Raw genomic sequence first — 116,289 nt, 5'->3', positions numbered from 1 at the left:
CTACCCCCCCCCCCCCCTCACGGATTAGGATTTTGAAGATTTTGGAAAAGTTTAAATTTCCCCCTTTTTTTTTTTTTGCTTAATTGTCAAGATTTTTTGGATGAGTCTGCCCCCTCCCCCCACTTTCAAAAACGATGCTACGTGCCTGCATTATGAATGTATTTTCATCAACCAAGTATTTTCTCCTCTGTTAATTAGAAGAAACTATCAGTTTAAGTCCATTAAAAATCAAACAAAATTGGATATACATTTAAAGTGTTTTTAACTTGTCTAATTACTTGTGATTTGTCCGAGTATGAATAGTAGACGGAATCACAAAAGTGTAAATAAATCTCCGCGAATATGAGAATCCCACATTTGTCAAACCCGTTTTCAACATATTGATATAAACATTTGATACCTGGATTTAATTATTATATAGTGACCCTTCAATTTATGTCGACAAACTTAACAGGTCGTGATAAAAAAAATGTTTAATATTTTGTCAGTGAAAAGACCCACTGTACACATGCAGTAACAATAAAAAATGCCTCTTCCTCTTTATAGATCTATATAAATCTATTTTGGTGTAAATTCACGCAACAAATCGAAATTTCCGTGTATAATGTGTGCATGATATGAATGTTGCATTGTTTTGTTGTTAACCGCTGAAAATGTGTCACAAGAAGTGACAAGAAAATTTGATCTGAAGTTTTCATTTTATGATCAAGATCTATACAGTGTCCATTATTTACTAGAGATTGACCAAAAAGTAAAAAGTTTAGATCAAATAAAATATTTCATTGAAAATATCAGTTTTAAACACAATCTTTGATCACGTTTGTTTATGTACGTAACGTTCATGATTAAACCCTATTTAAGCAATCTATCGTTATCATGCACTTTTAATTTCAATAAAATGCATAACATTCAAGTCAAAATTAGAATTAGTAGAAAGTATATTAGATGTACAAATATTCACAAACAGTGTACAGTGACTTCTCTCATGAATATCCTTTATTTAATAACACGTGACCTGTGTGACTCGGGTGATTATTAAAAATGTTAAAAAGAAAAAAGGCTTGTTGGCCGAGGCCATTTTTATACTACATTGTATAATTCTCTTAAACAGATGAGTTCTAAATAAGGGTATGGGAAAGCATTTAAATTTGAAAGTGAAAATAAAAATTGTTTAATTTTCATCTCAGTCTCTGTCACATCGTCCTATCACTGGCCGGAAATCGTTGAAGCGTCCATGCTATTGCATACACATCAAAAGCCCTTGACTTTGAAGTGCATCGTAAAGACAATATTTGAAGTGCAAAGTGGAGACAATATTTCCCTACAACAACCGTACAAGTAACAAACAACTAAAAAGAGTGTTAGAGGAAGATGATACTTAGTTTTAGACCAAAACAGATAATACATATATTCATCAATCAATCAAATAAAACATTTTTCACGAATAAAGCAGATGGGAATTTTTAAAAACTCATTCAATTAGACAGATTTATTTTTTTAATAATATTTTATTCAATATAAATTATATTGAATGGGAGAAAGCAGCAGGCACAGCCTTCTCCCTAAATCAAAGAGGTCAAAATGAAAATAATTAATTAAAGAAATGATATAAATGAAGAAAAAAAATTCAACAAATTCATGACTCATTTTTTATGAGTTATGTACTGGGCATCGCCGGAAACGAGTGGTCATGCAGTCTTATATACACCCACTGATGCCATGATCGTCGGTCAGCTCGGTTCCTTATATATCGTTCTCCTGAATAATTAATGCCTTATTAATTCTGATTGGCTCCTTCAAACTTAGGTGAATGAAATCTCACAAATGGTGGAAATCAATGATTGTACTGATTGTACAGCATCCAAAATCCAAGAATTTTGCTTTGCTTTTAGTGGACTAAGAATAATTAGTATTCGTGGAAAAGAGCAAAGATCTTTCCATGAGTGTGTCCAGTCAGTTAGCGTTCAAGAGATTGACTAAAGTGGGTTTCTAGCGAACTTAGTCAATTCTCCTTATATGGCAACCTACATGTAGCTCCTATCTATTCCATAAGTTTTGAACAACAGCAGCGTGCCTTCTTCATGATCATATACTTTTACATGATTATGATTTAATGTACAATTCTTGATTTAGTTAATTCGATGCCAAAAAATTCTAACGGCTGGGAAATTCTATAAAAACAATTTTGTAAATATTGAACGCCTACAATAAATAGATATGACCAGAAATTAGTAACTTTTACCCCATTTCATTTGTAACCAGTAACAACCTGGCACTGTTTCCTGGTGACAAAATTAACATAACCTATGACAAAGCTGTTTATTTTCTTTCCGCTGGATGGTTTAATTTCGCCTTTTTCTGTTTCTGCTGGGGTTCTTATTTTATTTGGTTACAATGGTTACAGCTATATTATCTTTGTGACATAGGGTAATAGTGGTGACAGTCATTTTCATGATTTACATTGGTCTTTTTTTATTTGGTTACATTGGTTACAATGGTTAGCCTAACCCTAAACTAACCCTAAACCCTAACCCTAAACTAACCCTATAACCCCTAACCCTAATTCTAAACTAACCCTAACCTCTAACCCTGAAGTATGACCCTAACCCAAACCTAACCCTATTTCGTAATCAATGTTATCAGTAGCCACGGTAACATGTCACAAGTATATCAAAGTTTGAAAATCAATCATAATCAAACATTGTTACCGATGTAACCAATGTTACTGGTTACAAATAGAAAGTGGTAAAAGTCAGGACTAATTTCTGGCCATATTAAACAATAAAGAATTGCCAATTTCAATATTCACTTTGCTCTTTTTGGATAAGAAATATCTAACTAGGTCCACGGGTATAAACTCGAGAAAATATATATTAAATGAAACATATATGCACATATGTATGTATGTTTGAATATATCATATTGTTGTTATTGAACAACTGATACCTCTATATACACAAAGGCACGTAGCATCGTTAGCCCCCCCCCCCCAAAAAAAAAGCAACCTCTCAAAATCATAAAAATCATAATCTGTTGGGTGGTGGTGGTGGGGGGGGGGGAGGGTAGGGCATAGTGTAACCATAAAATCATATAACATCGATTTCACTGTTAATTTCCTTCCTTTCAATTGCTCCAAAAGAGGGGGCAACTCCATCTTTATTTATTTTTAATATGTAAATTCTAAGAAAAATTGTTTGGTGCGAGAAAAAGTGCGGGGGGGGGGGGGGCTACGCCCCTGTACAAAAAAACCTTTTTTTTTTTCTTTTTTTTTAAATATAGAATGTAGATCGAGGTCGATATTTGGTTTAAAAAAACGTCGGGCACGTTATACTAAAATGAAAAACTGAAAACACCGCGAGCTCCGCGGATGATGGGAAAGAAAGACAAGAGAGATAGGGCCAGGGGTAACTTTATATGTTAAACTCTCTGAGTACTGTTAAGTAATTAGTTTGAATATTATCAGAAAGCATGGTGAATTTAATGTGAAACATCATTAGATCCTTATGGTCATTCACTTGTATTTGAATTAGAACAAGTTTAAGGGAACTGGATAATTATAGTAACCCATTTCATTGGTCTTTTATCGTGGTTTGTTTTAGAAGAAAGAAGGGCAGCAAAGAGAGTCAAAATTGAGGAAGAGGAAGACGAAGAAACAACAGAGACAGAACCAACCACAGGTAAAACCTCTCGTCCACAGGTAATATATTACCATGTACAGCTGATCATACAGGTATTGTCTTGCAAGACACAGGTAATATCTCATTATCCACATATTTAACATCAACTGTCAACAAGTAATATAACACAAGAAATATAAAGGCTAATTATAAAGAATTGGAATTCTCATAAAGTAATAAATATAAACTGATTAGATATTACAAGTATTCCTTCTCCATCACTTTAAACTTCCCAGATATTAATAAAATATCAACTTTCAAATTGAATCAGGAAGATATTAACAATTTTTTAACTATCAGTTTTTCTGTTTTGTAGAGGAAATCCCGGATGCTGCGACTCGCTCTGTGGATGACACAGGGAAGGAGGATGAATTTGGTGCCAAAGATTACAGAACAGAACTAGCTCTGAAACCAGACCACAACTCCAGACCACTGTTTGTGGTAAGTCTAAAAAATATCCTTCATGTCGGTACAACTTGTAAGCTGTGTCAGACCTAATGTTTGATATGGTTAATATTCTTTATAAGTGTAATTGTTGTCATTATCATTATCATGAATTTGCACATTTAATTTGAATTGTAAATATGTGAAAAAAACAACAATGCATATTTAAGATATCATTTTTCATGATATTTAAGTTAGTAAGTGATGCCGACTGAGTATGTTTCATATACTGTAAACCGACTTTTATTCAGGTGTGAGAAATTTCTGCAAGGTTTGCGAGAGCCTCGTTATCGCAAATATTTCACATCAAAAACCAGTCCTTGTCATATAAATGTTATAACAACATGGTTCTAGATAAGGCTTGGGCCAAACATTAGTCATCACAAACCAGTTTATCAGAATTAAATCGTGAAATAAAGTCGTTGCGAATTAAAGTTGGTTTACAGTGTAAGGGATTTCAGTGCTGAATATTTATTTATTAAGATTTATTATTGTCAACAGGCTCCTAATGGTCACATATTTCTGGAGTCCTTTTCACCTGTCTACAAACATGCACATGATTTCTTAATTGCCATTTCAGAGGTAAGAGAATGTAACACAACCAATGTTAACTGTTGTTTTGTAAAGCATGTGAAGCAACAATTGAGCAGCGTAGCCTAAGTAGCTCTTCTTTCTCTATTATGATATATTATAATACATAACTGATAAACGATCAGAGATGTGCTTTAGTAAATTAACAACTAATTCTCTTGTGTCTTCTCTACTACTCAATGGAAGCAAATGAAAAAAGTTGTCCTATCATTAATGACACATTACAGCCGGTGTGTCGCCCTGAATTTATCCACGAGTACAAGCTGACGGCGTACTCGCTGTATGCCGCCGTTTCTGTCGGCCTGGAGACCAATGACATCATTGAGTACCTGAGACGTCTATGTAAAACATCACTACCCAAGGGTATTGAGGAGTTCATCAAGGTACATGTACTGTAATCTCTGGTACACCAGCAGTTAATCTGAATGTAATACTGGTAACAAATTTCTGTATTTTACTCTACTGCAAAAAAGATTAGATTTTTTGGCTTCTTTCAGATAATGTTTTCAATCATCTAGTAGGTTTATTATTCACAATTCAAACAAATTCTCTGAAATTATGTAACTTAGAAATGAGATTGGGCATTCCATTTAAAACTTCCTGAGTAAAGTAAAGTATTCTCAGATAAACCATTATTTAATAAACCAATCAATAGATTGACCCCCTCTTTTGACAGCTGTGTACACTGAGTTATGGGAAGGTGAAACTGGTTCTGAAGCACAACAAATACTACGTGGAGAGTCAGCACGCGGTAAGTATAAAGGTGGTAGTGGTCAGTCAGGGTGATAGTGGTCAGTCAGGATAGTAGTGGTAAAGTCAGGGTGGTAGTGGTAAAGTCAGGGTGAAAGTGGTCAGTCAGGGTGGTAGTGGTTGGTCAGGGTAGTAGTGGTCAGTCCAGGTGGTACAGGTGAATGTGGCTAAGTCAGGGTGGTAATCAGGCTGAAAGTGGTAAAGTCAGGGTGGTAATCAGAATGGTAGTGGTCGGTCAGGGCAGTAATTGTCAGTCAGGGTGGTAGAGGTCAGTCAGGGTAGGAGTTGGCAGTCAGGATGGTAGGGGTAAAGTCGGAATGAAAGTGGTCAGTCATGGTGGTAGTGGTAAAGTTAGGGTGAAAGTGGTAAAGTTTAGGTGGTAATCAGGGTGAACGTGGTCAGTCAGAATGGTAATCAGGGTGGTAGTGGTATAGTCAGGATGGTAATCAGGATGAAAGTAGTCTGTCAGGGTGGTAATCAGGGTGGTAGGTGGCAGTCCAGGTGGAAGTGGTTAGTCAGGGTGGTAATCAGGGTGATGGTGGGCAGGCAGGGGGGTAGTGGGCAGGTAGGGTTGTAATAGTAGGTCAGAGTGGTAGCGTAAAGTCAGGGTGGTAGTGATAAGTTAAGGCAATATTTGTTTTATATAAGTCAGTTTTTGTTTTATTATCTTATATGTTGTACAGATGAAGATGTGTGGGTGATGTCAGACTTTAGATTTATGTTTTGTAGGATGTGATCCAGGTTCTGCTCAAGGACCCAGTCATACAGGAATGTAGATTCCGTCCCGAGGAAACAGAGCTCCTCACTGGACAGGTGTCCTCAAAGTCTGCATTACACGTAAGTTATTATTTAGGTGTCCTCAAAGTCTGCATTACAGGTAAGTTATTATTTAGGTGTCCTCAAAGTCTGCATTACAGGTAAGTTATTACTCAGGTGTTCTCTTCTATCCTACGGGTAAGCTAGTAAAATAGTGTCCTTGTAATCTTCCAGTGATTTGCAAATGGTTGTTATAGAAGACTGCTTTTGAGATTACTGTAAATGTAAGAGTTTACGATTTCACTTCCTTTGACAGTTGTCCAAACCTGGCCCTAGTACCACCACAGAGGGTGAGCCCAAACAGGAGGGGGAGGCGACTGGAGAGGAAGTGCCGGACGATATCTATGCATACTACGACAAGATGGACAAAGAGGAAGACGAGGAGGAGGACACCAAAACCGTGTCATTCGAGGTCAAACAGGAGAAAATTGAGGTCATACAGAAAAGGTCAGGGGTCAAAGTTTTCCTTTTTTCTTTAGAATGGAAAATAGATTAAAAAGTAAAATGCTTGTAATTGCAACAGGGTATGTAAGTCTTTCAAAAGCATTTACCATTGAACTTGATAGATGGTGCAGTAGATTTAATACATTATTGATATGAATGTTTAATATTGTGGTTTTCTGGATTTTATTTTTGGATTTTGTTATTATGTTATTGTATACTTCTAGATGTATAGAGTTGGAGTATCCATTGTTGGCCGAATATGACTTCAAAAATGACACAGTCAACCCAGACATCAAGTAAGGATCTGTTATCTTTTATCATTCTTTTAGTAAGTCTCCTAATGTGTTTATATCTGATGAAAATTAAGACAAATCTAGGGAATCATTTTTATTCGTGGGTGCCAATGTTTGTGGGTAGCAAAAATTTTCCTGGTTCGTGGGGACGTTATTTCGGTGGTAATTAGTTCAGGATGATCTTAATCAATACATGTATTAAACAAATGCTAGACTTAGTATACATATACGTTCATGGGGATGTAAATTGATGGAAAAAGGCCACCCACAAAAGCCCCATGAACGATGATGATTTCACAGTATTGTGGATGTGTTAATAAAATTGTGTTTATTGGATGCGAAGATATGAATTATGAGAAGAAATATACATTTATGTGGTCAGTCAGAAGGATATGTTGATTGAGTGTTGACCTTTCAGCATTGACCTGAAGCCGTCCACCGTACTGAGACCGTACCAGGAGAAGAGTCTGAGGAAGATGTTTGGGAACGGCAGGGCTCGCTCCGGGGTCATTGTCCTTCCCTGCGGTGAGATTTTGTTACACCATTGATTCATGAATTTGTGAAGAATTCTTGTTTTCTGTTGAAAAATATAAAATTATTTAAATTTATTAATTTAAATTTCATCATCTTGATGTGCTATTAAAAAAAAATTTAAAATAATGTGAATAGAATTGATCTAAATTAAATATGGTACAGTAAAACACGCATATAACGAAGTCTTAAGGACCAGCGATTTTAGAGAATGAAAATCACTTTGCAATTCATTATAAGTGTGTTCGCTATAACCATGTCTTACTATATAGTGGTCCTTTTAGGAGGCATCTCATTGATTCCCATTGTTTGATACAGGTGCGGGTAAGACTCTGGTGGGGGTAACTGCAGCCTGTACAGTCAGGAAACGGGCCATCTGTCTGGCCACCTCAGGTGTGGCCGTGGAGCAGTGGAAGCAACAGGTAAACTGATCAGGTGTCAATATCCTTTACTGCTCAGGTGCTATAGTGCCAAAGTATTAGAACTGTTTTAACAAGACCTTACTAGACTTTTGGTAGGACGTAACCATCTATTTTTTTTAATAAAAGCAGGTTAAAAGTGAAGCTTGTTTTGAGTGAATGTGCATAAATTGTGTATTGTCTTAGCCCAAAAAGCCAGACAAATCTTGTTGATTTCAAAGAGCCAAGGCTGATGGCCAGCAATGTTTAATATATAACATTGCTGTTTGACTGAGGTGGTATTCAAGAATTTCAGAGTGTTAGCTAGGTGGGAAGAATGTTACAATGTTTTATCGTTGTACAGAAAAATAAGCTCATGATAGTGAAAATAAAGCTAGTTGTTTTTAAAAAGTTAGTTTTCTGAATTTTTTAAATTTTTGTTTGTTTATAGTTTAAGATGTGGTCCACTGCAGATGACAGCATTATCTGCAGATTTACATCTGATGCTAAGGACAAACCTATAGGCAAGTACATGTACCACTTTGTATCCATCTTCATATCAAATTATGATAAGATAAAATAATTTGCAGTTGTGTTAAAATGAATTACATCTGCAACCTTCGAACGGGGGTGTGCGGACATCTTGTACATTTGAGAATAAAAATGGTATATATTTCTTTAACTAGCTTGTTTCTGCCAAAAAACTAACTACCGGTATAAATGACATGTTGTCAAAAGATTATAAAAAAAAGCAATCAATATTATGTTCTACATGTTGTTTTCTATGCAAATTACGCATACAATAGCAGAACATTCCCTTTTCTTATCACTCAGAACTGCGCAAGTACAGACTTACATGTAAATTCAAGATTTAAAAATCTGACAAAGTATGAAAGGAGGTCATTGATGTGCACTCTACAACCACTTGTTGAGAAAAAGAGTCAAATCTTGCTTATTTAAGTTGTATCTTTGTCCAAAAAAGGGTACCCTATTCTTAAAATGTGTCTGTTCTGTTATCAGGGTCATCCATTCTGATCAGCACATACTCTATGTTGGCTCATTCAACCAAACGTTCGTGGGAGGCAGAGAAAGTCATGGAGTGGATGCAGAGTCAGGAATGGGGGATCATGATTCTTGATGGTAAGAGTCTGTACACCAAGTGTTCTATCTTTTAATATTACCGGGGTAATCTTATTTTCTCATTTTTTTGCTTAGATACATTGTAGATTAATTTATCTTTGTTTTCTTATAAACTTGTTATTATGCTTGTGGGAGATATATGTAATTGTAGAAATGCTTGTGTGGAGGAATTTTTTTTTAATTTTATCAATGTACCCCGGTATGCCATAAACTTGTTGTTTTTTTTAAAAAGAGCATGATACAATATGATTGCAATCTGTATTTCTGAATTAATCCCTAGGCTTCGAAAGCATTAAAAAGATACTGCAAAAATTTTACCCTGCAAAAAACACCCACATTTACAGTAATTTGATAATTTTAAACTTCACCATGTTCTGTATAACACAGAGGTACAGACCATACCAGCCAAGATGTTTCGGCGGGTCCTGACCATTGTAAATGCCCACTGTAAGCTGGGACTGACCGCCACACTGGTGCGAGAGGACGACAAGATCGCTGACCTTAATTTCCTGATTGGTCCAAAGCTGTACGAGGCGAATTGGATGGAGCTACAGAACAACGGTTACATTGCCAGGGTGCAGTGTGCAGAGGTAGGAGGAATTGTTTTTGTTCTTAATAAAACATGCAAAATGAGATTTCATAGGCAAGAAAGCTATGATCATAACCTCTATTCCCATAAAGAAAAATCATCAGATTATTTATTAGCCCCCTCCTTTTTTTCAGTACCAGTAGATAAAAGATGTGCAGTCATCTCAAACCAATTTTTAGATCAAATCTCAAGATAAAAACCTTTCTGCAGGAAATTCTTGTTAGAGATTGTCATCATCTAAACTGATGTTCATTTATAAGGTTCTCTTCAAATAAACCATAGAGAATTAGTATTTAAGTATTATTTGTGATTGACAGGTATGGTGCCCCATGGCTCCAGAGTTTTACAGGGAGTACCTCAATACAAAGTCTCAGAAAAAACTGGTAAGAAATTCAAATTTTTGAATCAGTGTTGTATTTTAATCAGTTTCATTTCAATGTTTCAATTTTGAGTAAAGGACATTATCTATGTATTTAAAGATTTTTGTATTTTTTTTTTTTTAAGTTTGTACAACTTACAGTAACTCTTTTCTGTACTCTTTTCCAGTTGTTGGCCGTTGTGAATCCCAACAAGTTCCGAGCTTGTCAGTTTCTGATACGATATCACGAAAGGCGCAACGATAAAATCATTGTGTTTTCTGACAATGTGTTTGCCTTGAAAAGCTATGCGATCAAACTAAACAAGTAAGTTATGTAGCAATGTCCTTGCTGTTATCTGTGAAATCTTCTACAGGACAAATCAGAATGAGATTTATCTTTTCATGCAGGCCCTACTTGTATGGACCGACTTCTCAAGGGGAGAGAATGCAGATATTGCAGAACTTTGTCCACAATCCTAAAGTCAACACCATCTTTGTCTCCAAGGTATCTCAAGCATGTAAACACAGAAAAAAAACATTGTATTTTTTCACACTATCAGATTGTTAGAATACACATAAGCAAATAAATGCAATCAACTTAATTCTTTAAGCAAGCCTCTTTTTGTTTTTGCATTTAAACTGAGAATGATTTCATCTTTACATATTTTTTGAGTAAAATAGAGCTAAATAGATGTCTTAGAAAAAAATGTATGTGCACAATAACCAGTTCAAATAAGATATTTAGATCAAGGGGTCCAGTGTATGTTTGACTGCCCTGATTACAGGTGGCTGACACTTCCTTTGATCTCCCCGAGGCTAATGTCCTGATCCAGATATCCGCCCATGGAGGATCTCGCAGACAAGAGGCTCAAAGAATGGGTCGAATTCTCAGGGCCAAGAAAGGTACTGTATATGTGTGATAGGACAGACAGGGCAGCATACTAGCAACTGGTTGTGATGAAAATAGAAAATAGATTCTGGCCTAAAAATGTGTATTTTAAAGCCATTTATAATTGCAGCTGACTTTTTAAAGAAAGCTGCTGCGGTAAAGAGGAAAATGCTTAAACTTGATATCTTTTCATAGTTTATAGAATATTGCCTGCTTTTGACAAGAGTGAAAAAATTTAATCAGAGTTGAAGAAATGTATGATACACAAAACATAAATTATTGGAAGATATTTGTGTAGTGAATCAAACCAGTGCTTGCTTTTGACAGGAGCTGTAGCTGAGGAATACAATGCCTTCTTTTACTCGCTGGTCTCACAGGACACGATGGAGATGCACTTCTCCCTAAAGAGACAGAGGTTTCTGGTGAATCAGGGCTATGCCTACAAAGTCATCACAAAGCTGGCCGGGATGGAGGAGGTAGGACACAGTGTCTACTGTAGATTCCTAATTAAATGGGAGGAATAAAGAGTGCCCATCGCCGATTTTAAAATCTCGCTTTTATTTTTTGAAGGTAGAGTGTTATAAGAGATAAGGATAAAATTCCACCTTCGCGATTTTTTATTCTCGCTTTTTGATACAAAATAAGGAGATCGGGAAATTAAGTACTCTCATAAAATAAGGAATCTACAGTATTAAAAGTTATAATCTGTTTTGAATTATGTCTATATATGTATGTGTGATAGTTTGCTTGTGTTGTCAATAAGTCTAGATAAAAAACTATAGATAACTTAACAATTTTGAGATTAAATTAACTGAAACTTTGAGAATCAATGGATATTTTTTTTTTAATTTGAAGAAGACAGATGGCATTATACAGAGTGTTATATACATGATTTTATCTATAATTTAGAAACCGTTAGGTACTTTTTACAGGGAGTAATTTTTAGGACTATTTCGCTTTATGCATGTAGAGTTCTGTTCTTGTTGTGTAGGAGACCCTGGGATACAGCACCAAGGAGGAGCAGGCCAAGCTATTACAGGCAGTGTGTGCTGCCACTGAGCAGGACGCGGAGGAGGAGAGGGTCATAGGGGAGGGAGGATTCATGGTAACAGCCAATCTAGGGGGTTAAAAGTAACAGCCAAACCAGGGGGTAACTGTTAAAAGTAACAACCTAACCATGGGGTAATAGTAACAGTCAAAGCAGAGATTTGACAGAAACAGACAAGCCAGGGTGTTGTTAGTAACAGCTGATTCAGGCAGTTACAGTTTCTCTTTATGTGAAATTTACCTCAATACATGTATCTGTAAAAACTTCACTGTAATCTCCATATTTTGGCTTTCTTGATTCAGGTGAGCAGGAAGGTTGGCAGTATGAGTTCTATGTCTGGAGCAGACGACAACCTCTACATGGAATTCCGCGGGAAGAAAGGGATGGTGGCCAGTGGACATGCTCATCCACTGTTTAAACGATTCCGAAAAATCTGAAGAAACAGCCTCGAATTGAAAGGCTACATTCATAGACAATTCAGTGGATTTTAAAGACATTGGTGTGAACTTAATGGATACAACTTTTAAGTTGAATCAGGTGCTCAGAAAGATGAAACTTCTGTTGTCATTACGTTGTTCTATGAAAGAAACAGATTCAATATCAGTGCTGCTGTCTCTGGCATTGGAATGAGGAATCATTGTTTGAATGATAATCTTTTATCATACGTTGTGAATGTACATGTACATGAACTTTGTACTTGTTGAAAAAAAAATTCAATAAATTGGAGTCAAAATGTTCATGATTTGACTCAAGAGTCTGCAAAATTAATGTACATTTGTTTTTAAGACTCACTGTCTTTCGTTAGAGCTTATTGGTGTAATTGACATTTGTATCCAAAATGAAATCTACAAAATCACCTGTTAACTGATATGGTTGTGTTATGTTAGTCCTCTGTGGTCATTTGATTTGGTCTGATATTTTGGAGGTTCGTTTTGAGAAGTATGGATCTTTATATTAATTTTGATAATAATAATAATAATTGGTAACTTTTTTTCCTTGATCACAAAAAAGTAATTATTCTTTATATTAAAAAAACAACACATGGAATATTTTATTAAACTGTTTATTTTTAGATAACAGAAATTTGATAAACAATGCTTAAAAGTTTTTTGAAACATTCAGAAAATCACAGTTGTAGAAAAAGTACAAAACAGGAATGGATTATGTAAAGGAAAAATGTGTAAAAATATGGCACCTAAACATTTATGTGAATGCGTAACAATATAGCCTAAGCATATACTTAACAAAAATACAATCATCACTCAGACTAAAAAATTGTCTGACCAAGAACACCTCTAACTATGATTGCTTTATGATTGCTACAAACTGCAACGAGAATCTATCACAATGATGGTAAATCTACTCTGGATAAAACATGCTAAATACCATCATCATCATCATCATCATCACCATTATTATCATCAATATTGTTATCATCATCAGTATCAACCATTATCATCATCATTTTCATCATCATCTATAATCATCAATATCAACCAATATCATCATCAATCACCATCATCAATATCAATATCTTACTGTTTAAACAGCCTTCATCACCATCATCATCAATAAAATAGTCAACAACACAGGCCTCCTAACATCTACATCTAGATTACAACTCCACCACCATTATTTACCCTGATACTAGTGCCTAACACCTCACGTATCCTCTACTCATCAAACTCTGGCTTAAAGCCATTAACATTAATTTTTTGGTAGGTTTTTAAAATATTTTGTAAATTTTTTGGAGATTTTTGTGTATCTTGAAATTTATTTGGTCTTTTTTTTTTACATAACACATTCACTCTTTCATTATTACAAAGTTTAAGCCACATTCATACTCTTAATATTTTTTAGATTTTTTGGAGATTTTTGTTTATCTTAAAATTTTTTTGGTATTTTTTTTTTTAAACGACACATGAAAAATGAGGTACAACAGTTCTCAAGCCCTAATGACATGCTCTCAGCAGCCGCTGAATAATTCTACATTCTATAAAAAAAAAAAAATCCCCGTGTTTCACACCTGTGTTTGCAGCAGCCGCTCACAAAACACGTCAACCTTATCATTTATAATAACTCAACGAAACACGGGTGCATTTTCTCTGTACCTATATATGAAGCAGAGCAAAATAGTAATTAAAATAGTGTCGTTAGTTGAAAAAATAATAAACAAACTAAACACACATTTATGAAAATTAACTTTCACACAAAAACTTTTCTCTCAGCAGCCGCTGAATATTTCTCTGTTCTATGGAAAAAAAAAAAACCGGTGTTTCACGCCTGTGTTTGCAGCAGCCGCTCACAAAACACGTCAAACTTGTCTTTCATAAAAAAAACAAACGAAACACGGGTACATACCTCTGTACTAACTTAAAAAAAAAAATAAAACACAACAACAACAAAAACACACACTCGAAAAGTAAAATTAAAGTTTTCCTTTTTTTTTTTTTTTTGCATTTTGACAAAAATTGAAAATTTTTGTTTATCTTGTATATTTTTTTGGTATTTTTTAAAAAAACAATTCACATATCTTCTCACGTTTACGTACACATTAACATTTAGGCTACATTCATTCATTACCTTTGATATTTTATAATTTTTTGGAGATTTTTGTGTATCTTAATTTTTCTTTTTTTTTTTTAGATTTTTTTTAACGACACATATTATAAACTCTCAATACATTCCCTCAGCAGCCGCTGAATAAATTTTCACTCTTAAAAAATTCTCCATTTTTCACACCTGTGTTTGCAGCAGCCGCTCACAAAACACGACAAACTTGTCTTTCATTAAAAAACCCTCAAACATTTTCTTGAAAAATGGGGTACACCAAGTCTCAAACTTAAAAATAAGGCTTTCTCTCAGCAGCCGCTGAATAAATTTCCATTCTTAAAAAATCCCCGTGTTTCACACCTGTGTTTGCAGCAGCCGCTCACAAAACACGTCAAACTTTTCTTTCATAAAAAACCTAACGAAACACGGGTTCATACCTCTGTACCCTTACTCCATATCAAAAAAATAAATATTCAAACAACAAAAACACATGAACATGAACATAATTAAATGAGGGGAGGGTGGTCATTTCAGCAGCCGCTGAATAATTAAAACACGTATCCAATGAAACAATCTTTTACAACCGCCTTTGTCTGCAGCAGCCGCTGACAAGACATTAAAGCTGATTGGTTTCAATACATAAACAAATAGTAAACATACGCACACCCTCCCCTTCCGTATAAAAAACCTAACGAAACACGGGTACATACCTCTGTGGTAACTTAAAAAAAAAAAACAACAACAAACACACACACGAAAAGTAAAATAAAAATTGTCTCCTTCACATACAAAAAAAATTACAACTTTTTTTGGGCATTTTCACAAAAATTGGAAATTTTTGTTTATCTTGTATATTTTTTTTGGTATTTTTTTTTAAAAACAATTCACATATATTCTCACGTTAATCACACATTATCATTTAAGCCACATTCATTCATTACCTTTTATATTTTATAATTTTTTGGAGATTTTTGTGTATCTTAAAATTTTTTTTTTTTTTTTTAGATTTTTTTTAACGACACATAACAAATTTAGAATTTTTAAACTCTCAATACATTCCCTCAGCAGCCGCTGAATAAATTTCCATTCTTAAAAAAGTCCCCATGTTTCACACCTGTGTTTGCAGCAGCCGCTCACAAAACACGTCAAACTTGTCTTTCATAAAAACCCTAACGAAACACGGGACATCTATATCTAAAAAAAACCCACAACATTGAGAAAAAGTGTCGTACGGTATAAAAGTTAATAAACAAAAAGACATATGTAACATTTTCTTGAAAAATAGGGTACACCAAGTCTCAAACTTGAAAATAAGACTTTCTCTCAGCAGCCGCTGAATAAATTTCCATTCTTAAAAAATCCGCGTGTTTCACACCTGTGTTTGCAGCAGCCGCTCACAAAACACGTCAAAATTGTCTTTCATAAAAAACCCATCGAAACACGGGTTCATACCTCTGTACCCTTACTCCATATCAAAAAAAGAATCTTCAAACAACAAAAACACATGAACATAATAAGGGGGAGGGGTATTCATTTCAGCAGCCGCTGAATAATTTAAACACGTATCCAATGAAACAATCTTTTACAACCGCCTTTGTCTGCAGCAGCCGCTGACAAGACATCAAAGCTGATTGGTTTCAATACTTAAAACAAATAGTAAACATAAGCACACCCCTCCCCTTCTGTGACAATACAATCAGAACGGAAAATTTCTTATGTAAAAAATTTTGAATATCAAAAAGAGACGCTTTTACAATAAAGGTTAATATACAAATATATATCTGTATAAAATCTAAAATGTCCGAAAAATAATGGTTGCAAATGTACTCGTGAACAATAAAAATATAAACATTTTAAAAAAAATACAGAATTGCAAACATGCAACATCATATCACCATAAATATCAGGGTAGAAAAGGCATATCAAAAATTAAACGTTAAAAAAATCATAGCTCCAAAGTAAATACATATAGAGATAACTATCAAAAACACTATTTGTACGGATAAAAAGTTGTTGAGATGACATACAATTCTTGTTGAGTAGCTTGGCTGATGGACCGAATTTCGGAAAATGACTTCTTATTTTGAGACTGCTCTCTGGAATCTAAATTTAGTTGTGTTGGTGTTTGATGTTGATGATTCAATCCTGAAAATAAAGATTCGGTGAAAAAATTATGATAAACACATAACATAGTTGTTTCAAACAAACTTAAAATATATCAATGTTATCAACAGCGTTCTTTACATCCCAAATACTATAGTATACAATATACCGGGTATTTAATACTACCCTCAAGTACATCACAAATATAAACCTAATCGTTTTCGTAACAATTTTGTTCATTATTCCATATGTCCTTAATAAACGAAAAAGAAAGTTATATACATACGTAGTTAAGATAACTCTACCTGATCGTAATCCAATCGTAATCCAAGTCGTTATCCTAGTCGTAGCCCCTGTCCCGATCGCGGCGCTTCTTATCCCGGTCCCTGTCCAGGCGCTTCTGCTCGTACTCCATGGAGGGACGATTTACCTCATTGTCTCGGGAAGGACGCCTCGGTTCCTTGACCCTGGCGGGACGGGCCAGATATTCCACCCGCTTTATCCTCATGGCGATGGTGGCGGGTGAGTGCCTCTGACTCGGGACATCTGAGCGACCTGGTACACCGCCCCTCTCCGGGCGCCGCATGTCCCCGTCTTGGTGCCTCAGGTTCATTCCCCCGCTGAGGTGCCTCTGATCCATGCTGTCTGGGCGAGTTCCCCCTCTGTCCCTCTCTGGGCGCCAGCGACCGTCGCTCTCTCGGTTTCTTCGCTCCTCTTTTGCCTCCTGGTACTGAATGAACTTGTCCAGGGCATCCTGCTCGGGGAGTCTAAGCCTGGGCACGGTCAGCTGGGGGCGCAGGGTGTAGCTTCTCTGGGGAGGCTCAGCTGTGGCCTCGTTGCTATCACTGGTCCCGATGGATCGTACTCCGCGCGCAGCCTTGGGCCTCTTGCTGATGTTGTAGGGCTTCTCGCTTGGCTGACTCTGCTGGAGGTCAGTCTCCATCAGCTTGTCAACAGATTTGTTGAACTTCTTTACACGGGTTCGCAGTTGGCTGTAGGCCAGAGCGCCGGATGTGCTGGGATCGTCCTCGACGGCAGCGCGAGCCCCTCGGGCCGCGCTTGGGCGGACGTTCAAGTCGCGGGTGTCGATGACGTATGTAGGGCGGTACGCTGGCTTGTTTTCAGCCTCCAGGAGCACCTTCTCCATCTCTTTAGCGGTATCCTGTTTGGATCGGCCGTACATTTTTGGAGGAGGAGGAGGGCTAGGGGAGGAGATGCCACCAACAGCTCCAAGAGCTTCCTTCGGAGTGTCAGCATAGCTGGTGGAAGGGTTGCCACTGCCGCTTGCCATTCCGGAATCGCACACATTGCCCTCAGAGGCGATGCCTGTGTTGCGCTTCTTCGCAGTCTCCTGGGAGCTCAGTGTTGCGGAGAAGTTGCTTGCGCTCTTCTTAGCCAACTCGATTACCTTGCTTCTTATTTCGGCCACACGTGCCTCGGCCTTTGGCGGCTCCTCGGGAATGTCTTCCTGAACACTTCCTGGCAAGCTCATCTCGATGCTCATGCCGGCGTATGAGGGCTTCAGCCTGTGTGGGGTAGCAACACGGTGGTAAATATTCTGGAAATCCTCTCTGGATTCAGCATACTGGGGAACTGGCGTGGCAATGTGGGGCCTGCATATGGAGCCATCCTCGAAGCTGCTGTTGACCGACGGCACGTTTCCCCTCGCTGTCCAAGTTGCGGTAGAAAAGCCAGAGTTTACCGAGACTGACTGCAGAGTATGGTCCGACTCAACATCGCTGACGTCATCGCTGACACTGGTCAAGCTTGGCTGTTTCTGGGCTCTGGATCTGGACCGGTCCATCATGTCAATCATCTCTGTGACTGACACGTCTGAATAGCTGTCCATTGGGACCGGTGTCTCCTCGCAGCGGAGCGAATAGCTATACTCGTCATCGTCCCGGGTCCTCACCACAAATGTGAGCTCATCTACCTCCTCTCCCAGGGAATCAGTGTCACATTCGGGGGGAATGGCAGATGGTGGGGGTGGCGGTGGAATGGCAGATGCTGGTGGTGGCGGTGGTTCCACGAGTGCCCGTTCACTATTCTCCCTCACCCTGCGTCTTCTCTTGGATATGAACCCGGATATTCTCTCTCTAACTGATTTTCTTTTTCGACGAATCTCCACAATGGAGGCTGCCTCTCTAGATTGGATGCAGCCCATTGTGGACTGAATCAGTTTTTCCTCTAGATAATTGGTCTGATTCGGTTGAAACACAATGAAAAACTTCTAATCAGCAAGTTATCCCACTAGAAAATTGGGCTCAGTGGTTGAAACACAGTAAAACTTCGCTTTGTTTCAGCAATGATGCGACCGTTTCCCTTATCTTTTCTCTACTTGTGACGATTTACATTATGACGTCACTATGGAAATTACGCCATCCTGGTTACTTATGAATATTCATTATCAAGTAAAGCTATATTAAATATGTGTATTTTCGAATTCAAAAAATAAATCCTATATCAAGTCACCCTTTATTATTCACAGTCGTGTTTTGATTTCAGTTTCATGTAAGTTTGTTTGTTTTGGGTTTTTACGTCTTTTACATGTATTCTCTGGTGTAACATTAACTTTAAAGCTTTTCATTTTTCAATATTTTCGTATCTTCTAAAAAGAATTTATATTAAAGACTTTTCAGCAAACAGTAAACTAAAAATTCGTCTATAAATTTGATGTTTTTGTGTTTATTTAAAAGTCTTCATGATTTTCCGGCTCCACGACCACAAGTTCGGTTTTAAATTTTATGAAATTCATTTTCGCCTTCACGCAGAGAAGAGTTCCGCTGTATGATAAAGAGAAAAGACGGTTTAAAATTGTGATTTCTTCAATTTCATATTGTGTAGATTTCGCGATGTAGTTCCAACTAGGACTTCTGCTTTCACAAGGTAATTGAGAGTTGATGAATGGTGCACGTTGTTTGGTTCGATTGCTTTTCAGAGTGGTTTATTTTCTATGGAAGGTCAAGGACTCTGATAATGTAAAACCTAATGTTACGCATATTTTTGACAAATATTGAAATTAAAACCCGACATTTTAGACCAATGTGGGTTGTATACTTTATTGTTAATGAACTAGGAAAAATTAAAGATATTTAGAGTTAATGCGTAGTTAGTTTATGATTTTATTTTTGCTAAGAGTTTAAATGTAGTCCAGAGAAATCAGCAACAATTGTTGGATTCCAGTTTATGTTTTGCATTTGTAAACACTAAATGAAATAAGATATTTATGATGCTATTCTTTAAATATAATCTGCTCTTTCATAAGCTTTTCCATACAAGGCATAAACACCTTGTAAGTTGATAAAGGTTTCAATTAAAAATGTGTGTTATATCAGTTGTACAGACTTCATCATATGTTGGAGAAATCACCAGCACTTCTTGGATAACGGCCATTAAAGGTTATTAATGATACCAGACGAGCAGGCCATGGCTTTTCGTAATCCCCTGGAAAACTCAAACATGTCCTCCGGAATAGGACAGTAAGTAAACAGTTTTCATTGTTTTATTGTGGAATTTCTTATCCCTGGGCCTAACAAGAAGTCCCAGGGTCTTATTCTATTTAAGGTGCAATCTCTCTCATAAAAACAGAGATGACTCTCACTAATGAAAAATGACTTCAGAATTTTTTGTCATGTTGAACATAGTTATTTGGATTTTAAAGTTAAAAAATAATTTTTAGTTACCGTAGTTTCTTGGGCCAGAAATGTAATGTGGCAATTATTTACATAAGGGATATTGCACTGTTTTTCTAAATCTCTGTCTGTCTCTGTTCGGTAATAATTATATATTAGTACTCCACTCTTCTTTCTGTTTATGATTTTGCACAAGTCTGACACAATATCAATTTTAGATTATCGAATTTTACAACCTTCATTACTGTAACAATAAACACGATGAATTCATTATACATTTATTATAATATATTAACTACCAGTTACAGTAGCAAAAAAAAACCACTTTGTCAAACTTTTCTAGCAAGTTGCTGAAAGTCCATGCACTTACCAAGTATTTTAAATTTATGGACTTCTCAAATATAAAAAAACAACATGAAATTGCAGAAAGAAAGTATTTCACCTAAAACGAAACACACAAACTGGAAATAAACAAGCAAACCTATAAGCCAAATTCAAGCAATTCAAGTTTTATTTTTTTTCTGAATTTTATATATACAGAAATTGCATTTTCATTTAATATATTCTGACAAATGTTCCAGATAACAATCTGATTCTAAAGTAATGGTTTATGAATTATGATTTGTCATTTAGAAGATTTATGACTGACCAGTTATCATGGAATACCCAGTAAGTATAGAGACCAACCCGTACTGTTTGAAACTGTCACAGTCACCATAGCTACCATGGTTACCAGAGCGACCCAATTTTCAAGTCCGTTTTTTTTTTAATAAACTGGTAGATAATATTAAGATTGGACAAAAAAGTTCTCTTTGTCTAGTTTATATTTTTTCAAATGCATGTTGTTTTAGCTTATTTCGTTTCGTTTAAAATCTTTGTAGTACTTTAGATATATTCTTTATGAATTCAGCAATGTCTTGTACAATTTAAAAGTACTTGAAATCTAAACAACAAAAGAGTAAATTTAGATAAAGCTAGATGATCAATTCCTAGTGAGAGAAAGAGAGAGAGAGAGAGAGAGAGATTCTTGTTTAGGAATGAGTCATAATATATCTACTCTTGCACGGTATTACATTTATGATAAAGATGCTTGAATAAAAATCTGTGACAACTTCAAACTCGGAATTAGGCAAGAAATTTCCAGCTTTTCCCGGTGGATTTTTGCAAACCAAGGCAGCATGTCTCTCCATCCTGTTCATTGCATGCACATTGGTTTATGTTTCATTTTCATTGTATTATTATGCAAGGGGGCATTACCCAGGAAGTTAGAAATCATTTTGCACAGTACTCTCCCTTGTCTTTCCTATGTCATGACTTTTCATGTTGAGTTTCGTCTCTTGATTCCATATTTTAGCTGTTGTTATGCTCTAGATTTCTAATATTCAGGTATTAATTTGATTCTGTAGTATATTGTATGCAAATATATATATGTATGTATCATTGATTTTATTAATCTTTTTGAAATTCATAATTTATTTAATCTATTTAATGAATGATGAGTGTATGTGTAGTGCATGTTCAGGCTAGGGTTTGGTCATGTAATTCAAAGTATGTCTTGTTCCCTGTTTTCATTTCGTTATTGTCTTTGTTTGTTTATTCATGGGGGGGGGGGGGGGGTGTTGGTCTGTTGGAGGGTCTCGATCACACTGCATGATTTTCAAAGTACAAGCATCATTAGCTTTTTTTGACGGAAAGCCATTTCCGCTAAATCAAGTACATTGCTTATTGCTGTTCATATTTGTATAAGATTGGAATAGGCACATTACGACAAATGCTTATCAAATCCATGCAAACTTGAAAAATTATTTTCCACCAATTATCGTACATGCTAAATATAATACAGTGTTTACAGTATTTTGACGAGGCAGATCTTCTTTGATCTATTTCCAATTATTTACTCTTAATTTGCCTCATGTTAAGAACCTAATTGAAGACCTGGTTTTGACTAGATAATATTAAGCTGTTACAATCTGTTGTCCCAGAAAAAGTGCCCTGGCCATTGCAGAGTAAAATTGAGTTCCATGATTTATTTACCGGTAACTAATGGTAAAACAGCTGTTTCAATCTTGCTTGAAACAACAAACTAAAAACTGAATGCAATCTTGAATTTACTTCAGATGTCTGACTTAAATCATTGAATATAAAATAAAATGCCTCCTGTAGATACTGTACTTTGTCTAGTTAGTTTGCATGTGGTAGATTTTGTTAAGGTGGTATGGGACACCTCCAAAATAAACAATGAAATAAAGTATAATTTTATAGATTTTCTCTTTCCCAAAATGGTACCCAACAGCATAGGGCAATAGGTTAGAGGATTAACAACAAATTTATAAATCAAGAGCTGAATCCTGCTGGAACTCTTGTAATTTTTACCTTTCCAAAAAATTTTAATTAAAACAATTTTTTTTTTTTGGGGGGGGGGGGGGGGGGGGGGAGGGTGTCAAATTTTGTAAAATTTTAAAATTCTAAAAGTATGTTGATTTTCATGTGTTTTTATTCATGAAATTACATCCCAACGAGAAAAAAAAACTGCAATCCACAAAAATTGGCTCCCCTGAATTTAAAGGATTCCATGGTATATGAAAGAAAATAAGTGTACCATCAACTGAATATTTGTTTCAGGATTTTATAGTACATGTAATTGAATATATGTGTATGTGATGGGGTAAGTTTACAATGTAAATGTTTGGGCTGGTACAGGTATATACAGGTGAAAGAAAATATTAAGTTTTTAATCAGCTTATTATAGATGTTTATTTCAGGAAGTTTTAGCAATTGAATTTACATGTACTTATAGATAGGGGTAACTGTTAAATTACTGTTAAACATATGTTTGTTTTCAGGTACGGCTTAGGCCGCAAGGGGACGGGAGAGCTTTCCCCAGGGTCCAGGAAAATCCTCGGACAACAAATGCCCCCGGGACAAGCCAAACAGAACGTGAGTACATGTGTACTGGGATTAAGAGATTTTGATTTATCCTTGATATTTTTATAAGCATGTAGAGATACCAGTACTGAAGTATTAACATCTTGAAATATTGTCATCAGGAACTACTCTTCTTTTCTGACTTAAATTGTTGATATTTTTTGTTTCGTAATATTGATTATCTTGAATCCATGAATGAGTACCAGTAAGCATAACTCTTTAGATTTTGATTATCAGATGAAACCATATATTATTAATAATGTTATCAAACATGCCACTGCCATTAGCATGCATTATCGTGCTTGCCAAGGTGAGATTTCCTCCACAGAAGTATCAGTTCAGTTAGCATATGTAAGAATGACTAGGGGTTACGAGGATGTGAAATATCTGCTTCTGTATGCATTGGAAGTTTTAAGTGTTTCTATTGTATGTTGATTGTATTTTATTATTTTATGATGTTGCGGATGGCATTTTAAAGTAACTAAAAATAAATTCAGTGTTATGATCTAGATATTGTGCATAATAATATATTCTTGAATTTTCACAGATTCTGAATCTGAACTTGGATGACGACGGTGAACTAGATCTTGGACAGGGTGCCTTGTCCAACTCTGGCAAAGTTTTCCGCCCAGATAGAGATGTAATTACAGCAATAAGTACATGTACATAGGGTTTAAAAGTCTATGTTTAATCCATCAATTTAAAGGACCTTTTACAGCAATAGGTTTTTCAGTATCATGTCTGCTTCAGGTGTTTAATATTTATTGATTATTCTTTCCGTGCATGATATTTTAGATATTGGAGATACCAAGCAAGATGAAAAAAAAATTCTACTTCATAGTTTAAAAATTATGATTTTGTTTAATTAATCATGCACAAACGATTTATTACCTATCTGGCCAGTGGGTAATTTAATTTGACATATATTGATTTAGAATTGGCAGTTTACCATACTCCAGCTTACCGTTTATATAAAAAAACCAATATGATATCTGATCAGATGCATGTTGTGAAAACTCATGTCATTGAAAGTGAATTTGATGCATATATTCCCTTCTTTATATCAGATGATGTCACAGTCTCCATCCCAACTGTCAGGGTTTGGGGCATCTAACTTTTACACACAAGGTATTTTACCTACAAGTATTTATATTAATAATTTATTGCCATATCATAACAATTTCAATATATCAAATATGTGTATTTACATTACAAGGGAAATAACTCTTCTATGACTGCTTAGATAAATTTTTGTGTGAATATTTCTGTGTATTGATGCTCTTGTTCAATGTGTTTGTTTTTTTTGTAGGTTTTATGTCAGGAGGTAATACAGGATTAGGGACCAATGCCAGCTTGGCCGGAAACTTCGCTGCCCTACCCCAGAGAGGGGCTGTGTCAGGGCCCCAGTTCAGGGGCAATAACTCCACCCCCACCAGTATGAACCTCCCCTATAACCTACAGACACCTCAGCAGCAACCCTCACCCAGCAGGTAAGGGCGCTGAATCAAAACCATGTAATGAGGGGGTTATTTATTGTTCCTGAATTACCTAGCAGGTAATTTGCTTTAAGCCAAGTACAGTTAAATTTTGGTATCTGGAACGCCGCTATCTTGTATTTTCATTAATTATTGTGGTGTGATACAAGGGTAAGGTTAAAAAAAAAATAGAGAAGTATGACTTACATATGTAAAATGATGCCTTATTTGACTTTTCAGAAACATGATATCTGCGATAGGCGGGCAGAGAAATGTCATATCCCAGAATCAGACAAGTCAGTCCATGTCCAAGTTACCGAACAGGTACGCTTACTGATGATGCTACTGAAAAATCCAGCTAAAGTATCGATAGAATTGACATATCAGTACGCTTACTGCTGATGCTAATGACATACCGGCAGTCCAGCTAAAGTATCAATAGAATTGACATATCAGTATGCTTACTGCAGATGCTAATGACATTTCAGTAATCCAGCTATGGTATTGATAGAATTGACATATCAGTACACTTACTGACATTATCCATGGTACCCATGAACAAATTGTAAATATATATTTTTTGATTGAATGTTTTTGACTTGTATTGCAGTGGTCCTATGTCCAGTATTAACAACAACTTTGTGTTTGGACAGAGTAGGCCGGGCAAGTACTCCACGGTCTACAACAACAACCCCGATCAAAAGTTCTATAATATGTGTAAGTAACTCTCACACCTTATACTCTCATTTTATAACGGAACAAACATTTAATATGAACATATGTAAGTGGCTCTCACGTCTTTTTCAACTTATCATCAGCTCCCAAAAATTTCTGATAACTAATTATTCTGCATCTTTTGTTTGTGGACTGTTTCTACTTTCTGTTTGTAATGTAAGACTTGATACAAGTGTTATAAGGACAGTTTGTACTTTCTTTTTCTACTTTCTGTTTGGCAGTATTTGGTCAAGATGCTGACCAGCCCGGTCTAGACTTGTCCGAGTTCCCCTCCCTGGGGAACAGAAATCTGCCCTCTACCCCCATCTCCTCTGTGAGGAACTATGGTCAGTATAACTTAGGTAGGGAGATCAATCAAAAGGCACACGTCAATGTAACTCTGGAGTCATTTGTATTTTGAGGGAACCGTTTGAGTGGATTTTACTGAATTTTAAACAGATTAAAAATGTAATTTGTGTACAGGTGATTTTTGTTCAATATTCAAATTAAAAAATGATGGATAAACTTAATGGAACATAAATTTTGGGAAAGCTGTTGGGTTTCGATATATACCGGTTCCACTCAAAATGTTGTGACTCCACAAGTTTGCATTTCAATGAAATTTGAAAATTTACTTTCTTGTGATTGATATTTGTGAGGTATTTGGCTGTACATATTTCAGTTGGGATGGTGAGTAAACCTGTGGCAGAGACCGCCCCCGAGTTTCAGATTCAGCAGGAGGACTTCCCGGCTCTCCCTGGGGCTCAGAGTGAGTCACAGAGAGAGAGAGACTGAGACTGTATAATGGGAGAGAAAAGGGAGAGAAATATTGGAGAGAAAAAATTATCAAAGAAATACAGTCACACTAAGAGAGTGAATGAGTGTCTGATTTGAGATATGAAGGAAAAGTCAGATTAATAAAGTCAGAAAAGTGGTTTTATACATAAAGATAACCAGATTGACAGAGGAAGGGTGTTTTTGGATAGAGAGAAAAATAGAGTGTAAAACCGGTAGCTTGGATGAGAGACAGTTTGAAAAGTTTGAAATATTTGCCATCCATAAAAGATATACCAATAATGTAACTTAATAACATCAATGTGTGTGTTGACATTGAGTGAGTTGTTTATATTTATCTTCTATTTTGTAGATCCACCCTCAAGTATATCAAATGACGCAGCGAGAAAAACAGTAAGTTTGGGATGCAAAACACACTAAAAAATCTTATTATTTCTTTTGTACAAAAACTTTTATAAGCATCAATATTGCCACCTAATAATGGGTATTCAATTTTAATTTAAGCCAACAAGTGCTTCTTCATCAACAACAAATGAACAAATTTTGAAAGATGGAAAGTTTCCTGGAGAGAAAGGGAATCAGGCCAAGAGGGGGATACAGACGCACGCTGATGGTCAGTGGACGTTGTGTTACATGACTACCTCAACTCAGTCTCAATATTAAATTTTCAATTCAGTTCAGATTTTTAGGAACAGTTTAGTTATCTTTCTTGTTCTAAGCTATTGATTCATTGGAATGAACATGACATTGTTTAAAAAATTGAAAAAAATAGTGTCTAATAAAAAATTTTGAAGAGAAGGTGGCACATTAAATTTTTGGGATCTCAAATGTTTTTATCAATTTAGAATGTTAACTTTTTATAATGTTAAATCAGTTTGCTATATCCGTAAATTTGTTATTTCCAAGTTCATTATTATAATAAAATTATTATGGTACTAGGACTTGAAGAGAATTTTTCTGGAGACTCCACAAAACTTTGCATTATCCCTTAATTTGTCATATCCATTTCATACTTAACAAGTTTTACTGTAGCAATATCCATTTCATACTTTTACAGTAGCAGCTGTAATATTTCTTTCACCTATCATATACAGGCATGGTATCCAATATTCCGTCGGGAATGGTGACGGACCAGTTTGGAATAGCTGGCCTGTTGACCTTCATTAGAGCAGCCAATGAAAACGACCATAATCTCATCGCATTAGCCCCAGGGATAGATCTCACGACGCTAGGCTTAAATCTCAACTCTCCTGAGTAAGTACATATGAGAACTTCCTGTATATTTCTCCTAATAGATTAAAAGTTAATAAAGATATAAAATCCTTTTAAAAATTGCTTAATTAATTAAGTTCCTCAGTGGTTCCTCTTCTATTTAACGGACACTGACAGAGTGGTACCAGAGACTAGGTTTAAAATGTGTTAGTCTGAAGATATTGATACATGTTAAACATAGTTTCTTATTATATGGTCTAAATAGATGATTAATTTATCTTAGTTTATAATTTATAAACATGTAAAGGTTTTATATCTACATATACTGGTATATTCTTTTTGAAAGAAGAGAAAGTCTCATTATAGAACTATTTACACACTAATTTTCATTTTTCTTGATTTTGTAGAGTTTTAATTTAGAAAAATTGTAGATCTGTGCTTAATTAAAATGTTGCAATATTTCAGAAATCTGTACAGTACCTTTCAATCACCGTGGGTTGATTTACCATGTCGACCTCAAGATATAGGTAAATATTTTATGCTATTCTACCCACCGAGAATAATGGACCCTCTCATTTGTGCTATACATGTATATATGCTTGTACAAAGAATGGTCCATTATTTTAGGTGTGGGTGTATTATATCATTTACTTAATATGCAAAGAAGTCTCTCTCTGTTTTGCATTATAACCAAGCAACTACTAGTTTTTGAAATATAAATGGAAAAGTAGTTTGAAAATAAAATTTAATGCTTAATTATACAAATCATGTTAATTTATTCAGAACACAGAGAGGCTAAAACTTGTTTCTGTTCCTTGTATATAACATGGTTGTTGTGGATTTGTTATTCACCGTAATCTGTACAACATGTCTCAGTCTCCACTGGCAGATTAGCCCTGCTGGTCTCAAGACATAATTCTGCACTGACTCGCCTACCTCCTAGGTTTACTAAAACTCTATGATAAATTAAAAAACTATTTTTGGTAAGGATGAGATGGAAGGGGTGGGGCTCTTGGTTTAGGTCTGTTAGACTCGAGGTATACCTTACACACAGACTCTCTCCTCTGATGTCTCTTGTATGTATATTATTTTATTATACGTTCATGTTAAAGACTGAAATCTGATTGGTTTATACTCAGTTGATAATCCGTTCTATTACCCTCAGCGTTAGCAACACACTTGGCCACGGGTAACACAACGAATTGTTACATGTGCGTACGGTTCGCCAGAGAATTCACGTCATTTCTATATAACAGCAGTAATAATTTCTTTAAAATTAAGACATTCAGTATAATAAAATAAATGGTGCCTGTTTGGCATAGAATGATGTATTAACATGATTACCAGACGACAAATTGTACTAATTTTTGTTACAAAATATCTTGGTTTTTAAATCAGTTCTACTATTAAACTTAAATTTGATATTCAGCCAATGATGAGAAACTTTTGAACTTTAAAAGTTTTATATAATGTTTGCTGAGAGGTTATTGCAAAGTACTCAGGGATATGATGAGATTTGCTAAGACACTCTGTGCTATGCTCTTTCCCATGCTTTGTTAATTATTGAACACGGACATCATTATATAATGATGATTAATTCAATTTTTTAAGATGATTATAACATATGCAGATAAAGATTTTTAATAGACGTTTGAGAAATATAGACTTAGAACTGAATTACTTCCTCTTAGTTTAATAATGATATTGATTCACAAAAATGTAGACTCTAAAATAGCATTGTTCCCCCTTGGAACAGAGCATTAAACTGCAAATAGTTAAAATGTACACATGCTCTAGTTTTGAGTAAAAAGGATGGCGCTGTGGGAAATTTTTCCTATAAGGCCTATAAAATTTTTTTGTGTGTTTAGGGTAACACTGATGAAATCATATTTTTATTGCATGAATTCTAAGAATGTTTGTTTGTGTCATATTTAAAAACAGATTTTTTAATAGAAATAATATTAAATTCAAAATAAGATAAAAACAGACCTCTAAAAATGTTAGGATAGGGGCATTTTTGCAGGTTAGGTCGGGTTACCTTAAACACACAACTTTTTTTTTTAGGCCTAAGCGTTTTTGCTCCAGTTTTACAAGTTTCCTTCCTTGCTGTAGACTTCAATAAAAAAAAAAATAACAGCCTACATCAGATGTAGCCCATATTGAGATGTTTAATATAGATATGGTTTTGAGCATGTGTCACTACAAAAGATTCTGTTTTGATAACAGATTGGTCTTCTCAATGACACCGTCAAATAATTGCATTAGTGCACTGAAAGAAAATAATTATTGATTTCATCAAGGATGTTAAATTGGTTTAGATTACCAATGAGGAAGTTAGATTTTTTAATTATTGACTATGTGAATTTGGAAAATGTTTGATAAAATGAGTTAATTGATGAAAGATAGCTAATTATTTCCTTAATTACTTCATATACATGTATCGCATTTGTGATCAATGGATCATCTGTATATATCAGTCATGATGGGTTTTTTTAGTTCGATTTGTCTTTTATAGCTGTATATTCGTACACGAACTACCTGTAAATTAGAATAGTCACTTAATAATTTTTTTGGGGGGGGGGGTGGGGGGGGATTTCGGCAAAAGACCTAAAAGAGCATCTGATACCTTAAAGATATTGAAAAAAAGAAATCATAACCTGCAGTGTATTTAATTATATACAATCAAATTTACAATGCAAGTAAATATTTGAATTTTAATTATGTTAAAGTTTCAAAATAAGAGTACAATTTTTCAATGTAATTCTACCTTTATTATATTTGTGTTCTAAAAATCTTGGGAATAGTTTCATCATAACTAATAGTACACTGAATGAAAGAAAATAAATACAAGGAAATGTATCTGACAGCTTGTAAGTTTCAGAAATTGCTTGCCTTTATTTTACAGACAAAGTCAGAGCCCCATATTGTTTAAAATTTGTGTGGGTTACTTTACTTTAATTATCATAAATCTACATGTATTCTTTCTAAGGTCTTTTTTCCAATGGAAGACCTTATAGTGATTGTAATGTTTCTTCTTATTTTTGTTTTCCTTTTTTTCCCCGATTTCTCAGAGATAGCTGGATAGATTTGAAATTTTCAGAGATGATAGAGAATGATTATATCTCGAGGCTTTTTTCAAGTCGATTGTTTCCTGTCCCGTGACAAAAAGCTAGTGACATCAAGATCTCAAAAACGATATAGATTTGAGCATCCAGACTGTGGATGATAGACCCATAGTTGTAGATGTGTTTATAAACTATTTTTTGTTTTATTGTTTACGTCATAACCTCCAGTCATCACCGGAATAACTTCAAAAATTATTTTTTTTACGTATTTAATTTTTTTTTTACATCAAATGAATATACATGTATAAATCCTTACATATGTCATCTATGTGATGTTGATTACCATAAATAAAAACATTCTGCTATCAGTGAGATATCTCAATTATCTCAGGTAGCTTTTTTTAAAAGAAATTTTGTACCCACGAGATCTCAGAAACTGTAAGTGACCGAGACATGAAACTTACTTGGCTGATAGACATTGAAGAAGTATTTAACGGTTTCATTTTTGTCGACTGTCACTTCCAGTCCACACCGGAAGAGAACAAACAAATCGAGCTGTTTATAAGTTAAGATTTTTTCTTTGAGTATTTTATTTAGTCTAATGAGCAGTTATGTGTCTTAGGTAAATGTACTAAAATTACCTCTTGAAATGTCTTTCATCATATCTGTTTGTCCGTTTTGGTCCCGAGACCTTTTCACAAGGAGACCTCAAAACTGACGAAAACTGAACAAATAAACATTGAGGAAAGACAAAATAATATATGAAGATAAGTTTTCCATGTTCTGTTTGATCTGGTGTAATTTCCGGTCATCACATTAAGTAAAATTGTCTTTTTGTTTTGTTTTACATAAAAATAATTACTGGAAAATTCCTTCACAGTAAATATTATATCCAGGGAATGCAATTTTTTTTTATAAGATTTAATTTAATACATGAGAAACAGAAGACCTTTTTTGGTGCTTTCAAGAAGAGTCTAGTTTTTAGGTCACCTGAGTCACTCAGGTGACCTATTGCAATTGGTCTTCGTCCGTCGTCGTGCGTTGTGCGTCGTGCGTTAACAATTTTACATTTTTAACTTCTTCTTGGAAACTACCAGGCCAATCGTTACCATTTTTGGTGTGAAGCATCTCTATGGTAAGAAGAATCTAAATTGTGAAATTTGTGGCTCTACCACCCCTGGGGTGCCACGGGCGGGGCCAAATATGCAAAAAAAGCCAAATTTTCAAAAATCTTCTTCTCTACTTCCACACATGTGAGGAAAAAACTGAATGCATGGTTATGATGTCCATGAGGCCCTCTACCAAAATTGTGAAATTTATGGCCCCTGGGTCAGGGGTTCTGGCTCTAGGGTGGGGCCAATATGGCCATATAGTAAAAATGTATTAAAATCTTAGAAAATCTTCTTCTCTACTCCCATATATATTTGTTAAAAACTAAATGCATGGTTATGATGTCCATGAAGCCCTCTACCATAATTGTGAAATTCATGACCCCTGGGTCAGGGGTTCAGGCTCTAGGGTGGGGCCAATATGGCCAAATAGTAAAAATATATATATATATATATTTGTTAAAAACTAAATTCATGATTATGATGTCCATGAGGCTCTCTACTAAAATTGTGAAATTCATGACCCCTTTGTTAGGTGTTCATGCTCTAGGGTGGGGCCAATATGGCCATATAGTAAAAATGTATTAAATCTTAGAAAATCTTCTTCTCTACTCTCATATATATTTGTTAAATACTAAATGCATGATTATGATGTCCATGAAGCCCTCTACCTAAATTGTGAAATTCATGACCCCTAGGTCAGGGGTTCAGGCTCAAGGGTGGGGCCAATATGGCCATATACCGTAGTAAAAATATATTAAATCTTAGAAAATCTTCTTCTCTACTCCCATATATATTTGTTAAAAACTAAATGCATGTTTATGATGTCCATGAAGCCCTCTACCTTAATTGTGAAATTCACGACCCCTCGGTCAGGGGTTCAGGCTCTAGGGTGGGGCCGATATGGTCAAATAGTAAAAATGTATTAAATCTTAGAAAATCTTCATCTCTACTCCTATATATATTTGTTAAAAACTAAATTCATGATTATGATGTCCATGAGGCTCTCTACTAAAATTGTGAAATTCATGACCCCTTTGTTAGGTGTTCATGCTCTAGGGTGGGGCCAATATGGCCAAATAGTAAAAATGTATTAAATCTAAGAAAATCTTCTTCTCTACTCCCACACATGTGGGCAAAAAACTGAATACATGGTTATGATATCCACAATCTCCTTTACCTAAATTGTGAAATTCATGGCCCCTGGGTCAGGGGTTCAGGACATGGGGGGGGGGGGGGGGGCAATATGGCAATAAAGTGTAAATGCATATAATGTTTAAAAATCTTATTCTCTATTCTCACACATCTGTATAAAAAAAACGACTAATAATTCTGTTTACCAGGAAGTCCTCTACTGAAATTTTAATTTTCATGTCCCCTGGGGTATGGGTTTTGACTCTAGGGCAGGGCCAAAATGGATGTATAGATGTTAATGCATATAACGTTAAAAAATTATCTTCTTTACTCCCACACACCTGAAAGGAAAACTAAATTCATTATTTTGTAGACCAGATCTTTTAGTTTTTCACCAAAATTATAGGTTTCACAGTTCTTTTTGAATTAAATGTGGTTGTCATTACTAATTTATAATTTTTCTACTCCAGTATGAAACCTAATTAATTAGATGCATATATGAGACTCCATGACAAGTTTGTGTATTGGATATATGCTACTCAGGTGACCGTTAAGGCCAATTGGCCTCTTGTTATTATTATTATTTTTTTTTGGTCCACACGAACCAATTATATGTTGACATTAAGAACAAAGATTTCCTTGTGGGAAATATATTGATAGAAGTCAATGTGACCAGAAATCAGTTGTCATCCAAATAAAAACCAGGTCATCTATTTGAGTGGCGGTTCATGCATCACACTTCCTACCTAATACACATTCTGGGAAGACCTTGCTTTCTTCCTTGTTAAAATTTCACTCTTTAAGTGCATGCATACTTAAATTTTTATTTATTGATATTAGCTTTTAGAATAAGCAGAAAAGAAAGAAAAAAGTTTTTAATAACAGTTGTAAAAGGATATGTATTGAAATGCTTTGTAAAAGTGAGCTATTAAATATCCTTTAATTTACCCAATGTAGTTAATGGCAATATTTCTATATAGTACATGTAATAAAAGTAATTTCGGTATAAAGGCATACATTCATTAAACTAAATAGGCTGCTGATGCTTTTAGATTCTGAACAGAAGTTGTTTCTTTATATTAAAAAAAAATATTTTGTTAACATTGTTTCTAAACTTGCAATAGGAAAATAGCTGAGTTTGAAACAAAGGTTATGGTATGCTTAATACACAGGTACTGTAGATTCCTTATTTTAAGCAAGTACTTAATTCCATGATTCAGCCATTTTCCATCAAATTGCAAGAACATAAAATCGCGTATGCCAAATTTTTATCAAAGTTTCATGTAATTTACCTAAGTCCGAAAAATAAAAGAGAGATTTTAAAATTTGCAAGAAATTCCACTCGCAATTTCATGCAGATATTAATTTCTCATGTTTTTAAAAATAGGAATCGACAGTACATCAAAAAATCTTAGCGTAAGATGGTTTTTAATCAAGGTCATTTTGAATCGGTAAAGGACAAATTTGAAATGTTTGAACCTACATGTAAAGTAATATGCTTCAGCACACAAATGTTTTACAAATACAAAAAGTAAACTTGAATTTGATGACATGTCTAAAGAATTTATATAATATTTAGCGAACTTAGCTCGCCCTTGGTATTTCGTTATACTGTGGAATCATTAAAATTCGTGGGAGCCAATTTTCGTTGATTGCTTCAATTTTACAGGTTCATGGGGACGTGATTTCGTGTATTCTCTGATAGTTACAAAAGGAAATATGACTTTACAGTCCTAATTTATTTATTTGTGGAGGATTTTAATTCGTGGGTGTGAGGTACCCATGAATTCCTCGAAAATTGAGCTACCATGAAGTCTGATGATTTCACAGTAATTGATGAAGTTTTAGGTTTACATTAAGTCGTCGTGAGAGACTGCCACACAAGTGTTGTACAGATGCTGTATGACATCCATCCTCTTACTGTCTGTGTTGACTTTTGTTTGAAATTCATTTCTATATGCAGTGCCTATAATTTTTTTTTTCTATAGCAATTTTTCAAATAAAATTCTTAAGATTAATCATCTGTTAACAATTATTATGTACATGTATACATGTAACTAAAAACTATAATTATTTGCTGAACTAAGTAAATGAGCCAAATTTTAATTTATATTTAATATACAGCTTGGTGAGTAGTTAAATAACATTGTGTATCATTAATTTACCAGGGGTATTCATAATCTAATGCTGAAATGAATATTTAATTAAAGTTATTGGAGATAAATTTACAGAATATTTTTCAGCATGCACAATATTAAGCACATAGTCATATATTTTTCTCTTTTTCACAGATTACCATGTCCCAACAGAGTACCTTACTAATATATTCCTCAGAGACAAGGTTTGCCATTTGAATTTCTTTTCAGTGATGCATTTCATTAAACAGATACTGTAGAAGCATATATTTTCGTTGGGTCAAAATTTTGTTGTTTTTAAACCAATTAAGATTTCTTTGGCATTCAATTTCATCATATCGTAATCTCTTTGTATTCATTAATACTTGGTTTAAAAATTCGTCATGGATTTAATTTTGATGATTTATATTGCCAATGAAAATAACGAATCAAATTAAATCTTCAACGAATATTTCTGCTTCTACAGTAATTTACATGCAAGATTGAATTTTCCAACGTTTATTAGCAGTTATGTTTTACTGTTTAGAGGTAAATCCAACACTTTCAGAAAATAATCATGTATTGTAATTGTGATAAGCCATTTGATTTTAATTCAGATAATAGTGATGTGTTCAAAACTGGTTCCAATGACAATGAAGTATTAAACTCTTGTGTTTATTTTCACAGCTGGCGCCAATCAAACTGAATCGCTATGGAGAGGATGTGCTCTTCTTTCTGTTTTACATGAATGGCAATGACTTCATTCAGCTAGCAGCCGCTGCGGAACTGTAAGTCCTATAAGTTAGTGTAAATCCTCAACGTCCATGATATCAATTGTTCACAGTGTGTTTACTGTTAACCGTCATGGTCGATACATGTATTTGCCCATCATCACAAATCACAAAGTTTTTTCAATATCAACCACCCCCCCCTTTTTTTTAATAGTGAATTTTTTCTCTGAATTCATTTTCTGGGGTGCTGTAACTGTGTTGATTTGCACTGAATCCTTTATCTTGCATTGTAAGGGGTGGGTAGTTGTGGCCTTTTCTAGACAAATACATCAATCTCCTTAAGGTGAAATACTCTGTACAAGGAGTCTAAATACTTATATATTTTTTTTAATTATCTTGATTATTTATTGTGAAAAACATGATATGTGAAGGCACATGTGATGGGTAATTTAATAACAATTCAGCGTCTTTAAAAAGACAATGAGGATTTATTTTGTTTTTGAATATAAGCTGTATCCCTTGTTTCCACACAGGTACACGAGAGACTGGCGGTACCATAAGGAAGAGCGGGTGTGGATCACGCGGGCCCCGGGGGTGGAGCCCACCCACAAATCAGCCATGTACGAGCGGGGCATGTATTACTTCTTTGATGTACAGAACTGGAGGAGGGTGCCAAAGGAATTCCATCTGGAGTACGATAAGTTAGAGGAGCGGCCAACCTTACCCAACACAATGCACCATAATGCCAGCCAGCAGTAGGTCATGTGACAGGAAGTCAACCTTATCATGTGACAGGAAGTGAACTTTGACCCATGTGGACAACAGAACAGTAGAGTGATATGGAAACCAGACTTTGTTTCATAGGGGAGGGAGATTTAAATTTTTTACAGATTGAAAATATTTGCAGCTTTATTGTTTAATTTTTTATTTTTGATTCAGACGAACAAATCAAATTCCTTTGAGCCCTTTTTTAAGGGCTTCACACAAGTTGAATTGTTTTCTTGTTATCATTTGGTGTCTAAGAACTGGTTTAACTGGAACATAATTATTCAATATACACATGTAATATGATTATAGGGTTACAAATGGGGTAGGGTTTGTTTTTGTGCTTTACAGTATGAGCTGACTGTTGTGTCCATGGCTCGGTATTCTGCCACTGGTTAAGTGCAATCTGCATCATTGTAAATAAAACATTGTCATTGTTAAGTAGCCACGTCTTCTGTCATCTTTCCATTAAACCATGAGTTTAAATAAGCAAAATCACTTGAATTTTTAAAATTTTATGATTTTTTGGGAGTTGACTTTAATCAACTCTTCTATGCAGTTACTCTGGCAAACCGAAAGTGAAACAGTGTTTGGACCTAAGCACAAATCATCACCGCTGACAGGACATGAAAATAATAGAAAAATTCGATGTAATGTATGCTGAAGCATTGTTTTTCAAGGAAACTTATCTATAAACACTTTGAAAAAAGTCAGATTTTATATAATACGATTAATTTAGATATTTTTTTAGTCTCATGTGTTCATACGCCAGAGTGTAATAAAGTCTCGTTCAACCAGACGCTCGGCTGTCTCCGTAAATCTGCGACAAGCAGAGAGGCTCTCTTGCTTGTCGGAGATTAATGCAGATAGCCGAGGGTCTGGTTGAACGAGACTAGAGTTCAACATCAATAGTGCTTGGATCCATACGATTTTTAGAATTGTTTCGATTGCTAATACATAGTTTGAAATCTATCTTTAAATATTACACAACATGATTCATATGGGGTTTCTCGAAATTCCTGTCGGAAAAGTCTAAAATTTCATATAATGAAAAAGTGCGTAATTCAAATACACACTAGAAACTAATTGCCATGCAAGATTAGTTGATTTTAAAATAAATGATAATCGATAAAATCAACTCCCCTCAGTACTTTGATTAATTTTTTAATTAGAAGAAGAATGAAGTGACACCATCCTGATTTTTACCCCCATAACATTTACCACGAAACGATTACTGCTGAATACCAGGTTAAAATGCTAATTCCTAGCAATTCTATTTTTACATAAACTAATTATGTATACATGTATATACATACAGTATATTATACATGTAGTCTGTAGAAAGTACCCATTTTCTGCTTAACATTTCTATATTTATAAACTCTTGTTTCCATACAACATGCATTTATAAGAATGGAAAGTCAGAAATACATGTAATACACATGTACTAATTCTGTTCACATTAAAAACCACTCTTATAGAGTCTGGTTAAAAGACAAAACTAAAAATAAAAAATATATACGGGCTATTGCATGGCAAACGACATGAAAGTACCAGGATGATAATGTTAAAAAATTATGCGAGGTGTTCGGAGATAGATAAAAGATGTAAGATTTTTCACTATAAAACTCTCGAAATATGTTTCTTATCTTGTTAATTAAAAAATGTAAAAAGACACTTAGGTCATGTCAAAGAGGATTTTTTTTCCTTATAACGATTTCTAGTGTTTATCAGTGATGGATCCATATATTTACAAATGAAAATTGACAAAAGGTAACGGAAACTTGGAACAAACTATGACAAGATCAAAGGAATTTTAAATTGTTAGATACTTGATAGATGGAGAAACACGTATTGCACCGTGTAAACCGTACCACATCTCGAGTGCAATTTGATTTCCTATATGAGTGGATCTTATATTTTCTAAAAGTCAGTTGGAGAAATTTTCTACTTTACAGTTGGCATTAGTTATGGGCGGCGGAAAGGGTTAAAAAGACGTTTATGCAAAACGAACTAACATACTACATGTAAAATACACCGATGCAAAATAAAATCTAGCGTTTATTAAGTGCATTACTGTTGGTTTTCCATCGGTGATCGTTTGTTTTGCATCACTCTCTGTTGATTTTGCAATAGAGGCTGTTGGTTTTGTTTTTAGCTGGTCTGTTTTTTATTTTATTATGTTTTTAAAAATTAGTTGTTCGTTTTGCATAAACGTTTTTTTTTTACCCTTTCCGCCGCCCATACAGTAAGTACTTTCGTTAAAATAGAATTGGACGGTCCCCTGCCCTAAGATCCGATTTTATCAGATAATTATTTGGTTACTTGTAAACATGAATGAATGAATGAATGAATGAATGAATGAAGGAAATCAATGAAATATTGATTCCCTCCTGAATGATTGTTTGGATCTGATATATACATGTACGGATATAATCTTCAAGTTAAAGTGCATGTAGATATACATATATATAATTCAAAATAAACAGCTGGGCACAAGTGTATATCACTAGACAAAAGTCGGATTTTCTGGTACAACCTATACTTAGTACATAGGTGTTGGCCGTATGGTACTTAGACGGTCAAATTGGATCTATACACACTAGTGCATATACTTATTAATTGTACTTCAACGAATGTTTTGAGATACCGGGATAGGAAGTTGACTTTATGTACTCCGAGCCACCAATTAACAACTATTGATTCATTCAAAAATTTATTTTTAACCTGATTTTCCATGGGAAAAATCTACTCATTGAAATGGTGAAAATGACAGGCAGGCGGGCGGCTGCCAAAATGGTACCCCTTTTGTACTGATAAATCCTCCTACAGTTTTCAGAATAGGAAGTTTTTTTTTGTTTTTTTTGCAGAGCAAATGTACATACATTAGAGATGTGCATATTAAATGCACTTGGATTTTGATTTTTGTTACTTTTTGCGAAAATAACCAGCTGTTGAATTTAGTCATTTTTCGCAGAATACATGCACAGAACCGATCAGACTCATCCTAACACAAGAGTAAACCCCAACTAAACCCTGGGTTTACTTTTGGGGATTACTTGGGGTTTACTCTGGGTTTACTTTTTGAAAATTTGGGCCCACTCGGGGTTAACTTTGGGTTTACTTGGAAATTGCTATTGAAGTCAAATTTATGCATTGAAGTGTGAAGCAGACCTGTTTTCTTCTATCTTACCACCCCACTGCCTGAAATTCCTGCCTCTTGTATATTCCTATTACACAGTTAGCGTCTGCTTTCAGGGGTATACTTCTGACCGGGTTTACTCTCTGTGTCCACTCTGGGTTTACTTTGGGTTTACCCTGGGTCCACTCTAGTAAACCCAAAGTAAACCCCGAGTCAACCCAGAAAGAAAACCCAGTGTTTAGTTGGGGTTTACTTTCTGTTAGCTTGGTTCTGATCGGTACTGCATGTGCATATAATGTACATCTATTGTACGGATAAATCCTTATACAGCTTTCAATATAGGACAATTTTGTTCTGCATTGCAATTGGTCGTTTATCTGAAATGTGCAAATTACTTTGATTTTGATTTCTGATTATTTGTGCCAAAAATACCAGATTTTGAACTTAACCCTAACCCTAACCCAAACCCAGCCCTAACCCTAATCTGTCCCAAGATAATTTTGCAGCACATTTGGACGATTTTAAATAAAATACACATACCCGTGAAAGAAGTGCAATTGAAATAGTTGAAAGGGATAATTTTCAAGATAATTTCATTGACACATTATCATCTTTCACTCGGAAAAATTCACAGGAACGAAAACAGATTCCTTACGGAGATTTATAATGGGGAATGTTTACATCTTTTCTCCATTGCGAATACACTCGGAATACATCGCACGATTTTTCAACGTGATCATCCGGGCTTGCTGAATACAAAATCCCCGTAGACATCACATATGTTAGCATTGTATCAAAGACATAAATAACATAAATGTTATTTATGTCTCTGATTGTATTGAAACCTGATAAGCTATCAGGGGCGTTTCGACTGAGAAATCTTGGAAATTTTTCATACTTTTGAATGAACATCGTTTGAACCCTGAGGTATTTATAAATATCAAACAATTAAGCAAAATGTGATTCGAGGATATCTTGAATCAGAGTATAAGTCATTTTCTCGCAGAATATTGCATATAGAGTACCCCATTTCTCTGGATAGGTTGTGTTTATTATTTTAGGATACAGTTCACACAAAAATTACGGGTTTCCTGTCACATTGACAGCTTTTTTGTTGTTGTTTTCTCATGTGTCGGCCGTCTGGAATCTCGATTAGATTCACTGCAAGTTAGTTTCTTTCATGTCATGACATTTGAACCCCCCCCCCCCCCCACACACACACACATACACATTTTTTAAGAGATGCTCCATGTTTATGAGACAGTTACATTTAAATATTATCACATCAATCATACTGGTTTGTTTCCGCATTCATAACTTATTTAAAGTAGTACATGTACTAGCTGCAGGACTGTAGCTCCCGGTCTGAAAAAATTCGGATGGACGACCTGGGAGCTACAGTGCCTCCCATAGTAAAAAACTGCAATTTACGGCGCACAAAAACATGCGCTAGGTTTTGAATGATTCATCTCATCTACGATCACATTCTGTACAAATATTTAATCCCAAAAAATTCCTCGGACATTTTACTACAGATATTGTCACTTCACATGCCTCTGATATTCTTTTAAACACCATCCCCAGCCCTGTCAATTAAAGTGGTGCATGTTTGTTTACATTTAAAAATGGCGACTCTCGATCTCGACGTAAATTAACATACTTCATTTTCCGAGGTCGGTTATCATGTTAAAGAGAAGGTCTGAGGCAAGTAAAGTGATGATATCAGTAGTAAATTTGCTGAAGAATTTTATGGTTCTAATTATTTTTACAGAATTTGTGTGAAAATAAGGTTAATAAGTCCAAACTTAGCGCAATTTTTTGTGCGCCGTAAATTGCAGTTTTTTACTATGGGAGGCACTGTAGCTCCCAGGTCGTCCATCCGAATTTTTTCCGACCGGGAGCTACAGTCCTGCAGCTATACATGTACTTAAAAAATTTAAAATCCATCAACAACTTCATAGTTTGATAACTCTCAGGAAAACGTATTCACTGTAAACTATAACAAATGTAAACCAAAATTTATATATTTAATTGCTTCTTTTAAAAAAGCCACCCAAATTAGGATCGAACACCCTTAAACATATTAAGTGGGCTGGATGGCTGTGGTCATTTTATAGACTATATTAATCTCCTTTAGAAGGAGAGCTGAAAGATAAAGTGTTTAAATTTAGTTTTTTAGTAGATCTGATGGGTAATTTGTGGACCATCCAGTCCCCTTAAAAGGGATTAGAGAATAAAAAAAAATTGCCGGAGTCATACAAGTGTATACATACTTATATATAGCATACTTATAAATACATGTAGCTATACAGGCTCTATATGAACCATGGAGTTTTAATTAAAACACGATCAGATAGCGTGATCTTTGAAAGTCATCTTGCCATTATCATTCAAAATATGTATTCTTTCAACATTTTTATTTCATGGAGAGGTGACGCAGAGCTATATTTCAAAGCAGTTTTTAAATTATTATAATTCAAAATTTAATACGATGGTTATATCTCTAATCTCGATTTTTTTTTTTGTATTCAAGGACCTTTCTTATGAAATGAATATTAACATTTTATTTAAAGCATCAATCAGATACCAAATATTGATATTCTTTTTGAGCACCAGTTGAATTTCAAATTTTGAATACAGTATCCATGCAGGCCCTTGCGAATTGCCTAATGTAAAACAAATGCTCCCAATCTAGTATTCAAAAGTTCGTTCTAGAATTTCGATGGGTCAGCTATAAACTCAGTCTTCCAGATAAAGTCAGTCCCTTGAAGATTTACTTGACAAGACAATGGATTCTTGATGACCCAGTTTTGTAATTTCGATTACTTGGATTAGAGGACACGGCTTTCCCGTTTAATAAAATTAACAGACTCGGTTTAAAAAAAACAGTCTTTAATTCATAGCCATTGCTACTATAGTAGATTCCTAACATACAAATCAACAATAAAATGAACTCATTCACAAAAAATAAATTTTATATACGTACTGTGCATGAATAAGTATATATTTTCATACACCGGGAATTTTTTCCTATATTTCTAAAAATCGATCTTTGCAACTCGGAAGATAACATGTATCTCAAATGAAATTCATAAGAAATTTAGTTATAAGCTGTAGTATTAGATGAAACATGTATATGGTAAAATTGGTTTAAAATGGGAAAAATAACATCCAGCATATATACTGCATGGCAATACCAATGTAGGAATTGCATTAAATGCGAACACTTGCTTCCCCATTATGTAACATACATATTGATACACTAGTACTAGACATGTACATTCACCCACGTCATATATCAGATATGAATATGTTAAAATAAAAATCAACAATGAGAAGCCTTCTCTTTGATTCATTGGTATCTATTTGAAGGTTGCAATAATTCCTGGAATAACTCGTGTCAAACTGCAGGAGGGGAGTAACGCGTATAGAACTATAGTTATATCCACCATTTTAGTATAATTCCTCTATTTTTTGCGGAAACTGATTGTAATTTATAACTCTGTGGAAACTTGCTTGACAGGACTGAAATCAACACACAATTATCCCGTAACATTCAGCAACGTTAGAAAAATCACGGAATGCACGAAATAATCATGATGATGTAAGACCCAAATTCCCAAAGAAGACGATTTGGCTTTTCCTTTTAGCTAACCTACTGATGTACAATAACAGTACTAGTATTTTTCTTACTTTTTACGATTAATTTATCAATTTGTAAAAAGAAAGATGTAAATATAAACAATAAAATGCTTTCTTTGATTATATATTCGTGTGGGTTATGGAGCCGAGGTGGCGATCATTGCAGAAAAAATTACATAACCCACGTTAGCGGGTTATGTATTTTTCATATCCCGCATGAATCACCAAAGAAAGCATAATATTGTTTAAATGAACCAAAGCATCTCACCGTTTAAATAAAAGCTAGTTAAACAGTGCCTCACTATGTTTTTGTGTGTTGCTGAGGATATAATGTTCCTGTCTTACAATTTTTTGTCTATTATGCAGTATTCGGAAACTCAGAAACGGAAATTATTTTTTAAAAAGAGCAACCGTTGCATGAAACAGCAACTCACACACGTGAACACAGATACTGGTGTGTTTGACTTATTGTTGCACTGCTTCAGAACAATGTCACGTTTTACGTACATGATATTCATGTATATATGAATACAATTTTAAGAAAATTGAAACAAATGGACAGTCAGACAGACAGACCGATTCTGTAATGCGCTGTACTAGAGACATTGTTGTTACCTACACATCTACCAGGTACGGATCCAGAATCCAGATCCGGAGGGGGGGTCCGAAGGATAATTGTGTTTGCCAGAGGGGGTCCGAGGCATATTTGCGATAATTTTACTATGTAAGTTTAATAAATTTTAATTTTCGGGGGGGGGGGGGGCTCTGAACCACCCACGCACCCGACCCCCCTCTAGATCTGCACTTGCCTTCACATTACAATTCCTCATGATTATAAGATGATGAGGAAATAAATACTCAGAGTATCTCTGCTATCAATGACCTTGGCTTTAACTTAATCTTAAGTGGTACGTGTAAATGCATTGAGCTAAAAAATACATGGATGGAATATTTAGCTAGTTTGATAAAGAGCTAAGAACACCGAGAACAGCATATTTGTTTTGGTTTAACAATGATGCTAGCACAAATGGCCTTGACCTCTTTTCTAAAGGTCAAATCGAAATATCCATAGATGAAAGGGTTTACAATGTTATTAATGAGATGTATTCGTGGTAGAGACAAAACTAAATTAAACACCTCAAAGTTCGAATCACTAATAAAATATCTCCGAAATCTATCGTTCTCAAAGTACGTGTACAGAAATACGAAAGTCGGGAGGTTGGTGATCGCGTACACTATCACGACAACCAGAAACATGATGGTAAACCGGTTTTTGGCATTATTCCATGCTTTGTGTTGTCGTCCACGATGTTTGCGAACCTGGGTTAGATCGGTCACATTTCGGGAGGTAACCTCACTGGACTCCACGATGTCGGTACTGTGGACGCCGCTTTCGTCGTTAGATTCGTTGTTGGCTGTGTTCGTTCCTCGATCGTCCGACAGTCCCGCCGTTCGCGATATTGTGCGTGATAATTTGTTCTGTCTGTACTTCTCGTAGATTATCTTACCCATTGGCACGTACAGTACTATCATGGCCACCATGTTTCCAAACTGCACAACGAACAGAGCACTGTAATAGATCTTCCACCAAATAGTGTTATCTTTAGCAGTGGCACATTGGTGGTACGGTAGGACCTTGTTATGCAAATGTGGAGGAAGGTCGATGACGTCAGCAAACTCTGTCGTGTTCGTTCGACCCTGACGAACACCAGAAAAGTACAAAAATGGCGCACATGAGATAATAGAAACAACGGTGATGATTATAAGTGCGGCTCGCTTCCAATATAGCGTCATCTGTTGGTGGTGTGGACGACAGATCTTAAGGTACCTGTTGACTGATATGACGAGCAACATAAGTACCGACACAGAATTGGTGGACCAAGCCGCGAAAGTCGACAGTCGACACCCGACGTCAGATGTGAAAATCAGTCGATGAAAATCAAAGTAGAGAAAGACGAAGCTTCCGACAGCGCACGCAATGAGGTCGGCCGCCGCCAAATGGGGCATGAAATAACGACCTTTGAGCTGCTTACTCTTGCGTTTGAATAATTTCCAATAAGCGGCCAGGACGAAAATGTTTCCGATCGTTCCAATAACTATAATGGCGATGGTCACGGCGGACGTTTGGGCGCTTCTTTTGGCAAACAAACTGTTAAGTTCCAACACAAGCTCATATGAATAGCTCGAATGGTTCCTAGCACTCATGTTGTCGAACAAAGTCGAATGTATAATAGAACTGATCAAACTTGAATTTTATTGCGGCTGCTTTTTCCCGTGAGTGAATTTGAAGTGAGTACATTTTATGTGTTTCATTTCCTCATAAACCTAGAATCATATACAGGGCCAGAATAATCTTCCGTGTCGCTGAGATACTGAAACAGATTGGTGCATGGGGTACTCGCGTGCATTGCACGTGTCATAGCGGAACTACATCCGGGTTTATAAAGAAACTCGCGCCATCTGTAACAATGATATCTTATATGGTTATCAATTCTTTATTGTGTATTGAAGTTTTAAACGTACACGTATTGTTTTGGGCTTCGAATGAAAATAACTGAGTTCTTTTCTCGACAATTTTGATCCGTAAGTAAGACTCTGTTCCTCAGGTGTTCAGTCGGTGTCCCTGGCTAACAGGTGATATCTCTTTGGATTTTGTAGATCAAATTATTGTTTTGAATAGAATTACTAGTACTTAGAATACCATGTACTTGAGGAAACAAAGTCATGTTTCTTCTATAACTAATCCATTATTTATTATATGTAGATAAATGATTGTTTAATCAAAAATTTTATAGTTAATAACCATCTCAGTAGGCGTTAGTTTTTATAATAAATCTTTAGTTGTTGACTAGGCACGGGACAATTAATGCCTTAATTTTGTTGACCTTGATGTAGAGAGAGGGCTAAAATGGGCTGTGCCTGCTGCCTAATCCCATTCAATATATTATATTGAAGAAAATAATTTGTTTAAATCAAATCAATGCCTTAATTAACTTAAACATGGAGAAGGTCACATTTGATTTGCCTAAGATGATATGTAGCTCAATTATGTGAAAGCGTCACAAGGAAAAGGAAAAGCTATATAAGACATTTGCTAACGAATATTTAGTTAGGCCTAATTTACTTTTCGATTTATTTTAAATCAAATACCGGAACATTTAGTAAACATCATCAGAAGTTTTTAAATCTTTTTTTTTTTAGATTTAAGATAATGTATGCAACAGTAGAATACAAAAGGACACACAGTTTCTAATAAATTAACGAGTACTCGACTATCGCTCGACTAAAATCCACTGACTTATCGACTAAACCCATCGACTTACGACTAAACCCACCGACTTATCGAATAAACCCACCGAGTTATCAACTAAGCCAACCGACTTATCGAATAAACCCACAGAGTAATCAAATAAGCCAACCGACTAATCAACAAAGCCAACCGAGTGAAATTGAATTCCTTAGTTTAATATCTAACTATGATCTTACTTAATATTTTTCCCACTGAATGCATATGGATTTGACTTACTTTTAAAAATAGAATTCCCACTGAATGCATATGGATTTGACTTACTTTTAAAAATAGAATTCGAAGAAAAAATGCGATAACTCCACCTTATACGTAATTGACACAAACAAGGATATTGCAGTGAATCGTGGTATGCATGCATGGACAGATTTTTGTATAAAGATATATTTTTATTAATATATTAAGGAAATGCATACAACACATTTAACCTACATGTAATAAGTTCTATGAAACAGATCTAAATAAGACAGTAACAGCCAGTACCAAATAAATACCGGGATCAGTCATTACCATGACAGTTGGGTGGTCCACACATTACCCATTACATCCAATTAAAAAAATAGTGATGATATTCCTAGTCACCAGCTAATATTTAGTAAGGAAGAAATTAGCCGAAAACCGATTGTTTTTATACGTGTATATATAATTATTTCTGTTCATAACACATGCGACAAAATTATAAAGCGCCCATTAATACTGGGGTTGGAAGGGGGGGGGGGTTTGTATTGCTTTGTGGTACATCAATACGTAATTACTTGAAGTTTATGTGTTTTATGCCGTATATTCATATTTGTTATATTGTTTTTACAGGATCAAATCTATTTATATAACTGGTGATAATAAAAGCCCGTTAATCGAACCCTAACAGGAGTGTTGATTTTTTTTTTTACATCAACAGATAAACCACGTTGGGCGCCAAAATGTAACAGGTTTATCCGTTAATAATGAAATGATGCATATGTGATATACATGTACTTGTAATTAAATCATAAAATTTGAGACTGCTACATAAACATAACAATTTATAGGAGAATAACATGATTAATATACAATTAAATTGAGTTCATGAACGGGCAAGGCATACCCCCCCCCCACGCCTATATGTATCTCTGCTCGATTGCAGCGCACTTGGAATCATGGTTGTCTTTATTATCACCCAATTTGCGTTTTTGTTTTGTTTTTTCAAATGCGACATTGTCGAATTTTTCGTCAATTTTAGCTGCAGATCTGTGGTTCTACGGAAAAATTCAAGCGGACATTACAGGTTGTCTTTAAGACCTCATAAATCTAATATTTTAAGACCTTCATCTGTAATAATAGTTCCAAATTGATTGCTCTCCTAGTGACAGTTTTGTCAAGTGGAAATTCTTGCTTTGACGTTGTTCGTTTTTGATCGATGTTGTGCTATTTAAGAAATGATCTCAATGTCTATCCAAGTTATACGAGTATAACCTGGGTTGGGGCAATTTACGCTTTTTAATCCGCGAAGCGGATTATAAATCAAAGAACTGAAGTACTGACGGGAGTTGATTTTATCGATTATCATTTATTTTAAAATCAACTTATCTTGCATGGCAATTAGTTTCTAGTCTGTATTTGAATTACGGGCTTTTTTATTATATGAATTTTTAGACTTTTCCGACAAGAATTTCAAGAAACCCCGTATGAATCATGTTGTATAACATTTAAAAATAGATTCCAAACTATGTACTAGTATTAGTAATCGAAACAATTCTAAAAATCGTATGGATCCAAGCACTATTGGTATCGAACTCTAGTCTCGTTCAACCAGACGCTCAGCTGTCTCCGTTAACTTCCGACAAGCAATTACGTAGACAGCCGAGCGCCTAGTTGAATTAACGAGACTTTATTAAACCCTGAGGCGAGTTCAACAGAGCGAGCGCTTGCGGTCGCTCGCCAAAATTTGTGTTGCGGGTATAGGGAATTTTGGCGAGCGCTCGCGAGCGCTCGCTCTGTTGAACAGGCCTCTGGCGTAGGAACACATGCGACTTCAAAAATATCTGAATTGTTCGTAGTATATAAAATTTGACTATTCTCAAAGTGTTTATAGATTTCTTTTTAAAAGTTCTTTTTAGTTTTTTTTAAAAACAATGCTTCAGAATATATAACATCGAATTTATCGATTGTTTTCAAGTACTAAGTCTTGTCAGCGGTGATGATTTGTGCTTGGGTCTAAACACTGTTTCACTTTCGGTTTGCCAGAGTAACTGCATAGGGGAGTTGATTAAAATCAAAATCAACTCCCAAAAAGCGTAAATTGCTCCAACCCAGGTTATACGAGTATAACTTGGGTAGATATTGAGTTTATTCCTTATAATTTAAGTTTTTGTAATTTGCTGTACAAATTGAGTCCGTTTTGCTTTTTAAAATGATATTAATCTGTTCAAAATTCAAACGTAACGTCAAGCGGATAAGTACGTTTTTGACGTTGGTTCATTGTGACGCGTCTTGTGACGTGCAAACCAGGTTATACTAATTTAATTAGATTTGTCTATCACATCAAATGCCGCGTTACAACCAGAATTAAATTAAATTAGTATAAACACTAGCTTTACATGCCTATATCCAGGATTTGCTTTCAGCAATGCTTGAATTGAACAAAATCCACCGCCACGGCATAAAACGTGCCCAAATATGGAGAAGTGTCAAAGGTCAAATGTCTCCTGACTCTTTATTTTACAAGCTGATTGATAATGCACTTTTACAGACTTTATATGAATAATACTGATGAATTGTAATAAATAGGCCATATCAATATAATTTCTTGTTCGTCGGACATCAAATGAAAAAATGTACGAGCGGACAAGCGATTAAATAATAAAATTCAATTTTTACTTAGGCGAAATTTTTAGGCGGTAAATAAATCAATTTGTACGGACGGTTATATTTTCTCTACTTGTTTCTGATTTATAAATCAACACTATTTAGAAATTTATTTCTTTACGTTTTTAACTTCGTTCAGTTCCGTTAGTATTCGTATCATCTGGTTTACTTCAATACTGGTTATTTCATGCATGAGCGCTTTCGCTCTCAGTATAAATAGATTTCCCGGGGAGTATTCGATTAATGCGACGTTCGTTACAAAGCAGTATAGGCTGTCTTTGGTTTTCCCTACCCGCCCTGACCCAAATATGTTTTTTGAGATTAACTAATATTTTGTGTTGCCATTTATTTGTATGTCGAATGGATATTAAAAATGCGATTTGTAACGAACGCACCAATCCTAAAAAATCTGTTTTTGTTTTTCAACAAATTAGTCAAGAAATATTTATTTTCGGAGTGAAACGAGGGAGAAAATAATACGAAAAATAGAGCGGAAATAGAACAGAAAAAAGCACAGAATTTCCTGCATGCAGGAAATTAATTATAATATTATTTGTCTGGTTTTATTTTTTTTATTTAAATACGAGTGCGTGGGGTCCGACGAACAAGAAATTATATTGCATGCATGGTATGGCCACACAGTTTATATTAATTAATTCTATGTAGGAATCAAAGATTGGTAGAGGGCCGGGGCCACGCGCACAGTCACTAATTTTCTGTACATTTTATAGTTAACATGAATAGACTTGGGAATAAAACGCAAAAAGACACTAAATTAGTTGCTTGGGTTAACTGTTGCCATGGTAACCAAGGCTATAGATGAAAAAGAAAATTGGACATGAAATGTAAGTGCAAATGATAAAATAGCGTGTGCAATTGCAATCTTAATAACTACTTTGAAGCCGTATAACAAGATTTTGCTTATTAATCTCATCTATATAATAATTTTTATGTTATGTGGAAAAATCAGTTACCCCGAGTAAAGACAAATAAATGTGATCATATAGTTGATACATCATACTGGGTGAACACTTAAAACTTTGGTTCAGTGTATTCCACCTCAAATTGTTGCCATAACTCACAATTCATCTTAAATAAGCTTTAAAGCCATTTTGACATTTGTTACCAGTAAACAGGACCAGAGAGCAATAAATAAATGGCGTTATGTTTTTTCACTTAACAAAGCCCATCAAACTGTCAAATATGAAGAAATCTTGGTGACTATGCGTGGCCACCGAGTCTTCATTATCACACAGATCTGATCCAAAAAACACAATAAAATTCCTTTCTTCTATAAAAGAAATAAATGGCATAACCTGCTGACACCGGGAATTTTTATTATTAAATGTTTTTGCAATGCAGCAACTGTAATACTCGTACAAAACCTAAATCACATATTTGCATCGTGTGGTCGTGCCTCATGGCAATCTTTAAACTTAACATCGAGAGAGAGAGAGAGAGAGAGAGAGAGAGAGAGAGAGAGAGAGAGAGAGAGGGAGGGGGGGGGGAGGCTTATATATCCAGAATAGGAGCTCTTTATTAAGATACGAAGACATTTAAACTTGTAAGTTAAATTACTGATTTTTTTCTTCCCTAAAAAATAGTTTTAGCTTATCAAATTTGAAAAACTTGAAGGTAGATCTGATGGCTGACCTCTCAGTCTCCTTTAGTTAAAACATAAACATTTGCTTTATGTAAAATGTTAAGTCTCTGATATTAAACACATATCTTTATTGTTGCATTCTATTTTATGTACACAAATGCCAGATTCAACATAGCACAAATATCATGAGCATATTCTCACTTTATTTGTTTACAGTAAAACATTGCAGTAATCACTCAGACTCAACACAGTAACTATGCCGCTTCTGGTTTTAGCAGTCCCAATTCATCTGGTGGAATTCCCAGCTCTTCGTCTGTAAAGTCATACCATTTAGGTACTACAAAATGTCCGCCCTGTTAATCAAAAATGGAGAGAAATTGAGCAGTTATTTACATGCTATAAATTGACTCAAAGCTCTGTCTTTGACATTATTCATAATTGGTAAATAATTCATGTCAAATTAGAAGAGAATGCACAGAAATACAAACACATGATTTAAAAAAAAATTAATAACAATAAGGCCTAAAGGTATAGTTTTTATACAGTTGCACTAACCGTCCAGTGGTCGTAATGGGCAATCATGAAATATGATATTCTGGTATATGCCAAGAGCATTCCTATGGTACCAAAAAAAAGCACTATATCATTTGGTGGGGACCTCCCACGGAAAACCTTGTATGTTCTTTCACTGAAAAAAGAGATGCACAATAGCTTTTTAGTAAATTTAGTAAAGAATTTTGCAGTGTATGACTCTACACTGCTGATAATAGTACACAAGTAATTCATGTTAAACAAGAGGCCCATGGGCCACAAATCGCTCACCTGAACAATAGTCCTTGTATCATTTTATTTCGAAAGGGTTTATTATGAAGTGAACTCTGAATAAATATTGTAAAACTCATATATTTCAAGATTTTGCCATATATTAAACAATACATAAAAAGAAGAAACAATTTTATCTTTGGCATGTTTTTATTCATAGTTATTTTACACATCAACTGAGACTGAATTTTAAGCTCTAAAATACCCATTTGCAGTAAAAAAAAAATCCAATTTCACTGAAAAAATTGAATTATATTCGTTAAATAATTAAATGATGATATTGGCATCTGTTTTGTATTTCAATCATTAAAAGCTTCTTTATCGATTCATCAAATAAAAATATTGCAGGTGTGATGAGAACATTAGGCATGTTAGATTTTGCATTCTCATCGATCATCTGTCTTATAGACTAAACTCAAAAAACATGGAAAGTCTATATATAGTTGATAAAGTCTATCAATGATTCCTACTTTTTATCCATATCTTTTGTTCCTTTATATTTCCTAACTGTGTGTTTGTGAATCAAAACTTCGTAAAAACTAAGATCCACACCTTTTTGAAGTTGTTTGAATTTATGATCTTTGATCCCGATCACTTGTATCCCGATATGTGAGTAATTGATGTCGGGATTGAAATTCCAAAAAAACAAAAAACTAGTCGATAAACATACACATGTGTAACCAGATAATTTAACGATGATAAACTTATCATGGAAATTTCTTTTTTTTTTTTTTTAATACTTCTTTTAATAAAACATGATTTAAACAATTTAGAATCTGCACTATCTCAGAGTGATTGCACAGTAATCTCACAAACTGTAGCATTGTAATTCTTAAAAAGAAGAGTTTAAAACATTTTCCCATTATATAAGTCTATGTTAAACTTTGAACATATTTTGGAGCCGTATGTAGTATTAGTCCGGGGATCACGGTTTTCACAATTTAGAATCTACACTTTTAGGGTACTTGTATATTAATCTCACTAATTTTAGAACTGTAGTCCTTGAGAATACATTTTTAAAAACATTTCCCCCATATATTTCTATGTTAAATTTGTCTTTTTTAATCAACTTTGAACCCCTCTTGGGACCCCAGTATTGACCCGGGGATCGCGATTTTTACAATTTAGAATCTTCACTATATATACAAGCTTTGGTGTAAATATTGGCATATCTGGTGTAGTGGTTCTTAAGAAGAAGATTTTTTAAGACACCCACCCAATTTTCGCAGTTTCGCAATTATCTCCCTTTTAAAAAGGGTTGTGACCTTTATTTTAACAATTTAGAATCCCCTTCTCATAAGGATGCTTTGTCCCAAGTTTGGTTAAATTTGGCTCAGTGGTTCTAGAGAAGAAGTCAAAAATGTGAAAAGTTTACAGACGGACGGACGGACAGACAGACGGACGGACGACGGACAACAGGTGATCAGAAAAGCTCACTTGAACCATCGGTTCAGGTGAGCTAAAAACAGAATTACTGTTTATTACTTAAATACACATCATATACAACCCCTAACGCAGGGGAGTCAACAAAAATTATGGGGAATCGATTCCAATGTATAGAGGAGTCGATTAACTCCTCTTCTGAAATGGACAAAATTTAGGTCTTGCCTTTTGTAGGTATTTGATACTATTTATAACAAGAGTTTCCAAAAAATATATTCAGCACAGAAGAAAGCAATAGTTGGACTTTATGTTGGTCATCAGTCCGAGTGCACTTTGAGTCTAGTACTCAGAAACACTTTGAAACTATTTGATAGATTTCAAATTCACCGTAATCAAGTGGTCAAAATATGCAAAAAATAGAAAAATCTTATTTATGGGAAAACTTGCTAAAGTCTTCCAAAAGTTGTTGCATTTGATATATATTATATATACATTTATCTAAAAAGTCTAAATTATATCAAATTTTGCTGATCATGTTGATGACATTAATAACACAAGCTGGAACAGTCTGAATTTAACAGTTAAATCCCAGTTAAAAGTTTCATCTTCATTAGGTTTAACTTGAATTTCCTCAGAATAGTGCAATAGTCAGATAGTGAACACATTCACTAGAGCCAATATTTTCAAAGGGATAAAAACATGTAGTCTAAAATTTATCTTTTGAAAGAGATAATGACAGCACATAATTTTTCCATCCAAATTTAAATGCAAGCAGCTTGTTTTCTGTAAAATAACGAGCAATATTCAAAAAGTGGATAAAAGTTATACCGTAATGTGTGTTATAAAATTCAATGGGACACATACCTTGCAGGGATTCCACGAGGATGACCACCGAATCGTGAGGCGGACGTGTGAATTTTTCTGTGGGAACATCGTGCTAGCTGGGCAGCGCCAGGCGCCAGCAGCCGCGATAAAATCATTGTATTTTTACCGTCTTTTTGATGTCCCCACAACCCAAAGTGAAGGACACCTTTCTTGAATGAGAACCAGTTTATTATGGACAAAATTTTTATTTTCGGATAAAATTGAAAAATATATTTTATTGCATGTTATGATCAAATTAATCAAGTGGGACGGGACCCTGTCCGATGAGGCCAATTTTCTGCTACTTTATATATATATATATCATGTGAAGTTAATAATTTTTCAACTTTAACTGTCGAATCCACTCCGCGTCCAGTACGTGCATTGAATTGTTCACTGAACTATATGCTGCCAATATCCAACGATGTCGTGTCGTCAAATGCCAGACTTTAAAAAAAAAAAAGGGGGGGGGGGGGTCTCAAACAATTTCATTGGAATTAAAGTTTTAAATTTGTCAAATGATATTTTGGATTACATGTCATTTTTGGTCTATACACTGATGTATATGTATATGATACATGTATATATGCACTTAATAAATCTTGTAAGTGCATGTTCACTCTGACAAATAGAATTATTTGAAAATAATGAAATAAAATATGAAATTTTCTACATTTTGCAACCGACAAGACTCCTCAACAATGGCACAGAAAAATGAAACAACACTGAATGAAATCAATTACCCGTAAGTCGCCATGACAAAACCTAAAAACAAGAATTTTTCAGTAAGTGTTCTTCATTTCAATGCCAACTTATTGCGACATTTGTCTTTAGTCTAGTTTGAAATGAAATCAGGATCGCTACATCGTGCATAACAACTCGAGAGTTAGATGGAAATCATGCGGACATCTCGACGACAAGACAAAGGAATGTGTTTATTTTAAATGGTCAGTATATATACATATTGAGTGAACACTTAAAGCTTTGGTTCAGTCTATAATGCGTTGCAATTCCTGCCCAATTTTCCACACAGCTGTTATGGAGGTTAAAAAATATCGAACGGACGATCATCCTAATTTTTTTTTTCAGTTCGGGAGCAACGGCTACAGACCAGATACTGTTATAACAAAATTTAAAGTCACAGAAAATGACATGATTTTCTCGGATGCGATGATGCAACTATATAGTACTCCACTACTCCTACATGTAAGAGCCCTGCAAGGCAGTGTAGTCTTATGGTCATTAACCTGATACACACGGGTCAGTTTTCACAATACCCTGAAATTAATTGTAAAATTGTTACACTGAAAAAGTAACAGATTTTTTTTTATATGTATAGAAAACATGTTTTTCAAAGATACATTAATTGTAACACTTATATACACATGGTACAGGTCAGCCGAACAGGAAACTACTAGTGCTATGCTAAATACTTAGTAGGTACATGAGAATATGTACAGGCATGATCGATTCAGGCTCCAGGATTATGAAGCAATCTAACACTTAATTAAAAAATTGTACTAATGTCTTAATGTCTCTTGATTGAAAAAAACTGAAATGCCTTTAAAAGTGCCTTGATATAAAATTGTTAAATACAAATTTCAATCGTCATTTTATGATAAACAGTCATTTAATGACTGACTTAAATTTTGACTTATGTCTGAAATTGCTTCATGATCCTGTCTTCATTCGGTATCTATTAAGATAAGATGATTAGAGGAATACATACAATCAAAACAGATCGAATCAAACTTATAATTAAGACGCTTCTGAGGAACTCGACTCACGCATACACATATACGTATGTACATATTAAGCTCAATGTGTGTCGCAGTTTATTGCACTTCAGTTTCCGCACACTGGAAAGTAGAATTTGCCCTCTTATTTAAAATACATGTATCATTAATTACGGGACATATGGTATTCTTCCCATGTACACTGTAACTACATGTATATTGTGTATCTAACGACAATTGTCGTGTTCGATAAAAAAATAAATCGCGTAACGTTTTGGTTCAAATTTGTATTTTGCCTTTAACCAGGACACAACCAAAATGAAATGATATTCTGGTTGTCTACTTAGCTATATCTATACAAAGACCCTTCATAAATTAAGTTATGGGCATTTAAGCAATTAACACAAGAGATGCCTTAATTAAATGTAAGATAGGTCAAATCTTTATTGAAAAGAAAATTAAAAAAAATCAATAATTTATCACCAATTGATTAAAATGAAAAGAAATCATTAATCTTTTTAAAACTGAATTAAGATGTAAGAATTAACATCAACTGAAACATAATTATGTGTTTTGATGATGCAAGCTTAAAAGAGCGTGGCGGGAACGACAACTCTGGTTAGTCCGTTCCATTTCCAATTTTATCCGTCTAATTCTTTAAAAACAGTTTTTTTCTTTTTAAAAGAATATTTGTGGTTGCTTATAATTATATATTCCCACTCTGATGATGCAAAATGAATCTAAATATTTTATTAGCCCTACAAGCATATGATTAAATATTTTTCGTGACAAGTTCGAAACTTCGGTTATTTACCAATTAATCAAAACATGGCTTCCTTGGCAACAGCAGGTGCCTTGTAAACTGAGATGTGATATCTTTTGGACTGAAATGGACCGATTCACTTTCTGAGGTAGAATATTCTTGTTTTTGGTGTCACATGTAATTTGTTGACTCTTCTTACCGATGCCAAAGAATGTTGTATTCAGGAAAGTGAAATGTGTAAAATAGTTGAGAAATGCCGACCATGCTCAAACACTTTGCACTATTTTCATGTTATCAAAAAAGCACAGATTACAGTGTCTTTTTTAGGATCGAGATTGTTAATGTGTAAACAAAATTATAAATGCTATTCTACTGTGTGTTTATAATTAGGCATTAATTGTTAATGTTACACTATAATCAAATTAAAGGTTGCCTAGCTGAAACTGTTTATTTTGATAACTTGATGAACGGGTTTATATCATATTCTTTGTACATGAGATTCCCCTTTTACAAAACTTTTAATGAATTTGAAATTGGATGAAAAGATTTGTCAATTATTATTTTAATATCCCGATATTTAATTTATTTCTCTCTCAGATGGGAAATATATATATACATGTACTACAACTTAAATGGTTTGTGTTATTATTCTGTAAATGACTTTTTTTTATGTATTTCAGTGAGGGAAATATATCAACAGATTTGAATCTTACTTGTCAAAACAAAAATGGCAGTTCCTCTGATTCCAGTAATCAAAGGCATTCCCACCATATTTGGTGAGGTTTTGGAGAGAAATGTCACATTTTGTATTGACACATCCGGGAGTATGTACAAGGGACTGGATGTGGTAAAAGAGCATTTGGTAGAAACCTTGTTAAAGCAGGCCAATAAGCCCAACTGTATGTTCAACATCATAGAGTTTAACTCTGAAGTCACCCAGTGGGCTGATAAGATGGTGAAATGTACACCAGAAACTGTGGCAGTGGCAGCCACATGGGTGAAAAAACTTAGTGCTAAGACTGGAACCAACACACAAGGTGCTCTATTGACCGCGCTCTCTGACAGAAACTGTGAAGCCGTATATATAGTAACAGATGGTCTCCCAGATCAGCATCCTCAAGACATTTTAGATCATGTCGGATTGGCTGGACACAACCGTCCGATCCATTGTATATATTTGTGTTCGGAGGATAACACGGATCACGTGTCCATCGAGTTTCTGGAGGATTTAGCCGTGGAGTCGTTCGGATCTTTTCACATCGTTACTCTCACTATTCACGGATGTGTGGAACGCATCACACCCATCTACCGCGCGGATCACGCTCACGAGAGAATCATTAGAACCATGAACGGAACTATCCATAACTCCACCAAAAACTGTGGAGTATCCACCACACTTTTAGTTGACCCAGAGGAGAGCCTTCGCCTCACCCCCAGGGTGTCCCTTCTTGGCCATCCCCACCCTGTACCTGATCCCCTGGGGTACCCATACTGGGACACGTGGAAAAACTGGTTTTTCCACCCCTATAGGTATTACTATCCACATGAGTGGAGTCGATACAGACCTGCTCGTGGATGGCTGAAGGCTCAGGACCAGATGATGAGTTCCATGGAGAATTCCTCGGTCTCTCCGGCTGCCGGAGCGCTGCTAATCGGAAAGAAAGTTTTAGCCAGGAGGATTGATGATGGATACTTCTACATTGGAACTGTCCAAAGCCAGGTATTAATCTTGTTGTAGATTTATCCAAAGTTTGTGTTGTCTTGTTACAGTAGCATTTTATTTGTGTATGACTTAAACAAGCATTAAACAATTACTTTTTTATCTACCCCTTACTATGATGAAAATATCTAACAAGGTAATTTAGCCATTAGATATGAGATATAATTTACAAGATTATTATAAATCCAAACAGATTTGTTTCTATTACCCACTTTTTGAACTGATATGAATTGAAGTAAATGGAGAGAGCTGATATTCAGATAAATGCACATATCTGCACTCTTCTGACAGGTATTATAACTTCCAGTACCAACACAGCTCTGGTTTCCCTGATCTCCTTGAGTCTCTTTATCTCAAGTATTCCCAGAGTTTTAAATATACTCTGTACACGAGAACCAGGCTTATTAAAGATTTATGTTTAAACCACTGTAGACGGCCATAAAATCAATTATTCAACTCTCTGTAGACCTGGATTTATCACAAATTAGCTTGATAACAGGCTAGGGATATATACACTGTATCATACCAAACATCTGTCAAGTGCTATTAACTGATCTATTGTTTCAGTAATTTTGATATAATTTTCCACAGATACACGTATCGTTGTATCGATTCATATTTAATTACCGGTACTTTTAAGTTTTGCTTGGGCTTGCTCTATAGAGATACATTACACACATTTCATTGTGTATCTATAGTTACTGTCACAAAATGTCTTTAGTGTAGTCATAGTTAACTGAATATAGAAAAAAAAATGTATAATATCATTTTTTTTACCTGTATGTAATCAATATCAAACTTTTTGCCTTTTTATATCTTATGAGAGAGAGAGAGAGAGAGAGAGAGAGAGAGAGAGAGAGAGAGAGAGAGAGAGAGAGAGAGAGAGAGAGATCAGTTAATCTTATTCATGTATTTTCAGTCTGCTAATCTAAATTTCAGAATGTTTATAATTCTATTACTCAGTTTGATCATTTTTTAGTTTGCTTGTTAAATTAAAATATGCCTGTCTCTGTACACAAGGTAAAAGAGTATAGTTCCCAGGAACAGATTTAGAGCCATTGATTTCCATTAATGTAATACAGTTATGCTGGAGAATTCCAATAGATTTCTGACAGGGTCACTGCAGGATCCGTCAAAATGTAATCAAGTTGATTACTTCAGTTAATTAAGCTTGTAATAAAGTAATTTTGAACTGAGTTATATCTAATGACAGAATTGTAGCAGCTGTCTCAGGAATCTGGGTGGAATTGATAAGCTTGAAGTCTGGAAATTTTGACGTGTTAAAAATATCCTTTATGGAGAATTATTCTTGAGAATGAAGCTTATTTCATCACTGGGTACTAATATTTTATGAATACAGATGCCAGAAGTTTGCATGGCTGTCATTGACATTCTCAGAGTCTTTAACAAAAACTGATAAAAGTAGGGATATTCATTACCAATATACCACAGGTCTCTGAAAGATAATGTGGAAATGAGCTAGCTTAATGGTATGGTTATCCCTGCAGATACGCCTGCAAATGATTGAAATAAGGCCCATGCATATTGATATATATCCAATATTCTAACAATACCAGAAACAGAAATTAATGTTATGAAATATCACTTTGATGTATTTTTTTGCAGAAAGGAGACTATGTAAGTTTTAAACACCCAGGATTTGGGATCTATTAACGCAGTAGTCTCCCTTTGTAAATCTTTCCCATTCTATACATTGTGTATTGTCTGTTATATTCCATCTCTCTTAGATGATTGACTGCCCTAAGGGGAGTGCATGATGCTCATAATTGTCAGTTTCTGGGTAATATACAAGTACTATGCTCTATTTATGAATCAATCATGTCGTAACAACTATACATGTATCCAAAATTGCACAAACATATATACAATGTATTTGATCATTAAGTTCTGACATTAATTATAATGAAAATTGGTTTTTAATAAACAGGATAACCCTAAATGACCAGAATAATAAGAATTTTTGAATTAATTAAAGAACAGAAATATTTCATACAGAAAATTGGACACTGTTCATTCTTACATGTTATATCATAATTATACCATATCTTCCCATTTTTTGTATCACAAAGTTTGTGGACTTGGATAACTACCTTTTTTAAACTGGATATTATAATTTCTGGGTATTGTATTTTTTGCAAATTTAGATAATTGCAAAAATATTCAGATATAAAGCAACTACATATCACTTTACATTCATATATAATCTGAGAAAATCAAACATTTGTCCCCATTACTATTCAATAACATAATATATTATCACAATTATCTAATTGAGCATTTTAGAAATGTAAAATAATCTGCAGTAACAAACATTTGCATTTTATGCATGCACTCTTAATATTTATAGTATACTGTAGGAACAATTTGTTCATAACTCTGTGAAAATAATATATTATGCTAGGAGTACTAAAAATTGTCACAGTAGCAGGGACTAAAAAGTAATAACACTGGATAAAAATATTTCAATTTTACAGATTTGAAATGATAGATTGTTTTACAGTAACATTAAACATTAAATATGATGATTTACATATTGTGCAATAGCATACTGCATATGAACCACTTTTTATTTGTGAAAACTATATTTTGCCATTAATCAGTGTTAATCTGCTTTGCAGGGACTTATTTTTTTTCAGCTGACCTAATAAACAAATCTCGAGCAAATACAATACTTACAATGTAGTCTAGGGAGAGTTAATGGATACAAATTTTGTAAGAGGCAAAAATATTTACGACTACCTGATTAAAAATTCTCACAAAGCTAGCAAAATTTTCTTGCATGAAAATAAAGGTTTGTGTACTGAGTATGTAAGAACAATAGTTCTGGAATATGCCCGCCGGCCCTCAATATAAAATATATTGCAGCACATTTAGATGATTTCTAAAGAGATTTCTTACTGTTCTTTTTTTAGATTTTGTCGGACAAGTTTCTGGTGGCATTCGGTCCATGTAAACATGGGAAATATAATGAAACCAAGTACCAGGACACATTTATATTCGACATCATCGATTACGAGGATGCCAAGCGGCACACGATACAGACGGGGGACAGAGTCCTGGCCACCTGGGAGCCGGAGGGGGAGAGGTTCTGCCCCGGGGTAGTCATTGAGGGGCAGGAGAAAAGACAGGTGGATGGTAAGCAACTTTATGTCGGTCCTTGTTCATTAAAAATTTATTGATACTCCTTGTCTCTCTTTCCCTCCGGGGGCCTCTTTACCTCTGGGGGCCTCTTTACCTCTGGGGGCCTCTTTACCTCTGTCACTCTATAACCTGGCTTTATATCTTTCTTTCCCTCGGGGGGCCTCTTTACCTCTGTCACTCTATAACCTGGCTTTATATCTCTCTTTCCCTCGGGGGGCCTCTTTACCTCTGTCACTCTATATGGCTTTATATCTCTCTTTCCCTCTGGGGGCCTCTTTACCTCTGTCACACTCTATAACCTGGCTTTATATGTCTGTCCCTCTCTCTTTCTGTCTCTTTTTCTGTCCATCTGTGTATCTGTTTTTCTCCTATTTGCTCTCTCTCTCTCTCTCTCTCTCTCTCTCTCTCTCTCTCTCTCTCTCTCTCTCTCTCTCTCTCTCTCTCTCTCCTCTCTCTCTCTCTCTCTCTCTCTCTCTCTTGCTCTTTTATCTCTCTCTCTTAACCTCTCTCTCTCTCTGAAGTAGTCTCCATTTTCTTTTTTAGAACTCAGAACAATTAGAAATACTTGCTTTTAAACTGATTGTCAATGAAATTTTATGACCTTACCCTATTCTTTAAACAGAAAGAAAATTATCTTTAGAGTATCAAATTGCCTTCTCTACTTCAAAGTTGTTACAATGAATAAGTAGAGAGTAGAAGAGTCCAACAACAAGGCAAAATGAGTTTTTAACAAGTATTCAAGTGAAATTTCATCCATTGAAACTTACAACTTCTGAAGGAGAAAAAAATCTCTTTTCTTTACCCATATTTAGAAGAAATAATGGACATTGAGATGTTCTGTCGGGAAAAGAAAATCAAACTGAATATTTACTTATAGTGTTTTCATGTCAGCTTGTACATAAGCCGTTTCATTGGTCAATATTTGCAGATATCTGGCATATATTTGTTTAGTAGGCTATGTGCTTACTTTCGATGGACTGTTTTTAGCGACATAATTCAAACATCCAGACCTAGTTACAGTCTAAGACTTTTTTTTACTGACAAGAGTACAAAAAATTCTTTGATCTTTATCTACATTTTTTAAAAAAATTTTAAGTGTTTTTTTTCTTTTATGTCTTTGTGTGCTTTTAAGCTCTTGCAAACTTTTCTGAGATAACGAGCAATATATGTTGCTATTTATAATGTCTTCATGTGCATTATGCTAGCAATTGCAGTTGACAACCATAATTGATTACGAGTTATAGTTGGGGGTGTATTAGTAACACAGATAATGCAATGAGATATCAATGTCCTGGTTCATGATGTTAATTAAGAACCGTTTAATTAAGATCTTTCAATATCTGTCAAAATTCCCCCGTCTCTATATAAGTCCGTATAAAGACCACTTGTTATTTGTCTATCAACAAACTGGTTCCTTCGTGTGAAGATTTTTATCAATGTTTAAACTTCCAAAAAACATCTCAACATGGCTTGACAAGAGCCTATTCCAAAAAGAAAAAAAAAGATTTTTTTCTAGACTAACACAATTTAAATTCTCGGTAGGATATCAAAAAATATTTTAAAATCTTGTCTCTGCTAAGCTCTGGAAATATTTCATTTGCTCAGGTGCGCAAATGATTCCATGCTGCAAAATGGTGAAATCCATTAAAAGCAGGTTGTCAATAGATTCTATTTTTTTTTTTTTTACCTTTTATCATCTTCTTTCCTTTCATGTTAGCTCAGTTAAACATTGAACCCGCCAAACCTGTTTGGCCACAGAGCTGAAAATTCTTCTATAAATGGATTATTGATTTTGATTTTGTTAACAATAACTCTCTTTTTCCTCTTAGTATATACGTGTGCACTGTCATTACAAGGCTTTTGCTAATATTTTAACTTCTGTATAGGCAGGTTAAATAAAGAAATATACAGTGAGAATGTTATATTTAATACTATGAGAAAGAGTAAATGGCCTTTAAATCAATGTTTTAGTTGTCAAACAACTTGCTTGTACAGAATTGTTTGTCAGTATCAACATTAATTTAGATTTATGAAAGGAACTGTTTATTTTGGCATTTAAAATTGGTGTTGATGGTGAATGCATTCTATTTGGCTTCCACTCAATGAATGTTCTTAATATGAAATAAATTTTTTCATCAAATTATCTGTGAATAAGTGTATTCAGAATGTACATGAAGAGAAATTGCAGTCAGGTACCGTAGTATTCAAAACTGTGAAGAGACAAACATGTGTCCTGCTACATGTACTCCAAATCTAGTATAGGAGAGAGCATTTTGTCAAAGACATTCTACTTGTTTGGAACTCTAAATACAGATGTCCTGTGAAATTCATACATGTATGTTGATCTCTCAAACAAGATTGAGAAGAAATAACACTTTATGTCTCTTTTCCAGGACCTGATGATAGGCAAATCACAGTCACATTCGCCAATGGCAAAACAGAGAAGGTTCCTATGGATGTTGCCATATGGACCCCTGAACAAGTTTATGAACGACTGACCCTTGAACTGAAGATGCCAAAGGAAGCTAGGCTCTCACTCCAAAACCAGGAACCACACTACCCTAAAGAGAACCTGGAGGGGTACCCCACAACAGGGCCCAATGCTGATCCCCCAGAATTCCCCCCACCCAACCCATTCCATTTCCAAAATGACCCAGTTTTCATGGATTGTTTCCCTTGGGGAAATGGCTATGTCCAAGCTTATCCACAGATTCAGAGGCCGCCGAATGAATCCATGCTACAAACTAGGTCTTCGGTCAAGAGCGAGGAAATAAATAAACTTATCCCAGGTACAATGATATAGATTTTTTGTTGTTTTCCACATCACACCTAAATTTTTCAAATTTTTTAAATAAATTTATGACTTTATGCATGACTGGAATTTTAATTTCTATTAAAATTCACTTGCATTCCATTCATTTGCAGCAGCATGCTATAGAAGAAATGTTTATAAAAACAGATGTCTTAAAATGTTGAATTTTTGGATTTTTTTTCCCTGTCATGTAGGCACCAACATTACGCAAAAAGAGCTGGATGACAGAGTCGTGTCACAGTTGGTTGAACACAAGCTTCTTCTGGACGAGAGACAGACAGAAAAAGACAACAAGGAGGTAGAGAGGGAAGAGGAGCTGAGGAGAAGGGAGGAGGAGAGAAGGGAGGAGGAGAGAAGGGAGAGACAGACACGAATGAGGATGATGGAGGAAGAAATGAGGCGAAGAGAAATAAACACGTGTCTCAGGCAGGAGGTGGATTTACGAAGAGAAGAGGAAGAGAGGATGGCTCAGAAAGTTAAAGAAGAGTATGAAAAGCAGAAGGTGGAAGCAGAAGAGGAATACAGAAGGAAAAAAGAGGAGGAGGTCAGAAGGATGAAGGAAGCTGAGGAGGAATACAGAAGGAAGAAGGAAGAGGAGATTAGAAGGATGAAGGAAGCTGAGGAGTTTTTGAGGATGAGGCAGGAAGGAAGTGCAACAGTAGAACAAAAGAAGGAAGTAGAGATCTCAAATGACAGGGAAGTGGAAATCTTGTCACAGGAAAAGGAAGATTTGGAGAGATCTGCCCTGGAAGAAAGGCAGAGAACTTTGGAGAGAGAAAGGGACAGACACAGAGCACGGCTGCATGAAATAGAAAAGGAGATCGAGATGGAGAGGATGAGGCTTTTGAGGAAGAGAGACAAGCAGGAAGAGAATCTGCTGAGAAAGTCAGTGACTTTTGAGGACCAACTTAATGAATACGACCTTGAGATAGATAACAGCAGGGTACAGTTCGGGTCACGACCTGTGTCTGATGATGAAGGTTAGTTGGATGAAGGTTGTTTTATTAATCTGAAATGTACCTGAAACATTGTACAGTTAGTTTTTGCTTGATTCTGATATATTGTAGAAAATTAATTCTAATAGTAAACAGTGGAACTTTTGAGTAGCAGATGTAAAAAGAGTGAGAAAAGATATTAATAGATATACATTGCGGTTTAATTTAGGTTTTTTAAGATTAACCTTCATTTATAGCAACTGTATAGAATGCACATTCAAAAGAACCTCTTCGTTTGTAAGAGTTGTGTTATTGAATTTTTAAATCAATTTTTTTTCTTCAGAAAAATATAGAGAGGAGTTCAACTTTGACAAATTTTACAAAGAAAATGGCTACAGATGCAATAGATCAGCCTTTGCTCCACCCAAAAAACTGGCCAACTTCATGAGACGAAGACCCAGATCAGCAGAGTCAAGAAAACCCGAGTGGAAGAAATACTGGTCAACGAACAGCATCCCTGACATCATAGAACCACCCAACCATGGAGCGTTCCGGGAGACTGCACTCCAAGCTCCACTGGAGGCCAGGGATCTCCGCAGATATCCCTATGCTTGTGAGTGTTTCCAGACATTTGAAAGTCCCTTTTTTAACCTTCATATTTACCACTGTCATTATTGGAAAGCTTAAATGTCAAGTTACATGATTTTGATGTAAATATTTAATATACAACTTTAAAAATTTTACTATATCATTTTTGCTGCAATGCATGCTTCAATAAAAATTAATCAAATATTTTGAGATTTTGAAGATCTGTAGCTAAATACAGTTACACATGCTCAACTTTTCAAATGAATTGTCTGTCATATTTATTACTAGTTTGCTCTAATTTTTCCAAATTTTCCTTAGGTGAGTGGACATCTCCTGTATATAAGTATGTAGATCCGTTTGCCAAAAGTAAATGTACCTCCACAGTGGAACAGTTAATGAGGACACCTAAGCCCCCGGAGGGAGGATATCAGCCTGCCCCTCCTGTAGAAATCAGAGGGGCACGACCAATGTCAGCCGACTCTAAAGAGGCCGCCAGGCGGGAGTTCAGGTAAGTTGATTTTCCTCAACTTCTTGTAATTAGATCTGATGGATGTTAATCTATATTCTATGACAATTAATAGTAAATATGGAGACTAATTTATTTATAAAAGGTGGGAGGGGGATAATTTGCCTTTGGATTCGTAGTTAAAAAGTATTCATGTTAATATTCACCTGCGAACTTACAAACCAATTTCATTTTCTGAGAGAGGCTTAAAGTTTAACATGGATTTGTATAATTCATCATAACTTGTTGATGTGTACACTGTAGTTTACATTGTTATGAGAACCTACATTGACTCTTTTGTTTCAATACATACATACATTTATACTTACTGAAATCTATTGAGAAGAAAAGTTTAGATGGATCTTATCCAGTAATGCTTTTTTGTAATTACTTAATATCCCATTTTTTACATGTAACATTATGGTTACTTCAGCAGAAAATTGTGAAAAATGGCTTTTTCTCTCTTTGAATTAGGAGAGTGAAAGTAGCTCAAAGAAACACGAAATGGAACGAACGTCTCCGAAATGAACAATTGATGAAAGAGGTCATGCAGGACAACCACAGGGAGAGGATCATAGCACAAATGGAGCGCGACCAACAGCGACTAATGAAAGAGCAGCAAACCGTGGAGCAAGCACAAAAAGCCAAGAAATATATCTCTGCGGAACTCCGTGCTAAAATGGAAAAACGAGAACTTGAGAACAAAAAAAAGGAACAGAACAGGATTGAGGCGATGCGCCAGCGACGAGAACGTCGCGAGGCGGAGACAGCGAAGAAACAGGCAGAGGAGGAAAAGATTGCCGAGATGAGGAAGGTTAGTGTAAAATTTAAAAGGTCTTCGAGCTGAAATATTTGTTCATTATTATAAATTTTGAAATCAGAGTTGAAATTTGTAACTAAAAAATATATATACATATCTGAACAGGCAACCAGAGTTCATAGTTTGTGTTATGTGATAGTTAAAACTTGTAACTCTATACATGTACTTATTTACACAGAAGGTTAGGCCTGGGGTCTGGGATTGAGAGTTAAAAAATGTAATTTTATTCATGTACATTGTATCTGGTATCTACACAGGAGGCCAGAGTTCAGAGGTCACAGCAGCGGTGGGACGGGGTACATAGTCGTCTCCAGCAGGAGGAGGCAGAGAACCAGACCCAGGGGGAGAGGGTCCGCAACGCAAAGATCAACCGCATCCACCACTACCAGCAGCTCGAGGAGGAGGGGCAACAGCGCAAAGACGTCCGCATCAAAGTCAGCGACCAGCACCTGGCGTTATTAAGGTCACAGGTGTTACCTTGAGGGGGTGTGTCTGTGAAAACTAGGTCACCTGGATTTTTAATGATTATTAAAACTTTTTAGATAAACGTTTAGGTACAGTAACTTATAGAATTTTTTTTTTATTTCTGAGTGTTTTGTTGAATTTGTATCAAAGAACAAGAGGAATTTGAAGAATTTGTGTCGGATATTAGATTTAGATTCGGTTCTTGTATTATAGAGGAATTACGTTGTAATGATTTTAAAAATGCAATTTCATTTACCTGTTTCTTTGCTCAATGCTTTTGGGATAATAACATGGTTATGGTATCTCAAAACATCAAAACATTCTCAATCAAAATTCCTAATATAAAAAATCTAAAACGTCAGTTTGAAATATAGGCATATTTTTTCAGTAATTCTGAGAAATCTTTACCTTCATGTTCGATATATTTTGATTGACTGTATTTCCAAATACTGTACTGGTTTTATTAAAACATACATTCATTTAATTTTATTTCAATATTTAATTAAAAATTGTCCTAGTTAAATTATTCCCAAAATATTATTTAATAATAACATAGTTAAAAGACTATTGTGAATATTTTATGTAATTATTCATTTATTAAAGCTGCTTTTAGAATGTGTGCGTTTATGAATTTCAAATTAACAAAAGAATTTTGTAATTAATATTTGGAACTAGATTAGAATGAGGATTTGGGGGTACTTATATATACCAGAACCGATACATATGTACATGTTTTATATTGATTTGGGGGTACTTATATATACCAGTACCGATACATATGTACATGTTTTATATTGATTTGTAGAAGCTGTTTTTACTTGTGTATGCAATAAGCTAGTCTTTTAAACTAATGAATTGAAGACAGAAAACTTGGATTTATCATTGTGTTTTTATGTATATAGACAGATAAATTTTAGTTCTGTTAGAATATCATGAGAGTCATAATTTTTATTAATTTATTTTACATATAATTATGATTATTGAAACTCTTAGGAAAAAAATTATTCTTTACTGATTTGAAAGTAAGAAATTAATTTCAAAAATAATTAGTAAGAAATCTCCCTAAATTAATCAAAACCAATGTCACATTTCAAGGGGCATAACTCAAGCTAGACATCACCATTATAATTTCTGCATAAGGTGATATTAAAGCTTTATCATTTTATAATAGATGTATAAATACTAAAAAGTAGTGTTCTCAGTATTACTGTTTTTGCTCAATCTTTGAAAAGAATGATAGAAAAAAAAAATCTTTTGAAGAATTAGCCCAGAATGCTGACGTAGCTAGTCTACAATAATCTTGATTCATATCTTTCAATGAACGCATTATATGTATTTTTATTTCACACACATGCATATTTGTAAAAGTTTTTACAATATTGTTAAATTAAGTCTTTGATTTTTTCAAAATAATAATGTATATTGTGGTATAAAAGAGGAGAGTGGACATGGGTGTATATGTTTTTACAAATCAACGAATGAGGACGTCAGGTGCAGATATTTGACCACCAAACAACACGATTGTTTTGTTACTTCTTCAGTTAATGTCCGTTCTGTTAGTACCAAATACCGGTATATGGGATACATATATTACTGCATTCCCATTTCTCTGTTTTGCTACAGAATGGTTGTGATGCCCACCATTAAGACTTAAATTATCTAGCTCCTATTTTGAATTCAATTCTTATTTTAACAGAAAAATTGTTTGATATATAGTTGTTTATAACATCAATCAAACCTGAGTGAACAATTCAACATCTTTGTAAAGCTGCTTTAACATAAGGATCAGGTATACATGTATAATACTGTAAAAGGGTTTCCTTTTCAGAAAGTTGAAAAAGAATGATTTTATAAAAACTGGTCTTCTGTCCAAATCATCAAAGGACAGGGCTAAACTTGGTGATGCTCCAACACAGTTTCATTTTCCCTGTCTGTTTGTCTGTCTGTCTGTAGGCATTGTGTTCTGTTGAAGACTGTGATAAACCATATATTATTTTTGTTGTTGCTTTTTTCTTTGTATATTAAGTCGGGAGGTCATGGTAGTTTGTTTGCAATGTGATGTATTAATACTTTGCTTATGATAGTTGTTACAGAGATGAGGAATAAAGTCTAAGGTAGAAACAACTCCCGTGTTTGTGATTCTTAGTTTGAAGTGTCTATCTGATAATCAGTGACAGGGATAAAGCCCTTTAAATAGATAATAGGAAAAACCATGATAATCTTAGGAGCTTTACTAGATTTACTGATTTTTTTAATGCCTGAAAATTAAAATTAAAATAATGCTCAATGTAAATTCATACCGGTGGTGTCTACACAGCATTATCAATGAATGATGAAACCAAGTAATCAGTTAAAGGCCAATTTTTGTGAATTGTAAATTTATATAAGGTGCCTAAAGGTGTTTATAGGATGCAATATCATATTGTGCTGCACACAGTATAAAGACGACTTCATAGTTTGCTGGTAATCTTTATTTAAGTACATATAAAATCCATGAAAATTAAGCCCCAACAAATTATATTGACTCCACATGCAGTATGAAATGCATCCCTTGTTACTTAAAATCATTCATTACTACAGGAATATATTACTGTGGAATCATTAAAATTCATGGGAGCAAATTTTCGTGGATTGCTTGAATTTTACATGTTCATGGGGACGTAATTTTGTGTATTATTTTATACCTACAAAAGAATTATAAGTTTATAACACTAATTTATTAATTCGTGGATGATTTTAATTCGTGGATAAGAAATACCCACAAATTCCACGAAAATTTAGACCACGATCTCTAACGGTTCCACAGTATGTATATTGCTTAACATAATAAAATATCAACTACTCAAAATACCAATAAATGTAATTTTATTTAGAATTTTATCAATAACAAAATAAAGTAATGGATAACAAATAATGCAGAGAAAAACAATGGAATGAAAATCTGCATCTCCACGGGAAATTCAGGTTGAGGGACCATCATTTATTGACCCAAATTTCCTGTGGAACTACAGCTATGAAGCTATGGAATCATTTAAGATATATGTTATATCATGGGCATTCAACCCAAACTAAACCAAAAACTCAAACAACAAAACTTGACAATGTGTACATGTTATTTGTAACTAGGCATGAAAAAATATTAAATAAATGTTATTGGGCACCAAATAAAAATTCTTATGTAGGTAGCTGTCTTAATTATTTTCAACAAGAAAATTTAATTAAAATAATTCTTTAGGTAGTACCAACTGTAGAATAAAACCATTATCAGCATTATTGGTGATACATCTTTCTTGTCATGCATTTTTAAAACCTCATGTACATTTTAAAAGAACGCAATGAAACCAAATGCTCCTTTTTTATACAATATAAATGAAACATGCATTACAGTTCATGTATATCCATGCATACTCATAAAATGCCCCAGTAAGAAATAAGTACGGTATATACAATACACTATCACTTAATGTACAAACTCACTTTTTATCATGGCTGTAATAACTATTATGATATATAATAATATAATTATCCCCCTCTGTGGATTTCAAAAGAAATTTCAATACGATTGGGGAAAAATCGTTTAAAATCAATAAAAATCAAAAATCAAAACTTCATGAATGTTACAAAGATATCTTTTACAATACAGGAAATATTTTTCTATATCTAGTAAAATAAACAAAATAGAAAAGAATTTTAAAAATGCATGCACATACATTTTACAGGCATATAAGGACCAGGAAATACATATAGCTACCAGTTAGTTCATCGTACAATATTATGAGAACCGATATATATCTTTTCATGCATACTAAAAGTTAATGATATTTTCTTTAGTTCTGATCGATATTTGATGTAAACCTTTTTCAGACGCTCCAATACAACTTAATTTTTAAATGTACAAAATCTGTTCCCTACTAGATATGTTCATATTATACATGTAATTTAATCATATTGACATAAATTATCATTCTAGAAGACTTCATGTCTTGTATACAATTCATCTATAACTTCACTGGTTAGATGAGACAGACCAAATACCCGGAAATGTTAAATGAAAAAATTGAACAATTAATTGAACAAGAAAATCTGTAAAACAAGCAAAACAAGTAATTACTGAAAATGATTTTTTTCTTCACAAATAAAATATTTCTGTCTCGATCATGATGATAAATGTAAAAAAAATGGACATAATAAATTGGCAATAAAACATGTGTAACTTACAATGAATTTACATACATGTTTACAATGTACATGTATACACACAACTTTATTACCGGTACATTGGCATGGGAAACTGAACACAGATTAAGTGGCATTGTTTCTTCATTTACAAAACATGTTTCCTACATGTATCACCCCAAATTCATCATCACAGTTAAATTACAACATGAATATTGATTCATGTTTATCAAATCCTACAAAATATCTATTTGAAAAAAAATATTCTCATTAAAATTAAATTGAGTGGGAATATATAAATATATATTAAAAACTTAAGGCAGAATTAAAACCTTTTGCCGCCCCCCTCCAACAAAAAAAAAATTGAAAATTTTAACACAATTTCTGCCCACAGTTATCGAAGTAAGTGAGGTGAAAAAATACAGAAAAATCAAGCTGATTAAAAAAATTAATGAATTTGAATCGTAAATAAAACTTACTATTTTAAAATTCTTGAAACTCACAAAGAAAACTATTTTTTATGATGCAACATTTTATAAAATTAAAGCATAACAAATGAAAATTCAACTAAAATTTTTAAATTCAAAATTCAAAAAACTTTATTCTGAGCGATAATCAAGTATGAAATGAAATAAAATATCTTAATTATATCTTTCCCATCCTCTGGATAGAATGCCTATACTGGTAATCAATTCAGAAAAAAAAATTTGTCTATCTCTACTAGCACAAAACTTTCATAAAAAATTGCATGTCATTTCAAGCAAACAAAATCACTTTCTTAATAATCACCTGTACACTATATCACTCGTCGTCACTGTCGATGATGATAATGGCGTCGGTCTCAGTCTGATTACCAAGCCCCGCCCACTGTCTTTCCTCTTTCACCTGAACATTTGGAACAGTGGGGTTCTCTCCCCTAACATCCAAATCAAGACGTAGATTTCCTGCCCCTGAGTGGTTCCCCTGCTTCGAACTACCACTGCTTGTTCCATTGTTACTGTCGGGTATTTGAGGATTTACTCGCAGATTTAATTGATCAACATTTGGCTTGATGTCCATATTTCTTTCTCTAACAGAACCCTTCCTTCCTTCCCCTATTGTTAGAACTTGATTAGAATTGGAGAAAATGATTTTACAGTCCAGGGAATCACTGGTGAGGCTAGTTAACTGGTTAATCAATGACCTTAAAGTCTCCTGAGTGTTTGTAGTTGTGGAGGAAGAACTGGATGTGGCCCCTGTTGGTTTGTCACTCTGAGTGGAGCCAGTAGCAATATCATTATACTTCACATTTTGTACATCTGTGGAATCTGGGGATGGCCCTTTTTCTTGCCCCCTAACTCCCTTGCCCTGCGTCTGTCTAGCAGAACGGCTCCCACTCTCAGCATTTTTCCACTGGACAACCGAGGGTGAATCCTGACTGCTATCCCCTTTGTTCCTGCTTGGTTCGACAACTCCCGAACTTTTGTCCATTCCAGCCTCTTTCAGAGAATTTTCCATTCCATCTATCTCCCTCTCATTCACCTCAATATCTGGCAATAGTAGTTCTTCCTCCTCAAGAACTACATGTACCACTTTCTTACTCGCTGTGGTATTGTTTACTTCACTTGCACCTTTTCTCACATTTCCAGTTTCAGCCTCATCACTTTTCTTCTCAGAGTTTCCCTGTCCTTCATTCAGATTCTGTATTTTGTCATCTGTCTCCATTTCCTTCTGATCAAGAAGCCGTTCCTCTTGGTCTGTTAGAGATTTAACATCTGTGATCTGTATTCCTAACATATCATCTTGTGGAGATTGGGAACTGGATGCAGACTCCACATTTTCCAGATTTTTAGAGGATAAATCCATGGATCCACAAACTTTATGCATTTCATGTTGCTTTTCTTTTTTTGGTGAAGACAAGGACTTTACAACACTGTCAGATAGTCTTTGAATGTCAATTCTTGGCAATCGGACGGTAGGGGATTTCACAACAGGAGGATTATCTTCTGCATCATCCTCTGAAGAGTTCACGTCAGAATACAATATATATTTCTCACTTTTACAAGTTGAGTTTGATTGTGAGATCGTTCTTGGAGATTTTCTTTTGGCATTTCTCCCTGCACTTGAACACACTTTTGTTTTTGGACCAGTTTGTTGAGGTTCCAAGGACCTTGAGGCTATCATCCCACCATCCTGTGCAAGGCTAGAAGAGGTCGAGGAAGAATCACTCTCCGATTCACTATCACTACCACTCTGGAAGCTTTGATTTCTGTTGAATAAGATTTTTTTTCCTGAAGAAAAAGTCCTCCCTTTGAACAAGACACTAAAACCTCTTGAAGACCCAGACTGCTCTTTAAAACTCCCAGAAAACCTAGATTTTTGTGCGTAATTTCCAGATTTTTGGACGTAATTTTTCATGGCCGCCGAATATGGAGTGTAGGAAGTTGTTCTTTTCTTCAGCAAACTTTGTGTTTTCCCATCAGTCTTAGAAGTTTTCTGATTTGGTCGAATAAACGGCATGAATTTGGGTTTGCTCCTCAAACGCTTGTCGGGAATAATGGCACTTTCCTCCAACCCATACAGAATCATCTTGGAAGCATTGCTCGAATTTTTCTTTACTTCTTTCTTTTTCTCAACTTTTTTCTCTGTTTTCTTCTTGGCCTTTTGTTTTTCTAGAAACAAAATTGAATATTAAATAGCTTCACAGGAAAAACCTGTTTATGTACAATATAAAGCAATATTTATTTATTAATTCAGTCTTTGAATAATTCATTTACACTCAGTCAGTTAAAAGGCTACAATGATATACAATCATACATATTTCACTTTCTAATCATATTTTTACTACCGTACCATTTCGATTTAGATATAAGTCAGTTTGTTAAAAAACTTCAGGAAAATGAATTACTGTAAAAGTGGTTATATACGCTTGTGGTTAATCATGATTTTTTTTTATTTAGACAAACAATACCTGTGGGTATAAATACGCGGATGCATGATTTACAACACTAAAGTTTTGATTTATTTTACCATACACAAGCTTTAAGGTGTATTTATACAGGTTTTAAGCTTACTGCACTATTAGTTTAAATTTACCCCCTCATGTAAATAACCACATTAAACTTACAGTATGCTTCATTTAATTCAGCACATCAGTCATGATTTGAGTTGCTTATTTTTACATTTTAATTTTTCATAATTTAAAATGTTCACAATCCTCAACTGTGACATTTCTAGTGCTCAACTGAAATTCAGACGTGAGTTATCGAGCTACAAACTACATACAACAAGTCTAGAGCAAAAAATGTAAAAATCAAATTTTCTACTATAAATAGTGACTATGCCTCCCCCTATAACATGTATCCATACCTCGTTTACGTGGTAACTGGGGATTTTCAAAGGAATTCATGTCCAATTTTTTCATCCACATAAACAAGTTGACATATAATGGTCGCTTTAAGGAAACTCGAGAGAGAATGTTCCTAATAGCAGACTTGGCATAACCTAGTTCTAAAGAAAGAACACAAAAATTACTCATCAGAGTGGCAAAGACCGCAGTTTGTAAAAAATATCTAATAACCTTCGATACAAAAATATTCATTCAAAAGAATTATAAGTACACTGTGTGTATATTCATATAAATGCATGCACCTATTCTGAGATATAATATACTGTAAACGTACTACATTTGGCTGTGTATTCTATTTAGCGCTTTTGACTGAATGTGGCTTCCGCCAAATCAAGCCCATCGCTAAATGCCATGTATAAATGTATAAGAATAGTCACATTCAGAAATACGCTAATTCAAATCCACGCCAACTTGTTCAAAAAGTAAATTCCACCAAGTATCTTGCATGCCAAATATAATATGTTTACAGTATATCAGCTTGCTATTAAATAGTGTTTCTCCTTTTAGGCTTCAGGGATAAAGAATCTGCCAATCCGTATTCTGCATTTATTTAAAAAATGACATATGCACTAGAGAGCTGGAAAATTCTCAATCAATTTTTAAGGAAACATCCAACCCAAATTCAAACAAAAAATTGTTAACACCAGGAATCTGTCTCCTGCAAAATTGTTACGCCATTTTTTGCCCTGCTAGACTTTCATTTTTTTAAACTTGAAAATTCTTGTTGTAAACATTAAGTTTACCACTGGAAAATTGTGAAATACACTTGTTGCAAAAAAAATTGCTTTAGTATCAGTCTGCTTTGCTAAGGAATGTGCTTTGTTGTTTGAGAAAAGTTAGCGAATTCAAAAGTAAAAATAACTTCAGAATAGAAATTTATAAGCTTTATCAATTTGTTGCTTCTGGGACCTAACTCATGATGAACCAATACGACTTAGAATACAGGTACCTATGTCAAAATACAAGATACAAAATGTATACCTGTAATTTTATCGGTCCCTGAGACCTGGGACGCTTCACCAGAGAGAATGGACTGAACCTTGGTGTTGTCCTTCAGAATCTCCGCGATTTTCCACTGTTTTTTCGGCAGCCATTTTCCCTCTGCGTCCCTGAAGTGATGGTGCGGAAGCTTTTTCAAAATTTCTGCCCGTGACACCGCAGGTTTACTGCTCGACTCAGCAGATTTACTGCTCGACACCACAGGCTTACTGCTCTCTGCTTTAGATTTCAGAGCCTGTATATTTGTTGATCTGTTATCCAAAGGCTTGGATTCCTTTTCGAATCTGCAAAAAACACATTTAAATCAAAAGCTTTTTATTTTATTCATTTATTTTAAACAATCAGAGGAAATTTAATTTTGGAATTTTTTTATTTTGATTTGAAGGTGAGTTGATTTGTGTATCTAGGTACACTTAATTAAGTAATTTTAACTTCAGCTGGTACATTTCTCTTTTCAAAATGAAGAGCAAATCAGAAAAAAATCAAACTAAAAATATTCAACAGGGGTTAGATGTTTATTGTTAAAGGGAGGTAACTCTTCTATACCTGTCAGAGAGAATTTTGTACACTGGTTTAATGGCAGCTATAGCTTTGGCAATATTCTCTGGTTCTCCACGCGTCAGGTGAAAAAGCAAGGGAAAGAACTGTTGTTTGATGGAGCGAACTTCCTTAACACCTTCATACGTCACCTGAACCTGTCAAAACAAATAAAACTAGAGATGTTTGTCAAACATTTATGCATCCCTTCCTTAGACCTCTTTGAAGAAAACAAGTGTAAAGTGTAAAAAATTGGAATTTTTTTAAGTCCAAGGGGCATAAATCTGTCAAAATTTGTTCAAACACGCTACAAATCAAACTTGACTTAGATATTCTTGTGATAAATAAATCCAATTTTCATTTCAGTATATACAACCTCTGCGAGGAAAATGAGTGGAAACTACAAATAAAATCCAAGGAACCTAAATCTGTCTAAAAATTGTTTGATTGTACCCCAAATCAAACTTGATGTAGATATTTTTATCTGTATGCCAAATTTCATTTCAGTATGTGCACTCTGCTAAAAAATGAATGGAAACCATTGGTGGACCAACAGACAGACAGCATCAAAACATCAAAGCAATATGCCCTCCCTTCTTCTTTGAAGGGGGGCATAAAAACTGAGTTGGAAAAAATGTTTGTGGAGTAGAAAGTAAAAGCAAGCAATGTTATTAAAAATAATACTAAAGCTACTAATTTTTAAAAATCAACAGAGTTAAGCTGAATAGTTCTTATCAAAGCATTTTATATTTCAGAGAAACTGATATTTAAAAACATCTTGGTTCATTAGGCTTCGCAATTTCACAAAACACTGATCAAGGCACAGTAAAAACGAAGGCACATCTATAAATTATATTCCTTGCTTCATTCAAATCTATTCATTGACAAACAGTTCACATTTATATGTATTTCTTGGTAAAGTCTCAGAGTCTTTTTATTATGTTGATTGCGAGAAAAAACCACACTGTTTTTTATTGCATTTGATGTTACTGTCACATTATAATAAAATTTTCACCATTATGAGCTGACAGCAACGATTGTTTAGGATCTAAAATCTTATCAATTTTATCAACTTTAAGGTCATTGATTCTGTCTGTTCAATATGCTTACATGTAAAACTTTCTAGATCATATTTAAAAATAGCAGAATAGATTAGACACCAATAGATTTTTTTCATATTTTATAAAAAAAAAAAAAAGAAAGGGTGCATTGATCATTTAAAAAAAAAAATTACTGTCTGATAATGAATGCAAACCAATATAAGTAAAACAAACTGGTGTGTAAAAATAATGTTTATGTGTATGAATTATGTAAGTGATACTTCTGTTCATTTACAATAGCAATGTTAGTCATACCTGAACAAGTAATCAGAGTGTGAAAAGTTTTCTTTTTAAAATAAACAGCTACATCAAAATACTGGACAAAAAATTACGGAATAAAATTAGTTTTCTCACTCAATAGTGTACAAACAATTTATAACTGTATGTAGAAACACCAATACTTCTTTCCTGTTTCCCTTCAAGTTATTTTTCTAAAAATTTTGTGTGGATATAACTTAATCCTCTTATCCTAATAACATGATTAACAGCTTAAAGTGTTGTTACTACATGTAGATATATCACTTATCCTTAAGCTATCCTTTTTAAGATGGTTCATCAAATATTTACAGGTAAGCAAAGATATACACAAACTTCCTGATTTATTTATACATGTAGTACTTAATCAAGTACTTAAAAAATCTCTTTCAAATGCTGATACATACAGAAAATTAAAAAAAAAACAAAAAACAAAACCCAAATACACCATTTGTGCATCATATGTGCAACGTTTTCTGATAAGAGAAATTGCACTTTTATTAAAACAAACTGCTCATTCCTACACTCACCGAAAATTCTAAATACAAGTACATTATGATGACTTTTTCGGACTTACTTCTAAAGAGGCATCGAGTGGCCATGTAGTGCCATGGTGGAAATTCTGGTCCGGGATGAAGTCGTCGGACTCATCAGAATCACTGACCTCGATGGGCTCCTCCTAACAATTCAAATACAAGATATCATCACATAAAGATATATATTATAGTATTTAAAAATTATTTGAAGTAAAATAGAACCTAGAACTTTATCTTGCAGTCTAGTGCTGTCTGATAAACAAAACATCCTTCAATAATTTTTAATTCAAAATGAAATTATAGTCACCCAGTTTAAAAGAACCATGTATTAGAGGGAACAATATAATCATACCTGATTGAGTTTCTTCCTCTTGGGGGTATCAGGAGATGGGTCCCGATCTTTTCTCTTTTGTGACCGGGTATTTTTGGTGGGTGTGCTTCTGGAATGGCCCTGCTGTCTTGATCGAGCCACTGTTGTCTTCGTGCGGGCCATTTACATGAAGTGAGTGACATTAATCCATGAACTACAAAAAAATCTCATTAAGATCGATTGCAGCTTGAAATTAGTATCTAATGAGTTACATGTACATGATTTAAGTACATTATCTTAACTCTAAATAATACAACTTTTTCATCTAAAAAAGCATCTGTTGTGTACATCAATTTCATTGAAATAGAAACTCCTTTTCACCAGAGATATAATTAAACCTCTCACCTTAAAAATTTGAAATACAAATAAATGAGTTTGTCTAATATAATAGTGACCCACTTATCACTGTTTGAAATCTGAACAAGTTCTCTTCCCTTCCACAGGTGAATGATTTTTTTTCTATCAGCTGGCATTTAAAGCCCATAGCGAAAGATTCCCTCTCTATATCATGTATATAGACAAGGGTTTTCCAGAATGGGTTCTATGCACAATACGTGAAACGAATCGGATAGAGATCAAAGGGGGTGAGGTTTTATCAACAACAAAGCTAAAAACTACACCTTCTCCAACATGACCAAGGCAAGAACAAAAAAATACATTTCTTGTTTTAACGTTACGTATTGTGCATAAGAGTGTGAAGATCTACAGCCATTCGCTATTTTACTGGCAGTCATGAGAAACGATTCTCATTCGATAGAGATATATTAAATAATATAGAAATCTGTCATAAAGTGTAACAGCTACAGACAATATGTCAAACTTCTTTTTTTACCTTTTCGAATTCAGCACCTCAAAAGTGAAAGTACACATGCGTCCTGGTCATACAAACGTTTATCGAAATATTGACATAAACAAAGCGTTTTTAAGACACTGGTAATTTACATTATGGCACTACGAAAAGTTCCTTCAGTATTAATCAAAAGGAGTTTGTTTTGTAGGGAAAATGTTTGGTCCAGGAGAATGACAACCAAACGACGCCACAGAGAGGTACACGCATAAACAAGGCTGTCAGCTTCCTATTCAGCTAATCTGCATCTGTTTGATTACTGTAGTATTAAATTCCAAGGACAATATGTCATCTGTTGTATGTAAATGGTACACGTTAAACAGTGACTGAACATAGCGTATATTTCCCTTCCCTCTGAAAGAATTTACCTAATAGATATCATCTAGATTCCTCTACTTTTGTTTGTGACAGGTGATTCCTGAGGATGAGGTGCGAGTGTTCTCAGGTATACAACCTACAGGTATTCCTCACCTGGGTAACTACCTGGGCGTCATTAAGCTGTGGGTCAAGCTCCAGGAACAGTACCAGGATGTTATGTACAGTGTGGTGGATCTGCATGCTATAACTGTCAGACAGGACCCAAAGGAGCTCAGGTAATTATACCTATAAGGTGTTAAGGCAGGGCCCAAAAGAGCTATAAAGGGGTAAGGTACTTATAGACAGGGCCTAAAGGAGGTAATTAAGGTAATTCAAGACTGGAATTAAGGGAGCTAATTAGGTACTTGTTGCCAGAACCTAGAGGAGGGAGTTATGGTAATTATAGACAGGAACTAACTTTAAGTACTTGTCAAGAGAACCTAAAGGAGTTAAGGTACATGTACATGTACATGTACATTGTAAATAGAAGGAGTGAAGAAATTATAATGGGATAGGAGCAATAATTAAGGAACAGAACAGACCAGGATTTGACTTGGGCCCCCTGCAACTGTAGTCATGTGCTCTACCATCTGAGCTATCTAGTGCTGGTGTCATTTAATTAATATTTTGAATCCAGTGAAATAATCAACCTGGATTCATAATATTGCTGCAAAATATTGAACCCCCCCCCCCCCCCCATAAAATAATGACCCTCTGGTTTAATATATTATGGCCGCAATATATTGATCCCCCCGCTCTGATTTTCATTTGCCCTTAGATTAGGGTTTAAAAATATTATGGCCCCAATAAATACATTATCAAATTCCCCAATATGGAGGGGGGGGATGAATATATCGAAGCCATGATGCATTGAACTGGGGTTCAATATGTTATAGGGGAATAATATCTCACAGCGAAATATTGAACAGGGGTTCATAACATTGTTGATATTTTGAACCTTCAAAAAGATCAGGAAAATATGTTCTTTAATTTGGTGGCTATAAATTATTATACATGTAGTAAAAAAAAAGCAACACGTTCATTTGCATTGACTTTACAGGTTGATATTATACAATTATTGCTGTTTTTGAGGTCAATACGGTGTTTTAGCTACCCTCGAAGGACAATACTCACCAAGCCGGTGATCGAAAAAACAGCAATTATTATTTTATCATATGATTAAGCGATGAATTGATACAGACATATATTAAATTGAGCGTTATCAAGCAATGTTTTAGTTTGAAGCCATTGCCGAACAAATTGAGAAACGCAATGTTTCATTGGACGATCTATTTTTAGTCAATGTAGAAAAAATCATTATATTGACCTCCAAGGTCACGTGCAGGTAGATATTAATTATCTACATGGTTAACTTGATGTATCAATTTGTTTTGCAAAAGAGCATCATCACAGTTATCATGGTAGGGTTAATAGGGAAAATACGGTAATGTTTAATATTACTCAAGAGTAAAACTTCACTTACCTTTTCAGGGAGAATATCTACAAGATGGTTGCGTGTTTACTGGCCTGTGGAATCGACCCAGAGAAATCAGTTCTGTTTTTACAATCTCAGGTAAGCTTTTTATGAATAAACAGTCAGAATACATCTGGACAAGAAACCAAGAACCTGACAATTTTCTAGTAAATCATAATTGATTTATTGTTGGCTTAGGACATAGATGTAAGTGATAAACCTTTTTTGACAAGGTGTTACAGAGCAGTGAATGAGGTTTAATGGCCATCTTCTTTGGCTGTAGGTGAGGCAGCATGCAGAGCTGTGTTGGATTCTGAGCTGTATCACAACTAACGCAAGGCTTGGGCTACTTCCCCAATGGAAGGTCAGTCGGTTATAGTTATTCTTAATGTACAATTTAAATAGGGGTGAATAGGGATCACCTAATGGTACAAAGTGATACAAAGTGAATAGAGTTTCTCTGCTTGAAGCTGTTACAGGTAAAACAGGTGAAAACCGCGCCCCTCCTTTAATTAGCTTTCTGTCTACATTAAATTTGTATATATGTGTCACCTTATTCTTTTGATTTAGCTATTGAATTCAAACCCTACTTTTAATAAAATTCCTTTTGTACAAGCTTATTTTTTAAAAAAGATGGGTGAGCTAGCTGTGATTTTGCGATGATTTAAAGTGAAGGTATAAACAACAAATTAAATCTTAAGTTAATACATAGGCATTGGAAGCTAATTTCCCCTGTGAATGTCGTTACTTTGCTCAGATGTTTTTTAAGAAAAATAAAATGAACTGGGACAGTTTACGCTTTATAATCCGCGAAGAGGATTATAAAAAAGCGTAAATTGCTCCAACCCAGGTCATACGAGTATAACTTAGGTAGATATTGAGTTCATTCCTTTTAATTTAATTTTCTGTAATTTACTATTAATAATACAAATTGAGTACGTTTTACTTTTAAAAATGATATTAATCTGTTCAAAATTCAAACGTAACGTCAACTGGAGTAGTACGTTTTTGACGTTGGTGCATTGTGACGTGCAAACCAGGCTATACAAATTTAACTAAGTTTTTCTATCCAATCAAATGCAGTGTTACAACAAGAATTAAATTATTGTATAAACGACTGGAGCCAAATTGACCATTGAGATATTATCTTTGTGCTTTGATGCAAAATTGTCCTGCTTGAATGTTGTTTCTCTGTTTATAACAATCAGGCTTTTCCTTCAAAGAGAGGAAATATTTGATCCCATTTTAATTTCACCCCTTTCGCCCTTGTCAGCAGGCAAATTAAAGATTGGGCAAATTCTTATATCATAAATTTCTCTACCTCTCTTCAAACACAACTGTGTTTAAGCGAATTCAAGACGGATTGAAACTGGTTGAAAGTGAAAAAGGGTGAAAATTACTTGGGGCAAAAATAACCCTGTATACAGTATATAAATAGTGGCTGTTTGGGAGGGTAACAGTTGAAATTGACACCCCGAGAAAACCATTGTCAACCGACGCGAAGCAATTTCAACTGTTATCCTCCCAAACAGGCACTACTGGTATTTATTTTGTTGTACTGAATGTCTTAATTTTTAAGAAAATTTTACTGCTTTTATAAAGGAATAACGTGAATTCTACAGCGAACCGTACGCGCATAATTTTCTCGCATGTAACAATTTTTAATGTTACCCGTTGCTAAGTGCATTGCTAACGCTGAGGGTAATAGAAAGGATTATGAACTGCGTCTAAACCAATCAGATTTCAGTATTTAACATGAAAGTATAACAATATATGTTGTTGTTTCAGGAGAAGTCTAACACTAAATCCCCCAGTGTGGGTCTGTACACCTACCCCATCCTACAGTGTATAACCCTGTATACAGTATATGTTGTTGTTTCAGGAGAAGTCTAACACTAAATCCCCCAGTGTGGGTCTGTACACCTACCCCATCCTCCAGGCAGCAGACATCCTCCTGTACAAGTCAGTGTTTTATAATATCTTTAATATTATATCTTATAACAGTAACTAAAGGTTAATATTATGCTCCCTTTAAATATGGTCTTTGACTTGTTCTCAATTTCTTTTTGAGAGAGACCTTAATTTTAGGTTCACTTGTTATTTATAATCTTTAATAAAGGATTATGTTTTTGGTTTCCTTTCATCAACAACATCACTATGGGAGAATAGTGGGTTTTTTTTTTATCAAGATAAGAAATTGAGTGTTTTAATTAGATGAAACATTATTAAATGAAACTTTCAGTTATAACATTTTACCTTCTACTGTTACAGATCGACCCACATTCCGATTGGAGAGGACCAAAGGCAGCACTTGGACCTGTGTGAAGATCTAGCCATCTCGTTCAATAATAAATTCGGGAAAGTTTTCAGAGTACCACAAGTTTTATTCAGTAAGTTTTCTAGAGCCCTGCACTAATACATGGTCAGTCTGTAAATGCTAACTTTGCGATTTTAATTATCTCAAAGTTTAATGAATAAAATAAATTAAATCTTATGCTCCTATATTCATTAATGCAATGTATATGAAATCATCATTTTATAATAAATTGTCTTTAAGTGTGATTCAGTTTTAATGTAAAAGTCATGCACTTGTATAATTATATATATTTTTTAATAGGCAATACAGCCCGAATTAAAAGTCTACGCTTTCCTGAAAACAAGATGAGTAAATCTGACCAGAGTTCTAAAGGACGCATAGACTTAACAGACTCTAACGATGACATTGTGTCCAAAATTAAATCGGCAGTCACCGATTTCACTTCCCACATTTCTCACGACAAGGAAAATCGACCAGGCGTAACCAATTTGATTGACATTCACGCTGCTTGCACAGGGGAAACTCCCCAGGACATCTGTGAAACTTATTCCTCATTAACAACAGCAGAGTATAAGATGCTTCTTGCTGACATTGTGATAAGTGAAATTCAACCAATCAGAGAGAGGATTCTTTGGTTGCTTAGTGACAAGTCACATCTTCAGAATGTTTTATATCAAGGTCAAGAAGTTGCTTCAGTGATAGCTGAGGACACACTAAAAGATGTCAAAAAGCTGATTGGGTTTATATGATAAGGTTGTAGGTATTAGTTTTCAATTTTCATTTTTTACACCAGTATGTCAAATAAATTCTTCGGTTTTATTGCAAAGCGAGTTTTATTTGTACAGTACAGAGGTTTGCTCCAGCACTCCCACAATGAATTACCATCAACATAATTAGCATGAACGGCTGATAAAAGTTTGACGAAAAAGTTTTGATAATTAACTAGTAAGTTATGCAGTATCTTGGATTAAAAAAAATAAGTTGGTGATTTGTTCACAAACTCCTCTAGACTGAACACTTAATTATTCCTGGTTAGCTTCCTGTTATTCTGTAGTATAAATCATATTGTAAGTTGGGGGAGGGGAAATTTTTATTCTCTCTGTGTCCTTTAATCCGTGTGGCTATGAACACTTCTTTTTAGGCATGCACTTTAAGGAATTGATTTTTACCTGTATGTAGATGTAGATCAAACTTAAATTTAAAAGAACATTTTTAAAAGTACATTAGGCTAATATGATCAGGTGTAAATAATACATAACATGTATTATTTAATTCATTTACCTGTTTCTAAAAGTTCTGAAACCGCTTGTACAATTTTTTTTTTGGTCATGAACCTCGTAACCCCTTTTCATGGAATTTATGCAGGTTAACCAAATGAAAACAACTTCAAACCATTGATGTGTTTTGTGTGACGCTTTTTAGGTAGTTTTAAGCATATTGTCTGTTAAAGATCTTAACATGTATGATAAATTGCTGAAATGACAACAGAACAAAGTTTTAGAGGATTAAAATTAAGGTTTATTTAACTGTGACTAAAACGCCACAGTTTAGACAGTTTAGTGACTAAAACGCCACAAAATGTTTGCACAGTTTGGTGACTAAAACGCCACAATTTGATACTGTAAGCGGTGACTAAAACGCCAAAAAGTCTTGGTTGGAAACCAGTCTTTATTGACCGTCCGAGAACTTCAACATGAAGAAATCCTTCGGTTCGCCTGACCGAAACACATTCCTCAGCGCCATCGCGATTCTCTCGTACATCCTTGGTCTCCTAAACGAGAAGGGGGTGACTGCTACTGGTGTCACGTGGTTAAACTTCATCTGGTTCCCTGTCCTTGTTTCACCGACTTTCTGGAGATTGCGTTGAAATCGTTTGATCTACAAGATGGAGATAAATATGATACCAATTTTGTTGAGTGGTATAGGCATACTGTATACAGTCAAGAAAATATTCGGCCCAAGCGATTTTAAGGCCGTGGGTGATTAACTCCTTATTAAGATTATATATCACCTAATTGGGGCGATTTATATTTATTGACAAAAACCAATATTGACACTTTAGCTGTCAATGAGTTATAACTTTGATAGGAAAATTTGTAAGAACATAGAAATTAGGCATTTATCTTATGATGATCTCAAACTAAGTCTAGTAAGTCACTTGAGTTAGCACATGTGAAAAACAAAATATTTTAACTAAAGCTAGATTCTCGATATAAATAAAATCGTCTGAAGTTTACAAATATAGTTTTGAAATCACAATGGTAAATTTTGAGAGAAAGACTAAATATATGATGAATTGATAATTCAATGGGGTAAATAGATAGAGAAGCATTGTAATTAAGGAATACTTTACACACGTTGAATATTGTCTCCTCGCTGTCATGGAGAATCCTCTCGTATTTCTCAGCGGCCTTTTCCATTCCTAATAACAGCAATTTAAAAAAAACCCCATATTTTTATAAATCCATTCCCCATATAACCGTTTATAATGTAGACAGTTTAGCTAGGATAGAGACTTAGCGACTAGTCTTTAAGAATGTTTGTACGTAGTCGTACCATTGTTGCCCAGGGACAGGAGGTGCTGCCCCCACATTCTCTGGAGGGTGGTCAAGTCCGTCTCTGTCACTGTGTTTTTCTTCAACGCCTCCATGAAGAGGAACGCAAAAAGGATGTACTTCCTTTGTTGATCTGAAATCAATCAATCGAACAATCAAACAATCGATCAATCAATCAATCAATCGATAACGACGTGAATGATGATTTTGATTTACCGAGGTATCAGATTATTAGAGATGTAATATATATACGAACCAGCAACTTCTTTATTCTTGGAATAAGAAAATCCACCAAGCTGACCGATGTTCTCTTTTCCGTACAGAAAGATTAAAATCTGCAGGATGTGTTTTCTCTGCAAATAAGATGACAATAGCAACGTTATATTTAATTTACGTTATATAAAAAGACATCACTCTTTTATTGGTTGTCTATAGAACAATGTCTAGTGATTGCTGAGACATAATCTGTATTTGTAATGTTGAATGTTCTACTAAACACGGGCGTCATTGTCCATGTGTTTGTGGAGGGCAAGTAGTCCACCAACAGTTCGCGCAAACGAGCCTCGAACCCTGCTTTCTCCATCTTGATCAGCAATTGAATCCTTGCAATTGATTTTGCCGATAAGAGCGTGTGTTTATCTGTCGATTGACAACGATAATAGTTCGCAACGTTTGTGACGTCATGATATTATGATGCGTTACATGACGATGTCACGAGAAAAATAAAACAAAAAAATCTCGGTATGTTTCCGAAATTAGTTCAGTACGCAGTTTCTAACTTTCAGTTAGTTATTTCAACCCTTTGAATTTTAGATCGTAGTAGAGACGCGTGTTCATGGGTTACACTATTTACAAATATTCAAGAGAATATACTAGTATTAAACCGACGTATTTAAAAAAAGAGTCGTTACATGTAAACACAAAAAACTGAGTTAAAAGAAAGTCCCCACAAACAAAATTCAAGCAGAATATAATATTGGTCAAACATTAACAGCATTCTAAAATTATATCCAGGCGATTTATGAAGTTAAGCCCGTTTGCCCAACTGATCATGACTTGTGAAGTAAAAAATTTAAAATTAGACATAATTATAGGTAAAACCTTTAAACTCTAGACTGATCTCAGTCTGTATAATTATTTCATTTACTTATAAGTCTCTATGTTGTTTTTATTTTCTTGCAAAGCTCACTGTGTTTCAAAAAGTTCAATATTTGATCTCTATAAACATACTTAAATCTGGTCAAACATACATGTAGATGATTGGCATCATTAAAAGTAATAATGAGATATCCTTGGATACTGCATTCTGGGACTTGAGCAGCTAACTCTACATAATCATATGAATTTTTTATTGTTCATATCCATGGAACTATTAAACCAAAGTTATTGATGGTTATCATCTGTAATACATAAAATCTCAATTTATAGGAAGAACAATTACAGATTATCTCAGAAATATGGGACGTCGATGCGGATCGATCGTGCATCTTTAAATTTGCCAAATTTGCTTTAAAGCCGACGTATCTTTTGGAGAGGTAATTGAAGAGTTACATATGTAAGGACAGACGCGACGTTCCTCAGCTTTAAATATTTTTTCTTGATAGATGAATCATTTAATATTTATTCGTTTGATGAGATATCGGCGCTTCTGATTGGTTGAAAAATTTCTTTGATACCCGCATCAATAAAATTTTTGCCGGATCTACTTTTCTCAACTGTTCTGGTCTAACACTATTTATAGAACAGGTATTTCCAAGATAAACACTGTCAACAAAATGTAAAGTTGTGTCTGTTTTATTGTCAGCAAAGAAAATGCAACCTTGGGAATATAAAAACTTGAAAGTTTAACCTTCAAAAATGAATAAAACACATTATTTGATTCACGAAATAGAAAATTAAGCGTCTTCTCACGATTTCGTCTGCTTGAGATCAATGAACATTTACAGCGAGGCTGGCTGTTCCTCTTCCAGGAATATTATAACGAACAAATAGGCCTATAAACTTTCACGGTTACACTGCTGTTCAAATTTGGTAACGATAAGTTTTTAATTTACACACGTACATGATCGGTCATCAGAAATGGCGTCGTAAAGAAAAGCTATGAGAAATGCATCGATCAACTCCTTCGGCGCATTCCAAGCGGCAGATATACCATTTAAGGACATCACTGGCTATCTAGTTACCACAACGTTTACAAAAGTCGCTTATACATACTATTCTTTGTCGACATATCAGCTATTTTCGTCCACGATCGCCTTTCCTTGGATGGTTATGTCCATTGAGTTGCATATTCCAGCGATCTCACATGAAAACTAGTTTTAATACGAGTTTTTCTGCACAGTGAATAATATCACATGTATTTTCCTTTCGTTTTCAATTCAGCCGGTTTAGATTTTAACTCACTATTTGTGTTTAATCCATTAAAATTAGCTCAATAGATCAGCATCAGCTGAAGGCGCATCCATTTTGAGTATTGTTGCTGTTGTTGTTTGGTATTCATACGCGCTGCTTCATTTACATTATTTACATTTTTGATCAATGACACTTCACATTTTTTTATTTGAAAATGTTTAATTAAATGATAAGAAATGAAGATAATAATTTTTCTATTGATCGACGTATCAAAGAAAAAATTGACCGGAAAACTTTTTCATCAATGCGCTACGCGCATTGATGAAGTTTTCCGGTCAATTTTTTCTTTGATACGTCGATCAATAGAAAAATTATTATCTTCATTTCTTAAATTCTTTTTGATTTGCAATTAAACCTGTTTATACTCAAAATTTCAGAAGGTATTGTTTGTGTAGGGGCTACACAATATTAACGAAACATATACATGTACTGTATAAGTCAAAATTTATTCGCGGGGACTTAATTTAGCGATCTACAGATGGTAAACTGTTTCCCGGCGAGATATTTTGGCGACCGACCGAACTTGCAGACGATCAAAAATAATTGTACATAAAAAGTATTAAACGCACGCTCCGAGAATAACCGATAATAATGAATAATATAAAAAATCTCGTTATACGTCGAACATAACAAAAATTCACGAAAATACAGACAAACTGGAAAAGATAATATACTGTTTTCAGCCTATATATTTTATCCTTAAGTGGTTATGATAATATTCAATTTTTCAACTATAATTTTTTTTATCTGCAACCATATTTTACAAAGAAGATTTCTACTTCTTGCAACACCGAACTCTTCCGATTTTATGATAATCGTACAAACTCACGGTTTTCTTGTCTTGTTATTTGTACAAATTGACTTGGATTTGACCGTAATCCCTATTGTTTATGCGTATTTTATTTTTCTTTTCAAAGATATATTCTTGGTAACTTTATTACTCTTTTCGATGTATTTTCTACAAATATCCATATACATATACCCAAACGCATGACTAATCTTGGCCTTATTGGTTACCTACAGGACAGAACTAGCTAATTGAAATTAAGTAGAACGATCGTAAGAATGGTTCATGGCCGTCCTCTGTCTTACACGATGGGAGCTGGTTTTCGGTTTCTACAAGAAGTCATTAATTACGAATATGAAATTTGAGAGTAAAAAATATTTAATGATATGTTGTACGCGACTTGGTTGTAATGCATTCACGAGCATATGAACGACAATAAGAGAAATAAATAGTAACAGCTTGTCTTACGTTTAGTTGCATGATAAAATAAACTTTTTGAAGCATGAATGTCTACAATATAATCATTATAAGATAGCGACTTTTATATTCTACGAACTCCATGGCCGATTTCTATCTAGGAAAAAAATTAAGGTTAAATCCCAGTCTTAAATGTAATAATTACATGTACTACGTCTTACATGTTGCTTTTCCGCTTTTTTTATTGGAAGAATGGGGTTGGTGCCTTATATTAACGTTCCTTACGTCAGGCCGATTGACTGAAGGTAAATTTAATGTATATTTGTACTTTGTTTATTTGAAAACGATATCACTTCATTCACACTCAAATAACATGTACCTTACAGTCTCAAATCTTCATTGAACAGAGACACAACAACCCCCCCCCCCCCCCCCTTCGGAAAATGAAATTCGGAAACTGCACGGAACAGCTTTCTTTTTTTATCCTCGTGACGTTGTCTTTTAACGCATCATAATATCATGACGTCACAAACGTTGCGAACTTTTATCGTTGTCAATCGACAGATAAACACACGCTCTTATCGGCAAAATCAATTGCAAGGATTCAATTACTGATCAAGATGGAGAAAGCAGGGTTCGAGACTCGTTTGCGTTCACTGTTGGTGGACTACTTGTCCTCCACAAACACACGGAAAATGACGCCTGTGGTAAGTAGAACATTCAACATTACAAATACAGTTTATGTCTCAGCAATCACTAGACATTGTTCTATAGACAATGATCAAAATTGTGATGTTTTTATTTTATTTTATGTTAAATGTATGTTACTATTGTCAACTTATTTTGCAGAGAAAACACATCCTGCAGATTTTAATTTTTCTGAACGGAAAAGAGAACATCGGTCAGCTTGGTGGATTTTCTTATTCCAAGAATAAAGAAGTTGCTGGTTCGTATATCTATTACATCTCTTATAATCTGATATCTCGGTAAATTATTATAATCATTCACGTCGTTATCGATTGATTGATTGATTGATCGATTGTTTGATTGATTGTTTGATTGATTGATTTCAGATCAACAAAGGAAGTACATCCTGTTTGCGTTTCTCTTCATGGAGGCATTGAAAAAAAACACAGTGACAGAGACGGACTTGACCACCCTCCAGAGGATGTGGGGGCAGCACCTCCTGTCCCTGGTCAACAATGGTACGATTACGTACATACATTGTTCAATACTAGTTGATAAGTCTATATCCTAGCTAAACTGTCTATATGATAATCTACAATTATTAAATGCTTGAGCAGTCAATAGACCAGAATATTTTTCCCGAGGTGCAGGGAACAGCTCAGTATGATCTATTGCCCGAGGCCAACGGCCGAGGGCAATAGATCATACTGAGCTGTTCCCTGCACCAAGGGAAAAAATTCTGGTCTATTGACTGTTCAAGCATTAAATAATTGTTTTATTACCTAATTCCTTTTTTACTTTTCGGGGTTTATAATTTGCATATTGCAGATGGTTTTCGTGCCATTATGCAATATACTATGTTTTTTTTTTTTCATCTTTTACGTGCACAAAACCTGTTGCATGCATTACAACATCTCAATTTAATATTAGTTTACACAAAGAATGGGAAGTCTTCAACCCATTAGATTTTAAATCCATGTAGTCTTTTACCTTATATGAGGCTTTAAAACTGTTGATTATTTGATACTCCATTTTGATAGCATTGAATTTGGTTTCACCAAGTACTAAAAACAGCGTCTATGTAAAGGAATATACATTCCCTAAGAACTATCGAAAGGATGTAACATTAACATACCCGCGTTCTGAAATACGTTGCCGGTCCAATAGATCGCAGTCTATTGACCAGTGTCGTATAATTTAAGGTCCGCCCCGTAAAATGGTCCGGCCGGTCCTTTAATGTTAACATTTAAGGTCCGGCTTTCCCCTATAAGAAAAGGTCCTACCCGTAGTCACTTGTTAAAATTTCTCTTAAAGTAATTGTTCTTTTTGCTCGTTTACTTGTATTTTAAGTATGTCTTTGTTTACATAATCCAGTCGGCCATTTGCGTATTACTTTGTGGAATATCAAATATTCATAGCGGATTAGATTTTGACCAATTGTTTAAGAATCTGAAAAAAAGAAAACCAAGAGTATTTTGACAATAATTTGTACACACCATTTAGTCCCTTTGTTTTTAAATCTCTTCCGGTGTATATGTATTAGCAGAGGGTTACATGACAGGTAAAAACACGGGTAAAAGAAGCCCTGCAGGCATTCACACCTATGTTAATCACCCCTTAACTGAGAGAAAAAAAATGTCTCCGCTGTAGTGCTCTACGCAACTACATGTAAGATTGTCTTTTTAGCTTTTGCTTTGTTTATTTTTCAGAAGATCAGAAACTTCTGATAATATACTAATAACTTAAACGTCTCTAGGTAGATTTATCACAAGTTTAAGATCAATAATAAAAGGTCGCATATGTGTTTTACCGTAACAGAGGGTATACGTTGACAATATAGTGTATACATGTACGTACTGTGGTACAGTAAATATAAGGGCGAGAAAAGACAAAAGAAATTAATCAAATGATACGTGTACTTATAATTAAAAAGCATGTTTAAATTGACTACAGGTAAATTGTTTGAAAACGTAATAAAGGTGATAATGTTGTAATAATCTCTCTCTCTCTCTCTCTCTCTCTCTCTCTCTCTCTCTCTCTCTCATGCGCATGCAATATAGTTTAAAAAGTGTAAGTGTTTATTTCCGACAGTATTCGATCACCTCATTATTCTAAAAGACTTATTCCCTCTTTCTTTAATCAAACGTACAATACTTTTATATGTATATAATGATGCATACATGTAATTAAGCAAGGATTTGGAAACAAGTAAACACTATAGTTTTATTATAAGTAAATCCGTTTCCCTCGATAATGTTTAAATTCTATATCATAAAGCGCTTTAATGCAGAAATATATTTGTAAACTGCCTAAAAAAAATCCTTGTTGATTTAAGAAAAAAATTGTATCTCCATGGAGTAAAATATTGACGTCCTTATCAAATGGATAGTGTCTAGAGTAACAATCTTGCATTGGTATAGATTAATAACTCTCTCTCTCTCTCTCTCTCTCTCTCTCTCTCTCTCTCTGACATCCATGTTGGTGAAGTGTCTAGTTACATATCCTTCGATGCATCAATGGTATCATTGGTATATAGGAAAATACTTAATCAAGTTGACACTTGTATTGACTCTAATTTAGTGATGATCTTTTCTTCAGTGGGTAGGACCCAAAAATAAAGTTAAAGAAATGGTCCGCCACGTTGAAATACTGAATGCAGATAATTAATATTCATATGATAAATATTCGTATAAATACTTGTTTTGATTTATCCCTATAATCTTTTAATTTAGTGCTAGGACTTAATATTATGGCACAGAAAAGGTCCACTTGTTGAAATACCCAATGCAGAAAATTAACATTCATATTGATACTTGCTTTGATTGACCCCGATGTTCTTTTAATTTAGGGATAGGACCTAGATGTAATATTATGGCTCATTTAGAAAAGGTCAGCCCCATTGATCGAAATACTGTTTGCAAAAAATTCACAGTATGTTGACCCGATGACCTTTCATTTTAGAGGTAGGACCCAATAGTTCAAGAAAAGGTCCGCCTCGTTAAATGAACTGCATAGTCATGCATGAATGTAGTGAGTTTGTTATAGATTTTTATTGTGATATTTTTCAGTTGAACTACGTAATGTTGGAGTGGACATGAAACTGACTTCAGTGTAGGTTTTATTTTTTAAAATGTACTCAGAGTAGTTACACATTAACTGTAATAATATTTATATAAATAATTGTCATCGTAAAATACTTCAATTAAAGAGGCGAGACCCGATACATGTACATATATATGTACATGCATTGTGTCCTTAAAAATTAGTGTAATGTTAAGTAAGAGAAGTAGTAAAATTTATTTAAAATGAGATTTATCCCCCCCCCCACCCCCCCTATCCCCGGTCTGAACCTTTGGTGAAGTTGACTTTTTCTGGATAGAAATTCTTTTAATTAAAGTCATGTACACAACATGTTCCATGTAAATAACTAAAAATTAACGGAAAATAAACGATTAATGTACCCCCCCCACACCATTGCATATGAAAAAAAAAAATACCTTTTATATTCAGGTTGGGGTTGTTTAAAATAAATCGGAGCATTTTGTGTACATGACTTTAAAGGAATTTCTACCAAAACAGTGTCAACTACCCCATGGGTCTAAATTCAGGGGGGGGGGGGGTCCTGTCGACAAGCACCTGTGTTATTTTTTTTCTAGGAAGAAAATCGGATCCCTTTAATTTTTTTGCCAGAAGCAAAATGCATATACAGCCGAAGGAATAGGGATTTTTACTAATCTTACATGTATGTCTATAATTTCTCATGAAACAAATCAATTCCTTTGGATACTCCCCTTCCTTGATAATTATAGTTCGATCCAAATATAAAGTTTCAAATAGAAAGAGGGATAAAAGAACTGAATAATTTATAATAATTAGCATAACTTTCACTTAATTATATGCCCTAGTCACAGGGGCGTCGTATCTCTCTCTCTCTCTCTCTCTCTCTCTCTCTCTCTCTCTCTCTATCTCTCTCTCTCTCTCTCTCTCTCTCTAAATGTATTACATGTATTTATATATATGTCATAGAGAGTAGAGCGGATACGATGCCCCTGTGCCCTAGTGCAAATAAAAAGTAGCAATGATATCGCTTGCATGTACCGTTGAAATTGAATTGTAAAGAATATTTGATTTTAAAAAGGGTAACGTTTTTAAGCGTGTATCGTATTGGAAAGATGTGCAAAAAGAGGACGTTGGATATGTCCATTGTTTACATGATTATTTCAAACAGTCAAACACCTGAAGGTGTGAACCCCTCACACCTGCAGGGTGGATTGTGTATATACAACACCTGGTTAAAGCCATTGTTTAATTAATGACACCAATCAGTTTCATTTCCTGTTTATATAAGATAGACCGTCAAAACTAAAGTTGAAAGGAGAATCCAGTTTTAAACAGTAATAATTTTTGTGATTTATTTGTGTTCACCAAGCTACCTGTATAAGTATTTTCATTAATACTCTGTGCTGGATATTTACTGACTCACCTCGGGTAGGTACTCGTTTATAAGAATTAAAAAAATAATACCACTTATTTTGTAACAAAATAGTCGAAATTGAAATAATATAAATGAAAGAATATACCCCGGACCTTTAATGTTAGGCGGACCTTTTCTTATACGGGCCGGACCCTTTTAGAGCAAAGGCGGACCCTTAATGTTAACATTAAGGGTCCGCCCCGGACCATTTTACGGGGCGGACCTTAAATTATACGACACCGGCGGTCCAATAGATCGAAGTCTATTGACCGGCGGTCTAATAGATCGCAGTCTATTGACCGGCACTTCAAAATAGACGCAAATATTTAATTTGTAATAAAACAACAAAATCCCTTTGATTAGGTAATAAACGGTTATATGAATTATGGATTTTTAAAATTTGTTTTTTAAATTGATATTTAGGAATGGAAAAGGCCGCTGAGAGATACGAGAGGATTCTCCACGACAGCGAGAAGACAATATTCAACGTATGTAATGTATAAATTCACACCGCTTCGTCATCTATTCACTCCATTAAATGGTCATTTCTCACGTTAAATTTATCTTTTTCTAATATTATCCTCTGCCGATTTGAATGTTTACTATTCTGTATGGTTTGGGAGAACAAATACATAAAAATAAATTTCAAGATTTCTAGATGAAGGCTTTAGTTTTCTTGATAATACAGGTAGTATGCAAGGAAAGATAATGTTTATGTGAATATTTTTCATCACATAATTATGTACATTTTTAAGCATTCAGATTTGTATTAATATATTTGATTGATGTATCTTTTTCTAATGCCATAGAAAGGATTTGAAGCATGTTGTTTAAGTATATTTTTTCTTTGTATTTCAGATCAAACGATTTCAGCGAATTCTCCAGAAAGTTAGAAGTAACGACACCGGAACAAGGACCGGGACACAGACAAATCCTGATCACGTGACACCAGTAGTAGTCACCCCCTTCTCGTTAAGGAGACCAAGGATGTACGAGAGAATCGCGATGGTGCTGAGGAATGTGTTTGGGTCAGGCGATCCGAAGGATTTCTTCATGTTGAAGTTTTCGGACGGCCAATGAAGACCAAGACTTTGTGTGGCGTTTTAGTCACTGCATAGAATACCAGGTTGTGGCGTTTTAGTCTCTGTGGCTTCAGGGCACTGTTAATTGTGGCGTTTTAGTCACCAGACTATAGAAACTTTGGTGGCGTTTTAGTCACCAAACTTTTTGTGGCGTTTTAGTCACCAAACTGTCTACACTGTGGCGTTTTAGTCACAGTGAAATAAACCTTAAGTTATTAATCCTAAAAAAAAAATTGTTCTGTTGTAATTTCAGCAAATTATCATATAGATCTAAGACAATGTGCTTGAATCTGTCTCAAAAGCGTCATTTAGACACACAAACACATCAAGGAATCCTGTCTGATGTGGCGTTTAGTGTCTCGCTATAGGGCACTTAATTGTCGTGTATTAGTCACTAGACTGCCAAAAATTTATGTGGCGTTTTATTCACAAATAAACTTTTTTAATTAATTACACTTTTAAAAACGTTCGTTCGGCTGTAATTTTAAGCTTATCACATATCTGCATCGACTGTTACAATTGTCTGTACATTGCTTGTGCAACAAACAACAGATATCCTATTTAATTAAAAAAATCAAACCCAGTATTGGTTTAATTTATATTTCAAACCAAATTGTATGTATATTAAGCAAATTTCCTATAATTCATGTAGGCTGTTATGTTCCAGACTAAATGATATACATCCATGTTACAAACAAATCATTAAGATAACTTGGATTTATGAGACACCGATATAATATGTCCTTCCCCTTTATCATATTAAGGAAATAGTTGTAGTTAAAGAAGTGAAGAGAAATTATTGCATGTACGCGCGGCTTTGGGGGAGGGGGTCCGGACCCCCTGGAAATTACAAATTTACACAGGAAAATTAGAAAATATGCTGTGAACCCTTCTCCGACAAACATATATCACTAGCCCCCCCCCCCCCCTTTAAAAAAAAAACTTCTGGGTCCGCGCATGAATGCCTGTATGTTTTTTTTTTTAAAGATATAAACTAAAGGTCTTGTAATAATACGCCTACTGACACCTCTCTACCCACAACGTTTTTATTTTCGCCGTTCGGATTTCATTGTGGATTCATGAATTTATAAATAAAACGGTAGAGTGGCGCGGAGCGAACATCTTCAAAGATAACTGTATTATATATGAAGCTCCTACTGGATTTCGCATTCTTCATTTTCTACTAATTAAAATATCATCACGTTAAAAAAATGAACTATTTGTAACGAGCAACACCATTTTAACAGTTCTCTGTTTATTGAACAAAACTAATCCACGAGTTTCAGTATATAAACATTGGGTTTCTTTCAATAGTCATATGTCACAATGAAATTTCTGTCGATCCCTAATGAGCCAAAGTCAAACAACTTTTCATATTGAAAATAAAATTCAATCGCTAACAATGTACCTATATCGATATCATAACTTTGTTATGGTTACATTGTTAACAGTATTTAAAAGCTTAACTCAATTAAGAGGCACAATTCAATACAGAACGTTCATTTTAAGATGCTAATAAAGAAAATCGATATTGATTTTGTATGCTTGCCATCCCTGAGGTCAAAATTCCCTCATAAAAAAGTAAGTGGTTGCACGTGCCAAATAAATCAAACAAATATAAAACACAAATTTAAATAAAACGGTGGCAATGTATACAGTATATGGCCTCTCGAATCTATCTATGATGACTTTTTATTTGACTAGTATATACATTGTATACCCGAAGAAAATTTTGACCCTCTTTGCAAGAAGTAAATATTGAATTGACTTAAATGTACTTGGCTCTCCTTTGTTCTACAAAAATATAAACAATTTTATTTTTCAAAGGAAATAAGTAAAATGTAAACAATTGATCAGGAGGTTTCAATCTAATTTTCGATTTTAAAGCTCCTCGAAATGAAATTATTATAAAGAGATGTCTGTAAAGGCAGAGAAAGAGGGGGGCTTTGTTTTTGGACAGCTTTTTTTTCCTAATGCTTTATTGGGAAACTTGGATATAACTCAACCACACACACTATATGTTAATGTCTAATGGTACAGAAAAAGGTATTAGGAAATATTAAAGCATTTCTGCAAAAGGTACAAAATATTAAGTTCTATTTTAAGGTACAAAGTATTTCGGTCTTTATTTCAAAAGTAATGCTAAAAGAAATTGTGTTTGGAAACAACCAAAACACATTAACAATTATTGATACAACGTTTTAATATGATTATCGAATGAGATAATATTATCGGTGATTGTAGAATTTTAAATGAATTAAAATTGCTAATCATGACCATAACTGTGCCTAAATGATAAATTTTAGAGTTGTTCTTCTTTACTTGTAAAATATTATTCAAATGCAAGGAAATATTTGAAGTTCAATTGCAACTCCAGTACATTTCAATATTCAATTCGAATTTATCGACCTATATTTACAATACAGACAACCGTACAAATGAAATATCTTTATACCTTCTGACTTTTAGAAAAATATTTCTGAACTATACAATTTTGAAATGTCAACATAAATATATAAGTTCAAATAAATACTGTATTTGTCTAAATCACTCAAATAAGAAACCCTAAAAATCGTACTATTTTCGAGTTCAAACTTTTCAGTGAAGAAGTTAAAAAAAATAATCCATCTAATGTCGAATAAGCATCCTCGCAACCTTCAGAGGTTTGTACGATTCCCAGCCATGCCAGCCCATGACGTTATATCCGCTAGGTGCGTACGTCGCAGTTAATTTGATGCGCAGACAGCTCAAGTTCCACCAGGCCGTTAAATAGTCCACTGCGCAGTTTCCGGCATTGGTGTCATGATCAACGTCCTTTGCCGAAAATGGGGCGTTGTTATGATAAGACATACTGTCTCCTAATGGAAAAAAAAATACAACAGTTGTTTAATTTCAAAAACATGAACACTTCAACCGAAGATTGTTAAAGTACTTAAAGTTATCTATTATGAGGGCTTGATAATGTGGCTATTTTAAAACTGTATTGATAAGAGAGAAAAGCTCTGTTTAAAATACCAAAATTTAAAAGTTAAAATACATGTAATTTTTCTTTACTTAATTAATGACTGTTTATAGCTAAACAAAATTATATCTAAACTTTTAATGGGTAGTTTGTTATAATCATCCTGCCTCAATAACTGATATAAAGCGCTTTTGAAGCTCTGTACTTTCTTGATTAGTTTGAAGATAAAAATTGACAAGGATGCCTATAAACTGTGTTTATTGACGTAACAAAAAATATGGATGAAAATGAAAGACGGTAACACACACACATTTTATCCAGCACAATATTCTTCACGTGTAGAAGACCCACCTGCGGTGCCGGTGTAGCCAGACACCGTCATGAGGTAGTTAGTTGAGGCAGAGTCCACATTAAAACTGCTGTACTGTGCATAGCGAGTGTTCGAAAGGTAATCCTCGAATTCAAACCTCAGAACGTTGTTACCCGCCGCCGTCAGCAAGTGGATATACTTATTTCCTGTAATAGGAAATAATAATGAAAACAAAAATGGATAAAAATTGTCTTTCAATTTTCGTTAAATGGCATAACATACAATTTACTTCATTGTATATAATTGTAAAATTGCTCTCTGCTAATTTCTTTCTCTCTCTCTCTCTCTCTCTCTCTCTCTCTCTCTCTCTCTCTCTCTCTCTCTCTCTCTCTCTCTCTCTCTCACCGATCCAGGTTTCAGTATATGGACTACCAAATCCGTTCTCGTACTCGCTGTAGGTTTTATAGAAGTCCACACTCCCATCGTTTCTATCCATGATCACCTACAGAACGAGAAATAATTCATACGTTTATGATAGTATATGATACTGACATTCTTTAATGGTAAAATGCTAAAAATGATTTCTTTTTCTATATTTCTTGTTAGATATTTTAAATTATTTAATGTTTCACTTAAATTGAAATTTCCCTCATCTATTGAACACTGCGTTAACCTGTTTATTTATGAAAAAGGAACTCTGATATTGAAGGCCCCGCAATGATTAAATGTCATTCTCACATTTTGTCATTAGGTGGGCATACGCACCTATGTGTAAAACTAAATATTTATTGGTATTTTTCTTCCATTTGAATCGTTCTAATTAAGAAGTATTTAAAGAGCTCTTGATCGAAGTCGATTTTCATCAGAAGTCATTCTAAGGGAACGATAATTAGGAAATAATAAAAGTAAGTTAAGTGTCTAAAAATCATTTAAACGTCTTGGGACAATATTATTTGCATTGCATTTAAAGAAAGCATTAATTATTAATGTTGAATAAATATCGTACTAGTCATTGTTTTCTGTGACCAACCTGGATACTTAAAAAAACCAAAGGTATCTTGAAAATTGCACACAAATATGTTTCCATGGGACAATGGTCCTGTGTATGTTTAACTAATGAATGATTCTACTGTCTCGGTAAACATCGTGTATTACCACATGTCATATTTACATTAAAAGTTTCAGGTAATGAAGTGAAACCAGGCTAATACATACTTACATGTAACAAAGTTTATCATTGGTATTAAAATATCGGCTCTTAACTTGGAGTGCAGCTCGCACTAATGGTACATTGAACAATTTTAACAAACCCTTGGACTTCCGTGCAGCTCGCACTAATGGTACATTGAACAATTTTAACAAAACCTTGGACTTCCGGTAGGACGTAACTATATTTCTTGTGTCAAAACCATTCTCAAGTTTAAAATGACGCTGGTTTCAAGCAAAACTTGCACCGATTGCGTAGTCTTGGCTCAAAAGCCAGACAAATCCTGTTGATTTCAATGACACGAAATGCTGGCCACTCAGGCAGAGTGGCTAGCATCAAAATGGACAGACCTACGTCACATTGCTATATGACACAACTACGCAAAGTCCAAGCTCTTGTTAAAGTGGTTCTAAACATACCGTGTATCCAAAACCGTCCTTCATGACGCACTGAACATCTAGTGGAGCGCCATCTAGCATGATTGTATACACCCCGCTTACAGTAGTTGACATGGCAACGCAAGCGCAATCAGAACATCCTGTTTTAAAAAATATATATTTCGTTATTGAGAGGCGCAAAAGGCTTTTCTGACTTAGAAATTAAAACGGTTCCCTATTTCATACGAGAATATATATAATTAAAAACTGATGAAACAATGAAATACCCCCCCCCCCCTAAAAAAAATCCCAAAAATTTATATTAAAAATCATAACTAAATCCCCCTCCAGAATTCACAACCAAAACAAAATTACAGAACGAAACGAATACAAAAAAAATCAAGCACAGTTATATAGTTATATATGGGTTTTACGTGTATACAATGTATGTAAGTATGGGGAGTTGGTTGGATATGTTATATAATTTACCTCCGTACGTCCCTGCCGACTGTCCGGGGACAGGGTTACACGCCCCTGTCACTCTGTCAAACACCCCCACATCACAGTTAGTGATCTGAATACAGAAACATTGTAAGAAAAAAACCCTGACACAAAGTATCAAAAGAACGGCCGCAAATTAATTGTCCTTCAGCAATAAAAAGGAAGTCTAAAAGACGCAAATAAGAAACTTTTCATGTCATTAACTGCATCAAATGGAAGATACTGTGACTGACATATTAACTAACAAAGGGGTCGTTCGCATTAAATCTATTCAAATGTTTATGTACTTATTACGTAAAGGCGAAAAATCCTTATAGGCCTAACTTCAATTCTAATTGCTTTTAAAAACTGTTTAAAGATGCACAAGAAACATCAAAAATATCTATTCACTCAAATAGATAGGAATTTATTAATATATTTAACGTGAAATTAAACGTTTTTATGTATAGTCTCGTTCAGTCATATGCTTTCTATATGCGCTAAACGTCGAGGCTTAGAGAAGACAAATTAACATCTGGCTGAGCTAGAATTGCTAATAATAATATCATCGTAATATTGTGTAAACGATATACTAGTACTCTTATTAGCGGAGATTTATTTTCGTGATTCACGTGGTATATACTGACTCATGCCAATACATTTTCGCGACAAATAACTCTTTCACAGTCTTGTTGGTATATCAAACATACGTCAAAAACTGGTTCACGGCGAGAATTATTCGCGATGACCAGGCTCGCACGCGAATAAAAGGTTTGCCGTGTAGAACAGTAAGATTCATTTTTTGAAGATTTCCGTAAACTTCTGTTATTTTTGTACATGTAAGGCCGTTACAGTGAACAGGTATTTCATTAAAAATAGACATGATTCAGATGTTAATTTTTTTTTAGGAGATTTCAAAGTCGCGGAAAGGACAAAAGTCTCGAGAGAAAGTTGTTAAATTAAAGAAGTAAGTAAAGTTACATATAAATGTTCTGAGAAATCGTAGAGATATGAATTCTGTTCTTTCTCTTAATCTAAATTTTTTACGCCTGTAGCCGTGGAAGTTTATAAGTGGAATTCGCGATTACCTCTCATCCACGAATTAATATCCTCCACGTATTAGGGTTATAAATTCATATTACCTTTCGCATATATAAGGGCACACACGAAAATACGTCCCAACAAACATGTTTAATTTAATATCATATCAAAATTAAATATCTCACCAAATCGTAGTAATGGCAGATTTCATCGGCTTGAAATTCCAGAGAACCTTTGGAGGCCCCATTGGCCAAGCGGCAGGACTGACTTCCCCCTGATAGGGTGCAGACTTCGAATCCGTTACACTGCAGATCATACATACATTGTTTGGAACAAAATCCAGTCACGTCACCCAGCGTAGGCGCGGGGAGCTCCCTTAAAACATGGCTGGTGTTGCCGTAAAAATGGTTGCCTGTATGGGTAAAGGTCTCCTTCAGAACAATCGGGGCAGCGAGTGTTGGAGATAACGTTGCAATACTTGCAAGGACTGTAAATATTACTCTTTGGTTGAAAAACGCAGACATCTTATACTACTCTTTGCTCATAAGTTCGTTTGCCATGTGGGGTGAGCTTTTAATGTTTTCGATCTACGGAATCAATCGCAGAATCCAAACGGTAAACACAACATTTAAATATTAACAACAACCCCTAGGAACTGTCAGTGCTTATACCAAATATAGTTAGGTACACAGTATCCGAATCAATTAAAGAAAATCTTTTGTTTAAATATAATTGTTCGAAGTGTACCAATAATAACGATGATATTTCTTTCAATTCAATTTATTTCACTCAAACCGTCAACATGACGGTACATGCGGTGCATATATATATATATATATATAATCCAAAATGAGTGAAAGGTGATATCACACAGTATAAATAATCAAAAAAGAAAAAGAAAATGAACAGTTCCAAAGTTTCTATTCACTAGCGCTTTCTGGATTTACATCCTTCTTCAGGTGAATGTACATAAGTTATGAACTTGTTTTCCTTAGAAACGTTTACTATGACGTCATGATGTAACGAGAGTCTTTTCAGGGAAGGAATAAATCCATGACGTCATAATACAATATAACACGTTAAAGTTCGGGAAAACTGAATTAGACACAATATGATCATAACGACATCAATAAATTTACAAATACAAAGACTGGCTAGAACAAAGATGATTATACAGATATTTAATGTTTGTTGAGTTTTGGGGAAAATAATTTAATAAAATAGTTCTCTTTCACAAGTCTCATGGCGGTTGAATCGGTTTTAAGTTTATAAAATGGGAATACTTTATAATCTCCCTTAGCACATCTGTCAAAATGTTCACTGCATGGGGTGTTTCTGGTACTGGGATCATTGATCTGTTGGCGATGGACGCGCATGCGGGCGGTAAGTTGTGTTCCGGTTTGGCCGATGTAATTTTCGCCACAGTGGTTACATGTAATACAGTAAAGCAGATTTTTGGATTTACACGACATATTTTCATTAACATAAAAAGTCTTGCCACATTTAAAAGAAATAGAATCTCCTGTCTTTAGGAAAGGACACGTGCCGCACCTGGAATCTCCGCATTTGGAAACAACATATTTTTCTGGTGTTGAATGAAATTTTGCTCTTGTTAATATTTTCTTCAGATTTGGTGGTTGTCTTTGGCTATGGAGTAGGTCAGATTTTTTAATTAGTTGTTGAAGTTCTTGATCCCGCTCAATGATAGAAAAAATTCTTTTTTGCTTCTTGAAATATATTAAAATGTTTGGGATTGTAGGTTGTAACAAAAGGAATTAAAAATGAATCTTTTTCCTTTTTTTTGGTTGTTCTGAGTATATTCTGTGGTATTTTCTTTGCTTCTTCTATGGCCGAATCTATTAGTTTTTCGGGATAATTTTGAGCAATTAGATACATTTTCAATTCCATCAATCTTCGATCTTTGGTTTTTTCTTCACTAACAATAGTGCAAATTCTTCTTGATAAATTGTACGGGATATTTCTTTTGGTGTGCGTAGGGTGACAGGATTTAAAATTTAGATACTGATGAGTGTCCGTGGTTTTGTAATGAACATCTGTTGAAATTTTTGATTGGTTTTTTAAAACCATGATATCCAGAAATGAAATAGAACAATCACTGAATTCCATGGTGAATTGAATATTTGGATTTAAAGAGTTAAGAAGACTGTGAAATTCATGAAGATCTTCCTCAGATTCTTCCCAGAAAATGAAGCAGTCGTCTAAATATCGTTTCCAGGAATGTTTAAGGTGTTCACTAATTTTTTGGTCTAGTTCCTTTTCAGCTTTTTGATACAAAATTTCTTCAAAATATCCCATTACTAAAATACTGTAGGTGGGCGCCATTTTTGTCCCCATTGCAGTTCCCTTGATTTGTTTGTAAAAATCTCCATCAAAATGAAACGTATTGTTTTCCAAAATAAACTGTATTGAATCTAATAACAAATGTAGGTTTAGAGTCAGAGGTACATGTAAAGTACAAATTAGAGAAAAAAATATGAGAAAAAAGTACAAATGTTCAAGGAGGACAGACTGATTAAAAAATTTCATTCATAAATAAACAGAGTTTTTTGAGTTTTTTAAGTTTAAAAGTAGACAATAATTCACAAAATTTAAAAGTGTTTGGTCTTTCACAAAATCTAGGTTCCAAGTATTTTTGTCTAATACATGAAAGAGCATTACATTCCAATATTAAGTGCATTTCATCAGCTATTTGATTGTTATTACATAATGTGCAACATCTTTCATTGAGAGGAATGCCTAACCATCTACCAGTTTCTACAGGAAGTCGGTGATTCGACGTACGGAATTTAACAAATATTTTTCGAAGTTTTTATGGTAGAATACTCAAATATTTTTCATATCCAAAAGAAAATTTGAAAGTTTTATATATATGACCTTTTGAAGAATATGCAATATCAGCCGACCATTTCTGCACAAACTGGTCTTTAAGCCTTTGCTTTACAGCATTTGTAATCCATTTAACATTTACAGTACATTGTTCATTCGAAATGTTTGAAAAACCACCCTTATCAAAAATAGAATGTATACAATCAATCCATGGGTTTTTAGAAAAGTCATTATTACATTGACTCATTAAGTATTTGTAAAGTATATGAACAATTTTATTTTCTGGCCCAGTGAACAATTTTGCCCAGTATGAAACCATTCTAGTATATATATTAACAGATAACGGAAACCTTCCGGTTTCTCCATAAACCATGTATGATGGGGTACAGCTTTTTAATTTCAAATGAATACGTTCTATAATTTCTATGTTTTCAAAGCCCCATACTTCACATCCGTATAATAATACCGGCATTACTACTTTATCGAAAAGGTCTAACTGACAATCGATAGGTAAATTAAATTGCCTTATTTTCCTAATGACCCCATACATAACCTTCTGTGCCTGTTCACATTGATGTGATTTTGGTTTTCTGAAAGACCCAGAACGTGAAAAAACAATTCCAAGGTATTTAAACTCTTTCACATTTTCAATTATTTCATTTCTAAAGTAAAATTCCCTTTTTATCATTTGACCTTTAGAAAATACCAATATTTTTGTCTTATTTATATTAACCGTTAACTACCATTGCTCACAGTATTAATGAAACTCGTTCTGAGCATTTTGTAAATCATTCTAGGTGTTTCAGCAAGAATTAAAGTGTCGTCAGCATAAAAAAGAATACATAGTTTAAAATACATAAACAGTTCATCCTCTAAAGGTTTCAAAATGCAAACAAATAATTGCAGCAACTCCTGGGACTCCTAAACTTATTGAAGCCTATTTCTAATTAACGCTAATGACTAATTAATACATGTATAAGGGACTTGGCATAAAGACATACAACGCTTGCTGAAAGATCATTACGTTTAGGAAACCATTTTCGAAGATAACCCCGCATTATATATGAATGTCGTCTATTTCTGCTCTGCCGAGTTCGGACGAAAAATAATTAGCTGTGACGTATAGCGGTCAACCAATTTCGATGATTGGACCTGCAGACGTTTATATAACATCGAAATTGTCAGAAATAATATTTGTTTTATTTGACTTTTTATCAGCAAGAATTATATAGAATAATATTTATAAGGATATAACAATCAATAATATATTGACTGAGGTTGAGGGCAACATATTGATTAAGGGACGAAATATTGCCCGACGCGAATCGGAGGGCAATATATGTTCGTCCCATGGGGGCTGAATTAATCAATGTTTCCTGAAAATAAAGACATGTTTTTTGTTATATGAGTTAAGAAACAAAACAAAACGAACGATAAAAGATGTCAAGTTTTCCCATTTTAAATCTCCTTTTAAGATACCTCACTACACCTACACTTATACTTTTTTAAGACAATACGTCACAAGATGGCGATTTAAATGTTTTGTTTAACTGTTTATATTGTTGATTTGATTTGAACCCATTTTATTGCATTATATATTACAATGGGATTGTGCACAATTTATAAAAACTTAATTCGCCCTCTCCCTCCATGTTGAACAACAAATACAATATTATTGCAAACACGTCTCAGTTTATACTTATACAATTATAAATTACACCAGTACTAGATATTTGATAAATGTAGCTATTTCAAGAAAGTTAATGATATCTATAATAAGAAACGAGAGTCATGAATACGAATTTTGCCAAATCCAAGAAATTCATTAAAAAATTCTTCCCTAACAGTAGCATACTTCGGACAAGAGAATAAAAAAGTGATTTGCGTCTTCAATCTTCCCACATGAACAAAGAGGGCTTGATATAATATTGCATCTATATAAATCTATGTTTATCGCCCAATTTTGACGGAGTCTTGTGTGTAAAATACTAGAACGTCTTTTCCCATAACTGGAATGGGGAGGAGCTACTGCTAGAGATTTGGAAATTTTGTTTTTAAAGCCCCTTTCACAATTGGCGCACGAGCAGAAGCGACCAAATATTCGTGCGACCGAAAAAAATAGACATGAATCGTTAATTGTTGCCGAAATAATCGCATACAAAAAAAGTATTCGTACGAATTTCGCACGATCTAAGCGAGCGTTGTGCGATGTAAACGCATTGAATCTTGCGATATATCTTGCGTCTGTATGCGACTCTTGTACAATGAAAGTAGCTGCAGGACTGTAGCTCCCGGTCTGAAAAAATTCGGATGGACGACCTGGTCGTCCATCCGAATTTTTCAGACCGGGAGCTACAGTCCTGCAGCTACAATGAAAGCAACTGTTGAAAGACAATATACGATAAGAACGGGCGAGAGACAAGGTGATCGGACGATTGAACGTGTGCCAATGTGATTGGACGTGCGTTCCGTGGTATGAATGATCGTGCGAGCAAAGGGGGTTAATACACCGCCCATATTCACTAGACATATAGTTGAAAGCGAGAAAAGATGTGGCCCAAGAAGATACAGATATGCAGCAGCATTTATTATTATACCTCCAGTGGCGTAGCTACCTTTTAATTTACTGTATTCAAAAAAAGGTAGGATGTCTGGGGGCCGCTTTGAACCCCCCAGCGGGTCCAGCTCCTGGATTTTATTACGGGCCGCCGGAAGGCGGTCCGTTATTTGATACACATTTAAATATTGTTACTGCGTTTCTGCGGGACAGTTCTGTTTTAATAGAATTAATACTATGCTTATTTTTATGAATTTAAAGTAAATTTGCAGGTAGAAATATGTTTTATGCCTTTTAGAAAATATCACATATTTTTGTTTTACTCATAAATGAAAAGTAGGTCATACTTAGTAGATTGTCGTATTTGGCGCGTTTTTATCGAGACTATAATCTATTCGGAAAATTTCGGAGTTTTTCATTCTTTTCAAAACAATGCATCAGGATCGGTATGCGGGACATACTGAAGACCTGAAATACTAAAGACCTGAATGTCATTAAATTTTATATAAATGATATATTTGAATTTCTATGTGCCGTGTCAAATAAAATGACTTTGCGTGTGTATTTATTATATTTCCATGTAAAATGTGGTAGAAAATATCATGAAATGACATTTATTTTTATATCAATTATTTACGCAAGAATATGACAGAAATGAAAATTTGAATTGACTGGAAAATTTGAACTTATCCATTTTTATTTTATTATGAGGTCCTTTGAAATCATACATTAAATTAATGCATTAAGTTTTCATTCAATACTATGCAACAACAAAAAACCCAAAATGGTTAACCGTTTGAAATTCATAATCTCAAAGAGAAAAATGATGAGTTGAACTTTGTATTAGAGTAATGTACAAATCATGCAGTTAGTTCTCCATTACTTCATACTATGGCATTGATCATACAATTTCCGTTAGAAATGCTTACAGTAACGAAATCGATTCTTTATGATAAAAGTAAAATGTTAAACTTCATTCTCATATGGAGATAACTAATATAGGCTAGTGTTGCCTGCTGTTCAATCCAGATTCATTTATATACTTATATGTATATTTTTGAATAAAATATTTCTTAAACTAACTTCAAAACAAGTTGCTGAAAGTATATTAAAATTTACCATAAAAATTAGTACAACCAACTCTTATTTTCTTCTTTGTGGTGTGTTTTTATGTAAACAATCAATGATTCATACAACAATTATATTTTTTGCGGCCCATTTGACGCTTGCGTCAATATGATTTCTTGTGTTATTTGAATGACAAAACAGCCTTAAAAATATGACATTTTTAAAGTATTATGATTCCAATAAATATGAACAAAAGTTGCTGAATTCCTAGACAAACATTATTTACCTTCTACTCTTCGAATATTTTCTTTAAAATTTCAAGACCCCCGATGCTCTTGGATTTTAGGTTTTAGCTTTTAGATTTACAGGCTTTTGATGATGAGATATTGTCTCAAAATGTTACAATTTTACATACTGTATGTGTAAGGGAAATGTTGAATTTTAAAAGAATGTGTAATTATATATGAAACACTGATACCCCAGCGGAAACCAACTGCATATGACTAAATATAATAGGCGTTTTGAAACAGGTCTATTATTCAAACCGTAACATACTTACCTAAATGACAAATTTTTGATCAAGTTTATCACAATGCATTGTGACTTTGTCAAAATTTTAATCACTCGACCGCCGACTTTAAATTACATGTAAGTATAGACTGACAGAATACAATTACGGACAAACACTCAACACTTGATGTGTTTTCAGATTTTAGTATGAATATTTAAACTTGAAGAGAGTTAAAAGTTGTTCATCTCATTTTAATAAGTTTATTGTAGATCATTCTTTAAGCCAAGATCATGAAAGTCAAAGGTATAGCTCGTCCATATTAATTTATGATTCAAACGAACTTCCATTTTCGGTGTTTTAAAGAGGCAAACTCATCAATGACCTGATTGACATCGGTTTCTTCTTGTGAAAAGCATTCCAAATATTCCCAATTCTATTGAGGTTTAAGAAAAATATGGTCATTTTCGTGAACCTATTATTTTCACTTACCTCTATTTACATAGATTTTCAGGGTTCTCCTTCAGTAAAACATATTTACTTAATGTTGTAGTGGTCAATTGTTGATTAAGATCAATGCAGATTTCTTACGTAGTAAACGCAAATTAAATCCAGATGCATAAAAAGTATGAATTAATGTAAAGTATGGAATGACGGTATTTTCCGGAATCGTAGTAATTGCATGGTTTACGATGAGAACTGAATACTAAATATGCAGATTATAATTCAGTGGAGTCTCAATACGATTTGTTTACGTGCAAACAATAGGAAACTCAAATCATAAGACCTATGCTGTGCAACATTTTGTGTATTCATTTGCGTTTTTGCGTAAAGGGCGCTACGCCTCTGACCTCAACATGATTACTCTGTTATATCTGATTGGTCTAGAACGTCACGTGACAGGGCGATGTCATATAGGAATGAAAAAGCCGATATGAGCATACGATGTAGACAAATATGATTAAATCAAAAATTATATCTTTATATCACAGAACCAACTTAACTTTATATGATATATGAAGGAAAAGTGAGATAGTTACAAATCAAACAATCACGACGTTTAAGTAGATCCAGTGTTCTGTGATGTCATCCTTTTTTTGTTTTTGTAAAACTTCTTTGAAATTTGTGCAAGATAGTTTTATTTATTCAATGTGAATATAATAACAATAGATGTAATTAGAATACTGTTAAGTTCAAGATATTTTTGCAGCTTAATTTTATCCTAAATTTCCAATTTCTTTTATACATTTCATGAATGCTAAGGGGGAATAACTCTTTTTCTAACCTTTTCTCTCTCAGTTGTATTTCTAAATGCTATAGTTTTTCTTATCCCAACGAATAATTAAAATATTTTTGTAGTTTTAGTTTTCTGATAAAGTTGACAATAAAGTTAAACAAGATAAACAAATTTCTGCCAACAAAAATATTACTTTAAAAAATATATATATATATATATATATATATATAGTTTTCTGACGCAAAAATATGCTTTTGTTTATGTTTATCTGGCATCTCAAAAAGTGTGATGACATGTATGTTTTTTCTAACAATTGATGAAATTTAAGTCTATTCAGTTGAAATCTAATAAAACGTTTATTACATTAATGTTCAGGGAATATTAAGATTTATTCCCCAGAGAAAAACAAATTTCTCTTGGAGGAAGCCCTCGGGAAAAATGATCTTTCTTGAGGGAATAAATCTTCATATATGTATTTCCCCCACCATCATGCAATAAATGTATATTGTAAATTGTGTTCTGAAACAGAGATACTTATACAGGGTATAAATACTAGTAGCAAAGCAGTCTCACGGTCGCAAAACATGCGCATAAACACCAGTAATTTATCTTACGATCTTTATAAATCGTGTATTACTCTTGCGAGTACACAAAATGTTGTAAAACGTTCGTACTATTGTTCGTGCGTTGCACTGCGATAATTTGGATCGCGTTCGGTCGCGTCTGAATAGTATGCATGTCCACTATTCAGATGATACTTGATGCGACCAGTAAACGTATGCAACGATTGGGAGAGCTCGTGCAACGTATGCGAGAGCTCGTGCGAAGCTCAAAAACTTTGATCGCAAAGTGGTGTAAAGTGGTCGAGCGCCAATTGTGAAAGGGGCTGAAATAAGGATAACGAACTCGAATCTCTGATATCCAAAGGTAAGGAATTCCATTCGTTGACCACAGTTGGAACAAATGATTTATTTTGCAGTCTACCAACGGGTATATTGTAGCTTTGTGAGTTTCTCGTATAATATGCAGATGCATTACAGCGCATATCCTGTACAATATCTGATCTTCTCTTGTTTGATCGGGTTATAATTCGTCGTAGGTAAGTGATTAAAGTATTGGGCTTCTGAACTGCAGATCATGAATTCGAATCCGCTTGGAGCTTTTGTTCATGTTAACTGAATTAAATTTTTGCAAATGTAATTTTTCATTCAAAATTGCCCATTTTTGCCTATTAGACTTAAATACTTCTTATCCATTATGATATCTATCATAATCAAGTATTGCTTATCAAAAATTCCTTAAAATTCTTTAGTCAGAGTCAGCTGCTGTGGATGATACAACTGAGACAGTGGTGGATGTCCCCAATGTCACATTCAACCTATCTCTCTTCACTACTCAGGATGAAACCCAACAGGTATGTAATGAATGTAACTTAAGGTATCTCACAGCATTAAGACTTTAATTTTTCAATTTTATCTATCATTATCAATTAATTTTCTTCTGACTTAAGGTATCTCACTACATTAAGATGTGAATTGACATATTTTGTAAAATAGATAAGAGTGATATTATATGAGAAAGTTTTAAAATTCCTGATTTAAATTTTAAATAACTTTGACAACTCCTCTAATATCTCAGGGTCCTCAAGAAGATTCTTAGCCGACAACTCCTATCTTGTGCCTGAAGCCATCCATGAAAACTCCATTCAAGATGAGACCATTGATGTTATAACCAATGCAGATGATGTAGAGCCATAGTATGAGATAATAGAAAATGGTAGCAAGAAAGGCAAGCGAAAGCTGGTAGACAAGAGGGGCCTCCAGTATACAATGAAGGCACATGTATTTCTCTAACTGACTCATGTTTCAGAAAAAAGGTCCAGTGTGTATTAAGATAAAGTTCAAATGACTCATTAGTTGTTATTAATGAACGATTCATGTTTTTTAGAAACAGAGGGGAGACGACTACACCTATAGGAGATGTGTTAAGCGGGGAAACGATCAACCATGTCCAGCCGCTGTAACGCAGACAGGAGACAACTTCCAAGAAGGTGTGAGGAACCATATTCACCCTGCTGAATAATACACGAGAATTATAACAATTTGACCATGTTATATTTGATATGTGAGGAATGCACTTTGTTGAATGTAATTGTATATGAAGAGAAGAAAGACCATGTTTAAATGATATGTAAAGAATGTACTATATAAATTGTATTTGAACAAAAAACTGACCATGTTATTATTATGCATACAGGTGAAAAAGAATGCTGCCAAAACATCTTTACGCAGTCAGCCCCAAGAGTTGTAGAGACAGTATTAGCAGCGACTGAAATGCATGCACCACCAGCCAGTCTACCAAAGCCGGCCAACTTGACAAGGAACGCAAATCGAGTAAGAAGACAGCTTAGACCACAAGACCCCCAAGATTTGGATTTCATGGTAAGCTGAATTCAATTTAACACACACACATATATATATATTATCTTTCATTGTGTTATTGTCTTTTATTGTGGAATATTTATTAACAAAGACATTTATATTCTACTTCAGCTTGACAACAGCTTCATGCAAGAAAACATGCCCGAATTTAACTCCATTGATGTGGATGCCTTTGGACATCGACATCTTCTGTTATACACAGATCACTAGTTAGAGTTGCTGGGAAACGCCAAGACTTGGTATATTGATGCCACATTTAGAGTAGTGAACCGTCCCTGGGTTCAACTATTCACCATCAACTCCTTTTATCAGAAGTGGGACGCATATGAAGCAAGTCCCCCTAATGTACTGCTTCATGTCCAGCAAGAGAAAGGCTGATTATTATGAGGTAATCATTGATGTAATTGATAAAAGTGATTGCTTAAAAAAAATTGGAAGGTTTCAATTTTTTCTAACAATGAAATTATAAACTGATCATTGTAAATTTTAGGTTTTGAGGACAGTTCACCACCTGCTTCCAGACCAGATCAAACTTCAGTCATTTGTAGTGGATTTCGAAGCTGCTCTGTGGAGGGCCCTGCAGGACCGCTTCCCCGCCTATACTATCCAAGGATGCGTTTTCCATTGGACACAAGCCATGTATCGAAAGGTCCAGGAATTGGGTTTGCAGGTAATTAAATCTTATTGCATTAAATTTATCAAAACTTTTGTTTGCAGTATATAAAGAAAGAAAAAAAAAACTTCAATATCTTTATATGTAGATATATGTAGAAAGATATAAAGTATAATGAAAAATCCTCACTAAATAATCTTTGACATTTGCATGTTTATGTACAGAAAAATTTTACATCATGAAAAATCCTCACTTATTTATCTTCAATATTTGTTTCAGAGAGCGTACAATAAACGAGGAGATGTCTTTTCATTCATTAGACAGGTCCTTGCCTTGCCTTTCCTGCCACCGGAGCATGTCGAGGAAACATTTCACCACCTTGACAGAAAAGCTAACAACGACCAGCTAGATTCCTTGATGGATATGTGTGGCGTCAGAGGATCCGTAACCCAACTTTCCCCGTCAAGAATTGGTCTGTGTTCATGCTTTCAGTCCGCACAAACAACGACCTTGAAGGGTGGCACAACCGGATCAATAGCAAAGTTAATCGCTCGGGTAAAGTTCCGTTCTACCTTCTCCTTGTGGAACTTTACGGTGAAGCAAAGAACATTCTATTGATTGCCAGACTACTGTCAGAAGGAAAGATGAAGAGGATCAACAGGAAGAGGTACAACAAGCTAAATGGCAAGTTATTCAAGGCGTGGGAAGAATATAACAACAGAGTGATGACAACAACTCAGCTCCTGCGAGCATGTGCTTCTCTGTATGGGCCAACCACCGAGTGAATGGGCGTGATTGTTCTCAATTAAGTCTGTGCATGTTTATCAATTTTTTTTATGTGATTGTGAGACAACTTAGTGCTGTGCAAACTTATAGTAGTACACATGTATTGACTTTTTATTAGATGGTTAATGTGTATTTTTACTGCATATATATATATATACTTAACATGATATGCTTAAAATGATTGCTTGTTTATTCAATGAATTTGTTTTTCATTGATGATGATAAAAGAATATAAATGAACTCAATGTGGTTTTCTTTTGCCTGCCAAAGAAATACCTGAGAATAATGTTAATAATCTATTTATTAAAATATACATCTACATACCCAAATACAAGTTAAGCTTCATTGGCAGAAAAATTACATAATTTTGGGAGATATCCTTTAATTGTACAAATATGATCACAGAAATAATATTTCACAAATATTTGGGTAATAAGAAGGTGAATTCTATTGGGACATATAAGCTAGGGTTCTTAAAAATATTATGTATAAATCAGTTGCCATAAATAAGCTTACTGAACAATTTTATGACATACAGGTGTTGTATAATTATAATAATAGAAAAATTGCAATAATTTGTTTTTTTTTTTTCTTGAAATATCAATAATGAAATACTTCACCTTATATAACATTTGTTCGTTTCTTTGTGATGATAGTATGATTTGATCACGGTATTAACTGATTTAAAGCACGGACAAATAACCATGCTAGATGATACTATCATTGATAGCGTGTGCTTGCAAGTTTATAGCATAATGTTTTTCGTGATTTAAGTTTTTCAAGAATTTGTATATAAAGTAAACAACGCCATGTTTGCGTAACGATTGTTAGTTTACTACAAATTAAAGTTAATTAATTGCATTTATTGGCTCAAAAGTGCTTAAAAGCCATGTTCTTTCAACTATCAGTTATTATTATAAACAACAGGGCCCGGTTTTTCGAAAGGTTGTTAAATTTAACACAGTGTTTAGGATAACGACTTGTTAAATCCTAATCAAGTGATTAGCTAACGCAGTGGTTAAATTCTGTTGATCAAAAGCAATTTAACGCAATGGTTAGCTAACACTGTGTTAACTGAGTTAACCACTTGCTAACCACTTGGTTACCCATAATGCATTTGTACTTCCTATGTAAACATGGAGGCTTTAGATGTCTGCTCCAAGCCCAAGAGGGCAAGGAGTCAAAATTTAAGTATTATGGAGATGAACATCATTCATAATGAGGTGAAAGCTAACCCTGTTTTGGAGAGTAAGTTCTCTAATGTTATAACAAATAAAAACTAGTAGGCTAATTGTTCTCGAACAATTAGAGGTCTTTCCACCTAATATTTTTAATGAATTGCTAGATTGCTCAATAAGGTATACAAAAAATTATTATACCTATGATACATGTTGTATTATAAAATGGGAAAACCACGAAGCTATTAATTGATAAATGGTTTTTTAAGAGATTTTTTATTATTATCAAGCCAATACTATAGAAATAGATTTAACTAACAATAAAAGAGTGCCCTAGAGGCTAGCTGTCTTTGAACAAAATGAATGGCAAGTTCCACTTGAGTAACCACAGGACTTGATGTGATACCTGGCTGACCCAATTGAATACCTTATTGCGCAATCCAGCAAGTTATTGAAACCCTTGCTATAATTCTGTAATTCAAATGATATGAAAATTCAT

The 116,289-nt window shown here is 34.5% G+C and overlaps 11 protein-coding genes and 1 pseudogene across 16 annotated transcripts; 6 read left to right on the top strand and 6 right to left on the bottom strand.

Annotated features, from left to right (window-relative positions):
- The first annotated feature begins 3,320 nt into the window (after positions 1 to 3,320).
- On the top strand, positions 3,321 to 12,705 carry LOC128184996 (general transcription and DNA repair factor IIH helicase subunit XPB-like). The gene is made up of 21 exons (XM_052854666.1): positions 3,321 to 3,404; positions 3,600 to 3,677; positions 3,994 to 4,118; positions 4,623 to 4,703; positions 4,940 to 5,095; positions 5,389 to 5,463; positions 6,192 to 6,299; positions 6,535 to 6,725; positions 6,947 to 7,018; positions 7,434 to 7,540; positions 7,865 to 7,968; positions 8,396 to 8,468; positions 8,965 to 9,084; positions 9,472 to 9,674; positions 9,991 to 10,056; positions 10,220 to 10,356; positions 10,440 to 10,536; positions 10,817 to 10,934; positions 11,248 to 11,396; positions 11,912 to 12,025; positions 12,271 to 12,705. Exons 1-21 carry the CDS (start codon positions 3,368 to 3,370, stop codon positions 12,403 to 12,405), a joined length of 2,346 nt encoding a protein of 781 aa, XP_052710626.1. The 5' UTR covers positions 3,321 to 3,367; the 3' UTR covers positions 12,406 to 12,705.
- A 592-nt stretch (positions 12,706 to 13,297) lies between these two features.
- Positions 13,298 to 18,951, bottom strand: LOC128184998 (uncharacterized). Its single transcript, XM_052854668.1, has 2 exons — positions 16,930 to 18,951; positions 13,298 to 16,666 (listed from the first exon to the last, which is right to left on the bottom strand). The coding sequence occupies exon 1, from the start codon at positions 18,786 to 18,788 to the stop codon at positions 16,965 to 16,967; it is 1,824 nt and encodes a 607-aa protein (XP_052710628.1). The 5' UTR covers positions 18,789 to 18,951; the 3' UTR covers positions 13,298 to 16,666; positions 16,930 to 16,964.
- A 432-nt stretch (positions 18,952 to 19,383) lies between these two features.
- LOC128184999 (CCR4-NOT transcription complex subunit 2-like) lies at positions 19,384 to 36,739 on the top strand. Of its 4 annotated transcripts, none has more exons than XM_052854670.1 (18): positions 19,384 to 19,510; positions 19,960 to 20,103; positions 20,890 to 20,925; positions 23,100 to 23,193; positions 23,729 to 23,821; positions 24,249 to 24,309; positions 24,491 to 24,671; positions 24,897 to 24,980; positions 25,267 to 25,373; positions 25,613 to 25,717; positions 26,053 to 26,139; positions 26,518 to 26,558; positions 26,670 to 26,778; positions 27,260 to 27,419; positions 27,843 to 27,904; positions 34,977 to 35,026; positions 35,487 to 35,587; positions 36,064 to 36,739. In XM_052854670.1, the coding sequence occupies exons 2-18, from the start codon at positions 20,030 to 20,032 to the stop codon at positions 36,287 to 36,289; spliced, it is 1,671 nt and encodes a 556-aa protein (XP_052710630.1). In that variant the 5' UTR covers positions 19,384 to 19,510; positions 19,960 to 20,029; the 3' UTR covers positions 36,290 to 36,739. The 4 variants fall into 4 exon arrangements, with proteins under 4 accessions (XP_052710630.1, XP_052710629.1, XP_052710632.1 ...); XM_052854669.1 differs by having other exon boundaries at positions 25,613 to 25,732; XM_052854672.1 differs by lacking the exon at positions 20,890 to 20,925.
- A 5,582-nt stretch (positions 36,740 to 42,321) lies between these two features.
- On the bottom strand, positions 42,322 to 45,436 carry LOC128185002 (cholecystokinin receptor type A-like). Its single transcript, XM_052854675.1, has one exon. It carries the CDS (start codon positions 45,282 to 45,284, stop codon positions 44,052 to 44,054), a length of 1,233 nt encoding a protein of 410 aa, XP_052710635.1. The 5' UTR covers positions 45,285 to 45,436; the 3' UTR covers positions 42,322 to 44,051.
- Positions 45,437 to 50,944: 5,508 nt separating this feature from the next.
- On the bottom strand, positions 50,945 to 54,084 carry LOC128185027 (uncharacterized). Its single transcript, XM_052854697.1, has 3 exons — positions 53,903 to 54,084; positions 51,389 to 51,521; positions 50,945 to 51,186 (listed from the first exon to the last, which is right to left on the bottom strand). The coding sequence occupies exons 1-3, from the start codon at positions 54,016 to 54,018 to the stop codon at positions 51,088 to 51,090; spliced, it is 348 nt and encodes a 115-aa protein (XP_052710657.1). The 5' UTR covers positions 54,019 to 54,084; the 3' UTR covers positions 50,945 to 51,087.
- A 2,327-nt stretch (positions 54,085 to 56,411) lies between these two features.
- LOC128184992 (mediator of RNA polymerase II transcription subunit 12-like) lies at positions 56,412 to 69,532 on the top strand. Of its 2 annotated transcripts, XM_052854656.1 has the most exons (10): positions 56,412 to 56,549; positions 57,082 to 58,121; positions 59,748 to 59,759; positions 61,055 to 61,277; positions 63,677 to 64,072; positions 64,290 to 65,075; positions 65,374 to 65,643; positions 65,937 to 66,126; positions 66,598 to 66,937; positions 67,201 to 69,532. In XM_052854656.1, exons 2-10 carry the CDS (start codon positions 57,129 to 57,131, stop codon positions 67,423 to 67,425), a joined length of 3,435 nt encoding a protein of 1,144 aa, XP_052710616.1. In that variant the 5' UTR covers positions 56,412 to 56,549; positions 57,082 to 57,128; the 3' UTR covers positions 67,426 to 69,532. The 2 variants fall into 2 exon arrangements, with proteins under 2 accessions (XP_052710616.1, XP_052710617.1); XM_052854657.1 differs by lacking the exon at positions 59,748 to 59,759.
- A 473-nt stretch (positions 69,533 to 70,005) lies between these two features.
- On the bottom strand, positions 70,006 to 79,665 carry LOC128184995 (serine-rich adhesin for platelets-like). Of its 2 annotated transcripts, none has more exons than XM_052854664.1 (7): positions 79,602 to 79,665; positions 78,752 to 78,923; positions 78,441 to 78,542; positions 76,518 to 76,666; positions 75,954 to 76,255; positions 74,933 to 75,073; positions 70,006 to 74,235 (listed from the first exon to the last, which is right to left on the bottom strand). In XM_052854664.1, the coding sequence occupies exons 2-7, from the start codon at positions 78,890 to 78,892 to the stop codon at positions 72,386 to 72,388; spliced, it is 2,685 nt and encodes an 894-aa protein (XP_052710624.1). In that variant the 5' UTR covers positions 78,893 to 78,923; positions 79,602 to 79,665; the 3' UTR covers positions 70,006 to 72,385. The 2 variants fall into 2 exon arrangements, with proteins under 2 accessions (XP_052710624.1, XP_052710625.1); XM_052854665.1 differs by lacking the exon at positions 79,602 to 79,665 and adding an exon at positions 79,115 to 79,545.
- Position 79,666: 1 nt separating this feature from the next.
- On the top strand, positions 79,667 to 85,182 carry LOC128185007 (tryptophan--tRNA ligase, mitochondrial-like). Its single transcript, XM_052854679.1, has 7 exons — positions 79,667 to 79,816; positions 80,028 to 80,209; positions 81,465 to 81,546; positions 81,731 to 81,811; positions 83,330 to 83,409; positions 83,719 to 83,837; positions 84,065 to 85,182. The coding sequence occupies exons 1-7, from the start codon at positions 79,715 to 79,717 to the stop codon at positions 84,511 to 84,513; spliced, it is 1,095 nt and encodes a 364-aa protein (XP_052710639.1). The 5' UTR covers positions 79,667 to 79,714; the 3' UTR covers positions 84,514 to 85,182.
- Positions 85,183 to 85,415: 233 nt separating this feature from the next.
- LOC128185021 (uncharacterized) lies at positions 85,416 to 86,902 on the bottom strand. The gene is made up of 6 exons (XM_052854689.1): positions 86,817 to 86,902; position 86,734; positions 86,576 to 86,672; positions 86,321 to 86,452; positions 86,122 to 86,186; positions 85,416 to 85,642 (listed from the first exon to the last, which is right to left on the bottom strand). Exons 1-6 carry the CDS (start codon positions 86,900 to 86,902, stop codon positions 85,433 to 85,435), a joined length of 591 nt encoding a protein of 196 aa, XP_052710649.1. The 3' UTR covers positions 85,416 to 85,432.
- Positions 86,903 to 90,555: 3,653 nt separating this feature from the next.
- LOC128185022 (uncharacterized) lies at positions 90,556 to 96,309 on the top strand. Its single transcript, XM_052854690.1, has 5 exons — positions 90,556 to 90,642; positions 90,785 to 90,881; positions 91,009 to 91,140; positions 95,520 to 95,584; positions 95,955 to 96,309. Exons 1-5 carry the CDS (start codon positions 90,556 to 90,558, stop codon positions 96,174 to 96,176), a joined length of 603 nt encoding a protein of 200 aa, XP_052710650.1. The 3' UTR covers positions 96,177 to 96,309.
- Positions 96,310 to 97,181: 872 nt separating this feature from the next.
- LOC128185009 (ficolin-2-like) lies at positions 97,182 to 103,172 on the bottom strand. The gene is made up of 6 exons (XM_052854680.1): positions 102,741 to 103,172; positions 101,524 to 101,608; positions 101,077 to 101,195; positions 99,856 to 99,952; positions 99,492 to 99,656; positions 97,182 to 99,036 (listed from the first exon to the last, which is right to left on the bottom strand). The coding sequence occupies exons 1-6, from the start codon at positions 103,077 to 103,079 to the stop codon at positions 98,807 to 98,809; spliced, it is 1,035 nt and encodes a 344-aa protein (XP_052710640.1). The 5' UTR covers positions 103,080 to 103,172; the 3' UTR covers positions 97,182 to 98,806.
- A 9,921-nt stretch (positions 103,173 to 113,093) lies between these two features.
- On the top strand, positions 113,094 to 114,682 carry LOC128185008 (uncharacterized; annotated as a pseudogene).
- The last annotated feature ends 1,607 nt before the right edge of the window (positions 114,683 to 116,289 follow it).

The sequence above is a fragment of the Crassostrea angulata genome, chromosome 5 (genome assembly GCF_025612915.1).
Source record: "Crassostrea angulata isolate pt1a10 chromosome 5, ASM2561291v2, whole genome shotgun sequence".
NCBI lineage: Eukaryota > Metazoa > Mollusca > Bivalvia > Ostreida > Ostreidae > Magallana > Magallana angulata.
This window is presented reverse-complemented; position numbering and strand designations above follow the sequence as displayed.

Coding starts and splice junctions, on each gene's coding strand:
- LOC128184996 (XM_052854666.1), top strand. CDS start 3,368: ATGATGGGAAAGAAAGACAAGAGAGATAGGGCCAGGG. Junction 4,119..4,622: donor ACTCCAGACCACTGTTTGTG/GTAAGTCTAAAA, acceptor TATTGTCAACAG/GCTCCTAATGGTCACATATT. Junction 9,085..9,471: donor GGGGATCATGATTCTTGATG/GTAAGAGTCTGT, acceptor TGTATAACACAG/AGGTACAGACCATACCAGCC.
- LOC128184998 (XM_052854668.1), bottom strand. CDS start 18,788: ATGGGCTGCATCCAATCTAGAGAGGCAGCCTCCATTGTGGAGATTCGT.
- LOC128184999 (XM_052854669.1), top strand. CDS start 20,030: ATGATACCAGACGAGCAGGCCATGGCTTTTCGTAATCCCCTGGAAAAC. Junction 23,194..23,728: donor CGGGACAAGCCAAACAGAAC/GTGAGTACATGT, acceptor GAATTTTCACAG/ATTCTGAATCTGAACTTGGA. Junction 27,905..34,976: donor ATGTCGACCTCAAGATATAG/GTAAATATTTTA, acceptor TCTTTTTCACAG/ATTACCATGTCCCAACAGAG.
- LOC128185002 (XM_052854675.1), bottom strand. CDS start 45,284: ATGAGTGCTAGGAACCATTCGAGCTATTCATATGAGCTTGTGTTGGAA.
- LOC128185027 (XM_052854697.1), bottom strand. CDS start 54,018: ATGATTTTATCGCGGCTGCTGGCGCCTGGCGCTGCCCAGCTAGCACGA. Junction 51,522..53,902: donor CCTCGTGGAATCCCTGCAAG/GTATGTGTCCCA, acceptor CTCTTTTTTCAG/TGAAAGAACATACAAGGTTT. Junction 51,187..51,388: donor CCCATTACGACCACTGGACG/GTTAGTGCAACT, acceptor TTTGATTAACAG/GGCGGACATTTTGTAGTACC.
- LOC128184992 (XM_052854656.1), top strand. CDS start 57,129: ATGGCAGTTCCTCTGATTCCAGTAATCAAAGGCATTCCCACCATATTT. Junction 61,278..63,676: donor GGAGAAAAGACAGGTGGATG/GTAAGCAACTTT, acceptor TCTCTTTTCCAG/GACCTGATGATAGGCAAATC. Junction 66,127..66,597: donor GCCGCCAGGCGGGAGTTCAG/GTAAGTTGATTT, acceptor TCTTTGAATTAG/GAGAGTGAAAGTAGCTCAAA.
- LOC128184995 (XM_052854664.1), bottom strand. CDS start 78,892: ATGGCCCGCACGAAGACAACAGTGGCTCGATCAAGACAGCAGGGCCAT. Junction 78,543..78,751: donor AGAGGAAGAAACTCAATCAG/GTATGATTATAT, acceptor TTGAATTGTTAG/GAGGAGCCCATCGAGGTCAG. Junction 75,074..75,953: donor AGGGACCGATAAAATTACAG/GTATACATTTTG, acceptor TTCTTTCTTTAG/AACTAGGTTATGCCAAGTCT.
- LOC128185007 (XM_052854679.1), top strand. CDS start 79,715: ATGGCACTACGAAAAGTTCCTTCAGTATTAATCAAAAGGAGTTTGTTT. Junction 79,817..80,027: donor CCAAACGACGCCACAGAGAG/GTACACGCATAA, acceptor TGTTTGTGACAG/GTGATTCCTGAGGATGAGGT. Junction 80,210..81,464: donor CAGGACCCAAAGGAGCTCAG/GTAATTATACCT, acceptor TTACCTTTTCAG/GGAGAATATCTACAAGATGG.
- LOC128185021 (XM_052854689.1), bottom strand. CDS start 86,902: ATGGAGAAAGCAGGGTTCGAGGCTCGTTTGCGCGAACTGTTGGTGGAC. Junction 86,453..86,575: donor CAAGAATAAAGAAGTTGCTG/GTTCGTATATAT, acceptor GATTGATTTCAG/ATCAACAAAGGAAGTACATC. Junction 86,187..86,320: donor CCTGTCCCTGGGCAACAATG/GTACGACTACGT, acceptor TGCTGTTATTAG/GAATGGAAAAGGCCGCTGAG.
- LOC128185022 (XM_052854690.1), top strand. CDS start 90,556: ATGGAGAAAGCAGGGTTCGAGACTCGTTTGCGTTCACTGTTGGTGGAC. Junction 90,882..91,008: donor CAAGAATAAAGAAGTTGCTG/GTTCGTATATCT, acceptor GATTGATTTCAG/ATCAACAAAGGAAGTACATC. Junction 95,585..95,954: donor GCGAGAAGACAATATTCAAC/GTATGTAATGTA, acceptor TTTGTATTTCAG/ATCAAACGATTTCAGCGAAT.
- LOC128185009 (XM_052854680.1), bottom strand. CDS start 103,079: ATGTCTGCGTTTTTCAACCAAAGAGTAATATTTACAGTCCTTGCAAGT. Junction 101,609..102,740: donor TCTGCCATTACTACGATTTG/GTGAGATATTTA, acceptor TTCTGTATTCAG/ATCACTAACTGTGATGTGGG. Junction 99,037..99,491: donor TGGCTACACCGGCACCGCAG/GTGGGTCTTCTA, acceptor TTTTTCCATTAG/GAGACAGTATGTCTTATCAT.